Source organism: Ranitomeya variabilis, chromosome 1 (genome assembly GCF_051348905.1).
Source record: "Ranitomeya variabilis isolate aRanVar5 chromosome 1, aRanVar5.hap1, whole genome shotgun sequence".
NCBI lineage: Eukaryota > Metazoa > Chordata > Amphibia > Anura > Dendrobatidae > Ranitomeya > Ranitomeya variabilis.
The window spans coordinates 830,211,995-830,356,173 of record NC_135232.1 but is presented as its reverse complement, the minus strand read 5'-3'; the positions used below and the strand labels follow the sequence as shown (position 1 = coordinate 830,356,173).

The 144,179-nt window shown below is 45.6% G+C and overlaps 1 protein-coding gene across 1 annotated transcript; it reads left to right on the top strand.

Moving 5' to 3' along the window:
- The first annotated feature begins 50,181 nt into the window (after positions 1 to 50,181).
- Positions 50,182 to 134,529, top strand: CXCL13 (C-X-C motif chemokine ligand 13). The gene is made up of 5 exons (XM_077260535.1): positions 50,182 to 50,314; positions 65,224 to 65,338; positions 89,535 to 89,667; positions 128,213 to 128,291; positions 133,389 to 134,529. The coding sequence occupies exons 2-5, from the start codon at positions 65,275 to 65,277 to the stop codon at positions 133,395 to 133,397; spliced, it is 285 nt and encodes a 94-aa protein (XP_077116650.1). The 5' UTR covers positions 50,182 to 50,314; positions 65,224 to 65,274; the 3' UTR covers positions 133,398 to 134,529.
- The last annotated feature ends 9,650 nt before the right edge of the window (positions 134,530 to 144,179 follow it).

The window sequence follows — 144,179 nt, the reverse complement described above, 5'->3', positions numbered from 1 at the left end:
GCTTGTACTAAATGTGATTCCTGATTTTGCTGGAAGCTCTAGGGGGCTGGTATTCTCCCCCCGGGCCGTTAGACGGTTCGAGGGTTCTTGAATATCCAGCGTGGAAATTTTGATAGGGTTTTTGCTGACCGTATAAGTCATCTTACTATATTCTGCTATTAGTCAGTGGGCCTCTCTTTGCTAAATACCTAGTTCATTCTTACGTTTGTCTTTTCTTCTTACCTCACCGTTATTATTTGTTGGGGGCTTGTATCCAACTTTTGGGGTCTTTTCTCTGGAGGCAAGAAAGGTCTATCTTTTCCCTTCTAGGGTTAGTTAGTTCTCCGGCTGGCGCGAGACGTCTAGAACCAACGTAGGCACGTTCCCCGGCTGCTGCTATTTGTGGTGCTAGGATTAGATATACGGTCAGCCCAGTTACCATTGCCCTATGAGCTGGTTTTTTGTGTTTGCAGACTTGGTATTTATTTCTGAGACCCTCTGCCATTGGGGTCATAACAGGAGGCCAGATTTCACTAAATAGTCAGAGGATAGAAAAGGGAACTATGCGGTCAGCACAAAAGACTACCAAAAACCACGCAGAGTAAGCAAAAAGACTCCCCACACCGACTCACGGTGTGGAGGTGCCACTCTGCACCCCCAGAGCTTCCAGCTAGCAAAGGAATATCATGATAGCAAGCCGGACTAGAAATAGCAGTACTAAGAAATATATTCAGGAAGCAGTAACAACAAATGAACTAGCAAAGACTTAGCTTCTGCTGGAGTAGACAGGTCCTCAGAGAAGTCCAAGAGAGATCTGAACCAATACTGAAACATTGACTGCTGGCATGAAGTAACGATCTGAGTGGAGTTAAATAGGAAGCCAGCATAGAAATAAACGAGAGCAGCTGATAAAGCCAACCTCAGTGACCAGCAGTTCCGCTCGAAGCCACCAGAGGGAGTCCAAGAGCAGAACTAACCAAAGTACCATTCATGACCACAGGAGGGAGTCCGAGAACGGAATTCACAACAGTACCCCCCCTTGAGGAGGGGTCACCGAACCCTCACCAGGGCCCCCAGGCCGATCAGGACAAGCCAAATGAAAGGCACGAACTAAATCGGCAGCATGGACATCGGAGGCAACAACCCAGGACTTATCCTCCTGACCATAGCCCTTCCTCTTAACCAGGTACTGAAGCTTCCGTCTCGAAATATGAGAATCCAAAATTTTTTCCACCACATACTCCAACTCCCCCTCAACCAACACCGGAGCAGGAGGATCAACGGAGGGAACCATAGGCGCCACATACCTCCGCAACAACGACCTATGGAACACATTATGGATGGCAAAAGAAGCTGGAAGGACCAAACAAAATGACACAGGGTTGAGAATTTCAGAAATATTATAAGGACCAATGAAACGAGGCTTAAACTTAGGAGAAGAAACCTTCATAGGAACATAACGAGAAGACAACCAAACCAAATCCCCAACACGAAGTCGGGGCCCAACACAACGACGGCGGTTAGCGAAACGTTGAGCCTTCTCCTGGGACAACGTCAGATTGTCCACTACGTGAGTCCAAATTTGCTGCAACCTGTCCACCACAGAATCCACACCAGGACAGTCAGAAGGCTCATCCTGCCCCAAAGAAAAACGAGGATGAAAACCAGAATTGCAAAAAAAAGGCGAAACCAAAGTAGCCGAACTAGCCCGATTATTAAGGGCGAACTCAGCCAATGGCAAGAAGGTCACCCAATCATCCTGATCAGCAGAAACTTGGCCCTTGGGCATATTAATTGCTGTTTTCCATTCATCGCCCTGTTTAATACGTACAAGGTTATACGCCCCTCGAAGATCTATCTTGGTGAACCAACTAGCCCCCTTAATCCGAGCAAACAAATCAGACAGCAGAGGCAAAGGGTACTGAAATTTGACCGTGATTTTATTGAGAAGGCGGTAATCTATACAGGGTCTCAGAGAACCATCCTTCTTGGCCACAAAAAAGAACCCTGCTCCCAACGGTGATGAAGACGGGCGAATATGCCCTTTCTCCAAGGACTCCTTTATATAACTCCGCATAGCGGCGTGCTCTGGCACAGATAAATTAAAAAGTCGGCCCTTAGGAAACTTACTACCAGGAATCAAATTTATAGCACAATCACAATCCCTATGAGGGGGTAGGACACTGGATTTGGGCTCATCAAATACATCCTGGTAATCCGACAGAAACTCAGGGACTTCAGAAGGAGTGGAAGCAGAAATTGACACCAACGGAACATCGCCATATACCCCTTGACAACCCCAACTAGACACAGACATTGATTTCCAATCCAATACTGGATTATGAACCTGTAGCCATGGCAAACCCAACACGACCACATCATGCAAATTATGCAACACCAAAAAGCGAATATCTTCCTGATGTGCAGGAGCCATGCACATGGTCAACTGAGTCCAGTACTGAGGTTTATTCTTGGCCAACGGCGTGGCATCAATTCCCCTTAATGGAATAGGATACTGCAAAGGCTCCAAGAAAAAACCACAGCGCCTGGCAAACTCCAAGTCCATCAAATTCAGGGCAGCGCCTGAATCCACAAATGCCATAACCGAGTAGGATGACAAAGAGCAAATCAGAGTAACAGACAAAAGAAATTTAGGCTGTACAGTACCAATGGTGACAGACCTAGCGAACCGCTTAGTGCGCTTAGGACAATCAGAGATAGCATGAGTGGGGTCACCACAGTAAAAACACAGCCTATTCTGACGTCTGTGTTCTTGCCGTTCAGTTCTGGTCAAAGTTCTATCACATTGCATAGGCTCAGGCCTCTGCTCAGAGGACACCGCCAAATGGTGCACAATTTTGCGCTCGCGCAAACGCCGATCAATTTGGATGGCCAAGAACATTGATTCATTCAGATCAGCAGGCGTGGGGAATCCCACCATAACATCCTTAAGGGCTTCAGAAAGACCTTTTCTAAAAATTGCTGCCAGGGCACACTCATTCCATTGAGTAAGCACAGACCATTTTCTAAACTTCTGACAATATATCTCCGCTTCATCCTGACCCTGACACAAAGCTAGCAAGATTTTCTCTGCCTGATCCACTGAATTCGGTTCGTCATAAAGCAATCCAAGCGCCAGAAAAAACGCATCTACATTAACCCCTTCACCCCCAAGGGTGGTTTGCACGTTAATGACCGGGCCAATTTTTACAATTCTGACCACTGTCCCTTTATGAGGTTATAACTCTGGAACGCTTCAACGGATCTTGGCGATTCAGACATAGCTTTCTCGTGACATATTGTACTTCATGATAGTGGTAAAATTTCTTCGATATAACTTGCGTTTATTTGTGAAAAAAACGAATATTTGGCGAAAATTTTGAAAATTTCGCAATTTTCCAACTTTGAATTTTTATGCCCTTAAATCACAGACATATGTCACGCAAAATACTTAATAAGTAACATTTCCCACATGTCTACTTTACATCAGCACAATTTTGGAACCAAAATTTTTTTTTGTGACGGAGTTATAAGGGTTAAAAGTTGACCAGCAATTTCTCATTTTTACAACACCATTTTTTTTTAGGGACCACATCTCATTTGAAGTAATTTTGAGGGGTCTATATGATAGAAAATACCCAAGTGTGACACCATTCTAAAAACTGCACCCCTCAAGGTACTCAAAACCACTTTCAAAAAGTTTATTAACCCTTCAAAATTTGTTGTACAATTTGTCCTGAGTACGCTGATACCCCATATGTGGGGGTAAACCACTGTTTGGGCGCATGGCAGAGCTCGGAAGGAAAGGAGCGCCATTTGACTTTTCAATGCAAAATTGACTGGAATTGAGATGGGACGCCATGTTGCATTTGGAGAGCCCCTGATGTGCCTAAACATTGAAACCCCCCACAAGTGACACCATTTTGGAAAGTAGACCCCCTAAGGATCTTATCTAGATGTGTGGTGAGCACTTTGACCCAACAAGTGCTTCACAGAAGTTTATAATGCAGAGCCGTAAAAATAAAAAATCATATTTTTTCACAAAAATGATCTTTTCGCACCCAATTTTTTATTTTCCCAAGGGTAAGAGAAGAAATTGGACCCGAAAAATTGTTGTGCAATTTGTCCTGAGTACGCTGATACCCCATATGTGGGTGTAAACCATTGTTTGGGCGCAGGGCAGAGCTCGGAAGGAAAGGAGCGCCATTTGACTTTTCAATGCAAAATTGACTGGAATTGAGATGGGACGCCATGTTGCGTTTGGAGAGCCCCTGATGTGCCTAAACATTGAAACCCTGTACAAGTGACACCATTTTGGAAAGTAGACCCCTTAAGGAACTTATCTAGATGTGTGTTGAGCACTTTGACCCAACAAGTGCTTCACAGAAGTTTATAATGCAGAGCCGAAAAAATAAAAAATCATATTTTTTCACAAAAATGATCTTTTCACCCCCATTTTTTTATTTCCCCAAGGGTAAGAGAAGAAATTAGACCACAAAAGTTGTTGTGCAATTTGTCCTGAGTACGACGATACCCCATATGTGGGGGTAAACCACTGTTTGGGCGCATAGCAGAGCTCGGAAGGGAAGGAGCGCTATTTTACTTTTCAATGCAAAATTGACTGGAATTAAGATGGGATGCCATGTTGCGTTTGGAGAGCCCCTGATGTGCCTAAACATTAAAACCCCCCACAAGTGACACCATTTTGGAAAGTAGACCCCCTAAGGAACTTATCTAGATGTGTTTTGAGAGCTTTGAACCCCCAAGTGTTTCACTACAGTTTATAACGCAGAGCCGTGAAAATAAAAATTCTTTTTTTTTTCACAAAAATGATTTTTAGCCCCCAGTTTTGTATTTTCACAAGGGTATCAGGATAAATTGGACCCCAAAAGTTGTTGTCCAATTTGTCCTGAGTACGCTGATACCCCATATGTGGGGGGGAACCACTGTTTGGGCGCATGACAGAGCTCGGAAGGGAAGGAGCGCCATTTGGAATGCAGACTTAAATGGATTGGTCTGCAGGCGTCACGTTGCATTTGCAGAGCCCCTGATGTACCCAAACAGTACAAACCCCCCACAAGTGACCCCATATCGGAAACTAGACCCCCCAAGGAACTTATCTAGATGTGTTGTGAGAACTTTCAACCCCCAAGTGTTTCACTACAGTTTACAACGCAGAGCCGTGAAAATAAAAAATCTTTTTTTTCCCACAAAACTTATTTTTTGGCCCCCAGTTTTGTATTTTCCCAAGGGTAGCAGGAGAACTTGGACCCCAAAAGATGATGTCCAATTTGTCCTGAGTACGCTGATACCCCATATGTTGGGGTAAACCCCTGTTTGGGCACACGGGAGAGCTCTGAAGGGAAGGAACTGTTTTCCTTTTTCAACGCAGAATTGGCTGGAATTCAGATCGGATGCCATGTCCCGTTTGGAGAGCCCCTGATGTGCCTAAACAGTGGAAACCACCCAATTATAACTGAAACCCTAATCCAAACACACCCCTTACCCTAATCCCAACAGTAACCCTAACCACTCCTCTAACCCAGACACACCCAACCCTATTCCCAACCGTAAATGTAATCCAAACCCTAACCCTATCTTTAGCCCCAACCCTAACTGTAGCCCCAACCCTAGCCCCAACCCTAGCCCTAACCCTAGCCCTAACCCGAGCAATAACCCTAGCCCTATCACTAGCCCTAACACTAGCCGTAACACTAGCCCTAACCCTAGCCCCAACCCTAGCCCCAACCCTAGCCCCAACCCTAGCCCTAACACTAGTCCTAACCCTAGCCCAACCCTAGCCCTAACCCTAACCCTAGCCCCAACCCTAGCCCTAACCCTAGCCCTAACCCTAGCCCAACCCTAGCCCTAACCCTAACCCTAGCCCCAACCCTAGCCCCAACCCTAACCCTAGCCCTAACCCTTGCCCTAACCCTAACCCTAGCCCTAACCCTAGCTCTAACCCTAGCCCTAACTCTAGTCCTAACTCTAGTCCTAACCCTAACCCTAATGGGAAAATGGAAATAAATACATTTTTTAATTTTTTAATTTTTCCCTAACTAAGGGGGTGATGAAGGGGGGTTTGATTTACTTTTATAGCAGGTTTTTTAGCGGATTTTTATGATTGGCAGCCGTCACACACTGAAAGACGCTTTTCATTGCAAAAAATATTTTTTGCGTTACCACATTTTGAGAGCTGTAATTTTTCCATATTTGAGTCCACAGAGTCATGTGAGATCTTGTTTTTTGTGGGACGAGTTGACGTTTTTATTGGTAACATTTTCGGACACGTGACATTTTTTGATCGCTTTTTATTCCGATTTTTGTGAGGCAGAGTGATCAAAAACCAGCTATTCATGAATTTCTTTTGGGGGAGGCGTTTATACCGTTCCGCGTTTGGTAAAATTGATAAAGCAGGTTTATTCGTCGGGTCAGTACGATTACAGCGATATCTCATTTATATCATTTTTTTTATGTTTTGGCGCTTTTATACGATAAAAACTATTTTATAGAAAAAATAATTATTTTGGTATCACTTTATTCTCAGGACTATAACTTTTTTAGTTTTTTGCTGATGATGCTGTATGGCAGCTCGTTTTTTGCGGGACAAGATGACGTTTTCAGCGGTACCATGGTTATTTATATCAGTCTTTTTGATCGCGTGTTATTCCACTTTTTGTTCGGCGGTATGATAATAAAGCGTTGTTTTTTGCCTCGTTTTTGTTTTTTTTTTCTTACGGTGTTTACTGAAGGGGTTAACTAGTGGGGCAGTTTTATAGGTTGGGTCGTTACGGACGCGGCGATACTAAATATGTGTACTTTTATTGTTTTTTTTATTTTATTTAGCAAAAGAAATGTATTTATGGGAATAATATATATATTTTTTTTTCTTTATTTAGGATATTTTTTTTATTTATTTTTTTACACATGTGGGCAATTTATTTTTTTTACTTTTTTACTTTGTCCCAGGGGGGGACATCACAGATCATTGATCTGGCAGTGTGCACAGCACTCTGCCAGATCTGCGATCTGCTGTGCAGGGCTGCAGGCTTACCAAGTGTCTGCTCTGAGCAGACACTCGGTAAGCCACCTCCCTCCCTGCAGGACCCGGATGCCGCGGCCATCTTGGATCCGGGACCTGCGGCGAGGAGGGAGGTAGGAGACCCTCGGGAGCAACGCGATCACATCGCGTTGCTCCGGGGGTCTCAGGGAAGCCCGCAGGGAGCCCCCTCCCTGCGCAATGCTTCCCTATACCGCCGGTACACCGCGATCATGTTTGATCGCGGTGTGCCGGGGGTTAATGTGCCGGGGGCGGTCCGTGACCGCTCCTGGCACATAGTGCCGGATGTCAGCTGCGATATGCAGCTGACACCCGGCCGCGATCGGCCGCGCTCCCCCCGTGAGCGCGGCCGATCGCGTATGACGTACTATCCCGTCGGTGGTCATACGGGCCCACCCCACCTCGACGGGATAGTACATCAGATGTCAGGAAGGGGTTAAGCAATGCAGGATCTCCTGGCGCAAGGGAGAATGCCCAGTCTTGAGGGTCGCCACGCAACAAAGAAATAATAATTTTTACTTGCTGAATGGGGTCACCAGAGGAGCGGGGTTTCAAAGCAAGAAACAGTTTACAATTATTTTTGAAATTCAGAAACTTAGATCTATCCCCAGAAAACAAATCAGGAATTGGAATTCTAGGCTCTAACATCGGATTCTGAACTACATAATCTTGAATGCTTTGTACCCTTGCAGTGAGATGATCCACCCAAGAGGACAGACCTTGAATATCCATATCTACACCTGAGTCCTGAACCACCCAGAAGTTAAGGGGAAAAGAGACAAAACACACTGCAAAGAAAAAAAAATGGGTTCAGAACTTCTCTTATCCCTCTTTTGAGATGCATTAACACTTTATGGGCCAGCAGTACTGTTATAGACCTGGTGGTTAGGAGCACCCGGAATGACCTGATGAGTAAACTCAAAATCAGGACTAGCTCTGGGGAAGTGGGAACTCTGCTGACCGCAAACCCTACTCCTATCACACACACTAGAAATAGCCGTGGAGCGTACCTAACTCTCCCTAGACGCCTCTTCACAGCCTAAGAGCTAACTACACCTAAAGATAGAAATAGAAGCCTTACCTTGCCTCAGAGAATTCCCCAAAGGTAAAGGCAGACCCCCACATATATTGACTGTGAGTTAAGAGGAAAGTCACAAACACAGGAATGAAACAGGTTTTAGCAAAGGAGGCCAGATTTCACTAAATAGTCAGAGGATAGAAAAGGGAACTATGCGGTCAGCACAAAAGACTACAAAAAACCACGCAGAGTAAGCAAAAAGACTCCCCACACCGACTCACGGTGTGGAGGTGCCACTCTGCACCCTCAGAGCTTCCAGCTAGCAAAGGAATATCATGATAGCAAGCCGGACTAGAAATAGCAGTACTAAGAAATATATTCAGGAAGCAGTAACAACAAATGAACTAGCAAAGACTTAGCTTCTGCTGGAGTAGACAGGTCCTCAGAGAAGTCCAAGAGAGATCTGAACCAATACTGAAACATTGACTGCTGGCATGAAGTAACGATCTGAGTGGAGTTAAATAGGAAGCCAGCATAGAAATAAACGAGAGCAGCTGATAAAGCCAACCTCAGTGACCAGCAGTTCCGCTCGAAGCCACCAGAGGGAGTCCAAGAGCAGAACTAACCAAAGTACCATTCATGACCACAGGAGGGAGTCCGAGAATGGAATTCACAACAGTCGATACTGTGCCCGTCGCTGATTGGTTGAGGCCTGGCGGCCTCGACCAATCAGAGACGCGGGATTTCCAGGACAGACAGAAAAACCCTTAGACAATTATATATATAGATGTCACCGGTGTGTCAGAAGCTGCACACCATCGCACTGCATCTACTAGCAGAAGGCCTCAGCGGTTTGCTTTGCAGAATTCTTCCTGGTCCTTCTGACTCTAGGACCCAGTGGTAACCTTCCGCCGGCTCTAATTGATACACCTGGATCGGGGTGTTTATAACTCCCAGCTTGCTGCTGAGAGTTACCGGTAATGTTTCCATTTCCATTTCTCTGTTGCGGCTTGGAGCTATAGCAGTCAGCTATCTTCCTCTTTGGTGTTTGGAGGACATCTGTGTTTCTCTCTGAGTCTACTCAAGCTAAGTGTTTCCCTTGTTTGTGTATCCCTTCTGTCTTTAGTTGTAGTGGGGATTGACTAGTGCTTATCCTGTCCTTCCCTATGCAGGGCTTACTGCTAGGATTAAGTTTCTTGCTCGACTATATGTGCAGAACCTATATAAGGATGTTAGGACAGACAGAGTGACATTAGATCTGCCTAGCAGTCTCCACTACCACCTTCCCTAGTATTGGGTTCCCTTCCCCTTAGTAATACTATAAGGAGCAATATATGGGGCTCATTATTTTGTATGGAGCACTATGAGGTGCCCATAATACTGTATGGAGCAATACATGGGGCTCATTATACTGTATGGAGCACTATGTGGTGCCCATAATACAGTATGGAGGACTATACTGTCCGTTTTCTGAGCTATTGATATCACTCATGTAACATAAGAAGTGAAATCTTTGGCAATGCACTATACCCGTATGTGTAAAAGGGGCCCACTGAGACTCTTTTACCCAGAACCCATGAAAACCTGGAGTCGACCCTGGTACAATGCATGAAATACAGATAGTCAGCAATACACAGTACAACATGAGGTAATATACAAGTTGATGATTGCCTATTAAAATACAGCAAACATACCTAAAAAACACAACATTGTAACACATAGATAGTGGCTTAACAACTATGCTTTGAGCAGATTGTTTACAAGGAGTAAGATATAAAAACGAGTGATGTGGTTTATTCTCAAGAGCATACAGGAACAATGGCTGCTGTTCCTTTCACAGTAAATAGATAATGGCTGCACTCAAGTTTATTGTGCTAAAGCAAGGAAATGTGCAATACATGAAATGTGAACAGCATAATGGCTTGTGAAATTTATGAAAAAACACATGAGATTTTTAGCACAAGATTTGGCCAAAAGTTGTGAGCCCATTCACCAAACGTCAAGGTAATCTCAGATCGAATGGGTAACTAACCTGTCTGCCTAGTGTGAACACTTACCTATGGCTAATAACATGGTAAAGCCTGCATTTATAGAGGAGGTTAGAACCAACTGTGTTTGGATGTAATTAAAATCACAGCATGGTGAAGGGCGGGGCGTTCAAGTCAGAAAAAGCAATACATAGTAAATATAGAAAAACTGACTGAACAGTCATCTAGTCTGAACTGGTGCATAACCAAAAAGTCTTACATAGCAAATAGATAATGGCTGCACTCAAGTTTATTGTGCTAAAGCAAGGAAATGTGCAATACATGAAATGTGAACAGCATAATGGCTTGTGAAATTTATGAAAAAACACATGAGATTTTTAGCACAAGATTTGGCCAAAAGTTGTGAGCCCATTCACCAAACGTCAAGGTAATCTCAGATCGAATGGGTAACTAACCTGTCTGCCTAGTGTGAACACTTACCTATGGCTAATAACATGGTAAAGCCTGCATTTATAGAGGAGGTTAGAACCAACTGTGTTTGGATGTAATTAAAATCACAGCATGGTGAAGGGCGGGGCGTTCAAGTCAGAAAAAGCAATACATAGTAAATATAGAAAAAACAGTTCAGACTAGATGGCTGTTCAGTCAGTTTTTCTATATTTACTTATTCGCCGTGCAATGCTCCTCTGGGAATTTAAATATGCAAATTGCCTCTTCTGAGAAAAAGAGGACTTAACTCTATAGCGCCACTGCAGCATTGCACGGCGAATAAGCCTCCTTACCTTGACAAGCCAGCTGGTATGTCACTCTCCATAAGGAGAAACGCTACCCCTTAGACCCCAGTCCAGAGCCTCTCACCTAGCCAAATCAGTTATTATGCTTTGCATTGACGAGGGCCAACAGCCCGAAACACTGTGTCTGCGAATTGAGATACTGATTTGGCTTTTATCCTAAGTCATATTGCACGACTCGTTAAAGGGTTGATTGTGACTTGTAGGATCGCTACTTCCAACAGGTGGCGCTATAGAGTTAAGTCCTCTTTTTCTCAGAAGAGGCAATTTGCATATTTAAATTCCCAGAGGAGCATTGCACGGCGAATAAGCCTCCTTACCTTGACAAGCCAGCTGGTATGTCACTCTCCATAAGGAGAAACGCTACCCCTCCAGCCTTAGGAATTCCATTGCTTGCCATAAATTAGATGGGCTATGACATCTCGCCCCCACCGTGCCCCAGCTCTGCCCATTTTGGAGGAGTTGCGACAGAGGTGTATCTAGGGTTTCTGGCACCCGGGGCAAGGATTCATTTTGGTGCCCCCCCCCCCCCCCCCAAGGACATATGCGATTTTCACACTTAGGGCGGTTTTCCATTTGCGAGAAACACGTCCGTGTCTCGCATGTGAAAACCAAGCTTTGGCGCCAGCACTTTGGAGCGGAGTGTGCGGCCGCATAGCAACACATGGAGCTGCACGCTCCGCTCCAAAGTGCTGGCGCCAGAGCTTGGTTTTCACATGCGAGACACGGACGTATTTCTCGCAAATGGAAAAGAGCCCTTAGTCATGTACCCACAAGCTCCTCTCCCTAATGCTCTCAATGATCAGTGAAAAACAGAGAGGCAGAAGAGAAGCTCGTTGTCACAGGACCACAAGTATGAAAATTGCATATGAGTGCAGTGTCCGTGACGACTACAGGAACCTGCAGAGCTGAATCTTGACATCGCAGGCTTCTGAATTCTCACAACTAATGCACTGCACACTTTTAGGATTCTCCCTGGCCGGTGGACAGTCATATCATCACAAGCATGTGATTTTTATACTTCGCCCCCCCACCCAGATACGCCACTGAGTTGTGAGAAACTGCTTTGAAGATGTCAAAAAGTTAATATACTCACCTACTGCTGCCTTCTCTGGGATCCAGCGCCATTCTGCTCTTGTTCTCAGAGATGTCACCGCTAGGGTTGACTTTTGCTTTTTTAGGATCGAGTTGGGTTTCGTGAAACCCGACTGTCTCGAAAGTCGGATCGTGTGAAATCGGCCGATTATTGTGCAAAGTCGGGGGGCCGACCGAAACACGAAACCCAATGCAAGTCAATGTGGATATTTTTTTTTTTAGTCTCTCTCTCTCTCCCCTCCGTCCCTGCAAGGTTTGTGTTTCACTGTGGAAATCGCTATATCCCAAACGTTAACATGGCGGTTTTACCCCCTGTAACGCTGCACAAAGCGAGCCGGAACCCATGTCATCACGCTGCACGCACTCCTTCATTGGCTTAAAAAATGGCGAGGAAAGCGTCATGCAAAACGCGACTTTGGCGCGAAGATCGCTGACCGTGCGGCCGATCCCACGCTGGGGTCAGGTCGGATTTCACGAAACCCGACTTTGCCAAAAGTCGGCGACTTTTGAAAATGACCGATCCGTTTCGCTCAACCCTAGTCACCGCTCTTCAGACTATTTGGCTCATTCTATGCGTGAACCTGAAGTCTCATCTATCTATATAATCGTCTAAGGGGTACTTCCGTCTGTCTGTCTGTAACAGAAATCCTGTGTCGCTGATTGGTCGCGAATTTGCCCCTCCCTACTTCCGTCCAGTCAGTGCCCACTCCATAATCCCCTACAGTCAGCGCTCACACAGGGTTAATGGCAGCATTAACGGACCGCGTTATGCCGCGGTGTAACGCACTCCGTTAACGCTGCTTATTAACCCTGTGTGACAAACTTTTTACTATTGATGCTGCCTATGCAGCATCAATAGTAAAAAGATCTAATGTTAAAAATAATAAAAAAGAAAAAAAAATCATGCTATTCTCACCTTTCGTCATCCACCGATGCGCGCGATGCTGTCGCCAGCTTCCGTTCCCAGTGATGCATTGCGAAATTACCCAGATGACTTAGTGGTCGTGAGATTTGATCAGTGAAGATTGACCCCAGTGCTTGTTTCGTCTCAGATATAAATCTAAGCTGAATTCTTCTGAAATTGTTTTACTATTTGAAGCATTTTGAGAAGTTGTATGCGCTTCTAGTACCCTCAGAGCCAACAGGGCAGGACATTAGTGAGGTTACCATCCAAAAATGTTAAATTAACATGAAAAAAGACACTTTTCCCCACTATGCTGTAATTTAGCAGGATCAAAAACACAATATACTTTTAAAGGGAATTTGTAAGTAGGTTCAAGCCTTTTAAGCCATCTATATGGTCATTTAGGTCAAAGAAAGTGCAATAAAATGAGACTTTGACATCCGTGATCTGATGTTTCATTCCAGATTAAACCACATTTTTGTTACTATGTAAATAAGCTGTTAAGATCTATCGGCCAGACATAGACCTCCGTGAGAATCTGCCTTCAGAGCTTATTTGAAATTAAAGAAACCAGAGGCCCCCAGACCTCTGGCTCGCACCTTCACTGGTCATGTTCTTTAGGTATTTATCCCCCACTTTTGGGGTTGGTATGTTCTCCTGCTTCATATAAGGCCTTTGGGAATTCCCATGTCCTTTAAGCTTTGACCCAATTTGTGCTTCTTACAGACATGTGAGCAGGTTTTGTGTCACCTCTCTGTTATTGTCACGGGGAGACTAGGTGAGCGAGAGCTAATAACCCGGGACCCTGCAATTTCCCTCAGACTAGGGAAATCCTGACTGACCCTCTACCTGGAGTTTACACTGATGGTATGCATGTCCAGGCCTCGAACCTCACCCTGTCTCCTGTTTCAACCCTAGGCTGAAACCTCCGCCCACCACCCAGTGAAGAGGTAATACACCAATACCCACAGTTAGCACAGACAAGGATAAAGGAAAATATACACCACGCCGCAGTCACTCAGGAATACACTATAAATGTGCAGGGCAAAATAAATACAAATATAAGAAGGAGTAAATAAGACTAAGGAAAATACACCACCAGCAACGAATCTCCAACAACCAGCTCTCCACTCCAGACCGAGATAACAACGCACAAGACAGAAACTATAATCGGCGACGCCCAATGATCAGCAGAACTATTTAAAGGCAATGGGCATGGCCCAGCTTCCAATCCGAGGATCAGGTAAATTAACCCCGGAACAGCTAGATAAAATCTAGCCGAAGCCAATGAGCAAATAGTGGTCAAAAGCGGAATTACCGCTGTCTGTCGAACGACCTGGTCTGAACAGCGTCCGACATGACAGTGCCCCGCCTTCTACGAGGGACCCCAGGGCCCTCACGGCTTATAGGAACCGGCTTGTCTGGATGGCGACGATGAAAAAACCTGACCAGTCGATCCGCATGAATATCCGAGGCTGGTACCCAGGACCTCTCCTCAGGCCCATAACCACGCCAGTGTACCAAGTACTGTAAAGTGCGACACACTACACGAGAGTCAACCACCTTGGAGACTTCAAACTCCAAATTACCATCCACCAAGACTGGAGGTGGCATAGGCGCCGCGTCCACAGAACCCACCACCTTCTTTAGAAGAGACCTGTGGAACACGTTGTACATCTTATACACCGTAGGGAGCTCCAATCGGTACGCTACTGGGTTAATGACGGCGGTGACCCTAAATGGACCAATAAACCGTGGACCCAATTTAAGGGACGGTATTTTGAGTCTTATGTTTTTTGTGGATAACCACACCCAGTCATCCACACTCAGGTCCGGACCTGGCACACGCCTACTGTCAGCCACACGTTTGTACCTAGCACCCACATTCAACAGGCGCTGTTTAACTCTCCTCCAGACTGATTACAATTGTGCTCCTAACTGATCCTCCTCCGGAACGCCGGAAGAGCCCCTCTGACTCAAGGTACAAAATTGAGGATGTAGCCCGTAAACACAAAAAAACGGAGACTCCCCAGACAACTCCTGGCGGTGATTATTGTTGGCAAACTCAGCCAAAGGTAGAAAGGTAGACCACTCCTCCTGGTTATCAGAGACAAAGCAGCGTAGGTACTGTTCCAAATTTTGGTTCATACGCTCAGTCTGACCATTTGACTGAGGATGGAACGCCGAAGAATGAGACAACTTGATCCCCAGCTGTGAGCAAAATGCTTTCCAAAATTTTGCCACAAACTGAGACCCTCTATCAGACACGATGTCAGACAGAACCCCATGAAGTCTGACCACCTCCTGCACAAATACCTGAGACAGAGTCTTAGCGTTAGGCAATGAAGGCAAAGACACAAAGTGCGACATTTTAGAAAACCGATCAACAATCACCAAGATGACCGTGTTCCCAGCTGATGAGGGCAAATCAGTGATGAAATCCATGGAGATTTCCATCCATGGCTTACTAGGTACCTCAAGAGGAAGTAGTGTGCCAACAGGACGGGAGCGGGGCGTCTTAGCCCTAGCGCACGTGGTACAAGCTGACACGTATGAGACCACGTCCTGTCGGATCTTGGGCCACCAAAACCGATGTGACACCAACTCCAAGGTACCTCTAACCCATGGGTGGCCAACCAGGACAGCATCATGATGCTCCGCCAAAACCTTTAAGCGGAGATGAAGCGGTACAAAAGATTTGTTGATGGGAAGCTCAGATGGTACCTCCTCCTGAGCCTCGGCAATCTCAGCCTCAACCTCGGTAGTGAGAGCCGAAACCACAACACCCTTTTGGAGGATGGGTACTGGATCTTCCCGAGGTTCACCCCCTGGAAAACACCTGGACAGAGCATCTGCCTTAGTGTTTTTAGACCCCGGTCTGTAAGTGACAACAAAATTGAACCGCGTGAAAAACAATGTCCAGCGAGCCTGCCTGGGGGACAGACGCTTGGCTGACTCCAAATACAGCAGATTCTTATGATCGGCAATAACAGTAACCTGATGTACCGACCCCTCCAAGAAGTGTCGCCATTCCTCAAAGGCCAACTTGATTGCCAACAACTCCCTGTTGCCGATATCGTAGTTACGTTCGGCGGACGACAGTTTCTTGGAGAAATAGGCGCACGGACGCAAACCACTCAAAGATGAGCCTTGAGATAGTACCGCCCCCACACCAACCTCAGGCGCATCGACTTCCACAACAAAGGGTTTTGATACGTCTGGCTGCACAAGAATGGGGGCTGAAACAAAACTGTTCTTAAGAAACTCAAATGCACGCACAGCAGCCTCAGGCCAAACGGAGAAATTGGTACCCTTTTTAGTCATGTCAGTTAGCGGTTTAGCAATGATGGAAAAATCCTTGACAAATTTCCTATAGTAGTTAGAAAACCCAAGGAACCGCTGAAGTGCTTTCAGGTTATCAGGACGTTCCCAATGCAGCACCGCTTGCACCTTAGCGACGTCCATTTTAAAACCAGAAGCAGACACAATATAACCCAAGAAAGGCAACTCTTGAACAGAAAATACACATTTCTCAAGTTTAGCATACAGCTTATTCTCTCTGAGAAGCTGTAACACCTGCCTGACATGATTTAAATGAGCATCACGGTCGCAAGAATATATGAGGATGTCATCTAGGTACACGATAGTGAATTTCCCCAAAACATGCGAGAACACATCATTGATGAAATGTTGGAACACTGCAGGTGCGTTAGTCAACCCAAAAGGCATCACCAAATTTTCAAAATGACCCTCAGGGGTATTAAAAGCTGTCTTCCACTCATCACCTTGACGGACTCTTATGAGGTTGTACGCCCCCCTGAGGTCAAGCTTGGTAAACCACTTAGCACCCACCACCTGGTTGAACAAATCTGGTATCAGTGGCATCGGGTATGGATCACGAACCGTAATCTGGTTCAACTCCCTGAAATCCAAACATGGGCGTAATCCGCCATCTTTCTTCTTCACGAAGAAGAACCCTGCTGCCACCGGCGAGGATGACGGCCTGATGTGCCCTTTGCTCAAGCTTTCAGCAATATAATCTTTTAACGCTTGTCTCTCCGGACCGGAGATGTTAAACATCCTTGCTTTAGGCAACTTGGCCCCTGGTTTAAACCTGATAGAACAGTCATAGGGACGATGTGGCGGCAACTCTGAACAACCCTTTTCAGAGAACACATCCACAAAATCCAGAAGTGACTCCGGAACGCTTGAAGTCACCGCAGCCACACATGTGGCCAGGCAATTCTCCTGGCAGAACTCGCTCCACTGAATTATGTCCTGAGTTTTCCAGTCAATTACCGGGTTGTGCATGGACAACCAAGGAAAACCCAAAACCACCTGAGCAGGAAGATTCCTGAGCACCTTACATGTAACCCGCTCGGAATGTAGAACCCCAATGTGGAGTTTCACCTCAGCCACAAATTCAGTAATCTCCCCCTGAGAGAGAGGAGCAGCATTGATGGTGACCACGCGGATAGGATGAGACAGTTTTTCAATCCTAAAACCTGCTGTGCACGCAAACTCCTCATCAATGAGATTTGTGGCTGAACCACTATCCACAAAAACAGTAATTGGCAGCTCACTGCCAGTGATAAAAACCTTAGCAGGGAGCATGCATTGAGAAACCACCATGGAGGATATACATAAGCTCAGATTGGTCTCCTCCACACCCTCTGAGCTTAGAAGTTTTCCGCCAATGCGTTTTTCTTAGACAGCAGAGGACAGATGTTAATAAAATGACCAGATTTACCACAGTAAAAACAGGCTCCCTGCTTCCTGAGCTCAGGGGCTCGACGCTTCACATGTGACACCCCTGCGATTTGCATAGGCTCCGTGGGCTCACCTGCAGCAACCTCACGTGAACCTAAACCCTCTCCCATAGGCGGTGTCTCATGCTCCCCCTGACACAAACGGCGATCAATGTGGACAACCAGACTCATAGCGGAATCTAGAGAAGCAGGAGTCTCGTACATCAGAAGGGCTTTTTTAACCCTTCCAGAAACCCCATGAATAAACTGACTCCGCAATGCTGGATCATTCCATTGTGTATCGATCGCCCAGCGACGAAATTCAGAACAGTAATCCTCTGCAACTCGCTCCCCCTGGCGAATAGTGCGTATCTTAGATTCTGCTAGAGCCATTTTGTCAGGTTCATCGTAGATTTTTCCAAGAGAGGAAAAAAAACTCTCCACAGAGTCAAATGCAGCAGAATCAGATGGCAAAGAAAACGCCCATGCTTGGGGATCCCCGCTTAACAATGACAACACCAGGCCCACACGCTGAGCCTCATTACCCGAGGAGATCGGGCGCATACGGAAATATAGTTTGCAAGCTTCACGAAAAGAAACAAATTTACTGCGTTTCCCAGCAAATTTTTCAGGCAAAGGGAATTTAGGCTCAGCAACTCTTCCTGTCGCTCCAGCTTGCACATTAGATACTGCTAGTCCCTGTTGCTGAACTGCCCCCCTCAACTCAGTGAGCTGTAGGGACAGCGCCTCCAACTGGCGGGTTATGGAAGTCATGGGATCCATGACAAAAGAAAAAAAAAGAAACCCTTTTTTTTTTTCTTTTTTGTTGTTGGGCCGAGTATAATGTCACGGGGAGACTAGGTGAGCGAGAGCTAATAACCCGGGACCCTGCAATTTCCCTCAGACTAGGGAAATCCTGACTGACCCTCTACCTGGAGTTTACACTGATGGTGTGCATGTCCAGGCCTTGAACCTCACCCTGTCTCCTGTTTCAACCCTAGGCTGAAACCTCAGCCCACCACCCAGTGAAGAGGTAATACACCAATACCCACAGTTAGCACAGACAAGGATAAAGGAAAATATACACCACGCCGCAGTCACTCAGGAATACACTATAAATGTGCAGGGCAAAATAAATACAAATATAGGAAGGAGTAAATAAGACTAAGGAAAATACACCACCAGCAACGAATCTCCAACAACCAGCTCTCCACTCCAGACCGAGATAACAACGCACAAGACAGAAGCTATAATCGGCGACGCCCAATGATCAGGAGAACTATTTAAAGGCAATGGGCATGGCCCAGCTTCCAATCCGAGGATCAGGTAAATTAACCCCGGAACAGCTAGATAAAATCTAGCCAATGAGCAAATAGTGGTCAAAAGCGGAATTACCGCTGTCTGTCGAAAGACCTGGTCTGAACAGCGTCCGACATGACAGTTATTCTAGGTACTGCACCTGGCATTGTATCTGAATGTATCTGAATGTTATCTATACAGTATCATGTTTTTTCCTTATGTTATTATGCCAGAGTGAGAACAATCATATGGATACTTTTTGTAGCCGCTCACTTAGACACAGTTCATATTTTTGATGTGAGTTGTCACAAGATTTTCAGCTCCTTTTGGTGGCTGTGAAGTTTAGCACCTTCCATTTTTTCCTCTATTATAGGTCAGCTCTGCTATATTATCATTGATGCCATACCATTCATGCTGTATTTCGTTGTGCATTGGTGTCCATGTCTGGAGGTTTGACCCTATTACGGGGCATGTACAGTATATCTGTTTTTAAATGTTTTTAACAATTTGGGTGTTTTGTGGCTTTCAATAAGTTTTATAATTGTGTACATTTTGGTGGTCCTGGGTCATAGCATGTCTCCATTTTCTTGCCTCTTGTATCACTTTTTTGACATGCACCGGGTAGAACCCTCTTATTCTTGTTGATGTCTTTCCTTCCATGTTGGAACGTCCAAGTACGTCCCATGCGCAGCTTCCGGGCTGATGTGCACAAACTTGCCTCCAGTATTTGCTGATAACATGCTGCATTCATCTTTCCTTCAACTTTGACCAAGTTTCCTGTGCCTTTGTGTCTCACACATCCCCAAAACATCAGCGATCCACCTCCGTGCTTTACAGTAGGAATGGTGTTCCTTTCATCATAGGCCTTGTTGACCTCTTTCCAAATGTAACGTTTATGGTTGTGGCCAAAAAACTCAATTTTGGCCTCATCACTCCAAACTTGTAGGCGAGATACTTTGTGGCATTTGTACAGTAATGCTCTCTTCTGGTGACTCGACCATGCAGTCCATTTTTCTTCAAATGCCTCTTTATTGTGCATCTTGCAACAGCCACACTGCTAGTTTTCAGAAAGCCCTATATTTCAGCTGATGTTATTTGTGGGTTTTTCTTTGCATCCTGAACAATTTTCCTGGCAGTTGTGCATGACATTTTTGTCGGTCTACCTGACCATGGTTTTGTTTTTACAGAGCCTGATTTTCCATTTGTTAATCACAGTTTGAATGCTGCTGACTGGCATTATCAATTCTTTGGATATCTTTTTGTATCCCTTTTCTGTTTTATACAGTTCAACTACCTTTTTCCGTAGATCCATTGACAATTCTTTTGCTTTCGACATGATTCACAATCCAGAAACGTCAGTAGCTAGATGAAAGATACAAGAGTCTGTCTGGATCCCAGAAGCTCACTCAGCTTTTATGCACACACACTGAGGCCAGTCTCACACGTCCAGATAATTCCGGAACCGGCGAAAGCGGTACCGGAGTTATCCGTGTCCATGTGTCCGTGTGCTCACATAGACTATCCGTGTGGGATCCGTGTGATGTCCGTGAGTACGTTTTTAAGGTCCGTGTGCTGTCCGTGTGCTGTCCGTGTGCTGTACATGTGTCCGTGTCCGTGTGTTGCAACAACTTTTACAATTTTAACCCTATGACAGGAAAAACGCACACGGACAGCACACGGATGGCACATCCGTGTGCGGTACGTGTTTACACGGACTCATTGACTTTAATGGGTCCGTGTGATCTGTGCGCTCCCACGAACACTGACATGTCTCCGTGTTTTGCAAACGGACACACGGTCCATGAAAACACGCTGACATGTGCAGAGACACATTTATTTTAATGTGTCTACATGAGTCAGTGTCTCCGGTACGTGAGGAAACTGTCACCAGTCACCACACGTACCGGAGCCACTGACGTGTGAAACAGGCCTGATTACAAGCAGACAGGTCACAGGTGAGGATGTTACCTTTAATAGCTTTAGCTTTAGTAGCCATTCAAACCCATTTGTGTCAACTTCTGTACATTTTATCAGACCAAAATCACCAGGGTATGTGAACTTTTGATCAAGGTCACTTGGTTGTTTTGGGTTGTCATTATGATTTAAAAAGAGAAAACACAGTAGTCTGACAATAAATGGCTTCACCCAACCACTAACCATGAGTGGAGAAACAGTTTTGGTGTTATCATTCATATTCTCTGAAAAAAAGGCTAAGAATGCAAAAATTGTGCAGTGGTATGTAAACTTTTGAGCACAGCTGTACATAGATATATTTATCCTGTTAAACAATAGTGCTTGTTTGAGTAGATAATATTCCTTATACTTCCTCTCCTTGTGATTTTCCGTAGCTTTCTTCCCCTTTTCATTTAACTGAATTTAGTAAAAGGGGAGATTTTTTTAATGAGACCATTTGTACTTCTGCTCAAACATTCAATAGGCATTTGTATGTATTTGGAAAACATTTTTTCCATTGTGCTCTAAAGTTCTATAACTTAGTTTATGTAGAATTTTCCTAATATTCGTGCATAGTTTACATACTACTTTACATAGAGGACAGACAACTCCACTAATATTAACGCCATGGTGATTTACCACAATGCAAAAACTAAAATAAGACTATTACTGCTGTAAGAAAACCATGATGTTTTCGAATAGTTTCTATCCATGTATAATAAAAAACTACTAAAACCATAAAGTTTTCATAAAAAAATCAACCACACCACATAAAAGTGTGCTCATCTGTAGCCAACCAAGGAAAGCTTTTTATATCTGCATTCCGTCAGAGGTTACATCACAGCAATAGTAGCACAATCTTTACATTCTTTACTGTTAAAAAGTACCAAAACTCAAAATGGAAACCCTTTTATGGGATTTGAGATAGAAAAAGCCATCACACTGCCCCAGAGCCATTGTTAACATATGACAACTGGTGCCCATTGTTTTTGACAAAGTGAAAATACACAAAAGTCAAAAAGCCAACAAAAACTCATCATGGGAACACAACCTTGCTCTTAGACTCCATTTACATGTCCAAGATTCACATACATGTTCTATGCGTTTTTCACAAACAGACCATGTACTCAGTTTAGCCTATGTGTATTTTCGCATGTCTGCAAATAAAGGGGACATGTCTGGGTTTGGTTAGTTTTGCAGGCAAAATTTGCCAATTTAATTTAATAGGTTCACACAAAAAACAACACACACACACACAAATGCCATGCATGTTGCATCCACTTTCTGTCCGTCTTTCACACATTAACTCTAGGGGAAGATTGGGAAAAAGCGACGGATCAAGCACACAGATAAAAAAAATTGGTCCATTTTTCTGTATACTGGAGACATGTCCTATAAGCAAAATAAAGCCTCTTTCACACTTCCTTTTATTACAATTAGTCACAATCCGTCAAAACGTTGAAAAGACGGATCCTGTGCAGATTGTAAAAAACAGATGCACTGGATCCGTTTTTTGATGGATCCGTCTAGGCAGTTGTTTCCAGAATTTAAGGCTATGTGCACACGTTGTGTATGTGTCTTCACCGCATTTTTTCACTGCGAAAACGCATACACAACACAACCCATGTTAAAAATAATAAAAAAATAAAAAATCGTGATATTCTTACCTTCCGGCGGCCCCCGCAGCCTTCCCGATGCTCGTGATGCTCCCGGCAGCTCCCATTCCCAGTGATGCCTTGCGAAATGACCCGATGACGCAGCGATCTCGCGAGACCGCTATGTCATCACAGGTCATTGCCTTGTGGCGCCCCAGGGTCCTGGTCATCACAGTAATGTTGCTTTCCCCACGGGGAGAGTGATGTTACGTTTAGAGGCAATGAAGGAGAACTCTTTGTCAGGTAACACAATGCATGCAACATGTTCACACTCCAGACCAGAAGGGGGAGCTCTAAGCCTGTTTAAGGTGAACTCCCCTATAAGAACATCCTCATCTGGAGGGAAAGAGTTCAGTTCCTGTCAGAGAGACAGAGGGAAAGGAAGGAGCAGAGCCCTGTGGCCTAAAGTGCTGAAGCTCCTAGGAAATAGACGGTTAGAAAGACGAACGGATTGCAGAGAGCGAAAAGGAAGTCATAGCAAAGGAGAGGACACCAGAAGGGGACAGCCCTACGCAGGCTGCCTCCTTCTGAGGTGCAGAATCCCGGTAGTTGGCACCTTTATGCTTTACTTCAGAGACCGGCATGACAGCTAATTGCAGGTTACCTGTCCGCACCTACACCCAGGAGGCACGGTGGCACCCCTCAGAGGCTGGGGCATGATAGAGTCCCTATAAACCGCCTCAAGCCACCAGTCATACGGGTTTGTCCTATCCTATATGGGGGACAGAGAGAGAGACATTACATCTGTGAGGACCTTATGTGAAGCCTTAGGCAGTAAGGAACTACAACACTGCTGCGCAAGGGAAGGCTACTGATTTCCACCTGGACAAAGGGGACTCTGGATTTGCCTCCAAACCGGCCGGACTCTGCCTGCCCTGTGATCTGGTGCCCTGGACTGTGGATGCTGAAGCCTTCAGTAAAGGTAAGGAGACTGCAACCTTGTGTCCTCGTTCCTCTCTGCGCCTCTCACCATCCACCATCTACATACTGGGAAGCCCTGGGGATATACTTCACCTGTGTGAAGGTATACCATCTAGCTGCCATAACATCACCCCAGCGGACCCCTTAAAGCAGCGTCAGCCATCCTGACCGAATACCACAGGTGGCATCACGAACACAAACTTTATCCCTTTAAAGACCTTTCCCTTTTACACAGACGTCCCAGGGCCACGGACTGGGTCAGCCACCGTGACATCCCCCTGTGAACTGCAGGACCCGGTACCGAGTACCCCACGGCCCCATGGGGGCGCTCCAACTTTGGCGTCACGAACAGGATCTACTAAATCCCGTGAATCGGGTCATGTGCGCCTAAAAGACTGTGACCAAACTGATTTGTGCTAAAAGACTGTGCATTGCGCATTGCCGCCAAAAATTGCTGCCAGAAGTGCCGCCATTGCCGCGCCGCGTGGAGAGCGAGGGGGAGGAGACATACCTTGTGGGCGGAGCTAGCCAAAAAGAACGCGAAGCAGGAAGAACGGGTTCGCACTGCTGCCTGTAATGCCAGAAGTGAAGACGTCGTACAGCGGAGCCGCAAAAGGAGATGCCGGCTTCTATCAGGCTATGTGCACACGTCAGGATTTCTTGCAGAAATTTTCCTGACAAAAACCGGACATTTCTGCCTGAAATCCACATGCGTTTTTTTCGCGTTTTTTTCATGCGTTTTTGACGCGTTTTTGACGCATTTTTGATGCGGTTTTTGTGCGCTTTTTTCCAAATGCATAGAATTGCGGGAAAAACGCGGAAAATCTGCAAAATTAATGAACATGCTACTTTTTTTACCGCGATGTGCACAAAACATGCAGAATACATTCTAAATGATAGGATGCATAATGTATGCGTTTTTAATGAGTTTTTATAGCGTTTTTATCGCGAAAAAAACGCGAAAAAACCTGAACGTGTGCACATACCCTCAGGTTAGCGAGGGGAAAGAGCCATGTCTAATCCGGGAGGGGAGTTGGCGGCGGTCGCAGCCGCAGACCTAATAGCACCCCCCGGCCTCGCAGCGGACATGCCCACAGGCCCAGTTATGCCCCGAGCCCCGCGGAGAACGCAGCCAACGTCCTCTTACCGCCAGTCGAGGCCGCAGCTCCCATAGACCGGCCAGACACCGCCACAGCTACAGCGGCCATCATGCCCTTGTCCATGCCATACATACCTGGAGCAGCCTGGCTCCCGCAATATTCTGGAGAATCGCATACATTAGATGACTTTAAAGAAAGACTCTGTAGCCTGTTTGAAGTTTATCCCTTGACAGAAGATCAGAAGATTAACATTTTGACTGGCCAACTGTCCGGAGCGGCCCTGAGGGAGGTGAAATCCTGGCCAGCAGTGGATAAAGGGACTGTGCAGCAGATCTTTGCGAAACTTAAAGTTACTTTTGACACCCACACCGCTGCAGAGATAAAAATGAAGTTCTTCAGGTGTAAACAAAAAGCCCAAGACAGTATACGGGATTATGCTCTTAATTTGCAAGAGGCACTCAGGGCTGTTAATCAAGTAGACCCTAACGGCATACAGGATGCAGATAGACTTTTGAAAGAGCAGTTCATTGAGGGGCTCCTGTCCCCCACCCACAGGGCGCAATTACGTATCCTGGCTTTGCAGGACCCTAACCTAGACTTTGCGCAATTTAAGGACAATGCCATCCGGGTGTTGCACGAATCTCCAACAAGCCGTGAATACCTCCTAGGCATCCAGCCCTCACGTACCACCAGGAGGTGGCGCCACACCCTCAAGTCCCTGCTGAGGCCGATGCCCAGGTCCTCGATGATGATTCTCCCTCAGGACTACGCCTCCAGATGCAGGAGCTGACCAAGAACTTTGCTGCATTAGCCCGGACTGCGCAGTCCCTACAGGAGGCCCCCAAGGTGAAGATCAAGCTGGCTTCCAGACCGGAGGATGTTCCCTGGCGACGACAGAAGAGGATCCTGCCGACCAGAGGAAGAGATGACGATCGCTATCATCAGGACGGACGACCCATCTGTCGCCGCTGCAATCAGGCAGGCCCCATTGCAAGGTACTGTCATTTAAACGAGCAACCCCTGGGGCAGAGGGCCAATCCCCAGGAGTAGGACGACCAGGTCCACAAAACTGGAGAGCCAAGTATGTTGGAGGACGACCTGTTCTCCCCATTGTGATCGACGGTATCCCCATGAACGCTCTGTTGGACACCGGTTCTCAGGTGACAGCTATGCCTTACATCCTTTATAAACATTATTGGGCTGACACAGACATTACTCGTGGCCCTGATGATGATTTCACCATAGTAGCCAGTAACGGTCAGCACTAACCACAAGTGGGATACAAAGAGGTCACCATTAAAGTGGGGCAGGTAGAGTTGAAATCCAAAGGGATAGTGGTTGTTGATATTGATCGCCGTGCATGTAACCCTATGATGACCATTGGTACTAATGTCATAGAAAATTGTCTTGCAGAGGTTATTGTCTTATTACAACAGGTGGCCGAAACTGCTGGTTCCAGTGAACAACGTGTTTTGCAGAAAGAACAGAGACAGCAGGTAGAACTATCTGGTGGAGAAATTGGCCGTGCCACAGTGAGTGATTCAATCCCCATCGCAATACCCCCCATGAGTGAAATGTTAATATGGTGTCGGGCAGCAATAGGCCTCAGAGGTAAATGCAGCGCCCCAGAGTCCTGGTCGTTGCAGTACTGTGGCTCCGCCACTAAGGGGAGCTATGGTACGTCTGATGGCACTGAAGGAGTTCACCTGACCAGGTATCACAGACACCAATACATTTCACAGCCGGGCCTCCAGGGGGAGCTAAGGGTTCTATTCATTAGGCCACTCCTCACATACTGGTAAAACTGGGGGTCAGGCAGGAAGTTAGAGAGAAAGCTGACTGGGTTGGAACCAGGCAACACCTTGTGGCAGAGGGTGTTGTGGGGGAAGATTCGGTAGGGCCCCTGTCGGGGGTGGGATCCTGACAGAGGCCTGGCAACTTGAGAGAACGTCACAGGACCGTGCCTGCTCAGCATAGCGGCGGTGCCCAAGGAAGGATTAGAAGCGAGATAGATTGTGCTGAGTGAGAAACGAGATCAAAGCAACAAGGAGAATACCAGTAGGAGTCGTGCTGTGAGACCGAGGCAACATCCTACTGAGGCGCACAACCGGCGGCCGGAACGCCGAGGAAGTATTCATAAATCTAGCTTCAAGCAATACTTCAAACCAACGGCAGGACAGTCAGTCATAGGCGGGCTGTCTCACCTAAATCACCTACGAAGACATAGGGGGCAACTTGTGGAGAGGGGCGACTCTAGGGTCCCGGAAGAGCTCCGAGCCTACCCGTCATACGGGTGCCGTCCTAACCGTAACATCAGGGAGGGACAGAAGATTAGCAGAACATCATCTAATCGAGTTGTGAGGGAACTTAAGAAACAGACACAACAGTTGTGGGGACTTTCCGTAAGCACAGCAGGGAAGGACCACAACACATAGCGCTAGCAGGAAGGCACAGATTTCCACCTGCAAAGAGAACTCTGGAGGTGCCATTGGACCGGCCGGACTTGCGCAGCCTGGTTAACCGTATTCCGGTTTGAGGACCCAGAGATCTTCAGTAAAGAGGTAAAGAGACTGCAACCTGGTGTCCTCATTATTTACTGCGACCGGCATATCACAACTACACCATTATTCTCCACACTTTCTCCGGACGTCCCCCTGACAGGCAGGGCCACGGACCGGGCCTAGCCACCGTGACAACCCCAGAGCAGAGACTCAGAGGCCCGGTACCGGGTACCCCTCGGCCCTGCGGCAGTGGGGGCGCTCCATAAAGACTACCAAGCCCTGGTAGAAGCTGTGTATTCAGATAGAAGGCCCACAATCCTGACAGCCAGAGGGGTGGTTGAAGTCCGCAAGGGGCGGGTACCAGTACGTGTCCTTAACTGTGGAGAGAAAGAGGTCCACCTAACCAAATATGCCACACTTGCCAAACTGTTTACTGTTGATAATAATGTGATACAGGCAACAGAACCCTTGGTCCCATCCAACCAGGCGGAGGACAATGGCTCTGCAGGACAAATGGAAGATTGGTGTCAGAAACTAGACATGGGCACTGATTCTACACCATCACACCAGAAACAAGGGGCTTACAGGGTGGTCCATGAGTATGAGAGAGTATTCAGCAAACACCCACTAGATTTTGGGCAGGTAAAAGGGATTCAACATCATATCCCCAAGGGAGATCATCCGCCCATTAAAGAGAGATACTATCCTGTACCTCCAGCTCATTATCAGTGTGCCAAAGACATGTTACGAGAGATGAAGGAGGCTGGGCTAATCAGAGATAGTTGTAGCCCCTGGGCAGCTCCCTTAAGGCTGAGTCACACATAACGATATCGTTAACGATATCGTTGCTACGTCACGCTTTTGGTGACGTAGCAACGATCCCGCTAACGATCTCGTTATGTGTGACAGCGACCAACGATCAGGCCCCTGCTGGGAGATCGTTGGTCGATGGGAATGATCAGGACCTTTTTTTGGTCGCTGATCACCCGCTGTCATCGCTGGATCGGCGTGTGTGACGCCGATCCAGCGATGTGTTCACTTGTAACCAGGGTAAATATCGGGTTACTAAGCGCAGGGCCGCGCTTAGTAACCCGATATTTACCCTGGTTACCATTGTAAAAGTAAAAAAAAAAACAGTACATACTCACATTCTGATGTCTGTCACGTCCCCCGGCGTCCACAGGGTTAAAACTGCTTTCGGCAGGAGCGCTGCTAATATGCACTCGCTGCTGCTGAGAGCTTCCCTGCCCTGACTGTGTCAGCGCCGGCCGTAAAGCAGAGCACAGCGGTGATGTCACCGCTGTTACTGCTGGCGCTGACACATTCAGTGCAGGGAACCCTGCGGACGCCGGCGGGGGACGTGACAGACATCAGAATGTGAGTATGTAGTGTTTTTTTTTTTTTTACTTTTACAATGGTAACCAGGGTACATATCGGGTTACTAAGCGCGGCCCTGCACTTAATAACCCGATGTTTACCCTGGTTACCCGGGTGCTGCAGGGGGACTTTGGCATCGTTGAAGACAGTTTCAACGATGCCGAAGTCGTTCCCCTGATCGTTGGTCGCTGGAGAGAGCTGTCTGTGTGACAGCTGCCCAGTGACCACACAACGACTTACCAACGATCACGGCCAGGTCGTATTGCTGGTCGTGATCGTTGGTAAGTCGTTTAGTGTAACGGTACCTTTAGTCCTCATCAGGAAAAAGGATGGCACCATGAGAATGTGTGTAGATTATAGGCAGATAAACCGCATTACACACAAAGATGCATACCCACTGCCCAGAATCAAAGAGTCATTAGCTGCTTTAAAATCTGCTAACTACTTCTCTACCTTGGATCTCACCAGTGGGTACTGGCAGGTTCCCGTAGCAGAGGCGGACAAGGAAAAGACGGCCTTCACTACACCGATGGGTCTCTGTGAATTCAACTACATGCCATTCGGACTGTGCAATGCCCCAGGAACGTTTCAGAGGATGATGGAGTGCTGTCTTGGACACAAGAATTTTGAAACCGTCTTGCTGTATCTGGACGATGTCATCGTCTTCTCTAAGACTTATGAGGACCATCTGGAGCACCTGGCCGAGGTGTTCAAAGCTCTGTCTAGCTTTGTTCTAAAGGTAAAGCCATCCAAATGCCATCTGTTAAAGCCCAAAGTGCAGTATCTACAAGACCTGTTAGTGGGCCAATCCAAGAAAACCAAGGGTAAGAATACCCCACTTGACTGGGACGACGGACTGGAGAGATCTTTCACTGGTTTGAAGTTGGCTCTGACAGGAGATGAGGTACTGGCTTAACCTGAATATGACCAACCGTACACGAACGCCAGCAACATGGGACTAGGAGCTGTGTTGTCCCAGGTCCAGAAAGGCAAAGAAAGTGTAATCGCCTACGCCAGCAGGAAACTTCGTCCCACTGAAAGGAACCCTGAAAACTACAGTTCCTTTAAGCTGGAGTTCCTCGCCATCGTCTGGGCAGTGACGGAGAGATTAAAGCACTACCTGGCCTCGGCAAGATTCACCGTCTTCACAGATAACAATCCACTGACACACTTGGACACAGCAAAACTTGGTGCCCTGGAGCAACGATGGATGGCCCGGTTGTCCAATTATGATTTCACCATCAAGTACTGGGCAGGGCACAAGAATGCGAATGCCGATGCCTTGTCCAGAATGCCCAACTTGCCAGAGATGGAAGAAGATTCAGAAACACTCGAAGAAATAGAATTGCCAGCTTTCCATCGTCCCAAGGCAACTCAATATTCTCCTCATGTGAGGAACAGGCACAGAAACAAGCCAGAAGCCAAGCTGAATCCCCTGCCCCACCATGGATGGGCAGAGACCCAGGACAGTGACCCCGTGGTCCGTCTGGTGAAAGAGCTCCTGATGCAAGCAGGTTCACACCCTGGTCCAGATGATCCACAAGAGACGCACAACTGTGGAAGGAGAAAGGCAAACTATTTATCTACGATGGTAAGCTGTGCCGGAGAAACATTGACCCATGCACTCATGAGTTAGTTTGGCAGATAGTGGTTCCGAGACAAGATGTGCCAATGGTTCTGGAAGCGTACCACGATGGAGCAGGACACTTCGGATGGAAGAAGTTGGAGAGTGTACTTCATGGAAGGTTCTACTGGGTTGGCATGAGAAAAGCCACCGAAAAGTGGTGCCGAGTGTGTGGCCCATGTAGCCTGCGCAGAAAGGACTGTAACAGTCAGAGGGCTCCCCTACAGCCCATAGTCACCAAACAGCCACTTGAACTGGTGGCCTTAGACCACGTAAAGCTAACACCAAGCCGGTCAGGCTATGTCTACGCTCTGACCATTGTGGATCACTACTCCAGATTCCTGGTAGCTGTACCTGTCAAGGATCTGACAGCAAGAACAGCAGCCAAGGCCTTCCAATGGTATTTCTGTAGACCACACGGATACCCAGAGAAGGTCCTTACTGATCAAGGTCCAGCCTTTGAAGCGGAAGTGTTTCAAGAATTCTACAACCTGTACGGATGCAAAAAGATGAGAACAACTCTGTATCACCCACAGACCAATGGAATGTGCGAAAAGATGAACCAAGTAGTGATTGACCTACTGAAAACCATACCTATACAGGAAAGAAACTTATGGCCAGAAACGTTGCCAGACTTGGTAGACCACATTCCAGTGAATTCCACCAACTGTACTCCAGCAAACCTGATGAGAGGAAGATCCAGCAAACTACCTGTTGATCTAGATATGGGAGTCCTAACCCCAGAAAATACCTGATCTGATGCAGATTGGGATACAGAAAGACAACAAAGGTACCGCCAAGTACAAGAGTGTATAGAAAGAAGTCTATCCCAAGCCAGACAAAAACAAGAGAGAGAGACTACAACCAACGTGCTCCTGCAATTCCCTTGTCACCAGGTGAACAAGTGTTAAAGCGTAAAAGGAGAATGCACAACTTTATGATCAGTGGGATGCAGAAGCATATACCATCTTACCGTCCAACTTTGACAATACTAAAGTCTGTCTTATCAGCAAACTTCAATGGCAGTATCCAGAGACCAGCTCAAGAAATGCCCTGATAAATTGAGGAACAGAGAAACCGATCCAGGAACATCTCCACCTATGGAAGAGAAGATGATACACACTGTTCTTGGAGATTTTCCCCAGCCCTGGATTCAAGTACATCAGGCCATCGTGATACCTGTATTGACTTTTCCCAGCTGGAAATACCAGAACAGAATGTGATTCCAGACCATCCTGAACCAGAAGAGACTCTGCACCAACAGGTTCAAGCAGCGAATGTCACCCCAGCAGTGGAACCAGAAAATCCACCCTCTGCTATTGGTGAATCTGTCAGACCTATGGTGAGTTTAAGAAGACTCTTGCCAAATTTACCTACACAATGCAGGCCTACAGATAGCACACATACCAGTGGGTCTACTACAGTAAGGCTGTGTGCACACGTAGCAGATTTTTTGCGCGTTTTTCCGCTATAAAAACGTTATAAAACCGCGAAAAAAAACGCTAACATTAAGCATCCTATGTAACAGAATGCAATCCGCATTTTTTGTGCACATGCTGCATTTTTTTCCTGCGCGGAATCGCAATCCAGAAAAAAACGCAGCATGTTCATTAAAATTGCGGAGTCGCGGCGATTCTGCACACATAGGAGTGCATTGATCTGCTTACTTCCCGCACGGGGCTGTGCACACCATGCGGGAAGTAAGCAGATCAAGTGCGGTTGGTACCCAGGGTGGAGGAGAGGAGACTCTCCTCCACGGACTGGGCACCATATAAGTGGTAAAAAAAAAGAATTAAAATAAAAAATAGCGATATACTCACCCTCTGGCGGCCCGACCTTCTCAGCGGCTTCCGAGGTGTGTGTGAAGGACCTGCAATGACGTCACGGTCACATGACCAGTCACGTGACCGCTACGTCAATGGAAGGTCCTGAACACACAGCATTAGGAACGGAAGCCGCTGAGGTGAGTATAACCTTTTTTTTTTTTTTTTTTTATTATTTTTAACATTCTATCTTTTACTATAGATGCTGCATAGGCTGCATCTATAGTAAAAAGTTGGTCACACTTGTCAAACACTATGTTGACAAGTGTGACCAACCTGTCAAACAGTTTTCCAAGCGATGCTACAGATCGCTTGGAAAACGCTAGCATTCTGCAAGCTAATTATGCTTGCAAAACGCTAGTTTTCTGCGGGTATATGCATGCAAATTCTGCATGCGATATACCCGCGGCAGGAGGCGCAGAATTGCCGCGGATATTTCCGCGTCAATTCTGCTACGTGTGAACTCAGCCTAACAGCAGACATGTTATATCAGGAACTGCGCAGCTCAACTCCTAGTACTAAAGGTCAAATCTCAGCTCCTTATAGGGATTAACAATGTCAATAATTGCTGTTACGTTTGAATTGCTTGCTTATCTTTGTTACAGGTTTAAAAAGGACATTGCGGTAATGGACAATGCTTACCCAAAAACTTTCTTTGTAAATAGTTTGGCACCTCCAAGGCACACCCTGGTTCTGCCCACTTTGCAGGCATGGGTAGAACCTTGTTTGCTTCATCTGACCAAAGACAATAGCTGATGTACTTTTATAAACTTGTTTTTGCAACGTTCAAGAGTCCTCACCTCCCATAAAGGGAAGCATCAGTTATATTAATTTCTTTTATAGCATTTCAAAAATGTTTATGTCTTTTGTTAACTTGTAAATTGTTGTTTTCTTTCCCCAGTCCGTGAATACTGGAGTTAACGGGGGGGAGTGTGGCGCCCCAGGGTCCTGGTCATCAATGTTGCTTTCCCCACGGGGAGAGTGATGTTACGTTTGGAGGCAATGAAGGAGAACTCTTTGTCAGGTAACACAATGCATGCAACATGTTCACACTCCAGACCAGAAGGGGAAGCTCTAAGCCTGTTTAAGGCGAACTCCCCTATAAGAACATCCTAATCTGGAGGGAGAGAGTTCAGTTCCTGTCAGAGAGACAGAGGGAAAGGAAGGAGTGGAGCCCTGTGGCCTAAAGTGCTGCAGCTCCTAGGAAATAGATGGATAGAAAGACGAATGGATTGCAGAGAGCGAAGAGGAAGTCGTAGCAAAGGAGAGGACACCAGAAGGGGACCAGCCCTACACAGGCTGCCTCCTTCTGAGGCGCAGAATCCCGGTAGCCGGCACACCGAGGGAGTAAGGACCTTTATGCTTTACTTCAGAGACCGGCAGGACAGCTAATTGCAGGTTACCTGTCCGCACTACACCCAGGAGGCACGGTGGCACCCCTCAGAGGCTGGGGCATGAAAGAGTCCCTATAAACCGCCTCAAGCCACCAGTCATATGGGTTTGTCCTATCCTATATGGGGGACAGAGAGAGAGACATTACATCTGTGAGGACCTTATGTGAAGCCTTAGGCAGTAAGGAACTACAACACTGCTGCGCAAGGGAAGGCTACTGATTTCCACCTGGACAAAGGGGACTCTGGATTTGCCTCCAAACCGGCCGGACTCTGCCTGCCCTGTGATCTGGTGCCCTGGACTGTGGATGCTGAAGCCTTCAGTAAAGGTAAAGAGACTGCAACCTTGTGTCCTCGTTCTTCTCTGCGCCTCTCACCATTCACCATCTACATACTGGGAAGCCCTGGGGATATACTTCACCTGTGTGAAGGTATACCATCTAGCTGCCATAACATCACCCCAGCAGACCCCTTAAAGCAGCGTCGGTCATCCTGACCGAATACCACAGGTGGCGTCACAAACACAAACTTTATCCCTTTAAAGACCTTTCCCTTTTACAAGGACGTCCCAGGGCCACGGACCGGGTCAGCCACCGTGACATCCCCCTGTGAACCACAGGACCCGGTAACGAGTACCCCACGGCCCCATGGGGCGCTCCCGTCTCGTAAGGCATCACTGGGAACGGGAGCTGCTGGCAGCATCGCGAGCATTGGGAAGGCTGCAGGGGGCCGCGGGAAGGCTGTGGGGGATGCTAAAAGGTAAGAATATCACAATTTTTTATTATTTTTATTATTTTTAACATTATATCTTTTTACTATTGATGCTGCATAGGCAGCATCAATAGTAAAAAGAGAGAGAGAGAATTTCCCTGACTGGAAATTCTTCCGCGCATGCTCAGTTTCAAAAGACGGCATCCGTCGCTGGATTCCTGCTTTTGACAGTCAGCGACGGCTCCTTAGGCTTCCATTATAGTCAACAATGGACAGGATCCATTGCTGAGCGTTTTTTCGACGTACAGAAAAAACGTTCCTCTGTACGTTGTCTCCACCCGACGGACAGCAATTTTACAACGTATCAAGTGCACGACGGATGAAACGGACGACCATCCGTCACAATCCGTCGCTAATACAAGTCTATGAGAAAAAAACGGATCCAGCAGAAACATTTGCTGGATCCGTTTTTTTCACAAAACAACGGATTTTGATGGAAACAAAAGACTAAAGTGTGAAAGAGGCCTAAAGCATCAGATGAAATACAAAAATAAGATTGTGAAAAATATAGGACTGAAGATATGGTTCTACACCACAATATAGAAATCATACAAAGGAAAGGTGTGAATAATCAAAGTATACGAAATAATGATTAAAAAGTAATCTTTTATTTAAAACTCAATAAAAGGCAGTGTAAATGGCATAAGTATCATAGCTAGCCATAAGGTGGGGCCACCAGTGGTTTACAGTTAAAGTGAATAGTCATGCATAATGAATGTAGTTAAACATAAATAAACAAGCATTGAATAAAATATATCAATAGCTGCACACATATTTAAAGTGACAGTGCATAGTTCAAATATTTATATGAATAACATGCATGTAGACGGCATGTTAAAATGTTATATAAGTATTGGATATAAAAATATAAATGCAAAATATAGTGAGTAATGAGTAACGTTGTATAGAATAAAAAATAAAATATGAAAAATAAAAAATGTGAATAATGAATAAGTGATACTTAGTGATGAGCGAGCACTGAAATGCTTGGGCACTCGACCCGAACTATGAGCCCAATGTAAGTCTATGGGAAACTCGAGTATTTTTACCGCGATTCCCCCCCCCCCCCGTGGTCTTTTTAGGGTAAAAAAATATCAGAAATCGATGGGAACATGGGAACATCATGGGGAAGACCCCTGGAAGCATTTCTGACTCCCAGGTCACTGCTGTGAACAATGTTGTCAAAGTCTTACACTACTTTTCCAGGCGCACAATAAACCATACAGAAACGAAACAAAAATAGATTTTCATGTGAAATATGTTAAGGAGCATCCTTTCCAGGGTAATGATTTGTATGTAAGGTAAAATAAATAACCTAAAACAAAAGGTTCCTCCACCAGTTGGGCTATTTTCACACGTAGCATTTTTGATACGTTTTTCCAGTTTAGCATTGCTTTCAACCAAGACAAAATCATTCACTCGGAAATGTCATTTTAACATTTTACAACCCTAGCTGGCCATGTGGTGTGTGACACATAAGGAGAAACATCTTGTTTCATTTATGAAGGAGGGACTGTTAAAGGAGGAGAGCTAACAGGCGGACTTTAATATTCTTTAAGGGACCTCTGTTGGTCCTCACTTTTCTTAGAGAGCCATCAGCTGGCTATGCTTTGTTGTTCCCATTATTAAACAGTGTGTCTTCTATATTGTTATTGCCTATGCATTGGATGCAAGGCCTGCCCCAAATTTGGACGCACTCCAAAGACCCTTTAAACAGACATCCTGGATGGCCACATGAAACCAAAGTTTACATTATTATGATTTTGTTTACTTCCATAAACTTTGCCCATGAAATGAATGCAAGGCCTGCCCCAAATTTGGACACGCCCCAATAACCCTTTGAACAGACGTTCTGGATGGCCACATGAAACCAAAGTTTCCATTATTATAAATTTGGTAGTCCCATACTGTTTACCAATGCATTGAATGCAAGGCCTGGCCTGCTACAACGTTTAACGCATCACAAAAACCCTTTGAACAGACGTCCTGGATGGTCACATGAAACAAAAGTTCCCATTATTATGATTTTTTTTTACTCCCATAAAGTGTGCCCATGAAGTGAATGCAAGGCCTGCTCCAAATTTGGAAGCACCCCAATAACCCAAAAAACAGATGTCCTGTACGCCCACATGAAACCAAAGTTCCTGTAACAACCCTGCCGGCATAACTGCATGGCCTCCCATCCCCCACCTGCTTTACACACAAACTCACTCACTTCTCTGGGCCATATTGTGACTTCTCTCTGCTGCCAGCTCCATGCTGTGTGCCTCATGTTTCCTGCTTGCTCTGTGCATGTCTTCTGTCTTTGTGCATAGGGGGGCGGTGCCGGCAACTCCTGTTTCTTGAGACTGTGTGCACCTTGCTAAGGTGTCCCCGGCCAATAGCCATGAGGCTTCCTGCATTTAAGACTTCCCAACCCATTGGTGGGGGCCTGTGCAACTTACTCCCTCAGTCAGTTCTTAGCTGCGGAGGTGCCAGGCCCTGTCTCTGTGACTCTTGTGTCCACCACCCAGTGGGGCGTTGTACCCTGGTCTGTGTCCTGTGCTCACCACCCAGTGGGGCGTAGTAAACTGGCCTGTGTCCTTGTGTAGCAAGGCCTGCCCCAAATTTGGACGCACTCCAAAGACCCTTTGAACAGACGTCCTGGATGGCCACATGAAACCAAAGTTTACATTATTATGATTTTGTTTACTTCCATAAACTTTGCCCATGAAATGAATGCAAGGGCGGCCCCAAATTTGGACACACCCCAATAACCCTTTGAACAGACGTTCTGGATGGCCACATGAAACCAAAGTTTCCATTATTATAAATTTGGTAGTCCCATACTGTTTACCAATGCATTGAATGCAAGGCCTGGCCTGCTATAACATTTAACACATCATAAAAACCCTTTGAACAGATGTCCTGGATGGTCACATGAAACCAAAGTTCCCATTATTATGATTTTTTTTACTCCCATAAAGTTTGCCCATGAAGTGAATGCAAGGCCTGCTCCAAATTTGGAAGCACCCCAATAACCCAAAAAACAGATGTCCTGTACTCCCTGTGATGCAGTGACTCCTGTGGGGGCTAGGGGGCGCTGTGTGTGCTCCTTGGGATATGCATGGAGGCATATTTGTTGTTATAATGGTGGTGAAACAGTGACTGGCAGCGTTGTGAATGGCCGATATGTGTCGCAGAGGGAGTCTGCGTGGTAAGTCTGATGCAATGTTGTGTTCTGGGACCTATAGTCCCTCAAGAGTGTGTATAGTTAGTTAGGGAGACTTACTAGGCTAGTTATGTGAGATGGGCAGGACAAACTAGCCACACATCCACACTGCCACCCAGGGGAGTGGTTAAGGGTATATAATGTGACCAGGGTGTGGGTCGCATGGTTCTTGTGCGGTTCCTGTGTTGGATTTCCTGGGAGTAGGAGTCCTGAGGAGCAGATGTCAGTGTGTTGGATTTCCTGGCAGTGGGAATCCTGAATAGCACACTGGGAAACCTGTGTTGGAAGACCTGGGAGTAGGCTTCCTGAAGAGCACAACCTGTGTTGGATCTCCTGGGAGTAGGAATCCTGAGGAGCGTATGCCAGTGTGTTGGACGGTCCCATGTGGGATGGACGTCCTGAATAGCACACAGTAAAACTATGGTTCTGGAAGGTCTGTGTTGGGGAAGCTATCGTCCTTCGGTGGCTCTGGACTGACTGATGTGTTCCGGCCAGGCAAGTTGGTGAACCCCGTAAAGGCAGTTTCCCCGGGAGAGAGGACTGACGAGGAATCAGCAGGTGGAGCAGGAGCTCCCATAAGGTACCATTGGTTGGTGCTTGTGTTAGTCTATGAACTGTGTGGTCTCCCACGGCAACTGAACAGGGTGAGGTTCAGAGTGTTTAGAGACTGCAACCCAATGTCATAGGCGCTATATGTCCATGGACATTAATGAACTGTTCGGCGTACGGGCACCCATGGTAACTGGATGAAGTGAGAGGTCCAGTGTTGTGAATTCCGTTCTCGGGCTCCCTCCTGTGGTCATGAGTGGTACTGTGTGAGTTTGGTCTTGGGCTCCCTCTGGTGGCCTTTAGCGATATGGCTGGTCTTGGCTGGGCTCAGCTGTTTCATCTCCTGCTAGGCTGGGCCTATTTAACTCACCTGGACCTTTACTTGTCGCCTGCTGTCGGTGTATTCAGTCCTGATCCTGTGCTCTCCTGAATATTCCTTGTGACCAGTCTCCTGCTATGAGAAGCTAAGTTTGCTTGTTCAGTTTCTCATTATTTCCTTGAAAACGTTTCTCATTATATTATGAGTTCAGCCCAGCTTGCTTTTATGTGATTTTTTGCTTGCTGGTTAGTTCTGGGGTGCAGAGTGCGCCCCTCACATCGTGAGTCAGTGTGGGGGTTCTTGTATTCTCTGCGTGGTTTACTTTTGATAGTTTTTGTACTGACCGCACAGACACCTATCTATTTTCTGCCTATCTAGTATTAGCGGGCCTCATTTGCTAAATCTGTTTCATCTCTACGTTTGTGTTTTCCCCTTGACTCACCGTTATTATTTGTGGGTGGCTATCTAAAACTTTGGGGTACATTTCTCTGAGGCAAGTGAGGTCTTTGCTTTCTCTCTAGGGGTAGTCAGTTTCTCAGGCTGTGACGAGACGTCTAGGTTTTCAGGTTACGTTCCACAGCTGCCTTTAGTGTGTTTGGATAGGATCAGGATTGCGGTCAGTATAGCTTCCACATCCCCAGAACTTTTTCTATATACTCAGGGTATATTTGTCAGGTCAGTTTGAGATCCTACCACCAGGATCATAACAGTCCAGCATGTTTAGTGTCTGTGAGACAAAGCCGTATAGGAAGTGTACAAGAAAAAGCTGCAAGTTAATATCACCAGTTGGTGCCTATTGTGTTCTATGAAATGTATAATATGAACTGTGCATAACCCGGTTTATGACACTTTAACCCCTTAGTGACAGAGCCAATTTGGTACTTAATGACCGAGCCAATTTTTACAATTCTGACCAGTGTCACTTTATGAGGTTATAACTCTGGAACGCTTTATCGGATCCCGCTGATTCTGAGATTGTTTTTTCGTGACATGTTGTACTTCAAGTTAGTGGTAACATTTCTTCGATATTACTTGCGATTATTTATGAAAAAAATGGAAATATGGCGAAAATTTTTAAAATTTTGCAATTTTCAAACTTTGTATTTTTATGCCCTTAAATCAGAGAGATATGTCACAAAAAATAGTTAATAAATAACATTTCTCACATGTCTACTTTACATCAGCACAATTTTGGAAACAATTTTTTTTTTGTTAGGGAGTTATAAGGGTTAAAAGTTGACCAGCAATTTCTCATTTTTACAACACCATGTTTTTTTTAGGGACCACATCACCTTTGAAGTGATTTTGAGGGGTCTATATGATAGAAAATAACCAAGTGTGACACCATTCTAAAAACTGCACCCCTCAAGCTGCTCAAAACCACATTCAAGAAGTTTATTAACCCTTTACGTACTTCACAGGAACTAAAACAATGTGGAAGAAAAAAATGAACATTTTACTTTTTTTTGCAAACATTTTACTTCAGAACCATTTTTGTTAATTTTCACAAGTGTAAAAACAGAAATTTAACCACAAATTTTGTTGTGCAATTTTTCCTGAGTACGCCGATACCCCATATGTGGAGGTAAACCACTGTTTGGGCGCACCGCAGAGCTTGGAAGTGAAGGAGCACCGTTTGACTGTTTCAATGCAGAATTGGCTGGAATTGAGATCGGACGCCATGTCGCGTTTGGAGAGCCCCTAATGTGCCTAAACAGTGGAAACCCCCCACAAGTGACACCATTTTGGAAACTAGACCCCCCAAGGAACTTATCTAGATGTGTGGTGAGCACTTTGAACCCCCAAGTGCTTCACAGAAGTTTATAACGTAGAGCCGTGAAAATAAAAAATCGCATTTGTTTTCACAAAAATGATTTTTTCGCCCACAAATTCTTATTTTCACAAGGGTAACAGGAGAAATTAGACCACAAAAGTTGTTGTGCAATTTCTCCTGAGTACGTCGATACCCCATATGTGGCGGTAAACCACTGTTTGGGCGCACCGCAGAGCTTGGAAGTGAAGGAGCACCGTTTGACTTTTTCAATGCAGAATTGGCTGGAATTGAGATCGGATGCCATGTCGCGTTTGGAGAGTCCCTGATGTGCCTAAACAGTGGAAACCCCCCACAAGTGATACCATTTTGGAAACTAGACCCCCCAAGGAACTTATCTAGATGTGTGGTGAGCACTTTGAACCCTCAAGTGCTTCACAGAAGTTTATAACGTAGAGCCGTGAAAATAAAAAATCTCATTTTTTCTACAAAAATGATCTTTTTGCCCCCAAATTTTTATTTTCACAAGGGTAACAGGAGAAATTAGACCACAAAAGTTGTTGTGCAATTTCTCCTGAGTACGTCGATACCCCATATATGGGGGTAAACCACTGTTTGGGCGCACCGCAGAGCTTGGAAGAGAAGGAGTGTCGTTTTACTTTTTCAATGTAGAATTGGCTGGAATTGAGATCGGACGCCATGTCACGTTTGGAGAGCCGCTGATGTGCCTAAACAGTAGAGACCCCCCACATATGACACCATTTTGGAAACTAGACCCCTTAAGGAACTTATCTAGATGTGTGGTGAGCACTTTAAACCCCCAGGTGCTTCACAGAAGTTTATAACGTAGAGCCGTGAAAATAAAAAAATCGCATTTTTTCTACAAAAATGATCTTTTTGCCTCCAAATTTTTATTTTACCAAGGGTAACAGGAGAAAATGGACCCCAGAAGCTGTTGTACAATTTGTCTTGAGTACGCCGACACCCCATATGTGGGGGTAAACCACTGTTTGGGCGCATGGCTGAGCTCGGAAGCAAAGGAGCGCCATTTGACTTTTCAATGCAAAATTGACTGGAATTGAGATCGGACGCCATGTCGCGTTTGGAGAGCCGCTGATGTGCCTAAACAGCAGAAACCCCCCAAAAGTGACCCCATTTTGGAAACTAGACCCCCCATGGAACTTATCTAGATGTGTAGTGAGAACTTTGAATGCCCAAGTGCATCACAGAAGTTTATAATGCAGAGTCGTGAAAATAAAAAATATATATTTTTTAACAATAAAGATTTTTTAGCCCCCAAGTTTTTATTTTCACAAGGGTAACAAGAGAAATTGGACCCCAAAAGTTGTTGTCCAATTTGTCCTGAGTATGCTGGTACCCCATATGTGGGGGTAAACCACTGTTTGGGCGCATGGCAGAGCTCGGAAGGGAAGGAGTGCCATTTTGGAATGCAGACTTTGATAGAATTGTCTGCGGGCGTTATGTTGCCTTTGCAGACCCCTAATGTACCTAAACAGTAGAAACCCCCAACAAGTGACCCCATTTTGGAAAATAGACCCCCCAAGGAACTTATCTAGATATGTGGTGAGAACTTTGAATGCCCAAGTGCTTCACAGAAGTTTATAATGCAGAGTAGTGAAAATAAAAAATATTTTTTTTCCCACAAAAAAGATTTTTTTAGCCCCCAAATTTTTATTTTCACAAGGGTAACAAGAGAAATTGGACCCCAAAAGTTGTTGTCCAATTTGTCCTGAGTATGCTGGTACCCCATATGTGGGGGTAAACCACTGTTTGGGCGCACGGCAGAGCTCGGAAGGGAAGGAGCGCCATTTTGCAATGCAGACTTTGATAGAATTGTCTGCGGGCGTTATGTTGCGTTTGCAGACCCCTAATGTACCTAAACAGTAGAAACCCCCACAAGTGACCAAATTTTGGAAACTAGACCCCCTAAGGAACTTATCTAGATATGTGATGAGAACTTTGAAAGCTCAAGTGCTTCACAGAAATTTATAATGCAGAGTAGTGAAAATAAAAAAATATATTTTTTTCCAACAAAAAAGATTTTTAGCCCCCAAGTTTTTATTTTCACAAGGGTAACAGGAGAAATTGGACCCCAAAAGTTGTTGTCCAATTTATCCCGAGTACGCTGATGCCCCATATGTGGGGGTAAACCACTGTTTGGGCGCACGGCAGAGCTCAGAAGGGAGGGAGTACCATTTGACTTTTTTAGCGCAAAATTGGCTGTCGTGTTTGGAGACCCCCTGATGTACCTAAACAGTGGAAACCCCCCAATTCTAACTCCAACCCTAACCCCAACACAGCCCTAACCCTAATCTCAACCCGATCCATAATCCTAATCACAACCCTAACGATAATCACAACCCTAACCCCAAAACAGCCCTAATCTCAACCCTAACCATAACCCTAATCAAAACCCTAAATCCAACACACCCCTAACCCTAATCCCAACCCTAACCCTAATCCCAACCCTAATCCCAAACGTAACACTAATCCCAACCCTAATCCAAACCCTAACCCTAATCCCAACTCTAACCCTAACTTTAGCCCCAACCCTAACTTTAGCCCCAACCCTAACCATAACTTTAGCCCCCGTCGTCACAAAAAAAGTTCAATGTAACCTTTTTTTTGTACGTCGCGTCCGCCATTTCCGCGGATGCGTGGCCGTAACTCTGCCCCCTCCTCCCCAGGACATAGACTGGGCAGCGGATGCGTTGAAAAACTGCATCCGCTGCCCACGTTGTGCACAATTTTCACAACGTGCGTCGGTACATCGGGCCGACGCATTGCGACCGCCCCGTACCGACGCAAGTGTGAAAGAAGCCTTAGGCTACTTTCAGACATAGCGCATTTTTGAGCGCTATTTTGCGGGCGCTTTTCAAAAATGCGCAATGTCATTTTCGTCTGCCGGCAAAGTGAATGAGAAATTAACTTTGCCGTTCAGACACACCGCAAAAAAACGCGGCGCTTTTGTCTGCAAACACGCCGGCGTAAAAAGAATTGACATGTCAATTCTTTACGCAGCGGCGTGTCTGCGTATCCCCCTAGGGCCCCATATTACCTTCCACACACAGCGCCTTTGTCCTGGGTGTCGGCGTCTTTGTACGGAGGGGTTGACACCCAGGACCGGACGTGACGTCGGACAGGAAGAGGGAAGCCCCCGCCCCCCAGTGAAGCAGCATGGAGTCCTTCTGTGTGTGTGTGTGTGCGTGTGTGTGCGTGTGTGTGCGTGTGTGTGTCCCCATGCGACGCTAGTGCCACCATTGTGCTAAGTCGCCGTATGGGACTACTACTCCCATCCGGTATTAGGATGGGAGAGTTGTCCCTGTGTCCGGCGACTTAGCACAATTGTAAAGTTACACAAAACACCTACACACAATACACATACATGACACACAGTACATACAACATATAACACAGAGTATATACTCACCAACAGCACACTTGTAGGCGAAGCCCTCGATCCTCCAGGAAAAAATCCAAAAATAATAAACCAAATTCATACTCCCTGTCCGCAGAATCCATAAAACGAGTGTCCCACGCCGATCGGCTGCTCTCCGGCGATACACTGCCAGGAGCGAAGCTCCTAGCAGTGTATCGCGTACTGTTCCGGAGTTCAATGACTCCGGCGTCTCGGTTAACAGCAGTACAGCTGCGTTGAACTTTCCCACGCAGCACTGCCGTTAAGCGAGAGTGCCGGGGTCAATGACCGCCGGTAAACTCGCTCGCGCATGCGCAGTGACACACCGACAGGAACTATGGCTCCTGTCAGTGTGTTGCTGCAGCCGTGGAGAGCAGACATATCTCTGGATGTGTCTGTTCTCCATGGAAAATCTTGATACGTGGCACTTAAATATGTGGCAATTAAATACGTGACACGTGGCACTTATACGTGATACGTGTCACTTAAATACGTGGCACTGAAATACGTGATACGTGGCACTTTGATACGTGGCACGTGTCACTTAAATACGTGGCACGTGGCACTGAAATATGTGGCACGTGGCACTTTGATACGTGGCACGTGTCTCTTAAATACGTGGCACGTGGCACTGAAAGATGTGGCATGTGGCACTTTGATACGTGGCACGTGGCACTTTGATACGTGGCACGTGGCACTGAAATATGTGGCACGTGGCACTTTGATACGTGGCACGTGGCACTTTGATACGTGGCACGTGGCACTTTGATACGTGGCACGTGGCACTTTGATACGTGGCACTGAAATATGTGGCACGTGGCACTTTGATACGTGGCACGTGTCACTTAAATACGTGGCACGTGGCACTGAAATATGTGGGACACGTCGCACAAAAAAGTTACATGTAGTTTTTTTTGTGTCGACGGTCCGCCGAAGCACGACGCATCCGTCGCACGACGGATGCGACATGTGGCAATCCGTCGCAATGCGTCGCTAATGCAAGCCAATGGAGAAAAAACGCATCCTGCAAGCACTTTTGCAGGATGCGTTTTTTCTCCAACGACGCATTGCGACGGAAGCAAAAAAACGCTAGTGTGAAAGTAGCCTAACCCTAACCCTAGCCCTAACCCTAACCCTAAATTTAGCCCCAACCCTAACCCTAACTCTAACCCTAACCCTAACCCTAACCCTAACCCTAATTTTAGCCCCAACTTGTCTTCTCCTGCCGGCCGGCAGATGGCAGCAGATGGCGGGCGCACTGCGCATGCGCCCGCCATGATGAAAAAGCCGGCTGGCAGGAGAAGACAGAAGAGGACCCAGGGACCCCGGGTGAGTATGATAGGGTCCCCGAATCCCCCTATTTCTCTGTCCTCTGATGTGCGATCACATCAGAGGACAGAGAAATAACTGATCGCTTTTTTTTTTTTTTTGCGGTCGCCGGTAAACTGTTAATTACCGGCGATCGCAAAGCAGGGGTCGGTGCAAATCGACCCCGATCATGTTCTTTGGGGTCTCGGCTACCCCCGGCAGCCGAGACCCCAAAGAACATCCGGGTGCCGGGCGGCGGGCGCATTGCGCGTGCGCCCGCCATTTTTTCCCGGAAAAAAGATGGCGGCGCCCATGGGGAGACACGAGGAGCACCGGGGGAGGTAGGTAAGTATTGGGGGGCTATTGGGGGCCATCGGGGACCACATTTCTCTGTCCTCCGATGTGCGATCACATCGGAGGACAGAGAAATTAAACGGCAAATCGCGTTTTGTTTTTTTTTGTTGCGACCGCCGGTAAACGGTTAATTACCGGCGATCGCAACTCGGGGGTCGGTAAAAACCCCCCGAATCATGTTCTCTGGGGTCTCGGCTACCCTCGGCAACCGAGACCCCAGAGAAAATCCGACTCTGGGGGGCGCTATTCACTTTTTCCACAGCGCCGTTAATTAACGGCGCTGTGGTTTAAGTACCCTTAGCGGCCGCCGTTAAAAGGCGTATCGGCGGTCGTTAAGGGGTTAATAAACCGGATGGACTGTTTTGTTTGGAAAAATCGTGCCTGACTACGTTAATCCCGTGCCAAGCGAGTGTCCCCCAATACACTTAGTAAGTGTACATCCCACATGAAACCAAAGAACCTGTAACAACCCTGCCGGCATCACTGCATCACCTCCCATCCCCCACCTGCTTTACACACAAACTCACTCACTTCTCTGGGCCATGTTGTGACTTCTCTTTGCTGCTGGCTCCATGCTGTGTGCCTCATGTTTCCTGCTTGCTCTGTGCATGTCTTCTGTCTGTGTGCATAGGGGGGCGGCGCCGGCAGCTCCTGTTTCTTATTGAGACTGTGTGCACCTTGCTAAGGTGTCCCCGGCCAATAGCCATGAGGCTTCCTGTATTTAAGACTTCCCAACCCATTGGTGGGGGCCTGTGCAACTTACTCCCTCAGTCAGTTCTTAGCTGCTGAGGTGCCAGGCCCTGTCTCTGTGACTCTTGTGTCCACCACCCAGTGGGGCGTTGTACCCTGGTCTGTGTCCTGTGTTTGCCATCCAGTGGGGCATAGTACCCTGGCCTGTGTCCTTGTGTAGCCACCCAGTGGGGCTTTGTACCCTGGCCTGTGTCCGCCACCCAGTGGGGCGTCGTACCCTGGCTTGTGTCCGTGTCTCTGTGCCATGTCCCGTTCCTGATTCTGTCTTAGTCTAGTCCTGTTCTTGTGCTCGTTTATGTCCCTGTCTTGGTTTGCTTTCTCTGCTGTGCGTACTCTGTGTCTTGCTTTGCTCTGCTCTTGGCTTTGCACTCTGTGTCTTGCTTTGCTCTGCTCTCGGCTCTGCACTCTGTGTTTTGCTTTGCTCTGCTCTCGGGTCTGCACTCTGTATCTTGCTTTGCTCCTTGCTCTACATTCTGTGACCTTGATCTGCACTCTGTGGTTTTGCTCTCGGCTCTGCACTCTGTCTTGCTCTGCTCTGCTCTCCGCTCTGCACTCTGTGGTTTTGCTCTCAGCTCTGCACTCTGTAGCTTTGCTCTGTGCTCAGCTCTGCACTCTGACTTTGCTCTGCTCTGCACTTGGTGTCTTGCTTTGCTCTGCTCTCAGCTCTGCACTCGGTGTCTTGCTTTTCGCCGCTCTCGGCTCTGCACTCTGTGGTCCTTCTGTGCTCTGTGCTCTGCGGCTCCACTCGGCTCTCGCTCTGCAGCTCCGCTCCCTGCGGATCTACCTGCCTTCGCTCCTTGCGGTTCTACCTTGCTCCGCTCCTACATCTCTGCCTCTTGCATTTCTGTACTTGGCTCCGCCTTCTGTTCTTGGCTCCACCTCCTTCTCTTGGCCCCGCCTCCTGCATTTCTGTTCTTGGCTCTAGCTCCTGTGCTTCCGCTTTGCATCCACTTTTGCGGTCTTTCTCTACTTATTCATAAGTCCTCCTGTCTGAACAGGTTCCTACCTGTTTTCATATATCTGCCTATATACCGGTCCCTACTGGCCCTGCCAGTGTACCAGTCTTGTCTGCCTGTCCTGCCAGAGCGTCTGCCGTGCCCGCCTGCCAGAGTGCCAGCTGTGCCCGCCTGCCTGCCAGTGTCCTAGGCATTCCTGCCAGTGTCTCTGTTGTACCCGTCTGCCTGCCTGTGTCCCAGCCATGCTCGCCTGTCTGCCAGAGTGCCAGCCGTGCCCGCTTGCCTATCTATGCTCTGTTCCTCCGGAGGGATCAGCAGCCACAGTCAGGCACCACCCTGGAATGGTACCTGGCAGCTTCCTGCTGCACAAGCCTGACCTCACAATCAGAGGCTCCAGCGAATACCAAGGAAGCTACTTAGTTACGCCCCTTCCAGGGTAGTCTGGTCCCCCCCCCCCCCCGCACGCTCGCGCCAACCAGTCTGCGCGCGAGCGTGACAGTTCCCATTATTATAAATTTGGTAGTCCCATACTGTTTGCTTATGCATTTAATGCAAGGCCTGCCCTGCACCAAAGTTACACGCACCCCAATAACCCTTTGAACCAACGTAGTGGATGGTCACATGAAACCAAAGTTCCCATTATTAGGAAGTTGGTACTCCCATACTGTTTGACTATGCAGTGAATTGCAGTGTTAAGCCTGAAGAACCTGCATTGGAGAATTGCAGTGTTGAGGATGAAAACCCAAAAGTGGAGAATTGTATTGCTGAAGCAGCTGAACAAACCCCTACAGCTCCCATTCTTAGGAACTGGGTCTCCCATACTGTTTGGCTATGCAGTGAATGCAAGGCCTGCCCCAAATTTGCACGCACCCCAATCACCCCTGGAAGAAACTTGGAGGAGGGCCTCATAAAAAAATGTGCCCCTGGGGGGTACACATCAACATACTGTGTAAACATTTTATTTTTACGGGCATCAAAAAAACCCTTTAAAACAATAGCATGGCTTTTGCATCAAGGAACACGTTCACCCTGGTGATCTAGTGGTGGTGTCTGAAGAGACGTGGAGGATAGCCTCCAAAAAATTATTTTCCCAATTTAAAGGAGCTGGGTGATTGGGACAGGAAGATCCTTCAAAGAGAAACAGGCTGGATCTTTCTGATTGAGTCCATGAGTCCGGGGAATATCAATGAGCAACTTAGTTTCACTAGATTCTTATAAAAACTGTTCAGCTATATGTCCGTAATATAGTCAACCAAGTCTGGGCATACTGACCTCTAAGGGATCATGCCATAGTATCTTATTCTGGCCCTAGCTAGGATCGTGATTATTATTTTAGCATACACCTTCCCTGTATGTTTGTTTTATACCTACCTTCTCTTTTTGAACTATGGGCTCCCCTCTCTTTTCTTTCTTTATTATTTCTTCCCGACCACTCCAGTGTGGTACAGAAAGCTTTTAAACATCTATTAAGATGAGAAATGACTCACTGACCTGCCCCCTTCTTGACAAGCTGTGTTGGAGCGCCTTTGCATTCCACTGAATGGATGTGCACATAACATTATAGAACACTAGGCGGTCCCCAAATTAAGGTGGTGAGGGGTGCGTTCCACCTAGCAGGATATTCAGCCTGCTGATGGCACACGTTACTTACCAGTAAGGGCACCCTTCTTTAAGATAAGTGACATCAATGAACTTATTATCATTTGTGTGAGGGATTTATTATAATACCATGTGTACTATCTGTAATGTTTAATCCTGCTGTATTGTGTATCTGAAATCCACCTGTCAGTGCCCACTGAACAGAGTCATATGTGCTGTATTAAGTTTACTATTCTCTTTTTGTGATACCATCTCTATGGATAGCATTGTCAAATTGCTATGAGATCTAATCTAGCCTGTTCACGCTATCAGTCTTAGTACAAAATATATTTTATTATGGGTATACACTCTAATCTACTTTACATTTAACTATGTTATTGAAGATCACAATACGTGCTCTATATCTGATCTGATCCCAGCAAAAATACTCTTGGTCTAGCTGGGATTGGCCTTTGCTATTAACAGAGGGATTCATTGATCTATAAACATATTTAGGCAGTGAGCACTTTATTTATTTACATGTGTAAAATCGGGCACCCACTGAGATATTGTCATATAGAGATTACAGCATCAGGTTTCAGAGACTTTGTATTGCACTTAAGCACTTTAACACGTATTGGTGATGGCTTGGTAAGGGATTTCCTTTTAGGATCAGACAGGGTGAGTCAAAGAGGAGCGGGGTCGCCATTACATTTCCCATAGGGTGCCAACCTCCGCTGTTAGGTAGGGAAACAGTGGATTATATTCTCTTCCCTTAGATCTATTTTCCATTATAAATATATGTAATTCGGGCCCAGATATGTGATTGTTATTCAGACCCTAATCTGATCTACTCATCTATATGTCTAAATAGGCTTTTTAGAATTAATATAATAAAAGCTAAATTTTACAGGTTCTGCCCCTCTATCTTGGTTCTGAGCATGAAGTAGCAAGTTTGCTAGCTCTGGTGAATTGGATGTCGTCATGACGACATAGGGTCACCATGGCAACAATCAACCTCTCGCGATGACATCTCGAGGGCGCCGATCAGAGAGCAGAGGGAGCTCCCTCTCTCTATTTGCCTGCTAAACACTGTAATCTATGTAGATCACAGTATTTAGGGGGTTAAAGTGCCTGGAGCGGTGTGGGCACTATAACCCAGCTGGGTGTCAGCTGTCAGAATCAGTTGATACCCAGTGGTGATCGCAAAGAGTGATCAAAATGTCTTATGTATAGAGGGGAGCGGACACCTGGATGCTTGAATCCAGTGGGTTCGGCCGAACAGTTACAAAAAGTTCGGGTAACAGAACAGTACCTGGACCCGAACCCGGAACCATCCACTTGAATGGAGGGCCCGAACATCCAGTGTTTGCTGCTCTGTCATGTGCATGAGAGTGCAGCAAACACCACTTCTGATCGGCAGTAAAATCATCACCGCCGGTAAAACAGCCACAGTTCTCATTGTGTCAAAAGACAGCGTGAGCCAGCAGCTGTGATCAGAAGTATAAAGTTTACCTCAGGTCACTGGTGTCAGCTGATGGGACTACGGCTCTTATCAGCCGACGCCTGTTGCCGCTAATAACAGTGAGAGCAGGGAGTATTCATCAGCGAGCGCCTGCTCTGTAAATAAATTATTTAAAAAAAAGTTGTGTGGGTTCTCCTTTATTTTCGATAACCAGCCAGGAAAAGCACATCTATTAGATGCGCCAATTCTGGCGCTTTGACTGGCTCTACCCACTTGCCCTGTAGCGGTGGCAAGTGGGGTTCACATTTGTGGGGTTGATGTTGTAAAATGGTGATGTTTTTTTTAAAATCATAAACAGTGTTGATACAGTAACTGTGTTCAGCCACCAGAGGTCACCCTTAAGTAATAGGATAATTACAATGTTGTTGCAGTAATTTTGTTCAGCCACCGGAGGTCACCCATGAGTAAAAGACAAGAAGATTCTGGAAACCGGACAGTTACCTCAGAGAGAGTTTCTGGGCATTTGAGAAGAAGCAGCGCGGTGATGGAGAGTGGGGAATCCAGATCTTGAGGCATTCCTGTTTTGGGACTGTGTGATTTCAAGAAAGCTATTCTTGTGAGTAAACAGAGAAGTGTGACCGGTCACCGACTGTGTAGTTAGCTAGGGATAGCTAGATAGGAATCACAGCCTGTTTAAGGACACTCTTGTATTAAGAATTGCCTGACAACTAATAGACACTGTGTGGATTCCTGCTCTTCACGATTCTGGCTGTGGGATATTCTTGGAATTATTTGTGAACTTTATCTGGATCTGCATCTTAAGATTTGGTGGCTCAAATACCTATTTAATCCGCTGCTGGACGTCTGTATAACAAATTCAGTTATTTACCGTTGAAGCATATATTGTGAAAGAGTACACTCTGAGCGCTCAACAATAAGACAGTGCGCTGCGTATACACTGAGTATATACTGTGAGAGAGATATATATATATATATGTGTTGGGAAAAACCGGGTACCCGTGATTTATTGTAAATTAGGCGGGAGGCGGGTGTAAGATTGTATTCCTGAGAGGACCACGTGTCACAGGCACAGTATAACCCCGTGTAGGCCCGTTACAGTTAAGGGAGGGAGTGGTATAGTTGTGGGGTAGTCGGATTCCTGTCTGTGAAGCTGGCACTTGGGGTCTCTCAGGCTGCATAACTTGTATTCTGTGAGTTGTGGCTGTTGTGGCCCATATTGTGTTGGGAGAGAAAATTCTGTCATTTTTTGCATAAGTTATAAAGAAAAGTTGGTTTAATATCATATTGTGCTCTGATTCATTCATAGCAGCGCCGTATTCTGTTCTCGAGCAGCGACCGGCATAACGGTCATTACATTTTGGCGTAGTTGGCAGGATACGGTGCTCGCTATGGATGTTACTGATGGAACAAAAGGCGCTGTCACTCCTGCTGTAGTTATTCACCCCCCTTCCCCCATTGTTTCTGGTAGAGATCGATTAGTGGGTTGCTCTGCCACGGGAGCGCTGCTTAATCACCTGGCCAAGTTTGATGGATACAATCTGCTGCTCAGTGATTGGGAAGGCAGGTTAAAGAATGCCATTGCCTTGCTTGGTGTTAGCCCCCGACTGCAGCCAGAAGTCGCGCTGAATGCTTTGGAGGGGGATGCCCGCAAAGTTGTCTTGTTGAAATCCGAAGATAAGCGAAGAACAGTTGATGACATCATTCGGATATTGAAAAAAGCATTTGATCACATGGCGGCGGCAGGGCAACTGCGAGTACAGTTTTTCGCTCGGACCCAGAGAGACGGAGAAAGTCTGATCCAGTATGCTATAGCGTTGGAGGAGCTGCATCAGGAGGTTAAAAGGAAGTCAACTGTGACTGTGGGTACTGAGGCCGAGGTTGACAGCATTCTTCGGGATCAGTTCATTGAGGGGATCCAAAGTGAGACACTAAGGAGTGAATTGTTACTGAAAGCACAAAGTATTCCTGGTATTACATATGCTGAAATTCAGGAAGAAGCAGTAGCACGGACCTTAGAAGTGAAGCCCGTTCTGCAGAGGAGTAACCTGCAAGTGGCTGATACACGAGGGCCGGGGCCAGATCCCATCCAGACACAGCTGGCAGCTTTACAGAAAACCTTGGAAAGCCTGGCAGAGCAGATGCAGCAGATGCAGGTTCGGGAAACACCTCCGATGTACCCGGCACCGCCTAACCCCTCTATTCCATTGTATGGGCGGTTACCCTATACCTCAAGGGAAATGTCGACTGCTATAAGACCCTGGCTATCCAGAGGTTGGGCAAGAAGACCGGTGCAATGCTGGCGATGCAGGGAATTTGGTCATTTGCAGCGAGACTGCCAGAGGAAGCTGGCAGATGAAGCTTCATCAGTAAAAGAGAGGCCCTCGCTGTAGCTGGGCATACGGCGGGGCAGGAACAAAAATCAGTGCCCAATGTCTGTTCTGAGGATCTGATTGAGGACAGTCCCACTTTGGAGGTGCAGTTTGCAGGCAAGAAGGTGGTGTGCCTGGTGGATACCGGGTCGGAGGTGACTACGATGCCAATTAAGTTTTTTAAGGCACACTTCGAAAGGACTGTCAAACCGGAGTCGGGACATTTATTAAAACTGAAGGCTGCCAATAATGAGGAAATCCCAGTGGTGGGCATTGCGTGGATGAAGGTACAGCTGTGTGGTCAGGAGTTGGGAACCAAGGGAGTGGTGCTCGTGATGACGCAGGCGAGACCAAACCTTCCGGTGGTTCTGGGAATGAACATCCTGAGAGAGCTGGATTCCCTTCTGTTTGAACGTGATGGTCCGCGTTATTGGAAGCGGGTGACGCCCCACAAAGTCACTGAGAGAGTCCTACAGCAGGTGGTCCGTTCATGCGGCATTCAGAAGAGTTCGGCAGAAGGAAGAGCAGTGGGAGCAGTGTATGTCCCACGCGGGTCTGCTGTTGTGATCGGTCCGGGTCAAGAGAAGCTTGTATTGATGCCGGTAGGGACACACAGAAAACTGAATAGTGTGGAGGTGATTTTGGAACCGACCAGTCGGTCAGAAGACACGGATAGTCTAATGGTAGCCCGAACAGTGGCCGTTGTACGAGATGAAAGTATACCAATAAGGTGCTTGAATCTGCAAGATCATGAGATGACTCTGGCGGCAGGCACCAAGCTGGCTGATGTATATGTGTGCGGTGAGAGAGTCATTCCCAAAGTCAGTTTACACTGAAAGCAAACCGCAGGACTGCCTGGACCCTGTCAATGCAGACGACAACCGAAGAGTCCCCCACACCTGCGTGGAATGGCAGGAAGATCATGGAGATTATGGGGGTGGATGAGTCCCAGTTAACATTTGAGCAGGAGCGCAGGCTGGAGGATACACTGTGGGAATATCAGGCTGCTTTCTCCAGGGATGATGAAGACTTTGGTTGCACAAAGGCAGTGGAACATGAAATACCCACAGGAGATACCCCTCCGATTCGAGAGAGATATCGTCAGATCCCGCCGAACCTCTATCAAGAGGTTAAGCGGATGATAGCGCAAATGCTAAACAATGGGGTGATCCACCAGAGTCAGAGTCCTTGGGCCGCACCAGTAGTGTTGGTACGGAAGAAGGATGGGTCCATACGGTTTTGTGTTGATTACTGCAAGCTGAATGCACACACTGTACGTGATTCTTATCCGTTACCAAGAATCGAGGAATCCTTGTCCGCACTAGGGAAGGCAAAGTATTTCTCTACGCTTGACTTAGCCAGTGGCTACTGGCAGGTGCCCGTGGCGGCTCGAGATCGGCAGAAGACTGCATTCATCTTGCCGATGGGTCTGTTCGAGTTTAATCGGATGCCCTTTGGACTGGGTAATGCCCCAGGAACGTTTCAGCGATTGATGGAGTATTGCTTGGGTGACTACAATTTCGAATCTGTGTTGATCTATCTGGATGATGTAATCGTATTCGGAAATTCATTCGATGATCACTTGAAAAAGCTGCAGCAAGTGTTGCACCGACTGAGAGACAATGGACTTAAGATCAAGCCAAAAAAAATTTGAACTGTTCCGGACGCAGATTGAGTATTTGGGGCATGTAGTGTCGGCTGAGGGTGTGCATCCGGCACCGAGTAAAATTGAGGCCATTCAAGGGTGGCCCAGACCCAAGACCCGGAGAGAAGTACAGGCATTTCTCGGTCTAGCTGGATACTATCGCCGATTTGTAAAACACTTTGCTAAAGTGGCTGAGCCACTGAACGAGCTGTTGAGAGGGACGGCTGTTGTGAACTGTGTTTCTGGGCTCCCTCTGGTGGTCACTAACGGTATTGTGTTAGGTATGTCTTGTTGCAGGCCTGAGCTCCAGCTGTGTCGTTAAGCAGCGGGTGTTTCCTATTTGAGTCTCCTCTGGACTCAGTCTCTTGCCTGGCATCGTTGTGTCCAGACCTATTTGGTCTCCTCCGGATTCCTTTCAGTCTGCCTCATGCAAGAAAAGCTAAGTCTGTTTTGTACAATTTGGATCGTTTGCATTATTCAGTGTTTTTGTCCAGCTTGCTTTACATTTGATTTTTGACTCGCTGGAAGCTCTAGGGGGCTGATATTCTCCCTCCACACCGTCAGTCGGTGTGGGGGTTCTTGAATGTTTAGCGTGGATGTTTTGTAGGGTTTTCTGCTAACCGCATAGTCCACTATCTATTTTCTGCTATCTAGACTATTGGGCCTCACTTTGCTGAATCTAGTTCATCTCTACGTTTGTGTTTTCCTCTTGCCTCACCGTTATTATTTGTTGGGGGCTTTCTATATCTTTGGGGTTCAATTTCTCTGGAGGCAAGCGAGGTCTTATTTTTTCCCTCTAGGGGTAGTCAGTTCTCCGGCTGGCTCGAGACGTCTAGAACCAACGTAGGCACGTTCACCGGCTACTTTTAGTTGTTTGTGTCAGGATCAGGTATGCGGTTAGCCCAGTTTCCACCTCCCTAGAGCAGTATTTATATTTTTGCTATCTTGCCGGAATATCAGAGATCCTCTGCCATTGGGATCATAACAGAATGCCAGGCCAAAAGAAAATGTTTAATGCATCGCAGAAGCGGGATTAAATAGAAGTTCTGAGGTTTTGGTTTTTTTGTTTGTTTTTTTTGCTGCAGTTTGCCTAGCTTCTTCCATCCCCTTTTTCTCTGAGTGGCTGAAACTCTGCTGCAGATATGAATGTCCAGACTCTGACTTCTAGTGTGGATCAGCTTGCTGCTAGGGTGCAAAGCATTCAGGATTTTGTTATCCATAGCCCTATGTCTGAACCAAAAATACCTATTCCTGAGCCGTTTTTTGGAGATAGATCTAAATTCCTGAATTTTAGGAATAATTGTAAATTGTTTCTGTCTCTGAAACCTCGTTCCTCTGGTGATTCCGCTCAGCAAGTTAAGATTGTTATTTCCTTCTTGCGCGGCGACCCTCAGGATTGGGCCTTCTCTCTGGCGCCAGGAGATCCTGCATTGGTGAATGTTGATGCGTTTTTTCTGGCGCTTGGTTTGCTTTATGAGGAGCCTAATCTTGAAAATCAGGCTGAAAAGATGTTGCTGGCTATCTCTCAGGGTCAGGACGAAGCTGAGGTATATTGCCAAAAATTTCGGAAATGGTCCGTGCTTACTCAATGGAATGAGTGTGCACTGGCCGCAAATTTCAGAAATGGTCTTTCTGAAGCCATTAAAGATGTGATGGTGGGGTTTCCTATCCCTACAGGTCTAAATGATTCAATGGCTCTAGCCATTCAAATTGATCGACGTTTGCGGGAGCGTAAATCTGATAATCCTTTGGCGGTGCTGTCTGAACGGTCACCTGATTCTATGCAATGTGACAGAATTCTGACCAGAGCCGAGCGACAAAATCATAGACGTCAAAATGGGTTGTGTTTCTACTGTGGTGATTCAACACATGTTATCTCAGCATGCTCTAAACGTTTAAAGAAAAAAGTTAATCCTGTCGCCATTGGTACTTTTCAGCCTAAGTTTATTTTGTCTGTGACTTTAATTTGTTCATTATCTTCTTACTCAGTTATGGCTTTTGTGGATTCTGGTGCTGCTTTAAGTCTGATGGATTTGTCGTTTGCCAAGCGCTGCGGTTTTGTCCTGGAGCCTTTGGAAAATCCTATTCCTCTTAGAGGAATTGATTCTATGCCATTGGCAGAGAATAAACCTCAGTATTGGACGCAGGTGACCATGTGCATGACTCCTGTACATCAGGAGGTGATTCGTTTTTTGGTACTGCATAAAATGCATGATGTTGTCGTTTTGGGTCTGCCATGGTTACAGACCCATAATCCAGTTTTAGATTGGAAAGCTATGACTGTGTCTAGTTGGGGGTGTCAGGGGATTCATGGCGATTCTCCATTGGTGTCTATTGCTTCTTCTACTCCTTCTGAGATCCCTGAGTTTTTGTCAGACTTTCAGGATGTATTTAATGAGGCTAGGTCCAGTGCCCTTCCTCCTCATAGGGACTGTGATTGTGCTATAGATTTGATTCCTGGTAGTAAGTTTCCTAAGGGACGACTCTTTAATTTATCTGTGCCAGAGCATGCCGCGATGCGGAGTTATATAAAGGAGTCTTTGAAGAAGGGACATATTCGCCCATCCTCGTCCCCTCTTGGTGCAGGATTCTTTTTTGTGGGCAAGAAAGACGGGTCTCTGAGACCTTGTATTGATTATCGTCTTCTGAATAAGATCACTGTTAAATTTCAGTATCCTTTGCCATTGTTGTCTGATTTGTTTGCTCGGATTAAGGGATCCAGTTGGTTCACCAAGATAGATCTTCGTGGTGCGTATAACCTTGTGCGCATAAAGCAGGGAGATGAATGGAAAACGGCATTTAATACGCCTGAGGGTCATTTTGAGTACCTGGTGATGCCTTTCGGATTATCTAATGCTCCTTCTGTGTTTCAGTCCTTCATGCATGACATCTTCCGGAAATATCTGGATAAATTTATGATTATTTATCTGGATGATATTTTGTTTTTTTCTGATGATTGGGAGTCCCATGTGAACCAGGTCAGGATGGTGTTTCAGGTTTTGCGGGAGAATGCTCTATTTGTGAAGGGCTCAAAATGTATCTTTGGGGTACAGAAGGTTTCTTTTTTGGGTTTTATTTTTTCCCCTTCTACTGTGGAGATGGACCCAGTTAAGGTCCGTGCCATTCATGACTGGACTCAGCCCACGTCTGTTAAGAGCCTGCAGAAGTTCTTGGGCTTTGCTAATTTTTACCGTCGTTTTATCGCTAATTTCTCCAGCGTGGTTAAACCTTTGACGGATATGACCAAGAAGGGTTCTGATGTTGCGAACTGGTCTCCTGCGGCCATGGAGGCCTTTCGGGAGCTGAAGCGTCGGTTTACTTCAGCGCCAGTCTTGTGCCAGCCGGATGTCTCTCTTCCCTTCCATGTTGAAGTTGATGCTTCTGAAATTGGTGCAGGGGCTGTTTTGTCGCAAAAAAGTTCTGATGGCTCTGTGATGAAGCCATGCGCCTTCTTTTCAAGGAAATTTTCGCCTGCTGAGCGGAACTACGATGTTGGTAATCGGGAGTTGTTGGCCATGAAGTGGGCATTTGAGGAGTGGCGACATTGGCTCGAGGGAGCTAGAAATCGTGTGGTGGTCTTGACTGATCATAAAAATCTGATTTACCTCGAGTCTGCCAAGCGCCTGAATCCTAGACAGGCCCGTTGGTCATTGTTTTTCTCCCGTTTTGACTTTGTGGTCTCGTACCTGCCTGGTTCGAAGAACGTGAAGGCTGATGCACTTTCTAGGAGTTTTGTGCCTGATTCTCCGGGAGTCTCTGAGCTGGCTGGTATTCTCAGAGAGGGAGTAATTTTGTCTGCCATTTCCCCAGATTTGCGACGAGGGCTGCAAAAATTTCAGGCTGATAGGCCTGATCGTTGTCCACCAGAGAGATTGTTTGTCCCTGATGGATGGACCAACAGAGTTATTTCTGAGGTTCATTCTTCGGTGTTGGCGGGACATCCTGGGATTTTCGGTACCAGAGATTTGGTGGCCAGGTCCTTTTGGTGGCCTTCCTTGTCGCGGGATGTGCGTTCTTTTGTGCAGTCCTGTGGGATTTGTGCTCGGGCTAAGCCTTGCTGTTCTCGTGCCAGCGGGTTGCTTTTGCCCTTGCCTATCCCAAAGAGGCCTTGGACGCACATTTCCATGGATTTCATTTCGGATCTTCCGGTGTCTCGGAAGATGTCTGTCATCTGGGTGGTGTGTGATCGTTTTTCTAAAATGGTCCATTTGGTGCCCTTGCCTAAGTTGCCTTCCTCCTCTGATTTGGTTCCTTTGTTCTTTCAGAATGTGGTTCGTTTGCATGGCATCCCTGAGAATATTGTATCTGACAGAGGATCCCAGTTTGTGTCCAGATTCTGGCGATCCTTTTGTGCTAAGATGGGTATTGATTTGTCTTTTTCGTCGGCTTTTCATCCTCAGACTAATGGCCAGACCGAGCGAACTAATCAGACGTTAGAGACTTATTTGAGATGTTTTGTTTCTGCTGATCAGGACGACTGGGTTACCTTTTTGCCACTGGCCGAGTTTGCCCTTAATAATCGGGCTAGTTCTGCCACCTTGGTTTCACCCTTTTTCTGCAACTCTGGTTTTCATCCTCGTTTCTCCTCGGGTCAGGTTGAACCTTCTGACTGTCCTGGGGTTGATTCTGTGGTGGATAGGTTGCAGCGGATTTGGAAACATGTGGTGGACAATTTGAAATTGTCACAAGACAAGGCCCAGCGGTTTGCCAACCGCCGCCGTGGTGTGGGTCCCCGACTTCGTGTTGGGGATTTGGTTTGGTTGTCTTGTTCCTTTGAAAGTCTCCTCTCCTAAGTTCAAGCCTCGCTTTATCGGTCCTTATAAGATTTTGGAAATCCTTAACCCGGTGTCTTTTCGCTTGGACCTTCCAGCGTCTTTTGCTATTCATAATGTGTTCCATAGGTCCTTGTTGCGGCGGTACGTGGTGCCTATGGTTCCTGCTGTTGAGCCTCCTGCCCCGGTTTTGGTTGAGGGCGAGTTGGAGTACGTGGTGGAGAAGATTCTGGATTCTCGTATCTCTAGACGGAAACTCCAGTATTTAGTTAAGTGGAAGGGCTATGGTCAGGAGGATAATTCCTGGGTTGTCGCCTCTGTTGTTCATGCGGCTGATTTGGTTCATGCCTTTCACGCTGCTCATCCTGATCGCCCTGGGGGTCTTGGTGAGGGTTCGGTGACCCCTCCTCAAGGGGGGGTACTGTTGTGAACTGTGTTTCTGGGCTCCCTCTGGTGGTCACTAACGGTATTGTGTTAGGTATGTCTTGTTGCAGGCCTGAGCTCCAGCTGTGTCGTTAAGCAGCGGGTGTTTCCTATTTGAGTCTCCTCTGGACTCAGTCTCTTGCCTGGCATCGTTGTATCCAGACCTATTTGGTCTCCTCCGGATTCCTTTCAGTCTGCCTCATGCAAGAAAAGCTAAGTCTGTTTTGTACAATTTGGATCGTTTGCATTATTCAGTGTTTTTGTCCAGCTTGCTTTACATTTGATTTTTGACTCGCTGGAAGCTCTAGGGGGCTGATATTCTCCCTCCACACCGTCAGTCGGTGTGGGGGTTCTTGAATGTTCAGCGTGGATGTTTTGTAGGGTTTTCTGCTAACCGCATAGTCCACTATCTATTTTCTGCTATCTAGACTATTGGGCCTCACTTTGCTGAATCTAGTTCATCTCTACGTTTGTGTTTTCCTCTTGCCTCACCGTTATTATTTGTTGGGGGCTTTCTATATCTTTGGGGTTCAATTTCTCTGGAGGCAAGCGAGGTCTTATTTTTTCCCTCTAGGGGTAGTCAGTTCTCCGGCTGGCTCGAGACGTCTAGAACCAACGTAGGCACGTTCACCGGCTACTTTTAGTTGTTTGTGTCAGGATCAGGTATGCGGTTAGCCCAGTTTCCACCTCCCTAGAGCAGTATTTATATTTTTGCTATCTTGCCGGAATATCAGAGATCCTCTGCCATTGGGATCATAACAGACGGCGCGAGGGCCCAAGAACCAACCCATCCAATGGACAGATCGACAACAACAGGCATTCGATCGGATCCGGGATGCCCTTGTGCAGGCACCTTTGTTGGCGTATGCATGTTTTGACCGACCTTTCATTCTGTACACTGACGGGAGCCTCCATGGCCTGGGAGCTGTGTTAGCCCAAGAGCAGGAGGGGCGTGAACGGGTTATTGCATATGCCAGTCGGTCTCTACGAGACACCGAGCGAAACCCAGATAATTATAGCTCATTTAAGTTGGAGATGTTGGCCTTGGTGTGGGCTATGACTGAGAAATTTGCAGAGTACCTTGCTGGCTCTGAGATTTTTGTGATGACTGACAATAACCCGCTGGCACACCTAGAGAATGCCAGGCTGGGAGCCCTAGAGCAGAGGTGGGTAGCACGGATGTCCAAATGTAATTACCGGATTCGATTCCGTTCTGGTAAAGAGAACTCCAATGCCGACGCACTGTCACGACTGACTTGTGGTACTCCCCGGCATGTTGTGGATGAAGACCTTGAGGATACCGAGATTCCTGACCTGAGACGATTACCTGTGTTCGTGGATGTGGCACGGTTAAGTGGGGTGGCGACACAGGTCGCCACTTTGCTGGGAAAGACTCGTCAGGAGTGGGCCGATTTACAGGATGCAGACTCCGAGCTGTCTTGAGTAAAGAAGTGGCTGAGTCAAAAGTCCTGGCCCGACAGAAGGGTGAGAGCTCGGCTGGGTGCAGAGGGGCAGAAACTGCTACGGCAGTGGAATCAATTGGCCGTGAGAGAAGGGGTACTGTATCGCTGGATCTACATAGCGGCAGAGCTGGGGTACCTTTGGCAGGTGGTGATCCCAGCCTCAATGGCTCCAGACATTGCCCAAGAGGCTCATACGTAGGGTGCACATTTTGGACCTGAAAAGACGTACAGATGGTTGCATCGATTTGTGTACACACCTGGCTTGGAAGAAGTTGTGAGAGAGGTGTGTGCTAAGTGCCGACCCTGTGAATTGAATAAGTCCCCAGAACAGAGAGCTCCAGTTCAGACAATCGTGACATCTGCCCTGCTGGAAGTATTAATGGTGGATTATCTGTCCATTGGGTACTCCAGCAGCGGTCATCACTCATGCCTGGTCATGACCGATCATTTCACAAAATTTGCTGTGGCCATTCCCACTAAAGATCAGACTGCTAAGTCCGCAGCAGAGGCGATCTGTAAACATTTCATTCCGGTGTATGGCTGCCCCCAAAGAGTGCATTCAGACCAAGGTACCTGTTTTCAGGGTCAGCTCATGACTGAGTTGCTGCAGGTCTATGGGATTCAGCAATCACGGACGACGCCCTATCACCTGCAGGGAAATGGAGCTTGTGAACAATTCAACCGAACGCTGCTCCAGATGCTGAGAACGCTGGAACAAAGGCAAAAGGGGCGATGGCCTGAGTTTCTCCCTGAACTTATGTGGGCTTATAATAACAGAGTCCATAACACAACAGGGTTCACACCTTATGCGATGATGTTCGGCCGGCCAGGACGAGAAATCGGGGAGCTGAGTCTGACAGTACCGGATGAGCCGCAGTATCGTACAGCCAGTGAGTGGGTCCAGGATCACCGAAGAAAACTACGAGAGATCCATCAGATAGTGAAAGAACGTGTACGGGATCATCCACACCGAGATCGAAAACCAGTGCACGGGGATGAGTTCCAGGTGGGTGACAGGGTGCTAGTGCGGGTTACACGTCCAGAAGGGAAGTTGAGTGACAGGTGGGAGGATACGCCTTACACAGTAGTGGAAAGGGTGTTCCAAAGGAGGAAGTGTGTACACTGTGGTCCCTGAGGCGTGTATCGGACCTCGTCGCACAATGCATCAGAATTGGCTAAAGCGGTGTATATCCGACGCACCTGTCTGTTCCCCTGAGTCATCCGATCCAACGATGGTGCAACCGAGCAATGTTGAGTGTTACTGTTGGGATAACTGTGATGGCGACCTCTCAGAAATGCAGAGTCCGACAGTGCAAACTCCAGATATGCCCACTGATGTTACTGTTCCACCAGATACGACAAATGTTTCCTTGAACCCGACAGGTACTGGCTTACGGAGGTCAGAGAGGAGCACAGCCGGAATTCCTCCGATACGATATAATCCTGATGAGTATGTGTTGCTTGTGAGTTGTGAGAAGCCATTTGTCGGGACGCCAAATTGAAAGTGGGGTGGAGTGTAAAATGGTGATTTTTTTTTAAATCATAAACAGTATTGATACAGTAACTGTGTTCAGCCACCAGAGGTCACCCTTAAGTAATAGGATAATTACAATGTTGTTGCAGTAATTTTGTTCAGCCACCGGAGGTCACCCATGAGTAAAAGACAAGAAGATTCTGGAAACCGGACAGTTAACTCAGAGAGAGTTTCTGGGCATTTGAGAAGAAGCAGCGCGGTGATAGAGAGTGGGGAATCCAGATCTTGAGGCATTCCTGTTTTGGGACTGTGTGATTTCAAGAAAACTATTCTTGTGAGTAAACAGAGAAGTGTGACCGGTCACCGACTGTGTAGTTAGCTAGGGATAGCTAGATAGGAATCACAGCCTGTTTAAGGACACTCTTGTATGAAGAATTGCCTGACAACTAATAGACACTGTGTGGATTCCTGCGCTTCACGATTGTGGCTGTGGGATATTCCTGGAATTATTTGTGAACTGTATCTGGATCTGCATCAGAAGATTTGGTGGCTCAAACACCTATTTAATCCGCTGCTGGACGTCTGTAACAAATTCAGTTATTTACCGTTGAAGCATATATTGTGAAAGAGTACACTCTGAGCGCTCAGTAATAAGACAGTGCACTGCGTATACACTGAGTATATACTGTGAGAGAGATATATATATATATATGTTGGGAAAAACCGGGTACCCGTGATTTATTGTGAATTAGGCGGGAGGCGGGTGTAAGATTGTATTCCTGAGAGGACCACATGTCACAGGCACAGTATAACCCCGTGTAGGCCCATTACAGTTAAAAGGAACCTGTCACCCCGTTTTTTCCGTATGAGATAAAAATACCGTTAAATAGGGCCTGAGCTGTGCTTTACAATAGTGTATTTTGTGTACCCTGTTTCCCTACCTATGCTGCCAAAATACCTTACCAAAGTCGCCGTTTTAGCCTGTCAATCAATGTGGTCTGGTCAAATGGGCGTGGTGGAATCGCTGGTTTCTCCCCCAGATCTTGCTTATCTTTCCGTTGGTGGCGTAGTGGTTTGCGCATGCCCAACAGCGGAATGCACTGCGCAGCTGAAGAAAAAGAGCGCGATCTGCGCTATTAAACAGTTTAGCGCTGGCGGCGGCCATCTTCCTGAGGCCGCGCATGCGCAGATGGTAGTGCTCGGCTTCCCGGGGCTTCAGGAAAATGGCCGCCGGATGCCGCGCGTGCGCAGATGGAGAACCAGCGATTCCACCACGCCCATTTGACCAGACCACATTGATTGACAGGCGAAAACGGCTCAGGCCCTATTTAATGGTATTTTTATCTCATACTGAAAAAACGGGGTGACAGGTTCCCTTTAAGGGAGGGAGTGGTATAGTTGTGGGGTAGTCGGATTCCTGTCTGTGAAGCTGGCACTTGGGGTCTCTCAGGCTGCATAACTTGTATTCTGTGAGTTGTGGCTGTTGTGGCCCATATTGTGTTGGGAGAGAAAATTCTGTCATTTTTTGCATAAGTTATAAAGAAAAGTTGGTTTAATATCATATTGTGCTCTGAGTCATTCATAGCAGCGCCGTATTCTGTTCTCGAGCAGCGACCGGCATAACGGTCGTTACAATGTCACCTCTGCATTGTCAGGTGATATCAAGACTACGGCTTAGTAATAGAGAGGCGTCTATAAGACACCTATCCATTACTAATCCTATACTTTTACTGCAAATAAAGACAAAGCAAGAATAAAGTCTTTTATTTGAAATAAAACAAAACACACCTTCCATTTTTATTTAAAAATAACACAGTTATACTCACCTAAGGCCATTCCATTGAATCCCCCATCTCCTGCAATAAAAAACAAACAGAATTATCCCTAATCTGTCTGTCGTTATGTCCCACACCGTAATCCATGTCTGGGGGATAAACAGTTTTCAAACTGGACAGTGCCAAGATGTGACCATCCAGGGAATTTATCACAACCTAATCTAAGAGAAGTGTAATGTAGTGATAGAGACTCTAATTCTAGTGATGTGACACTTACTGGGCAGTCTGCTGTAGTTTTGATGAAACCACTGTTTGATCAGTAGATCATCATTAGAGCACTAGTGAAACTGCTGCCATGTATTCCTCTATATTCATGAGCTTTGCCCCCACCTCTGATTGGCAGCTTTCTGTGTACACATGGGCAAAAAGCTGCCAATCAGTGTTGTGGGGACATTGTACAGAGCTTGGCATTCAGATAACTTTTAGATTTACAACAGATAAAACAAAGATTTTATCAAAATGACAGCAAGCAGCCCAATAAGTGACACATCTCTGGAATCAGGGTCTCTGCCCCTATATTACAGGTATAGTAAAATTAAATGAAAGATTCCCTTCAAAGAGTGTCGAGTGTCTTTAGTAGCTCAGTGAGTAAGGGTACCGTCACACATTGAAATTTTCATCGCTGCGACGGCACGATCCGTGACGTCGCAGCGATCGTATGAATATCGCTCCAGCGTCGTAGACTGCGGTCACACGTTGCAATCACGGCGCTGGAGCGATGCCGAAGTCCCCGGGTAACCAGGGTAAACATCGGGTAACTAAGCGCAGGGCCGCGCTTAGTAACCCGATGTTTACCCTGGTTACAAGCGTAAACGTAAAAAAACAAACCGTACATGCTCACCCGTCGGTGTCCTTCAGGTCCCTTGCCGTCTGCTTCCTGCTCTGAGTGCAGCCGTACAGTGAGCGCAGATCGCAGCACCGCTGTGATCTGCTCTCACTTTCCGGCCGGCACTCAGAGCAGGAAGCAGACGGCAAGGGACCTGAAGGACACCGACGGGTGAGCATGTACGGTTTGTTTTTTTACGTTTACGCTTGTAACCAGGGTAAACATCGGGTTACTAAGCGCGGCCCTGCGCTTAGTTACCCGATGTTTACCCTGGTTACAAGCGAAGACATCGCTGGATCGCTGTCACACACAACGATCCAGCGATGTCAGCGGGTGATCAAGCGGCGAAAGAAAGTTCCATACGATCTGCTACGACGTACGATTCTCAGCAGGATCCCTGATCGCTGCTGCGTGTCAGACACTGCGATATCGTAACGATATCGCTAGAACGTCACGAATCGTAACGTCGTAGCGATGGAAATTTCAATGTGTGACGGTACCCTTAGAAAAGGTCATAAGTTCCCTATTAAATTGATTATATTTTAAAGGAAATATATTTATACACAATGCTATCTATTGTAATTTGTTATCAACAAAAACTATCACAGTGATATAATTGTTTATTAGGTAGATTTGTACGATTTGTACGTTTCCTTTTTTTCCCATTTGCATCATTTCCCCTTTCCTTTGCCAGTAGATAAAAATGGTTTAGGACTGTTCCCAAAGTCACATCAAGTCTGGAGTCAAGATGAGAAACGATCTTGTTTTGCTGTGGCTTATTCTCTCTCTTCATTGCTTCTCTACCACATTTGGTAAGCTTTTATTTGCTTATGTTTTCCAATAATTTACCTTGTTCAACTTGTTAATAGCAAGGCAAAATTACTCATCTTAGGGTAAGTTCACACTGGGCATTTTTGCTGCTTTTTTTCTGCAGCAAAACCTGATTTCTTTTCAGGAAAGGAACTGCTGCAAAAACGCATGTTTTCATGCATTTTATTTGCGTTTTTGTTGCGGTTTTGGTGCTTTTTTTTCATGCATTTACGGGGCTAACTGGGGTCTCTTTGTGCAAGCTAATGAAGTTGAGTGCCCCCAGAGAAAGACAAACTGCATCCATTCACGTGCCGCTACAGTAAAATCACACTGACAGGTTATATATATATATCAGTGACAAATACAATTAGTACAGTGTGTGTGTGCAGCTTACTGTACATGCATTTAATTAAAGATTATTTTTCGGGAAAAAATGGTGTGGGCTCCCGCGCAATTTTCAAAACTAGCAGAGGGAAAGCCAGAGACTGGGGGCAGATGTTTATAGCCTTGGAAGCGGGTAATACCCATGGAGCTTCCCAGGCTATTAATATCAGCTCACAGCTGTATACTTAGCCTTTACTAAAATAGGGGACCTCCCAAAAAAATGACATGGGGTCCCCCTATAATTAATAACCAGTAAAAGCTATGCAGGCAACTGTGGGCTGATATTAATAGCCTAGGAAGGGGCCATGGATACTGGCCCCTCCCTGGCTAAAAACATCAGCTTTCAGCCACCCCAGAAAAGGTGCATCTTTAAGATGCGCCAATTCTGGCACTTAGCCTCACTCTTCCCACTTGCCCTGTAGCGGTGGCTAGTGGGGTAATAGTTGGGGGGGGTTGATGTCACCATTAGGTGACATCAAGCCCGGAGGTTAGTAATAGAGAGCCATCAATAAGACACCTATCCATTACTAATCCTATATTTGCATGGTAAATAAAGACACAGCCAGAATAAAGTCCTGTAATTGAAAAAAACACACAGACTTCTTTATTAATTCTTAATTAAACCATACTTACAACCACTCCTAATTCTTGCAAAGCCCTCGATCTCCTGTAATAAAAGTAAAACACTGGGAAAAACTGTCATTAATAAAAACCTGGGTGTATGGGTGGATGACAAACTCCCATTTAGCGGCCAGTGTCAGGCAGCTGCTGCAAAGGCAAATAAAATAATGGGATGCATTAAAAGAGGCATAGATGCTCATGAGGAGAACATAATTTTACCTCTATACAAGTCACTAGGTCGACCACACTTAGAATACTGTGTACAATTCTGGTCTCCGGTGTATAAGAAAGACATAGCTGAACTAGAGCGGGTGCAGAGAAGAGCGACCAAGGTTATTAGAGGACTGGGGGGTCTGCAAGACAGGTTATTACACTTGGGGCTATTTAGTTTGGAAAAACGAAGGCTAAGGGGTGATCTTATGTTAATGTATAAATATATGAGGGGACAGTACAAAGACCTTTCTGATGATCTTTTTACTCATAGACCCGAGACGGGGACAAGGGGGCATCCTCTACGTCTGGAGGAAAGAAGGTTTAAGCATAATAATAGACGCGGATTCTTTACTGTAAGAGCAGTGAGACTATGGAACTCTCTGCCGTACGATGTTGTAATGAGTGATTCATTACTTAAATTAAGAGCGGACTGGATACCTTTCTGGAAAAGTATAATGTTACAGGTTATATATACTAGATTCATTGATAGGGTGTTGATCCAGGGAACTAGTCTGATTGTCGTATGTGGAGTCGGGAAGGAATTTTTTCCCCAATGTGGTGCTCACTCTTTGCCGCATGGTTTTTTTTTGCCTTCCTCTGGATCAACATGTTAGGGCATGTTAGGTTAGGCTATGGGTTGAACTAGATGGACTTAAAGTCTTCCTTCAACCTTAAAAACTATGTTACTATGTAAGATAAAAAAGCAACAATATACCATACCTGTCCATGAGGACCCCTCTATTCCTGATAACCAACCTTGCTGAAGCTGGCAGGTGAGGGTCGCAGCCCCCAGCTGTGAGCTTTGTCTGGCTTCTTATCAAAAATAGGGGGAACCAACGCTGTTTTTTTTTAATTATTTATTTAGAGTGCAGGAGCAGCTGATGAATACTCCCATCCACCACTCCTGCTCTCACTGTAATTAGCGGTAGCAGGTGTCGGATGATTGGAGCAGTAGTCCCATCAGCTGACACCAGTGATCTGAGGTAAAGTTTACACCTCCGATCACAGCTGAGCGCTCCCACTGTCTTCTGACAGCATGGGAAGCGCGGCCCACTGACCGTCGGGGATGATTTCCCCGCCGATCAGAAGCGGTGTTTGCCGCACTGTCATGCATATGACAGCGTGTCACACACTGTAATGTCAGGCCCCCCATTCAAGTGAATGGTGTTCGGGTCTGCTCTGCTGGATGACAGACTGTATGGACGCATCATGCAGCCTGTCATCTAGATGTAGCAGAGCCGAGTGTGACGTCACATTCGGCTGTCCTTGACTTTTCTGCAGCAAATACGCTGCAAAAAAAGTCAACCTGCGTTTTTTTCACCATCCATTCAAATCAACGCTGTAAAAACGCTGAAAGAAATGACATGCTCTATGTAAAAAAAAAGGCTGCAAATCACAAAATCCTGATGACAAAAAAACAATGTGTGTGCATGAGATTTCTGAAATCTCATAGGCTTTGCTGGTACTGTAAAAAGCTGAAAAGTAGCATAAAAAACTCAGCCAAAAAAATGCAGCAAAAACGCCCAGTGTGAACTTAGCCTTAGACTGGTAGACGTACTTTCTGCTAACTAAAACACATGTCTAATAGGGATTTATATAATTACTAGATGGTGGCCCGATTCTAACGCATCGGGTATTCTAGAATATGCATGTCCACGTAGTATATTGCCCAGTGACGTAGTATATTGCCCAGTGACGTAGTATATTGCCCAGTTACGTAGCATATTGCCCAGTGATGTAGTATATTGCCCAGTGACGTAGTATATTGCACAGCCACGTAGTATATTGCCCAGTGACGTAGTATATTGCACAGCCACGTAGTATATTGCCCAATTACGTAGTATATTGCACAGCCACGTAGTATATTGCCTAGTTACGTAGTATATTGCCCAGTGACGTAGTATATTGCCCAGTTACGTAGTATACAGCACAGAGCCACGTAGTATATTGCCCAGTTACGTAGTATACAGCACAGAGCCATGTAGTATATTGCACAGCGACGTAGTATACAGCACAGAGCCACGTAGTATATTGGCCAGTTACGTAGTATATTGCCCAGCCACGTAGTATATTGCCCAGTTACGTAGTATATTGCCCAGTGACGTAGTATATTGCCCAGTGACGTAGTATATTGCACAGCCACGTAGTATATTGCCCAGTTACATAGTATATTGCACCGCCACGTAGTATATTGCCCAGTGACGTAGTATATTGCACAGCCACGTAGCATATTGCCCAGTTACGTAGTATATTGCCCAGTGACGTAGTATATTGCCCAGTTACGTAGTATACAGCACAGAGCCATGTAGTATATTGCCCCGTTACATAGTATACAGCACAGAGCCACGTAGTATATTGCACAGCGACGTAGTATACAGCACAGAGCCACGTAGTATATTGCCCAGCCACGTAGTATATTGCCCAGCCACGTATGTCACAGGTTAAAAAATAAAAAATAAACATATACTCACCTTCCGAGGGGCCCCTTGTAGTTTTGTCGCCTGTGTTCGGCTCAGGCGGCAGCTTCCGCTCCGAGGGTGTGATGACATCGCGGTCACATGACCGTGACGTCACGGCAGGTCCTTCTCGCGCAGGGCCTGTGATGACGTCGCGGTCACATGACCGTGACGTCATGGCAGGTCCTTGTCGCACACCAACCTTAGCACCGGAACCTGCCGCTTCCATGGACCGGTCACCGGAGCGTCGGAAAGGCAGCGGAAGGTGAGTATATAATGATTTGTTATTTTTTTAAAATTATTTTTAACATTAGATGTTTTTACTATTGATGCTGCATAGGCAGCCTCAATAGTAAAAACTTGGTCACACAGGGTTAATAGCGGCGGTAACGGAGTGAGTTACCCACGGCATAACGCGGTCTGTTACCGCTGGCATTAACCCTGTGTGAGCCGTGACTGCGGGGAGTATGGAGCGGGCGCAGGGCACTGACTGCAGGGGAGTAGGGAGGGACTAATCAGACTGTGCCGTCACTGATTGGTCGCGGTAGCCATGACAGGCAGCTGGCGAGACCAATCAGCGAATGAATATCCGTGACGGAAGTTGCCGACAGAAAGACGGAAGTACCCCTTAGACAATTATATATATAGATATGGTAGCTTAGAAAAGACTGAAGTGATAGCCAGTTGTAAATGTATTTTTTGTTCTGCTGTTTTGGGCTTTTTTTATTGAAATACATGTTTTTCACTAGCATACGATTGGAAAACTGCCAATTTCTTGCCGACACCATTGAATACACTTTTCTGGGGTTTCTGACATATATTGGCACCTGCATAGGAAAAAAGGGAAATGTGATTTTAGACTAAGGATGATAAAATCTGTCTTGAACAAATGGAAGCTACATTTATTAATGTCACAAAACTTATGTAAAAAAATGATGAAATATGTACAAAAACAAACCTCCTTTTCTTTTTTACTTTTGACATACTTGTACATCATAAGTAGTGACTCTGCTTTTGTTGCAGGCTTCGGTGTTGAGCCCGCATCTTTCTCAACACATGACAGCTGATTTAATCAGCCATCATTTGCCTCTTACACCGACAGGTGGAACAGAGCAGCTGCTGTTAACCAGTTAAATGCTACTAGCAATCACTGACAGCGGCATTTAACACTCGCCGTGACCGGCGTTAATAGGAGATCGTGATTTCTGCTATACATAGCAGTGCTGATGCCCTGCTATGCATAGCAGAAGCGATCGGATGATCGCAGCTTCAAATCTCCTAAAAGAACTATTAAATTCAGTAGAAAGAAAGTTTTTTAAAATATGAAAAAATAAAACACAAAAGTGCAAATAAAAAATACACATATTTGTTATCACTGCATTCATAAAAGTACATTCTATCTAAATATAAAATAAATTATTCCAACGAGAAAAAAAAATCAAAATTACATTTTTTTAGCCGCCGCTACATTGCAATAAAATTCAATAAGAGGCAATGAAGGCATCATACAGTGCTTTTCGAAAGTATTCGGCTCCCTGGAACTTTTCAACCTTTTCCCACATATCATGCTTCAAACATAAAGATACCAAATGTAAATTTTTGGTGAAGAATCAACAAGTGGAACACAATTGTGAAGTTGAACAAAATGTATTGGTTATTTTAAATTTTTGTGGAAAATCAATAACTGAAAAGTGGGGCGTGCAATATTATTCGTCCCCTTTACTTTCAGTGCTGCAAACTCACTCCAGATGTTCATTGTGGATCTCTGAATGATCCAATGTTGTCCTAAATGTGCTAATGATGATAAATATAATCCACCTGTGTGTAATCAAGTCTCCGTATAAATGCACCTGCTCTGTGATAGTCTCAGGGTTCTGTTTGAAGCACAGAGAGCATCATGAAGACCAAGGAACACAACAGGCAGGTCCGTGATACTGATGTGGAGAAGTTTAAAGCCGGATTTGGATACAAAATGATTTCCAAAACTTTAAACATCCCAAGGAGCACTGTGCAAGCGATCATATTGAAATGGAAGGAGTATCACACCACTGCAAATCTACCAAGACCCGGCCGTCCCTCTAAACTTTCATCTGAGACAAGGAGAAGACTGATCAGAGATGCAGCCAAGAGGCCCATGATCACTCTGGATGAACTGTAGAGATCTACAGCTGAGGTGGGACAGTCTGTCCATAGGACAACAATCAGTCGTACACTGTACAAATCTGGCCTTTATGAAAGAGTGGCAAGAAGAAACCCATTTCTCAAAGATATCCATAAAAAGTGTTGTTTAAAGTTTGCAACAAGCTACCTGGGAGACACACCAAACATGTGGTAGAAGGTGCTCTGGTCAGATGAAACCAAAATCAAACTTTTTGGCAACAATGGCAAACGATACGTTTGGCGTAAAGGCAACACAGCTCATCACCCTGCAAATACCATCCCCACTGTCAAACATGGTGGTGGCAGCATCATGGTTTGGGCCTGCTTTTCTTCAACAGGGAAAGGGATGATGGTTAAAATTGATGGGAAAATGGATGGAGCCAAATACAGGACCATTCTTGAAGAAAACCTGTTGGAGTCTGCAAAAGACCCGAGACTGGGATGGAGATTTGTCTTCCAACAAGACAATGATCCCAAACATAAAGCAAAATCTACAATGGAATGGTTCACAAATAAACGTATCCAGGTGTTAGAATGGCCAAGTCAAAGTCCAGACCTCAATCCAATTGAGAATCTCTGGAAAGAGCTGAAAACTGCTGTTCACAAACGATCTCCATCAAACCTCACTGAGCTCAAGCTGTTTGCCAAGGAAGACTGGGCAAGAATTTCAGTCTCTCGATGGACAAAACTAATAGAGTCATACCCAAAGCGACTTGCAGCTGTAATCGCAGGAAAAGGTGGCGCAACAAAGTATTAAGTTAAGTTTTTGAATTTCCACAAAAATTTAAAATAACCAATAAATTTCATTCAACTTCACAATTGTGTTCCACTTGTTGATTCTTCACCAAAAATTTACATTTGGTATCTTTATGTTTGAAGCATGATATGTGGGAAAAGGTTGAAAAGTTCCAGGGAGCCGAATACTTTTGCAAGGCACTGTATCTGCTCCAAAATTGTATCATTAAAAACCTCTGCTCAGGCGCAAAAAAAATAAGCCATCATACAGCCCAGATCCTGAAAAATAAAACACACTTGGAATTTTTTCTACTTTTCCAGTACACTATATGGTAAAATGAATGGTGTGATTAAAAAGTACAACTCGTCATACCAAAAAAAGAACAAGTCTTTATATGGCTATATGGCCAGAAAAATAAAAAAGTTCTGGCTCTTGGAAGAAGGGGAGGAAAAAACGAAAATGAAACAAACAGAAAATCGTCAGGTAGTGAAGGGGTTAATCGGTACTCTGAAACTAAATCGGTACAATGGACACTTTTTTTGTTTCTTGTTATAAAATATCACACTGCAGCCAATATGATAAACTGACTAAAGGGTATAAGAATTAAAAAAAACTATAAACAAAGATGCCTATAGTAGTAAAAGCTTCCATATATCTGAAAAGTTAGCAGTAGGGATGAGCTTAAATAAAGTTAAAAGTTCGGTCCAGATCTAAACCCAATAGAAGACAATGAGGACCCAAACTTCTGTTAAAATGGCTGTAAAATGGTCATAGTAAGGGTATGGGGCTGCAAAAGGGAGCTAAATGGGGGTGAGCGCAGGACAATTGTCCTAGAAACAAATGTGGAAAGGAAAATGACTTAAAATAACATACAATAAAAAAAAATTGTAACCTTGAACCAGGAGGCGAAGGTCCAAGTGGAGCAGGAGGTTGAGGAGGAGGTGGAGGTGGCAGTGGAGGTGGAAGAGACGGAGGAGGAGGAGGTAGCCAACACTGTTTTTTGTGTTTTGCTTTGTTTTATTGATTTTTGGGGTGGTAGGTAACATAAATAAACCTCTAAAAAATACTTTTTATTAATGTTTCATTAAAATAAGGGATAATAGTCTCAAACAGACACAACATGTATACACTATGTTAAATCAATATTAAAAAGATACTAACAGCACCCTAGTAAAGTACTTGTTCTGTATTCCTGCATGTCAGCGGAGGGTGGCGACCCACTCCTCGGTGGTTGTCCCTAATATTCTGCCCCACATAAAAAGGAAAAAGGCAGGAAATGAAAGAGATGAACCTGTACTGGTTACTAAAACCCCAAATTGGACTGCAACATCACAGTCACCCTTATGGAATTGGCGTCTTATTGTTGGTGACCACCAAACCACAATCAAAAAGGGGTAATCCACTTATGTAGATGCTATGTCAAAGTGTTCCCAAACCTTGCGAATATATCCACCCACAGTGACCCTAGACGGCTCACAGAGTAGGGGAAGAGTCTAAATATCTCAATAAGGTCAAATCTGGATAGCTAAACTGTGTTACCCTAATGATGCCTATTGGCTGGCTCCTGCCTGGCTGCAGAGGTTGGCACCCTATATCACAGATGATGTGGCACCCCTGCTCAACAAAAGCTGCCCCTCGTTGTCCCTAGTCACAACTCACCACAGTGTCTATCAGATGCTAGATCAATGGCCATGCCAGGGGCATACTCTGTTGTCAAAAGGTCAGCCGCTTGAGATGTATATATTGTCCCACCATTAACCACACTTAATCTGATATATTCATGGGTTGGTTAGGGTATATATATCCAGTAAGTACATCAGCAATTAGGTATCTTGACAAATCTCAAAGGGCATAAATAAACATATCAGTAGACAGGGTAACAATATGAACCAAAAGAAATCGGTAAGATAGTACTCATCCAGATTGTGGATTGTTGGTTGTTGGTAAGGGTAGATTAGACTGCCCCTACACGTTTCACCCTTTGGCTCATCAGGATGCTTTGATAAGGATGTCAGGTAATGTTGATGTCTGATGTGGCATGCTCTCAAGCCATGGAACCATTTTAAATATCTCTCACTTCATTATGGCCACTCCCCTCCCTCTCTCTCACCTTCTCCCCCAGGAAGGCAACCAATGCAAGTAGCAAGCATTATAGATTGCCCAGTGATGTCTCCTATCTCTGCTGTGTAACTGCGCATGCGTTATATCATAGACAGCAGAGGTATCCAGGAGATCAGAATTGACATTCCGGGTCCGAATTGCGCATGTCCGTGACTTACCGCATGTCACGCTGGAGCGCATACAGCTGGATGTGATTTATTGTTGTAATGACACCGATGGTGTCACTGGTGCAGCCTAGGGGGCGCTATCAAAGGGCACAGAAATGAACGCAAGGAGTGGGGGAACAAGGCATGCAGTGCACAAGGACCTGAGACTAAACAGTGAGCGCAGGACCTGGAACAAAGCGGGTATGTGATGACAGGGGGCGGAGTGACCACACGTGCAGCCAGGGAAGGCAGCTGGGAGCACGGAGTACAGGGCACAAAACATAAATGTAGTCAAAGAAGAACTGAGGGTCAAAAACCAGACGAGAGCGTGGTAACTAGGGATAAGTCAGAGAGTAAACTGAGATGAGCCAAGGGATCAGGTAACCAGGAAGGACAGGGCAGTACAAAGCAGGATACAGAGTCAAAAGTCAGGGGATAAACCGAGTCATACACAGCAAAAGCTCACATGCACATTGGCACAAAGATTACAGATGAGTAAGCTGGGTCAGCAACCACAAACCGAGTATACGGAAGTATCACCAACACCAAACCCAGGAACTACCAACATTAAATAGCCACCCCAGAACCAAAGTGAGGAGGACTAGAATTAACCCTGACCTGACCAGGATGGAGGCGAAACCATCCTGTCAGAGTCATGACAGTACTCCACTCTCAACAGGGGGCCACCGGACCCCCAGGTTTCCCAGGTAACTGGGCATGAAAGGAATGCACCAGATGATCGGCATAAACCGATCGGGCAGGAACCCAGGAATGATCTTCAGGCCCATACCCCTTCCAGTGCACAAGATACTGGAGGGAACTGCGGACCAACCGGGAATTCATGATGCGCTCCACCTCGAATTCCTCCTGACTATCCACCGATACAGGTGGCAAGGGACCTAATGATTTTTCTTCCACAGCCCCCAAAGATTTCAGCAGGGCTCTATGGAATACACTGGGAATCTTAAAAGACACTGGGAGGTGCAACCGAAACGCCACTGGGTTAACCACCTCCGTGATCTCATAAGGACCAATAAACTTGGGCCCCAATTTCGCCGAAGGAACCTTAAGCTTAATGTTCCTAGTAGGCACCCATGCTTTATCCCCAACCCGAAGGGTGGATCCCACCGTCTGTCTCCTGACCGCAAAAACCTTAAACTTCTTCTAAGCCTCCCCAATATTCTTCTGGACCTCCCACCAAAAATTCCCCAACTGCAGTACAGCTAAATCAGTCCTTGGGCAACTGGGGTCCAGACGAGAAAACTCCCCAAAGTGTGGATTAAACCTATGATTACAGAAGAAAGGGAAGGTACCGGTAGAGTGGTTAACACGGTTATTGAACTCAAACTCTGCCAAAGTCAAGGCATCAGACCAATCATCTTGACTGGAAGTGGAAAGACAGCGCAAAATTTGCTCTAACGACTGATTGGTCCGTTCGGTCTGACCATTGGGCTTCGGATGGTAGGCAGATGAAAAGGACAACTCAATACCCAATCTTTTACAAAACGCCCTCCAAAACCTGGACACAAGTTGCACAGCACGGTCAGACACCACATTCAAGGGTACACCATGCAAATGAACCACATGTTGAACGACCAACTTAGACAAAGTTTCAGCAGTGGGAAGTGCCACTAAGGGTACAAAGTGTGCTTGCTTAGTAAATCTGTCCACCACCACCCAGATGACAGTATTACCCTTGGAAGGAGGAGGATTCGTGATAAAATCCATGGACAAATATGTCTATGGTTTATCAGGAACTGGCAAAGGCACCAATTCCCCGGCCGGTTATAAGAGCTCTTAGCGCAGGCACACACCTCACAGGCAGACATAAATTTCTTCACATCAGACGTAAGCGATGCCCACCAAAAAACTCTCGCAATGGCCCGACGAGTAGCTGAAATCCCAGGATGTCTACTCAGCACCAAATCATGTAACTCCTGGAGGACTCTGAATCGAAATTGAATAGGAACAAACAATTTTTTCACCGGCTTGGACGGGGGAGCCTGAGACTGGGCTTCCCGAATCTCTCGTTCCAAGCCTGCCGACACACCAGCCACCACCGCCCCGGGTTGAAGAATTGAGGATGGAGGCTCGGGGGGGGGGACTGGATCCAGACTCCAAGACAAGGCATCAGCCTTCACATTCTTGGATCCCGGACGAAAAGTGATAGAGAACTGAAACCAGGAAAAAAAAGTGACCATCTAGCTTACCTAGGGGTGAACCTTTTAGCAGACTGTAGAAGGGAAGTGCCCCAAAATGTATATCTTTATATAGAGATGTGTTTAGTGCATGTTTTGTGTTTATACACATTTATATCTAATCCCCACATGTATGCCACATGGAGCGAAGCCCCTCCTCCAACCTGAAGTTGTCAATCAGGTTTATTGAGGGGGTGTATCTTAGTGGACAAAAGACTCATGACCTCATCCCCCACACATGGGGCTGGAGACATAAAAGGGACAACACCATGTGGCTCAGGTCTCTCTTGCCTTGCTTGCTCACCTGGGACTATGTACACACATGGTTGAGTATACTCTTACTTACTAGGCCTTAGGGATAGATGAGCCATAGGTGGGAGGGCTGATATTGCATGTGTGATTTGTGTAATTTTGGCAGTTATTTCTGGGTTTTAACTGTGTGATATTGTTGGGATATCACTGTATACTGTAGTGATATTACTGTATTAGAGTTGTAGTATCTGTATATGTGTGTATATATATATATATAGTCACAAGCTTGGGTATAAATATATATGTATGTAATAGACTGCAGACTTGTGTGTGCGTAATAAATACCCTTTATTGATGCACAGTTTTGTCTCAGCTAGTATATATTATAAGGAAAAGATAACGTTGAGGCATATTAAGTGGATATTAATTATTAATAGTAAATTTTGGCGTTAATATTGGACCTCAATAGAGGTGCAGGGAGAGTTTTTCTTTTGACAACTTTAAGTTTAGTAATTTTAGGAGGAAAACGTGTCCTTTTACACAGACTCAATATACGCCAGGTTCTTGTGATCAGTAAGTACAGTAATGGAATGAACCGCCCCCTCCAAAAAATGCCTCCATTCTTCAAAGGCCAACTTAACCGCAAGAAGTTCCCAATTACCCACGTCATTTCTTTCCGCCGGGGAGAACTTCTTGGAGAAGAAGAAGCATGGTCTAAGATTCGTCAAAGTCCCACCTCAGAGGCATCAACCTCCACCACAAAAGGTGGGTTTAGGAGAGGATAGGAAAACATCAGATACAGTACCCTCCACATTGCCTGGTGAAGAAGATGCACCCCCGAACAATATTAACTGTATCTGCCAACTCCCTCTGTACCTGTTGGTGAGAAGCAACCAATGCTCTTTGCTCTACCAACAGGTTCTGCATCATTTCGGTCAGGTTAGATACCTGATCTGACAGAGCACGCAGCGGGTCCATAACACCCAAACACACAAACCCCCTGAAAAAATGTAAATAGTTAGTGATAATGCAATGACTCCAATGGTGCCACTGGCGCAGCCTGGTGGGCGCTATCAGAGGGCACAGGAACAAACGCAGGGAGTAGGGGAACAAGGCACACAGTGCACAAGGACCTGAGACTAAACAGTGAGTGCAGGACCTGGAACAAAGCAGTCACGTGATGACAGGGGGTGGAGTCACCGCGTGGCCAGGGAAGGCAGCTGGGAGCACGGAGTACATGGCACAAAACATAAACGTAGTCAAAGGAGAGCCGAGGGTCAAAAACCAGACAAGAGCATGGTACCTAAGGATAAGATAGATAGTAAACTGGGACGAGCCAAGGGATCAGATAACCAGGAAGGACAGGGCAGTACAAAGCAGGATACAGAGGCAAAAGTCAGGGGATAAACCGGGTCATACACAGCAAAAGCTCACACGCACAAAGGTACAACGATTACGGACAAGTAACCTGGGTCAGCAACCACAAACCGAGTATACGGAAGTATCACCGACATCAAACTCAGGAACTACCAACATTAAATAGCCGCCCCAGTACCTCGGTGCTTCTCTTCTATGCCATCAGGGTTTTCCCGGTACTGGACAGTTACCTCTGCAGGCGATCCCAAGAATAAAGAGTCCCAGTCCGGCTTCACTTCAACTTCAACATGTTTACTCAGCAACACTTGTCATCCAGGGTACACACTGTTACAGCATTGGGCATTGGTCTCTCTGACTAGAGTTGAGCGACTTTTAATTTTTGGGATCGAGTCGGGTTTCGCGAAACCCGACTTTGTGAAAAGTCAGGTCGGGTGAAATCGGACGATTATTGTGAAAAGTCGGTGGCTGACTGAAACACGAAACCCAATGCAAGTCACTGGGGAATCAAAGTCGGCAGTGAGTGGAGGACAGGAAAACACCTACAGTGCCCATTTTAATGCCAAAAACATCAATTCTTATTACTGAAGCTTGTCAATCTTAATTTACTTTATAATAATAGTTAGGTATTGAAAACTGGGGGTCATTTAGCTAAAGTTGTGGGGGGGTAGGGCTGGCTCAAGATTTTCGTGGGCCCTGGAAACGTGGAATACGTCATGGCGGTGGAGCAGGGAGAGGTAAGTATTTCAACTTTGCAAGTGCTGTGATCCTGAGCAAGCAGGGGGTCCCACTCGTTGGCATTGGCACTGGCACAGGGCCCCTCATAGTACGGCGGTGTGTTTGACGGCTGGTGGCGCCTCCCACCGGCAGAGACACTTTTGCGTACTATGAGGGGCCCTGTGCCAGTGACGTCGCCAATGAGTATGCCCCCCCACCTGATGAAGGAACCTGCACTTTCATCTGCACCTTCCTCTTTGTCCCCGTGTAAGTTGGTATAGTATGCGGGAAAGGGAACCTGACTTTCAGCAGGGTCAGATTCTGGCTGTGTAGAGTGCAAGGGGAATGTAGTGGTCTGGGTCAATGTACCAGCAGACTCATCTAGCAGTGGCTGGGCAATGGGCAGGATGAGGAGGAAACACAGATATAGGCCCAAATAATAAAGTGGGCTAAATGTAGTTCAAAATTGGTAACAGGACTAAACAGGCGGCATTGCTTTGTTCATTGGAGGACAACTGTAATGAGCGGCAGACACAGTTAGTAGGCCCGAATAATAAAGTGGGCTAAATGCAGTTCAAAATTGGTAACAGGACTAAACAGGCGGCATTGCATTGTTAAGTGGAGGACAACTGTAATGAGTGGCAGACACAGTTAGTAGGCCCAAATAATAAAGTGGGCTAAATGCAGTTCAAAAGTGGTAACAGGACTAAACAGGCGGCATTGCTTTGTTCATTGGAGGACAACTGTAATGAGCGGCAGACACAGTTAGTAGACCCAAAAAATAAAGTGGGCTAAATGCAGTTCAAAATTGGTAACAGGACTAAACAGACGGCATTGCTTTGTTCATTGGAGGACAACTGTAATGAGCGGCAGACACAGTTAGTAGGCCCAAATAATAAAGTGGGCTAAATGCAGTTCAAAAGTGGTAACAGGACTAAACAGGCGGCATTGCTTTGTTCATTGGAGGACAACTGTAATGAGCGGCAGACACAGTTAGTAGACCCAAATAATAAAGTGGGCTAAATGCAGTTCAAAATTGGTAACAGGACTAAACAGACGGCATTGCTTTGTTCATTGGAGGACAACTGTAATGAGCGGCAGACACAGTTAGTAGGCCCAAATAATAAAGTGGGCTAAATGCAGTTCAAAATTGGTAACAGGACTAAACAGGCGGCATTGCTTTGTTCATTGGAGGACAACTGTAATGAGCGGCAGACACAGTTAGTAGGCCCAAATAATAAAGTGGGCTAAATGCAGTTCAAAATTGGTAGCAGGACTAAACAGGCGGCATTGCTTTGTTCAGTGGAGGACAATTGTAATGAGCGGCAGACACAGTAGTAGGCCCAAATAATAAAGTAGCCTAAATGCAGTTCAAAATTGGTAACAGGACTAAACAGGCGGCATTGCTTTGTTCAGTGGAGGACAACTGTAATGAGCGGCAGACACAGTTAGTAGGCCCAAATAATAAAGTGGGCTAAATGTCTGCCAAAAAATTGATAATAAATAAACAGGTGGCATAGCTAGGTACAGGGGTGGGCTCCTCTGCTGAGTAGCAGACAGTGGTAGTAGGCGCAAAGTATTAACTGGTCTAAATGGAGGCCAGGGCCCCTGTATATTTTAACTATAATCTATCATTTCAACAAATTTGTATTGGCAGTGCTATTGAAGGATTTAACAGCACAGACTACACAGTGGTGGAGCAGGGAGAGGTAAGTATTGCAAGTGGTAGAGCATTGTTCGAGCTGGGGGGAAGGCGGTACTGGCACAGGGCCCCTCATATTACGACGGTGTGTCTGACATTGGTTGTGCACCACCACCATCAGAGACACTTCATTGTACTATGAGGGACCCTGTGCCAGTGCCGTCGCCCAAGAGTGGGCACACCCACCTGTCCAGGCAAACGGCACTCGCACGGATGCTTGCGCCAGGTGGTGACCACGGCCCTGTGGGGGGAGTCAGCCCATTTAGGGAGGTATAAAAATGGCCTATGGTGGACATTCAGCAGCTGCAAATGGAGGAATTGGAGAAGTCAGTAAGAGGAGGCCAAAAGCAAGACATTTTTCAGGCAAGCTACGTGTCAGCAGGGGAAGGTGGGGCAAAATAATTTGAAATCCATGATTGGTTCATTTTAATGAAGGTTAGATCATCAACACTTCGAGTAGCCAGACGTGTCCTTTTTTTGGTCAGTATTGAACCAGGAGCACTGAAGACTCTTTCTGATAGCACACTAGCAGCAGGGCAAGCGAGCTCCTGTAATGCATATTCTGCCAATTCAGGCCAGGTGTCTATTTTAGATGCCCAGTAATCAAAGGGGAATGACCTGTGAGGGGGAACATCGATAAGGGAGGAAAAGTAGTTCGTAACCATACTGGACAAATGCTGTCTCCTGTCACTTTGAATCGATGCAGCAGTACCTGTCGTGTCAGCGGTCATTGCAAAATCACTCCACAACCTGGTCATAAAACCCCTCTGTCCAACGCCACTTTGGATTTGTGCACCTCTAACACCTCTGCCATGTTGCCCCCTACGGCCTCGTGTGAGAACCATCACCGCCGCTGTGTGCTGGGAATGCCTGAACCAAACGGTCTACGAGAGTTGCTTGTTTGGTAGCCAATATTTGCTCAAGGTTCTCATGTGGCATGATATTTTGTAATTTTCCTTTATATCATGGATCCAGGAGGCAGGCCCACCAGTAATCGTCATCGGTCATCATTTTCATAATGCGGGGGTCCCTTTTTAGGATACGCAAGGCATACTCAGCCATGTGGGCCAATGTTCCAGGTGTCAATTCACTGCTTGTGCTGGGTTGAGGAGCACTTTCTTGCAAATCAACATCACTTGTGTCCTGCAAAAACCCTGTACCTGACCTTGCAACGCCACCAGTTTCTATTGCCCCCTGAGAAGCATCCTCCTCCCATAAATATTCATCCCCATCATCCTCCTCCTCTTCGTCCGCCACCTCGTCCAGGATAGTTCCCTGAGCAGACAATGGCTGACTGTCATCAAGGCTTCCCTCCTCCTCGGCTGCAGATGCCTGCTCCTTAATGTGCTTCAAACTTTGCATCAGCAGACACATTAGTGGGATGCGCATGCTTATGATGGCGTAGTCTGCACTTACCAGCCGTGTGCATTCCTCAAAACACTGAAGGACTTGACAGAGGTCTTGTAGCTTCGACCACTGCACACCAGACAACTCCATGTCTGCCATCCCAGTGCCTGCCCGTGTATGTGTATCCTCCCACAAATTAATTACAGCACGCCTCTGTTCGCACAGCCTCTGAACCATGCGCAGTGTGGAGTTCCACCTTATTGCAGCGTCGATTATTAGGCGGTGCTGGGGAAGATTCAGCGATCGCTGATGGTTCTGCATACGGCTAGACTGTACGGGCGACCGGCGGATGTGCGAGCAAAGTCTTCGCACCTTCAGGAGCAGGGCTGGTAACTCCGGATAATTTTTGAGGAAGCACTGCACCACCAGGTTCAAGGTGTGAGCCAGGCAAGGTATGTGTTTCAGTTCTGAAACGGCTATGGCAGCCATAAAATTCCTTCCGTTATCACTGACTACCTTGCCTGCCTCAAGATGTACACTGCCCAGCCATGACTGCATTTGTTGATGCAAGTACTCGGCCAGTACTTCCGCGGTGTGTCTGTTGTCGCCCAAACACTTCATTTGTAACACAGCATGCTGACGCTTACCACTAGCTGTTCGATAATGGGACACCTCGTGTGCAACACTGGCAGCTGCGGATGAAGTGGTCGTGCTACTGCGCTCTGTGGATGAGCTTTCTCTTCTGTAAGAGGAAGATGAGGGGTGGCGAACGCCTACAGCCAACTGTTTCCTAGACCGTGGGCTAGGGAGAACTGTCCCACTATGGCTGTTCCCTGTAGACCCTGCATCCACCACATTAACCCAGTGCGCCGTGATGGACACGTAACGTCCCTGGCCATGCCTACTGGTCCATGCATCTGTTGTGAGGTGCACCTTTCCAATGACTGATTGCCTCAGTGCATGGACAATGCGGTCTTTGACATGCTGGTGGAGGGCTGGGATGGCTTTTCTCGCAAAGAAGTGCTGACTGGGTAGGTCATAGCGTGGTACTGCGTAGGCCATCAGGTCTTTGAAAGCTTCGCTTTCAACTAATCGGTAGGGCATCATCTCTAACGAGATTAGTATAGCAATGTGGGCGTTCAAACCCTGTGTACGCGGATGAGAGGATGAGTACTTTATTTTCTTAACGAGAGTCTCTTGTAGGGTGAGCTGGACTGGAGAGCTGCATATGGTGGAACTAGCGGTGGGGGTGGTGGACATGGCAGATTGAGAGAGGAGGGTTGGTGATGGTATTCTTGATGTTGGCCTGCATACAGTGTTTCCTACCAATAACCTTGTGATTCCCTGACTGCTTTGGCCTTGCGACGATACCTCCACATTTGCTGCTGGTGGTGTCCTAACCGGTGGGCTTACAGTCAGGGAAGCAATGTAGCGTTGCTGACTACCTTCATTCTGAGCAGGTGCACCAACGTTACGGGACGTTTGGTAGTTAGTCCAGGCTTGCAAGTGCATGCTGGTTAAATGTCTAAGCATGCACGTTGTATTTAAATTTTGAAGATTCTTCCCTCTGCTAAAGGTCTTTAAGCATTTCTTACAGATAACTTTGCACTGATCATTCGGATCTTGGTTAAAAATTGCCACACTACACTCTTCCTACTATGGAATACCTTTTTAGGCATTGCACGCTGTGCTATTTTCACCGGATGGCCACGCTGTCCTAAAACTGTTTTTGTTTTTGACAAACGTTTTTGGCCTGATACGGGCCTGCCAGATGACAGCTGTTGCGATGTAGATGGCTGCTGCGGATCATCCTCCTCTGCTTCTGAGCTACTGGCAGCAGCACCCTCTTCCCCCAGTGGCTGACAATCTGGGTCAACAACTGGGTCATCTATCACCTCCTCTTCAATGTCATGTGCACCTTCCTCTATGTCACCGTGTAAGGTGCTATAGCGTTCGTGACGGGGCACCATAGTCTCATCAGGGTCACATTCTGGCTCAGTACACTGCGAGGGCAATGTAGTGATCTGAGTCAATGGAACAGCATAATAATCTAGCTGTGGCTGTGCATCAGTGCACTCCATGTCCGATTCATCTTGTAATGGGCAGTTAACAATTTCCCTTTCTAACCCAGGCACGGTATGTGTAAAGAGCTCCATGAAGTAACCTGTAGTGTCGCCTGACGCATCCTTCACTTTTGGTTTGGGTGAAGGACACAAGGAAACGTCTTGTTCCTGACCGGGAGCATCCACTGACGACTCGCTGCTTTTATATTTTGAACTTTCTGAAGAGGAGGCGAAAGAGCTAGAGGCTGAGTCAGCAAGGAAAGCCAAAACTTTTTCCTGCTGCTCCGGCTTTAAAAGCAGCTTTCCTACGCCCAGATAAAGGAGCCTTCGAGGCCTTGTGTAACCAGACGATGACACTGGCTCAACACCTCCAGCCTTAGGTGCTATTTTGCTTTTGCCACTACCACCAGATGCACCACCACCACCACCACCATCAGTACCAGCTGGCAACCTTCACCCACGGGTTCTTCCACCAGACTTCCTCATTTTTTGGAAAATCTAACCAAAATAACAACCGTTATATGGTACTGTAAAACAAGGTAGAAGGTGTATATAAACTTGTTGAGAATTTATATCTCCCTTTTTTTTTTTTGGAGACTGAACCAAAACTCAGGCCCAGTGTATAAAACAACGCAATGTAAGTGGCAGCAAGTGGCTGGCTGATATACGACAAACTAACAGGACTGAAATATATCCACTTTGTGAGAATTTGAATCTCCCTTTTTTTTGGGAGACTGAACCAAAACTCAGCCCCAGTGTATAAAACAACGCAATGTAAGTGGCAGCAAGTGGCTGGCTGATATGCGACAAACTAACAGGACTGAAATATATCCACTTTGTGAGAATATGAATCTCTCTTTTTTTTTAGGAGACTGAACCAAAACTCAGGCCGAGTGTATAAAACAACACAATGTAAGTGGCAGAAAGTGGCTGGCTGATATACGACAAACTAACATGACTGAAATATATACACTTTGTGAGAATTTGAATCTCCCTTTTTTGGGGGGGAGACTGAACCAAAACTCAGGCCCAGTGTATAAAACAACGCAATGTAAGTGGCAGAAAGTGGCTGGCTGATATACGACAGACTAATAGGACTGAAATATATCCACTTTGTGAGAATTTGAATCTCCCTTTTTTTTGGCAGACTGAACCAAAACTCAGGCCCAGTGTATAAAACAACGCAATGTAAGTGGCAGAAAGTGGCTGGCTGATATACGACAAACTAACAGGACTGAAATATATCCACTTTGTGAGAATTTGAATCTCCTTTTTTTGGGAGACTGAACCAAAACTCAGCCCCAGTGTATAAAACAATGCAATGTAAGTGGCAGCAAGTGGCTGGCTGATATGCGACAAACTAAGAGGACTGAAATATATCCACTTTGTGAGAATATGAATCTCTCTTTTTTTTAGGAGACTGAACCAAAACTCAGGCCCAGTGTATAAAACAACGCAATGTAAGTGGCAGAAAGTGGCTGGCCGATATACGACAAACTAACAGGACTGAAATATATCCATTTTGTGAGAATTTGAATCTCCCTTTTTTTGGGGGAGACTGAACCAAAACTTAGGCCCAGTGTATAAAACAACGCAATGTAAGTGCCAGAAAGTGGCTGGCTGATATACGACAAACTAACAGGACTGAAATATATCCACTTTGTGAGAATTTAAATCTCCCTTTTTTGGGGGGAGACTGAACCAAAACTTAGGCCCAGTGTATAAAACAACGCAATGTAAGTGGCAGAAAGTGGCTGGCTGATATACGACAAACTAACAGGACTGAAATATATCCACTTTGTGAGAATTTGAATCTCCCTCTTTTTTTGAGAGACTGAACCAAAACTCAGGTTCAGTGTATAAAACAACGCAATGTAAGTGGCTGAAAGATATATGAAGAAATACAAGGACTGTAGTACAATTTCAATCTCCCTACAATGATCTCAGGACAAATATGGCAGCAATAAAAATGACTGCTGCACACAAAAGTGTGGACAAATAAACAAGATAACTGTGCAGAAAGGAGCAACAGGATTTTTGGTTTTAAAAAAGCAGTTGGTTTGCACAGCAGCGGCAAACAGCAATGCAGCTATCAGGGAGCCTTATAAGGCAGCCTAATAAGCTACAGAGCTGATGCACAAAAATATAGCCTCCACTGTCCCTGCAAAAAAAAGGTGGTGTTGGACAGTGGAAATCGCTACAGCACAAGCGGTTTGGGGGTTAATCTTCCCTCCCTAACTATATCCCTTCTTCTGATGAAGCTGCAGCAATCTCTCCCTATGCTACGATCGGCAGAAGTAAGATGGCGGTCGGCGTGCACGCCCCTTTATAGCCCCTGTGACGCCGCAGAAAGCAAGCCAATCACTGTCATGCCCTTCTCTAAGATGGTGGGGACCGAGACCTATGTCATCACGCTGCCCACACTCTGCATCCTCCTTCATTGGCTGAAAAATGGCGCTGAAAGCGCCATACGAAATGTGACTTTGGTGCGCTGATCGCCGACTGCATGGCCGATCCCACACTAGGATCGGGTCGGGTTTCATGAAACCCGACTTTGCCGAAAGTCGGTGATTTTTTAATTTGTCCGATCCGTTTTGCTCAACCCTAGTGGTAATATAATTTATACCAAAAACAGTCATTAATCTGCTTAGTCATATTGGACTGCTATTACTGTATATTAAACACTACTGTATAAAAGAGGAGGGGGGATTCAAAGTCTCTGTTCCACATTTTCCAACAATTGGCTCCTCCCACCACACTCAGCCACACCACACCGACTCGAGGGTACCTGGCTGAATGTTGCCCATAAAAAATGTCCCTCTTAGACCTAAGCTCAGTAGGGACCCACAAACATTTCCTTTTTATGACATAGCACCACCTGGGGGCCTCCTTTAAAATCCCCCCCTCCTCTTTCCACCACAGCTAGCCCGCATGACCCCTTATGCCTGCGAACCCCGCCATACACTCAAGGCCTTCTCAACACCCTCCATCAATGCCAACACACAAATATCTGTCCCAATTGAGTTCAGATGAACACCATCTGGCCTCAAAAATTCACGAGAAGGAACTTCCAAATCTATATGCCGCACCATTAAACCCCCATTCCTGGCAATTAATCAAAACACCTCCCAATTCACCTTACTGCTGCTCCTTGCTAATCCTTTCAACAGATCGCGCATGTTTCCAAGCCAAGCAAGTGATGATGTCTGACCACACTAGCATCAATAATAACGGACCCACTAATTACCCCAAGCATATATACCCCTTCATAACAACCCAACGACTGAACCAATCCCCATTATCCTACACTAAACAACCCTACCTATTCTCCTCCATACCGATTTTCCCACACAAAATCCCTTAACACATAACCCCATGACTATACCTCCTTAGTCATGCCACCTTCCCCTAAGACTCCTGGGGGCATGCAGTCCAGGCTGTTACTTTACTTGAGCTTGGATGGGAGGAAACCGAGGATACAGACGACACACTTCCCGCCAAGGACAGCCTGTCGTCGCTTCTGGGCAGCGTGGTACACATGAGGAAATACATACTGTTTTGCATGCGCAACTACCATCGAGTTGCCCCAATTGTTACAAGTGCCGATTACTGGGTGACCACTCTGCTGGATTCATGCTAAAACTACAGCGATATTATAAAATGCGGGAATACAAGTGCAGACACACTACTGACGGCGTCCTCACCTGACAGCGGTGTCTTAGTGGAAGCACAAGGCACTGAAGTCGACAACATAGTTGGAGCACTGGCAGCACCTCGGAAGGGATGGTTAGCATGGTAGAAATGTGGAAAACCTTAGTCAGCAAGTTGCAAAATCCAGCACCACCATCTGATACGGTCCCTATTTTGTTACAGTATAAACACATGTTTTTTTTTACTGTACAAACAGAGGCTTTTTGGCACAGTACACACAGAGGCTTTTTGTTAAAGTAGAAACTGAGGCTTTTTGGCACTGTATTCCCACAGATATGGGTGCAGAGTACATACAGAGGCTTAAAAGTACAATTCTTCCACAGGTGAGGGTGCACAATACTCTCCCACAGGTGGAGTTGCAGAGTACACACCGCTGCTTTCGGCACAGTACAGGTGCAGGGTACACACAGCCGCTTTTTTTGCAGAGTGTGCTACCTAACACTGTCTCTCACACCAGCTGTGTCCTGCCATTACACTAATCAGAGCAGAATGGAGGTGGCACTCATGATTGGATTTATACAGGCCGGGTCACGTGCTGTTCAGGCCAATCACAGCCATGCCAATACTTAGCATGGCTGTGATGGCTCCAGAAGTGCCCACAGTCTAAAAGCTTGTTGATTGGCTGCACTGCAGCCTTGCAGCAAACTTTATTAGGCATCCGAACCCGAACAGTAAACTGGACATCCTTTGAAAGTCCTTGTTATGGGATTGGTACCGGACACTTTGAGTTTGCTCATCCTTAATCACCAGAATCCATTAAAATCTATTTGCTCTTTGAGTCTAAATTTTTCTGACACTTATATCATACAGCTCATATATAGGCAATACCTACTCCCATACTAGATACAGCTACAGTCAGTGGAAATACGTACAATTATAATTACAAAACTAAATGCATGTTTTTATTGCTTTATAAAAATGTGGAGGTTAAATAAATACAAAATAAGTATCCCACCCCCCTCCACCACAAAATAAAAAAACTGTGTAAATTTAATCTTGACATCTTTGAAAAGTGAGCCATACAGATGTCAATCTTCTATACTCAACAGGCAACAAACTATGTGGGATTAAGCATGAGGTAAAATTGGGTAAATTGCCATCATGTACTGAAAATTTGCAATTTATAAAACAAATGGGGTTAGGCCCACTTGTTGCATTTGTGCAAGTGTTTTATTAAAGTGAACCTGTCACCAGGTTTGGCCAATAAGAGATGCGGCTATCACCTTTCAGGCAAGCAGGAGGGCAGTATCGCAAGAAGAAGGGAGGTGCCGGATCAAGAAGAGCGACACCCATCAGACCGGATCACCCCACAGGTGAGTATAATAAAAGTTATTTTTCTTCTCCTACAGGTCGGGTTGGGGGCAGATATACAGCATTATACAGGTCGGTTAAACCTGGTGACAGGTTCCCTTTAAGTTTTTATTGTTTTGAGTAGTATTTGAAGTTTATTTTATATGTGTTCACATGCTTTTTGTTTTTTAGGTCACCACCGTTGACAGAGATTAGGTTTCTCCAGATGTTTTCAACTCATTCATCATTTGTGACTTTACAAAAATTTGCAAAATTTGTCACATACTGTATGTACTACAGTTCAACCCCTGGGAGAGATTTTATGTACTCCAGAAAACTTAGGTGCAATGTTTGTATGATTGTGAAAAGCGCCACTGTTTGTTCTAAAAAGTCTAAAACACATTTTAAAATAAAAGTAAAGATTATTTTAAAAGTGGCACAAAAATCATAATCCACATACACCATTTTAAAGAATTTGCACAAAAAAGGTAGAAATGCTACGAGATTAAGAAAAAAAAGTAACTTAAAAAAGAAATGTAAATGATAAAATCGGGCTTCTAGAGAATCTAGAGGTAGTATGTATTGGATCTTGGTTTTCTCTTCTTTACTTTTGCTGGATGTTTTGTTAAATTGCAAATTTTATATTTTGTTCCACATTAGCTTTTCAATAGAAATGTGAATACAAAGTGATATTTTACACTTTACAGGAATTTGGGAAAGCAAACATGTCGGAAGAAGATGTAAATGCTTAAAAACGACAAATGAGGTCATTCAACGGAAACATTTTCAACGTGTTAAAGTTTTGTATGAAACTCAAAACTGCAGAAAGAAAGAAATCATGTAAGTATATTAGATATATTGTGTATAGTCTTTCTTGATAAGGAATATATCTTCAAAATTCTGAGCAACTGGCTGATAACCAAACAACTTCGTAATTTACTCTATTTTTCAAACTATAAGATACACTTTTTAACAGGAAAAACTCTTGCGTGTGCGTCTTTTATAGTCTGGAGGCAGCTTCCTGTGATGTAGGAGAATAATGACAGACTATCCTTCCTGATTACAGAGAGAGCTGCACTATCTCCTCCTGCTCTGGTCACATGACCTGAGAGGCTTGTAGGGAGGCCAGTGAGACTCAAGGACTGACAAAAGGAGGAACTGCGGGCATTTCGGACTTCACAAAGATGGGTAAGTTTCCCAAGCCCCCAAGTACGCCCCCGTCGGCGCAAGGGGGGGTTACACTGTCATAGCTATGGACACATGAGACTCTTTGCAAGGGAATGCAGGGAATGTTCTAACCCACAGCATTCGCGTCCCTAACCGATGAACACTCTGCTGCAATGGGGCTAGAATGCTGGAGGAGAGTGGATCCCACTACCCCAAACGGAAGTGCAAGAGGTATATGTGGTACAAGGCCAAGTATCCCAGACTAGATGGGACACCCCAGGGACCATGAGCCAGCATCTGCAGTTGGTCTGGGTAGAAGGCTTGGAGGTTGCGGGGCTCCTTGACTCCAGAGCCTCGGTCACATTGATCGAAAAACATTTAGTACCGGACCAATGTATTGTTCCCACCAGCCGCATGTTAGGCAACGTAGCTCTGGAGGAGAATCTGAACATTGAGAGGGCATGACTACATATAGACTGGGGTCATAGTCATGGAATGATGGATATAGGAGTAGTACAGCACCTACTAGTAGATGTATTGCTGGGAAACAACCTTGGAGCAGGATTGGTTTGGCACTTGGCCAATGTCGCAACCCAAAACCAAGGTCCAGCTTCCACTGAGTCAGCCGAGAGGGAACAGAGTGATACCAACATGCCGACTAATGCCTGTTGGAACGTGACCTGGGGGAGGTAAATGACATCAGGGAGGAGGCCCAGGGACTTCAGGACATTCAGTCTTCCACCACTCTGGTCAGCCCAGATATTGTTCTCCCAGTACACCATTTAACACGTCACCAAGTGACTATCCCCCTAAGCTAGGGGTCAGCACTCTGAGGAAGGGAGCATTTATGTGGGCAATTTACTAGCCGATGTTCGGGAAAAGGAGCTGGTGGATTTGTTCCATCGGTACGGGTGTATCCATACCATCAAGCTGAAGAATAGCAGGGAGAGCGGCACAGCTCCGTTCACCTTCATCAGCTTCCAGTATCCAATCCACAGAATGCAGTGGATGCCGGCGTTGGATGTAATGGATACAAGTTTGGTTCTCGTCAGGTAAATGTGGAGTTTCCCAGGTCAAACTGGCAATCGGGGGTGGATATGGAGGACCCCACAAGAGGAACAGAAAACTCCTGGAGAACTGAATACAGATCCCTCAACTCCAGGCTTCCCCCATCGGGGAGTTGGCAGGATCTGAAAAATCATATGAGAGAAGCTGGAGATGTCTGCTATGCTGATGTATACAAGGATGTAATGGGGAATGTGGAGTTTTACTAGATGATACAATGTATTGGTCTCATGAAGGTGAAACCTCTTACATCAGTGTCTGTGCTGAAAAAGTGGGGGAGGACTACTAGACCAATGGGTGTAGATCGGAATCCACGGCTGTAAGGGATGTAGACTTTTTCCAGCACAGACCACCGATTATATAGAACTTAATTTTATGTTTTATTGTAGATTTAGTTGCTGTGTTTTATTAGAGATTTGCTTGCTTGTCAGTTTATGTGCACTAATTTTACCTGGAAAGTGTTCAGCCTCTGGAATTAATGTTTCCATTCAGTGAAAGTAAAGGTACCTTCACACATAACGATTTCGTTAACGATATCGTTGCAACGTCACGCTTTTGGTGACGTAGCAACGATCCCACTTAACGATCTCGTTATGTGTGACAGCGACCAACGATCAGGCCCCTGCTGGGAGATCGTTGGTCGTAGGGAATGATCAGGACCTTTTTTTGGTCGCTGATCACCCGCTGTCATCGCTGGATCGGAGTGTGTGACGCCGATCCAGCGATGTGTTCACTTGTAACCAGGGTAAATATCGGGTTACTAAGCGCAGGGCCGCGCTTAGTAACCCGATATTTACCCTGGTTACCATTGTAAAAGTTAAAAAAAAAAAACAGTACATACTCACATTCTGATGTCTGTCACGTCCCCCACCGTCAGCTTCCCTGCACTGACTGTCAGCGCCGGCCGTAAAGCAGAGCACAGCGGTGATGTCACCGCTGTGCTCTGCTTTACGGCCGGCGCTGACATAGTCAGCGCAAGAAGCTGACGGCGGGGGATGTGACAGACATCGGAATGTGAGTATGTAGTGGTTGTTTTTTTTTTACTTTTACAATGGTAACCAGGGTAAATATCGGGTTACTAAACGCGGCCCTGCACTTAGTAACCCGATGTTTACCCTGATTACCCGGGTGCTGCAGGGGGACTTCGGCATCGTTGAAGACAGTTTCAACGATGCCGAAGTCGTTCCCTTGATTGTTGGTCGCTGGAGAGAGCTGTCTGTGTGACAGCTCCCCAGCGACCACACAACAACTTACCAACGATCACGGCCAGGTCGTATCGCTGGTCGTGATCATTGGTAAGTCGTTTAGTGTAACGGTACCTTAAGCAGAGGAAGGCTGGACCTTATGTATACATAATATAAAGGCATAGGTAAAAGCAATCATTCCATTACTCTTGATTGTGTCTCAGAGGCCTCACTTGAGCCATTGTTTCATATGACACTGTATTTTGACTCTTGATGAATGCATGCTGATTACGCATTGCATCAGCCTACTGCAGTTTACTAACCTACCCAACTTAGGATAAATATACAGATTATTTGAACAATGAAGGATCACCTCGCCCCACCTTCCTCCAATCCTGTGGAAGAATGTTCTGAATGGGAGCTGTGGATATAAAAGTCTCTGGCTCCCGCTGCAAAGAGACCTTCTTCAGGAGCAGCCTAAGGAACCATGGCTCCATCTGGTGGAATACAAGCCTGCTTCTCTGCCCATCACTGGATGCACAAAGACGTATGGAGAACCCGTTTTGGAACTGTACTATATGTGGTTGCTGGCTGGAGCTTGACACACGTGCTAAAGTTGTGATATCTATTGTCTGGATGTGAGGAACCATCCTAAGGACTGTTGTTGCCAACTGGAGCGGGAGACATGTTCTACGGCCGTGGTATGGAGCATGGGCTGTGACAATAAACTATAGTGGCGGGAGATACAAAAGTTGTGAGCCAAAAGTTGGAAGACAGTGGGTATCGCCTGGTATGCGGGCAGTGGACTTACCGGTCCCATGATGGGATCTTGTGGACTGAGGCAATTGCATTGCGATCATCTACCCGGAATTTCTATTAGACCGTGGATGTAATGAATGAAAAATAGTTGCACTGTTACCCTGCCTAGGTGATTATTACAACACATAACCTCAGATCTTCACATTGTATTTATATGTGCATATGTAGCAGAGTTGTGTGTGTCTATTAGCATGTAGTGTGCATATAGCAGAGCTGTGAATATTTATATGTGCATATACAGCAGAGCTGTGTGTGTCTATATGCATGTAGCAAAGCTGTGTGTCTATATGTGCATGCAGCAGAGCTTTGTGTGTCTATATGTGGATATGTAGCAGAGTTGTGTGTATATTCAGTCATGGATGAAAGTGTTTGTGGCACCTTTGAAATAGTTCCAGAAAATTAAGTTTTTCTTCAAGAAAATCATTGCAATTGCACATGTTTTGTTATACACTTATACACATGTTGTTCATTTCATTTGTGTGTATTGGAACAATAAAAAAAACCTTTTTGACAAACTCTCCCCGCTCCACTCTGTCCTGAATGCTGCTGCCAGGATTATATTCCTCACCAACCGTTATACCGATGCCTCTACTCTGTGCCAGTCATTACACTGGCTATCCATCCACTCCAGAATCCAGTACAAAACTATTACCCTCATTCACAAAGCGCTCCATGGCTCAGCACCACCCTACATCTCCTCCCTGGTCTCAGCCTACCATCTTACCCGTGCTCTCCGTTCTGCCAATGACCTGAGGTTAGCATCCTCAATAATAAGAACCTCCCACTCCCGCCTCCAAGACTTTTCATGTGCTTCGCCAATTCTTTGGAATGCACTACCCAGGTTAATACAATTAAACCCCACAGTTTAAGCGCGTTCTAAAAACGAACTTGTTCAGACTGGCCTACCTCCTCAACGCATTAACCTAATTATCCCTGTGTGGCCCATTCATATAAGTTAAACCAAAATAAGGCTCCTCGCATCATGTTCTCATACAATTTATGCAGTTAATAGCCCTCGGTGTCTGTACTGTTACATATTTAGGCTGTTAACTGGTTCATGCAGCTTTACATGAACACTCGATCCTTACACTATGGCTGGTCCGAACAACAAAAGCAATTGTTACCATCCACCTCTCGTGTCTCCCCTTTTTCCTCATAGTTTGTAAGCTTGTGGGCAGGGCCCTCACTCCTCTTGGTATCTATTTTGAACTGTGATTTTTGTTATGCTGTAATGTCTATTGTCTGCACAAATCCCCTCTATAATTTGTAAAGCGCTGCGGAATATGTTGGCGCTATATAAATAAAATTATTATTATTATTCTTACACCTCAACTGGGAGTTTGGACCACTCGCTTGCAAACTGCTCCAGCTCTCATATTTGTAGGGTCCCTTCTCTCAACAGAAATGTTAAGATCTCTCCACAGGTGTTCAATGGGATTTAGATTCAAACTCATTGCTGGCCACTTCAGAACTCTCCAGCGCTTTGTTTCCATCCATTTCTTATTGAGGTATGCTTGGACTCATTGTCCTGCTGGAAAACCAATGACAGAAACACAGCTTTATGACAGTGGACATTACATTGCAACCCAAAATCCTTTGGTAATCTTCAGGTTTCATGATGCCTTGCACACAAAGCACCCAGTGCCAAAGACAGCAAAATAACCCAAAACATTTTTGAACCTCCACCATATTTCATTGTAGGTATTGTGTCCTTTCCTTTGTAGGCCTCATTCACTGTTCAGTAAACAGTAGAATAATGTGCTTTACCAAAAAACTTTATCGTGGTCTTCTCTGTCCACAGGATGCTTTTCCAGAAGGATTTTGCCAAACTGCAGGCTAGCAGACTATCCTGCGTAGCAACCTTTCATCAATTTTTCTCTGACTTCTACGTCCAGGGAGATTAGCTACAGTGCCATGAGTTGTAAACTTCTTGATTATGCACCATGGACAAAAGAATATCAAGATCTCTGGAGATGGACTTGTAACCTTGAGATTGTTGATATTTTTCAATAATTTTGGTTCTCAAGTCCTCAGACAGTTCTCTTCTATTTCTGTTCTCCATGCTTAGGGTGGTGCACACACACACACACACACTGTAAAGATTGAGTCAACTTCTCCCCTTTTTATCTGGTTTCAGGTATGATTTTTATATTAACCACACCTGTTATTTGCCACAGGTGAGTTTGAACAAACATCACATGCTTGGGAAAAAAAGCTGTTTACCCACATTTTTGAAAAGGTGCCAACAATTTTGTACAACCATTTTTTGGGGTTTGTGTGAAATTATGTCTAATGTACCTTTTTTCTGTTTCTTTATGTGTTGTTCAAATGCACACAAAGAAAATAGACATGTATATAACAAAAACATGTCATTGCAATCATTTTCTGGAAGAAACACTAAATTTTCTGGAACAATTTCAAGAGTGCCATGACTTTGGCCATGACTATATCTGTGCATATTTAGCAGAGCTGTGTGTCTATATATCTGCATGCAGCAGAGATGTGTTTGTGTATATATAATATACTAGATGGTTCCAGCCAGCTAACGCTCGGCACGCTCATTGCTATCTAATTAACACTGCTGGTGATTAAACTAAAGTAAATAATGACAACATTCAATAGCGCTTACGCAGGTGGTAAATTAACTTAAAATGAAGTTAATAACAATAGTGTGGTGATGTGTTGGGGGCGGGATTATTGTGGTGATGTGGTGGGGGGGCGAGATTATGTGTGGTAATGAGGTGGGGGGTGGGATTATGTGTGGTGATGTGGCGGGATTATGTGTGGTAATGTGGTGGGGGGGCGGGATTATGTGTGGTGATGGGGTGGGGGGCGGAATTGTGTGTGGTGATGGGGTGGGGGGCGGAATTGTGTGTGGTGATGGGGTGGGGGGGCGGGATTATGTGTAATGATGGGGTGGGGGGGCGGGATTATGTGTGGTGATGGGGTGGGGGGGCGGGATTATGTGTGGTGATGGGGTGGGGGGGCGATATTATGTGTGGTGATGGGGTGGGGGGGCGGGATTATGTGTGGTGATGGGGTGGGGGGGCGGGATTATGTGTGGTGACGGGGTGGGGGGGCGGGATTATCTGTGGGAATGTGGTGGGGGTGGGATTATGTGTGGTACTGGGGTGGAGGGGGGATTATATGTGGTGATGGGGTGAGGGGGCGTGATTATGTGTGGTGGTGGGGGGTGGGATTATGTGTGGTGATGGGGCGGGGGGGCGGGATTATGTGTGGTAATGTGGTGGGGGAGGGATTATGTGTGGCAATGTGGGGCGGGATTATGTGTGGTAATGTGGTGGGGGTCGGGATTATGTGTGGTGATGGGGTGGGGGGGCGGGATTATGTGTGGTATTGTGGTGGGGGGAGGGATTATGTGTGGTAATGTGGGGTGGGATTATGTGTGGTAATGTGGTGGGGGGAGGGATTATGTGTGGTAATGTGGTGGGGGGAGGGATTATGTGTGGTAATGTGGTGGGGGGCGGGATTATGTGTGGTGATGGGGTGGGGGGTGGGATTGTGTGTGGTAATGTGGTGGGGGGCGGGATTATGTGTGGTGATGGGGTGGGGGGGCGGGATTATGTGTGGTGATGGGGGGGCGGGATTATGTGTGGTGATGGGGTGGGGGGGGCGGGATTATGTGTGGTGATGTTTTATGTGTGGTGATGGGGTGGGGGGGCGGGATTATGTGTGGTAATGTGGTGGGGGCGGGATTATGTGTGGTAATGTGGTGGGGGGGCGGGATTATGTGTAGTAATGTGGTGGGGGTGGGATTATGTGTGGTGATAGGGTGGTGGGGGCGGGATTGTGTGTGGTGATGTGGTGGGGCGGAGCTACTGTGCAGGGGGCGGGATTAGCGAGTAATCACGATGCTATATATATATATATATATATATATATATATATATATATATATACTGCAGATAAACAATAGCAATAGATTTATTACCATCCTATTCTACACTAATATATTAAAATTAGTGATAATGACCCTTCCACTTTACATGACCAAGGAACTTTTAATTAACAGGAAAAATGATTTTCCTATTTTCTGCTGTCTAAACAAACCTGGAGTGCATCTCATCTTAAGGTGTCAGTAGCGTAGCTATTGGGGGGGCAGAGCAGGCCATTACCCCAGGCTCCGTCACATGAAAGGGCCCACTGGAAGCCATGGCCACTTCTGTCATGAGGCCTTGTGACTCTGAGGTGTCAGGGAGAGTGCAGCAAAATGCCTGTTCTCCTGTTTGACAGACTACACACTAGAAAAAAAAAGAGAGCGAATCCAACCATAAAGAGTCCCAATACCTCAGAAATAGTGAACCAAAATTATACTTTATTTATTTCAGTTTATAACCAGTGTGATAACAAAACAATGTAAAAAAATATAAAAACATGATAACAAGGGGTGCACATCCAGAAAGGTTTTGACTAATGTCCAGAGGAAGGAATGGAAGTCAACATTCAATACAGAACTAACAGTATGAAGTCCATGAGAATTGGCACATTAAGATAGTATCTTTTTCAATATATTGTTCGTATCAGATGTCAACCAACAAAATAAGTGACAAAATTAATAGGTAAACTGCTAGTGCAAAAAAGATTGTTATCTTATACTGTGTGGTATATAGTAGATGCTGATACATGATTAGCTAATATAGAATCCACATACATGTAAAGTGCCAATGTAAAGAAACAGTCGTAATCCCAAGCAAACAGTACAGGTGCTTCTCACAAAATTAGAATATCATCAAAAAGTTAATTTATTTCATTTCTTCAATACAAAAAGTGAAACTCATTATATAGAGTCATTACAAACAGACTGATCTATTTCAAGTGTTTATTTCTGTTAATGTTGATGATTTTGGCTTACAGCCAATGAAAACACAAAAGTCATTATCTCAGTAAAATTAAGTTAAATAATTAATAAATAAAAAAACACCTGCAAAGCCTTCCTAAGCATTTAACAAGGTCCATTAGTCTGTTTCAGTAGGCTCTACAATCATGGGGAATACTGCCGACTTGACATATGTCCAGAAGGCAGTAATTGACACATTCCATAAGGAAAGTAAATATTGCATTGCATTTGGAAATCAAGGTCCCAGAGTCCGGAGGAAGAGTGGAGAGGCACACAATCCAAGCTGCTTGAGGTCTAGTGTGAAGTTTCCACAATCATTGATGGTTTGGGGAGCCATGTCATCTGCTGGTGTAGGTCCACTGTGTTTCATCAAAACCAAAGTCAGAGCAGCTGTCTACCAGGAAATTTTAGAGCACTTCATGCTTCCCTCTGCTGACAAGCTTTTTGGAGATGGAAATTTCTTTCTCCAGCAGGACTTGGCACCTGTCCACACTGCCAAAAGTACCAATACCTCGTTTAAAAACAACAGTATCACTGTGCTTGATTGGCCAGCAAACTCGCCTGACCTTTACCCCATAGAGAATCTATGGGGCATTGTCAAGGAGAAGATGAGAGACACCAGACCCAATAATTCAGATGGGCTGAAGGCTGCTATCAAAGCAACCTGGGCTTCCATAACACCTCAGCAGTGCCACAGGCTGATTGCCCGCTCCATGCCGCATTGATGCAGTAATTGATGCAAAAGAAGCCCCGACCAAGTATTGAGTGCATTTACTGGACATATATTTCAGTAGGCCAACATTTTGGATTTTAAAATAATTGTTCAAGCTGGTGTTATAAAGTATTCTAATTTGTTAAGATAATGACTTTTGGGTTTTCATTGGCTGTAAGCCATAGTCATCAACATTAACAGAAATAAATACTTGAAATAGATCACTCTGATTGTAATGACTAGTTAATATGAGTTTCACTTTTTGTTTTAAAGAACTGAGATAAATTAACATTTTGATGATATTCGAATTTTGTGGGAAGCACCTGTATAGGAAAAAAAAAAAAAAGATCTTCCTGCAGCATGTTGGTCCTATATGAAATTGTATCTGTCACCTGTGGTGTATGCCATTGCAGGAGTATTAATGTTTGGAGAAGCATACTATAAGGGGACTCACAATATCAGGCTCCCTTTTCTGAGTGGTGTCCACCCCTGAGTTGAGAGGATGGGTGTATTGTGGGAGTTATACAGGGCACTGGGGGGGTTATTATACTGTTTAATGTTCTGAGGTAATATACTGTACACTCCACATATAATAGTTGCTGTCTGGGATGGCTGGAGATAGGAAGGTAGGGGGGCTTTTTATACTTGCAAGCTGGGTCTTTTATAAGTATTAGTATAACAAGCATGACAATACAGATTAATAGCATTAATAGGTTATTAATAGGTTAATATTTAAGTATTAGTATAAAAAGCATAGGTATTAGCATAAGGGCACAGAAGAATCATTATTATTATTTATAGGGGCACCAGTGGCATAGCTACTAGGTGTCAGATGGTGCTGAGCTGGTGTCAGTCAGTGCCGGGGTGTGGATACAACCACCACTCTCTATACACAGAGCTGTGAATTAAACCACCCCGATGCCACCTTTGACTGGAAAAGCAAGGCTGCCGGGAGGAATAAAGTTAATTTCTTCTTGGTAGCGGGTCTCTCAGTGTGGGTGCCGTGTAAGGAGGTGGCGGGGACCCTTAATTGCCTCCTCTCCTCCACACCGAGCCCATATGGTAACCCCATGGTTCCCTCATGTTTTACATTGTTATGCTGTGTATTGATGTGTAACATATAATGTGCTGTATATGCTATGTAACTGCATTTATACATAGTTGGCTTAGGGACAGGAGTTAAATAAGGGGGCCAGTCCAACATGCTTACAGGAGAGGGACTACCTGTCCCTACAGCAGAGCCCGGGCAGGCTTACCCAAGGCAGGAAGCTCTCCACGGCCAGGAACAGAAGGTGCCCTGGTCGAGGGGATGAAAGCTGTCATGGACTGTCGGGCTGTGTGGACGGACCCTGGTACTATGGGTTTGTCTGCGGAAGGACTGTTGTGGTTCTCAAATCTGGGTGGGAGCCATTGATGCTGATCGGCCCGCAGAAATTGCAGGGACAGGTCAGGAAGCATTGTGTTGTTTACAGTAATTTTTTCCGATTGGAACAGAACCGTGGCTTGTGGTGTTTCCGGAGTACTCATCCCCTGCATCCTGAGTGACTGTGAGATGAAGGTAACTGACTGTACCACAGGACTGGGACTTCACTTGTCGTTTCATGTGCAAGGGGCATTGGATGCTCACTGACTGTTCGATGGACTTTGCTATGACTACCACCCCATGCCACCTTGTTACATTTGGCGTAGTCGGCAGGATCCCGATACTGTATGTGCAGAAAGTGAAGGAACTTGTAAAAATGACGACTGTTAATGAGTTAAACATGGTGGCTGCTAGTGACAAAGATGGCGCTGAATGCTGCCGAGAAGATGGTAGCCAGTGGCGAGAAAATTTAGGGAGGTGCCACCCTTCGTGGGCATCCTGAAGAGAAACAGGTGCCAAAGTGGAGGAGGCCACGTCCCTTTGTGACCAAGGCCCACCTGAAATGGCTGCAGGCGAAGAAGAAACTTCATCCTTCCTAGCAGAATGTGAGGAAACGGGTGGAGCAGCCAGAGAAGACTCCGCCTATGAACAGGTGGAGCCCAGAATGAAGAGACCGCGTGTCGAGGAGATGCCATTGCCAGACATAATGCAGAGGCAAAACATATCCTTCCGCGGTGGCATCAGGCGCCAGGACTGGAAGCGCTCTGTGGCCTGGGCAGAGACGAGCCCCCTGCGCTTTGAGGCCTGGTGGATGAGCGAGTGGGAGGAGTGGCATCCTTTCCAACAGACGGAGAAGCGGTCTGTTGAGGATGAGGAGTTCACGAGGCCGGCTGAACTGGAAGACATTGGAGGCTGTTCTGAGAGGGGTCGTTGCGACTGGTCACCGGCTCCTGCGGCCATGTGAAAAGATCATCACCGAATGCAGGGGCAGTGAGTAAGGAGCTCATGTCCGACCAGATGGTCACACCCACGTGTACCCCCTTCTCAGCCCCTCTATCATCGCCAACCCTCACTACCCCTCCCGATGCATACCTGGTGAAATCCAGAGCTCGCTTACCCAAGGAGATCCGGTGGATCTGGAGCATCATTAGTGAGAACGCCGAGTTGTAATGGAATTGAAGAGCCCCGGCAGAGGAGCTGTGTCCAGCCAGGTGACCAGCGGCGTCAGGCACTTTAACCCCTCGAGGGGTTATGGATTCATTCTGGAGACTGGCACTGTGAATAAAGTGTACGTAAATGCTGGATCCATTGCCTTTAAGGGTCCCATTCAATTGTGGGACCGCATCACCTTTGTGAAGGAGCAAGGGCCCCGAGGGCCATATGCGGTGACAGTAAGGATGGCCTCCGAATTGAAAGAGCGACCACGAGAGACCCGATGTTGTGAGCAGCCGACTGCAGCAGTCACAGCTCCTGAAGCTAGACAGGAAGAAGCGGCACCTGGACTGAATGTGGTGTCCTCAGTTGAGTCACCGGAGCAGGTAACACTGGGAGCTATGGGGCTGCTGCAGGAGGGGACCCGGAGCAGGAGAAACAGTGGAGACTCCTCTTCCAGCAGGTCCTCGGCCCATACATACATTGTTGTAGAGGGTCCACTACACCAATCAGCGGCTATGCGTAGATTGATGTGGCCCTGTCTTGAAAATAAATGGTGTGCTGGTTGCACCCGAGGAAGCAAAAAGGGACTGTTCCGCGTCCCTGCGAGGGCAGTGGGCCCTATATGGCACCAAGGACTGGGTTTTCGGTGGTGATCATCAGAGTCATAGTTGAATAACTTTTTTTCCCTCTCCTCCAAGTTTCAGTTGTGCACCCCTTGCTCAATTACGGGGCTGGAACCCTACAAGGGTTAATCACTATGGGTTATGTGTGTGGCTGCTTTAAGAACTGACCTGATTTTTACCCTTCTTTTAACCCTGAACTGTCTCCTGTGAAAAGCAGCACACCAGTGTGTTAATGGGCCCATAATCTAGTAAAAGGAGGGAGGGGGAGAAGCTGTGCAGTAGGACCCAAGGAGCGAGCCAGGGTCACATGGACCCCCCTTAAAGGAACTTGGACTAAGCCGAGGTCACATTGACCCATGAGTGGTGTTAAATAAAGACTGTTGGTGTTATTGATGTTTTAAGTCTACAGGTGCTGCCATGGTCGGGGACGACCATGTTTTAGGAGGGAGGAGTGTAAGGAGGTGGCGGGGGACCTCAATTTCCTCCTCTCTCCTACACACTGAGCCCATGCAGTACCCCCATGGTTCCCTCATGTTTTACATTGTTATGCTGTGTAATGTGTAAAATATAATGTGCTGTATATGGTATGTAACTGCATTTGTACACAGTTGGCTTAGGGACAGAAGCAGTTACATAAGTGGGCCAGTCCAACAGGTTACAGGAGAGGGACTTACTGTCCCTACAGTAGAACCCGAGTAGGCTTGCCCAGAGCAGGACGCTCTCCATGGCCAGGAACAGATGGTGCCCCGGTCGAGGGGATGAAAACTGCCACAGACTGTCGGGCAGTGTGGATGGACCCTGGTACTGTGGGACCATCTGCAGAAGGACTGTTGTGGTTCTCAAATCTGGATGGGAGCCATTGATGCTGAGCAGCCCCCAGAAATTGCAGGGACAGCAGGAAGCATTGTGTTTACAGTAAAGTTTTCCCATTGGAACAGAACTGTGGCTTGTGGTGTTTCCTGAGTATTCATCCCCTGCATCCTGAGTGACTGTGAGCTGAACGTAACTGACTGTACCACAGGACTGGGACTTCACCTGTCGTTTCATGTGCAAGGGGCCGGGGTGCTCACTGACTGTTTGATGGACTTGACTATGACTACCACCCCATACCACCTTGTCACAGCCACACGGTGTCAAAATACTAGTAACCTGCAGATTAAACCCATATCTGCAGGGTACTAGTGTTACTTTACCTGACAGGTTCCCTTTAAGCTCTGACCACAGGTCACGTAAGCTTGCGGTCTACAGAACGAAAGGGTGATAAAATAGCCGAGTCACCTGTGCATGCACAGAGCATCAGAGTGGGCATTAACGAGAGGGCCATTATACAGTTTGGGGGCCATCATACAATGTGGGAGCCCTTACATAGTGTGCGGACTACCTTGGGAGGCCATCAAAGTGTGGGACTATTGTGGGAGGCTATCATAAAGTGTGGGGACTAATGTGGGGGGTCAGTATACAGTATGGGAGCTAATGGGAGGGCCATTATACAGTGTCAGACTACTGTGCGGGGCCCTCAATGTGTGGGGACTACTGTGGCAGCTATTAGGAAGTGTGAGGGCCATTATACAGTATGAGGGTACTGTGAGGACCAATAAACATTGTGGAGGCTACTGTGGGGGCCAATATACAGTATGGTGGCCATATAAACTATGAGGACTACTGTGGGAGTCATACTGTGATTTGGGGGAGCAGTGGGGGCATAATTAAATGTATAGGAGAACTCTGGGGAACATCACACTATATGTAGGAAGGCTGTGGGCCCATCATTCTGTGTATAAGGAAGCTATTGGGGAATTACACTGCACAGGACAATAATTTTTTCTAAGGGGCACTTTTACCATCTACAGAACACAAAGGAGGCATTATTACTATGTAAGGGGCACAGTGGTGGACTCACTATGTGGGGCACTAAGAGGAGCTCTGTTATTGTACCAAACAGCAAGTGCAAAATAGGGACACATACAGCAGCATTAGCTCAGTATTGGGGTATCAGCAGGATTAGGAGGTTGTGCAAGTTGGGAATAGATGTGAATGGTGCTGGAAATGTTAGAAGTCAAATATGTCTTTGTTGTAATCTCTACAGATGAGTCCAGGCTGGAGAAGTTGTCATCTCAGTCTGAGACAGATGGAAAAGACGCGAAAACGACTCCACCAGAAAGAACATCTGTAAGTCACCAGCAGATACATTACAGATACAGATGGAGTGCAGTTGGTGGAATTCACTGGGATGTGATTGTACAGATCTACCAAGTCTGGCAACTTCTCTGGCCATAAGTTTCTTTCGTGCAAAGGCAAGGTCTTTAGTAAGTCAATTACTATTTGATTCATCTTTTCACACATGCCATTTGTTTGTGGGTAGTACAGGGTTGTCCTTATCTTCTTGCATCCGTACAGGTTGCTGAACTCCTGGAACACTTACGCTTCAAAGGCTGGGCCTTGATCGGTGAGTACCTTATCAGGGTATCCATGTGGTCAGCAAAAGTGTTGTTGGAAGGCTTTGGCTGGCGTCTTTCCTGTCTGCTCCTTGACAGGTATTACTACTGCTAGGAATCTGGAGTAATGGTCCACAATGGTGAGAGCATAGACTTGGCCTGACCGGCTTGGAGTTAGCTTCACGTGGTCTAAGGCCACCAGTTCAAGTGGCTGTTTGGTGACTATGGGCTGTAGGGGAGCCCTCTGGCTGTCATGGTCCTTTCTGCGCAGGTTGCATGGGCCTCAATCTCGGCACCACTTTTCAAAGGCTTTTCTCATGCCAATCGAGTAGAACCTTCTGAAGAGTAGGATCTCTAACTTCTTCCATCCAAAGTGTCCTGCTCCATCATGGTACGCTTCCAGAACCATCAGCGCATCTTGTCTTGGGACCACTATCTGCAGACCAACTCGTGAGTGCGTGGGTCAATGTTCCTCTGGCACAGCTTACCATCGTAGATAAACAATTTGCCCTTCTCCTTCCACAGCTGTTGAGTCTCTTGTGGATCATCTGGACCAGGGTGTGAATCTGCTTGCGTCAGTAGCTCTTTTACCAGACGGACTGCTGGGTCACTATACTGCGTCTCCACCCATCCATGGTGAGGCAATGGGTTCAGAGTAGCTTCTTGCTTGTCATTACTAAGGTTGAGCGAAACGGATCGGTCAATTTCATAAGTCGCCGACTTTCGGCAAAGTTGGGTTTCGTGAAACCCGAGCCGATCCCAGTGTGGGATCGGCCATGCGGTCGGCGATCTTCGCGCCAAAGTCACGTTTCATATGACGCTTTAACCGCCATTTTTCAGCCAATGAAGGAGTGTGGGCAGCGTGATGACATAGGTCTCGTGTTGCTTCCTGCGGCGTCACAGGGGTGGGGGTATAACCGACATGTTACCGTTTTGGATGTAGCGATTTACAGTGTCCGAGGAGAGAGAGAGAGAGATTTACCATTGTCTTGCATTGGGTTTCGTCTTTCGGTCGATCCCCGACTTTTCGCGATAATCGGCCGATTTCACTCGACTCGACTTTTGAGAAAGTCGGGTTTCGCGAAACCAGACTCGATCTTAAAAAAGTAAAAAAGTCGCTCAACCCTAGTCATTACGCCTGTTTCTCACATAATGGGAATACCGAGTCAATCTTTTCAAGTGCTTCCGGATCTTCTTCCACCTCTGGTAACTTGGGCATCCTGGACAGCGCATCTGCATTTGCATTCTTGTGCCCTGCACGGTACTTGATAGTGAATTCATAGTTGGGCAACCGGGCCATCTATCGCTGCTCCAAGGAACCTAGTTGTGCCGTCTCCAAGTGTGTCAGCGGGTTGTTGTCCGTGAAAACTGTTGTGAATTTGGATTCTGGGCTCCCCCGGTGGCTACTGGTGGAATTGAACTGGTGTTTTCATCTTCTCTGTTCACCTGTTCCCATCAAGATGTGGGAGTCGCTATATAACCTTGCTGCTCTGTTAGTTGCTTGCCGGTCAACAATGTTATCAGAAGCCTCTCTGTGCTTGTTCCTGCTCCTAGACAACTACTAGATAAGTTGGACTCTTGTCCATGTTTGTTTTTGCATTTTTGTTCCAGTTCACAGCTGTAGTTTCGTTACTGTGTCTGGAAAGCTCTTGTGAACAGGAATTGCCACTCTGGTGTTATGAGTTAATGCCAAAGTTTTAAAGTAATTCCTGGATGGTGTTTTGATAGGGTTTTCAGCTGACCATGAAAGTGTCCTTTCTGTCTTCTGCTATGTAGTAAGTGGACCTCAAATTTGCTAAACCTATTTTCATACTACGTTTGTTATTTCATCTTAATTCACCGCCAATACTTGTGGGGGGCCTCTGTCTCCTTTCGGGGTATTTCTCTAGAGGTGAGCTAGGACTAATATTTTCCTCTGCTAGTATTATTTAGTCCTCCGGCTGGTGCTGGGCATCTAGAATCAACGTAGGCATGCTACCCGGCCACTGCTAGTTGTGCGTTAGGTTTAGTTCATGGTCAGCTCAGTTCCCATCTTCCAAGAGCTAGTTCCTATATATGCTGATGCTATGTTCTCTTGCCATTGAGAACATGACAGTTTGACCGGCCCACAAAGTGTTAATTGTTTGGGCTGAAGCAGGAGAAAAAGAAGTGTTTAAGGGAATTTTTTTTTTTTTTTTTTCCCTCAGAGTTTTGCTGCCTAGCCCTTAATTGCTGTCTAGCTGCTTCTTACCTCCTCTTAACCCTTGAATGGCTCTGTGTCCACCTGTTTGTAATGGATTTCAGAGTGTAACTGCAGGTTTGAATAATCTCGCCACGAAGGTACAAAATTTGCAAGACTTTGTTTATCATGCACCTGTATCTGAGCCGAGAATTCCTTGGCCGGAATTTTTCTCGGGGAATAGATCTGGGTTTCAGAATTTTCGAAATAATTGCAAATTATTTTTGTCCCTGAAATTTCGCTCTGCCGGAGACCCTGCACAGCAGGTCAGGATTGTGATTTCCTTGCTCCGGGGCGACCCTCAAGACTGGGCTTTTTCATTGACACCAGGGGATCCTGCGTTGCTCAATGTGGATGCGTTTTTTCTGGCCTTGGGGTTGCTTTATGACGAACCTCATTTGGAGCTTCAGGCAGAAAAAACTTTGATGTCCCTATCTCAGGGGCAAGATGAAGCGGAAATTTACTGTCAAAGATTCCGTAAATGGTCTGTGCTTACTCAGTGGAATGAGTGCGCCCTGGCGGCGACTTTCAGAGAGGGTCTCTCTGATGCCATTAAGGATGTTATGGTGGGGTTCCCTGTGCCTGCGGGTCTGAATGAGTCCATGACAATGGCTATTCAGATCGATAGGCGTTTGCGGGAGCGCAAACCAGTGCACCATCTGGCGGTGTCCACTGAGAAGTCGCCAGAGAGTATGCAGTGTGATAGAATTCTGTCCCGAAGCGAGCGGCAGAATTTTAGACGGAAAAATGGGTTGTGTTTCTATTGTGGTGATTCTACTCATGTTATATCAGCATGCTCTAAGCGCACTAAAAAGCTTGATAAATCTGTTTCCATTTGCACCTTACCGTCTAAGTTTATTCTATCTGTGACCTTGATTTGCTCTTTGTCATCTATTACCACGGACGCCTATGTCGACTCTGGTGCCGCTTTGAGTCTTATGGATTGGTCCTTTGCCAAACGCTGTGGGTATGATTTAGAGCCTTTGGAGACTCTTATTCCTCTGAAGGGGATTGACTCCACCCCATTGGCTAATAATAAACCACAATACTGGACACAAGTAACTATGCGTATTAATCCGGATCACCAGGAGATTGTTCGCTTTCTGGTGCTGTATAATCTACATGATGATTTGGTGCTAGGATTGCCTTGGCTGCAATCTCACAACCCAGTCCTCGACTGGAGAGCTATGTCTGTGTTGAGCTGGGGATGTAAGGGGGCTCATGGGGATGTACCTGTGGTTTCCATTTCATCATCTATTCCCTCTGAAATTCCTGAGTTCCTGTCTGACTATCGTGACGTCTTTGAAGAATCCAAGCTTGGTTCATTACCTCCGCACCGAGAGTGCGATTGTGCCATAGATTTAATCCCGGGTAGTAAATACCCAAAGGGTCGTTTATTTAATCTGTCTGTGCCTGAACATGCTGCTATGCGAGAATATATAAAGGAGTCCTTGGAAAAGGGACATATTCGTCCATCGTCATCTCCCTTAGGAGCCGGTTTTTTCTTTGTGTCAAAAAAAGACGGCTCTTTGAGACCATGTATCGATTATCGGCTTTTGAATAAAATCACTGTAAAATATCAATACCCATTGCCGTTGCTGACTGATTTGTTTGCTCGCATAAAGGGGGCCAAGTGGTTCTCTAAGATTGACCTTCGTGGGGCGTATAATTTGGTGCGAATCAGGCAGGGGGATGAGTGGAAAACCGCATTTAATACGCCCGAGGGCCACTTTGAGTATTTAGTGATGCCTTTTGGTCTTTCAAATGCTCCGTCAGTTTTCCAGTCCTTTATGCATGATATTTTTCGCGATTATTTGGATAAATTTATGATTGTGTATCTGGATGATATTCTGATTTTTTCGGATGACTGGGACTCTCATGTCCAGCAAGTCAGGAGGGTTTTCCAGGTTTTGCGGTCTAATTCTTTGTGTGTGAAGGGTTCTAAGTGTGTTTTTGGGGTACAGAGGATTTCCTTTTTGGGATATATTTTTTCTCCCTCTTCCATTGAAATGGATCCTGTCAAGGTTCAAGCTATTTGTGATTGGACGCAGCCCTCTTCTCTTAAGAGTCTTCAGAAATTTTTGGGCTTTGCTAACTTTTATCGTCGATTTATTGCTGGTTTTTCGGATATTGCTAAGCCATTGACCGATTTGACTAAGAAGGGTGCTGATGTTGCTGATTGGTCCCCTGACGCTGTGGAGGCCTTTCGGGAGCTTAAGCGCCGTTTTTCCTCTGCCCCTGTGTTGCGTCAGCCTGATGTTGCTCTACCTTTTCAGGTTGAGGTCGACGCTTCTGAGATCGGAGCTGGGGCAGTGTTGTCGCAGAAAAGTTCTGACTGCTCCGTGATGAGGCCTTGTGCCTTCTTTTCCCGTAAATTTTCGCCCGCTGAGCGGAATTATGATGTTGGGAATCGGGAGCTTTTGGCCATGAAGTGGGCTTTTGAGGAGTGGCGCCATTGGCTTGAGGGGGCCAGACATCAGGTGGTGGTATTGACTGACCACAAAAACTTGATTTATCTTGAGACCGCCTGGCGCCTGAATCCTAGACAGGCGCGCTGGTCATTATTTTTCTCTCGGTTTAATTTTGTGGTGTCATACCTACCGGGTTCTAAGAATGTTAAGGCGGATGCCCTTTCTAGGAGTTTTGAGCCTGACTCGCCTGGTAACTCTGAGCCCACAGGTATCCTTAAGGATGGAGTGGTATTGTCAGCCGTTTCTCCAGACCTGCGGCGGGCCTTGCAGGAGTTTCAGGCGGATAGACCGGATCGTTGCCCACCTGATAAACTGTTTGTTCCTGATGATTGGACCAGTAGAGTCATCTCTGAGGTTCATTCTTCTGCGTTGGCAGGTCATCCTGGCATTTTTGGTACCAGGGATTTGGTGGCAAGGTCCTTCTGGTGGCCTTCCCTGTCACGAGATGTGCGAGGCTTTGTGCAGTCTTGTGACGTTTGTGCTCGGGCCAAGCCTTGTTGCTCTCGGGCTAGTGGATTATTGTTGCCCTTGCCCATTCCTAAGAGGCCTTGGACGCACATCTCGATGGATTTTATTTCAGATCTGCCTGTTTCTCAGAAGATGTCTGTCATCTGGGTGGTGTGTGACCGTTTCTCTAAGATGGTCCATTTGGTTCCTCTGCCCAAGTTGCCTTCTTCTTCCGAGTTGGTTCCTCTGTTTTTTCAAAATGTTGTTCGTTTGCATGGTATTCCTGAGAATATCATTTCTGACAGAGGGACCCAATTCGTGTCTAGATTTTGGCGGGCATTCTGTGCTAGGATGGGCATAGATTTATCTTTTTCGTCCGCTTTCCATCCTCAGACGAATGGCCAGACCGAGCGGACTAATCAGACCCTGGAGACATATCTGAGGTGTTTTGTGTCTGCTGACCAGGATGATTGGGTTGCTTTTTTGCCATTGGCAGAGTTCGCTCTCAATAATCGGGCCAGCTCTGCCACTTTGGTGTCCCCGTTTTTCTGTAATTCGGGGTTTCATCCTCGATTTTCCTCTGGTCAGGTGGAATCTTCGGATTGTCCTGGAGTGGATGCTGTGGTGGAGAGATTGCATCAGATCTGGGGGCAGGTGGTGGACAATTTGAGGTTGTCCCAGGAGAAGACTCAGCTTTTTGCCAACCGCCACCGTCGTGTTGGTCCTCGGCTTTGTGTTGGGGATTTGGTGTGGTTGTCTTCTCGTTTTGTCCCTATGAGGGTCTCTTCTCCTAAGTTTAAGCCTCGGTTCATCGGCCCGTATAAGATATTGGAGATTCTTAACCCTGTTTCCTTCCGTTTGGACCTCCCTGCATCCTTCTCTATTCATAACGTTTTTCATCGGTCATTGTTGCGCAGGTATGAGGTACCGGTTGTGCCTTCCGTTGAGCCTCCTGCTCCGGTGTTGGTTGAGGGTGAGTTGGAGTACGTTGTGGAGAAAATCTTAGACTCTCGTGTTTCCAGACGGAGACTCCAGTATCTGGTCAAGTGGAAGGGATATGGCCAGGAGGATAATTCTTGGGTGAATGCATCTGATGTTCATGCCTCTGATCTGGTTCGTGCCTTTCATAGGGCCCATCCTGATCGCCCTGGTGGTTCTGGTGAGGGTTCGGTGCCCCCTCCTTGAGGGGGGGGTACTGTTGTGAATTTGGATTCTGGGCTCCCCCGGTGGCTACTGGTGGAATTGAACTGGTGTTTTCATCTTCTCTGTTCACCTGTTCCCATCAAGATGTGGGAGTCGCTATATAACCTTGCTGCTCTGTTAGTTGCTTGCCGGTCAACAATGTTATCAGAAGCCTCTCTGTGCTTGTTCCTGCTCCTAGGCAACTACTAGATAAGTTGGACTCTTGTCCATGTTTGTTTTTGCATTTTTGTTCCAGTTCACAGCTGTAGTTTCGTTACTGTGTCTGGAAAGCTCTTGTGAACAGGAATTGCCACTCTGGTGTTATGAGTTAATGCCAAAGTTTTAAAGTAATTCCTGGATGGTGTTTTGATAGGGTTTTCAGCTGACCATGAAAGTGTCCTTTCTGTCTTCTGCTATGTAGTAAGTGGACCTCAAATTTGCTAAACCTATTTTCATACTACGTTTGTTATTTCATCTTAATTCACCGCCAATACTTGTGGGGGGCCTCTGTCTCCTTTCGGGGTATTTCTCTAGAGGTGAGCTAGGACTAATATTTTCCTCTGCTAGTATTATTTAGTCCTCCGGCTGGTGCTGGGCATCTAGAATCAACGTAGGCATGCTACCCGGCCACTGCTAGTTGTGCGTTAGGTTTAGTTCATGGTCAGCTCAGTTCCCATCTTCCAAGAGCTAGTTCCTATATATGCTGATGCTATGTTCTCTTGCCATTGAGAACATGACAGAAAACTAAATCTTGCTGGGGCCAGGTAGTGTTTGAACCACTCCGTTACCGCCCAGACTATGGCGAGGAACTCCAGCTTGAAGGAACTGTAGTTTTTGGGGTTCCTTTCAGTGGGACGAAGCTTCCTGCTGGCGTAGGCAATTACTCTTTCTTTGCCTTTCTGCACCTGGGACAACACGGCTTCCAGTCCCACGTTGCTGGCATCCATGCACAGCACAAACGGTTGGTCATATACAGGGAAGGCCAGTAACTCATCTCCTGTGAGAGCCAACTTCAACTGAGTGAAGGATCCCTCCAGCCTGTTATTCCAGTCAAACGGGGTATTCTTACCCTTGGTTTTCTTGGATTGGCCCACTAACAGGTCTTGCAGTGGTGTGGCTATCTTAGTGAAGTCTTTGATAAACCTTCGGTAGTAGCCTACCAACCAGAGGAACGCCGGATTTCATGGATGTTGCAGGCTTTTGGCCAGTCCCTGATCAGTGACCTTGTCAGGGTCTGGTGCCACTCCTTCGGCGCTTACCACATGGCCCAGGTACTGCACTTTGGGCTTTAACAGGTGGCATTTGGATGGTTTTACCTTCAGGCCAAAGTTGGACAGAGCTTCGAACACCTCGGCCAGGTGCTTCATGTGGTCTTCTTCATATGTCTTAGAGAAGACAATGACATCGTCCAGGTTCAACAAGACTGTTTTGAAATTCTTGTGCCCGAGACAGCACTTCATCCTCTGAAATGTTCCTGGTGCGTTGCACAGTCTGAATGGCATGTAGTTGAATTCAGAGAGACCCATCGGTGTTGTGAAGGCCGATGGGTCTTTTCTTTATCCGCCTCTGCCATGGGAACCTGCCAGTACATACTGGTGAGATCCAAGGTGGAAAAGTAGCTAGCAGATTTTAAAGCAGCTAATAACTCTTCGATTCTGGGCAACGGGTATGCATCCTTATGTGTAGTGCGGTTTATCTGCCTATAATCAACAGACATCTTCATTGTACCATCCTTTTCCCTGACGAGGACTAATGGAGCTGCCCAGGGGCTACAACTATCTCTGATTACCCCAGCCTCCTTCATCTCTCGTAACATACTTTTGGCACACTGGTAGTGAGCTGGTGGTACTGGCCAGTACCTCTATTTAATGGGTGGATGACTTCCCGTGGGGATATGATGTTGAACCCCGTTTACCTGCCCAAAATCTAGTGGGTGCTTTCTGAATACCCGCTCATACTCATGGACCACCCGGTAAGCCCCTTGTTTTTAGTGTGATGGGGTAGACTCAGTGCCCACATGTAATTTCTGACACCAATCCTGCATTTCTCCTGCAGAGCCATTGTCCTCCACCCGGTTGGAAGGGACCAAGGGTTCTGTATTGCATTATTATTAACAGTAAACAGTTTGGCAAGTGTGGCATATCCGGTTAGGTGGACCTCTTTGTCTCCACAGTTAAGGACACGTACTGGTACCCTCCCCTTGCAGACTTCAATCACCCCCTCTGGCTGTCAGGATTGTGGGTCTACTATCTGAATATACAGGTTCTACCAGGTCCTGGTAGCGTATACCTCTGAGGCCCATTGCTGCCAAACACCATATTAACATTTCACTCCTGGGGGTATTGCAATGGGGATCGGATCACTCAATGTGACATGTCTAATTTCTCCACCAGATAGTTCTACCTGTTGTCTCTGCACCAGGGTTCTGATTTCTTTTTGCAGGACTCTGTGCTCACTGGAAGCAGCAGTTTCGACCACCTGTTGTAATAAGACAATAACCTTGGCAAGACAATTTTCAATGACATTAGTACCAATGGTCATCATGGGGTTACATTCACGTCGGTCAATATCAACAATCACCAGTTCTTGGGCATTCAATTCTACCCGCCCCACCTTAATGGTGAACTCCTTGTACCCCATCTGTGGCAAAGGCTGACCATTACTGGCAACTATTGTTAAATTGCTATCTGGGCCACAGGTAATGTCTGTCAGGCCAATAACGTTTATAGAGAATTTAAGGCATAGTTGTCACCTGAGAACCAGTGTCCAACAAAGCGTTCATCAGGATGCCGTCGATCACAATAGGGAGGACTGGTCGTCCTCCGACGTACTTGGCTCGCCAGTTTTGTGGGCCTGGTCGTCCTATTCCTGGGGGTTGGCCCTCTGCCCCAGGGGTCGCTCGATTAAATAACAGTACCTTGCAATGTGTCCTGCCTGGTTGCAGCCTCGGTAGATGGGTCATCCATCCGGATGATAGCGGTCGTCGTCTCTTCCTCTGGTCGGCGGGATTCTCTTCTGTCATCGTCAGGGGACGTCCTCCAGTCTGGAAGCCAGCTTGATCTTCTCTTTTGAGATTCCTGTAGGGATTGCACAGTCAGGGCTAGTGCAGCTACGCTTTTAGTCAGTTCCTGGACCTGTGGAGGAGTCATCATCCAGGATCTGTGCGTCAACCTCAACCGGGACCTGAGGATATGATGCCACCTCCTGGTGGTACGCGAGGGCTGGATGCCTAAAGGGCACTGTGCGGCTGGACTGAGGTTCATGCAGCACCCGGATGGCCCTCTCTTTAAAATGTGTAAAGTCCAGGTCAGGGTTTTGCAAGGCCAGGTATCGCAGCCCTGTCCTGTGGGTGCTAGACAGGAGTCACTCAATAAACTGTTCCTTTAAGAGCTTATCCCCATCCTGTACGCTGTTCGGGTCAACCTGTTTGATGGCCCGCAGTGCCTCTTGCAGATTAAGGGCATAGTCCCGTATGCTATCCTGTGTTCCTTGCTTGCATCCGAAAAACTTCATTTTGATTTCTGCAGCGGTGCGGATGTCAAGGGTAATTTTAAGTTTGGTAAATATCTGCTGCACAGTTCCTTTTTCCACATCTGACCAGGATTTTACCTCTCATAGGGCTGCGCCAATCAGTTGGCCAGTTAAGATGCTGACCTTTTGATGCTCGGTCAGGGGATATGCCTCAAATAGGCTGCAAAGCCTTTCCTTAAAGTCACTTTATGTGTGGGACTCCCCGGAATACTGTGGAAGCCAGGCCGCTCCAGGAATATATGGCATGAACAGCGGCATTATGGGTGCTGTAGCTGCGGCGGGGTCTGGCCGGCTTGGAGCTGCGGGCAGTGGGGCCTGTTGGTAGTATAGGGCCTGCGGCTGCATCCGCTGTGGGGTCTGGGAGTACCATGGGGCCTGCGGCTGCGACCACTGCAGGGTTTGGAGGCATCATGGGGCCTGCGGCTGCGACTGCTGCCAATTCTCCTCCCGGGTCAGACATAGCTTCTCCCCGTGCTAACCTGGTAGAGGCCGGTGTCTCTCCTCCGCAGTCTGTAGTGGTTCCTCCAGTGCGCAGTCTGCAGCCGTTCCTCTCATGCGGTTGGGCACTTTTCCTGGTCCTCCATTCAGAGCCCCTGCTGTTGTGAATTCCGTTCTCGAACTCCCTCCTGTGGTCATGAATGGTACTTCGGCGAGTTCTGTCTGTGGACTCCCTCTGGTGGCTGTGAGTGGAACTGCTGGTTCTTGAGGATGCTTCCTCAGCTGCCCTCGTTTGCGGCTAGGCTTGCTTCTCTATTTAACTCCACTCAGATCGTTACTTCATGCCAGCTGTCAATGTATCAGTTCTGGTTCAGATCTCTCTCGGATCTTTCTGATGACCTGTCTACTCCAGCAGAAGCTAAGTCCCTGCTAGTTCATTTGTTGTTCATTGTGTACTGAATATATTTCTTAGTACTTGCTAAGTTCTAGTCCAGCTCGCTAACATGATATTGCCTTGCTAGCTGGAAGCTCTGGGGTGCAGAGTGGCACCTCCGCACCGTGAGTCGGTGCGGGGGTCTTTTTGCACACTCTGCGTGGCTTTTTGTAGTTTTTTTGTGCTGACCGCATAGATCCCTTTCCTATCCTCTGTCTATTTAGTGAAGACTGGCCTCCTTTGCTGAAACCTGTTTCATTCCTGTGTTTGTGACTTTCCTCTTAACTCACAGTCAATATATGTGGGGGTCTGCCTTTTCCTTTGGGGAATTTCTCTGAGGCAAGGTAAGGCTTTATTTCCTATCTTTAGGGGTAGTTAGCTCTTAGGCTGTGAAGAGGTGTCTAAGGAGAGTTAGGTACGCTCCACGGCTATTTCTAGTTTGTGAGATAGGATTAGGGTTTGCGGTTAGCAGAGATCCCACTTCCCAGAGCTTGTCCTGTCGTCTAGTTTAACCATCAGGTCTTTCCAGGTGCTCCTAACCACCAGGTCCATAACAGTACAGCTGGCCCACAAAGTGTTAATGCATCTCAATAGAGGGATAAGAGAAGTTCTGAGACCATTTTTTTTTCTCTGCAGTGTGTTTTGTCTTTCTTTTCCCCTTAACCTCTGGGTGGTTCAGGACTCAGGTGTAGATATGGACATTCAAGGTCTGTCCTCTTGTGTTGATCAACTCACTGCAAGGGTACAAAGCATTCAAGATTATGTAGTTCAGAATCCGATGTTAGAGCCTAGAATTCCAATTCCTGATTTGTTTTCTGGGGATAGATCTAAATTTCTGAATTTCAAAAATAATTGTAGACTGTTTCTTGCTTTGAAACCCCACTCCTCTGGTGACCCCATTCAGCAAGTAAAAATCATTATTTCTTTGTTACGTGGCGACCCTCAAGACTGGGCATTCTCCCTTGCGCCAGGAGATCCTGCATTGCTTAATGTAGATGCGTTTTTTCTGGCGCTTGGATTGCTTTATGACGAACCTAACTCTGTGGATCAGGCAGAGAAAATCTTGCTGGCTTTGTGTCAGGGTCAGGATGAAGCGGAGGTATATTGCCAGAAGTTTAGAAAGTGGTCTGTGCTTACTCAATGGAATGAGTGTGCCCTTGCAGCAATTTTCAGAAAGGGTCTTTCTGAAGCCCTTAAGGATGTTATGCTGGGGTTCCCCACGCCTGCTGGTCTGAATGAATCAATGTCCTTGGCCATTCAGATCGATCGGCGCTTGCGTGAGCGCAAGGTTGTGCACCATTTGGCGGTATCCTCTGAGCAGAGGCCTGAGCCTATGCAATGTGATAGGACTTTGACCAGAGCTGAACGGCAAGAATACAGACGTCAGAATGGGCTGTGTTTTTACTGTGGTGACTCCACTCATGCTATCTCTGATTGCCCTAAGCGGTTCGCTAGGTCTGTCACCATTGGTACTGTACAGCCTAAATTTCTTTTGTCCGTTACTCTGATTTGCTCTTTGTCGTCCTACTCTGTTATGGCATTTGTGGATTCAGGCGCTGCCCTGAATTTGATGGACTTGGAGTTTGCCAGGCGCTGTGTTTTTTTCTTGGAGCCCTTGCAATATCCTATTCCATTAAGGGGAAATGATGCTACGCCTTTGGCCAAGAATAAACCTCAGTACTGGACTCAGTTGACCATGTGCATGGCTCCTGCACATCAGGAAGATATTCGCTTTTTGGTGTTGCATAATTTGCATGATGTGGTCGTGTTGGGTTTGCCATGGCTGCAGGTCCATAACCCTGTATTGGATTGGAAATCAATGTCTGTGTCCAGTTGGGGTTGTCAAGGGGTACATGGTGATGTTCCATTGTTGTCAATTTCTTATTCTACCCCTTCTGAAGTCCCTGAGTTTTTGTCGGATTACCAAGATGTATTTGATGAGCCCAAATCCAGTGCCCTACCTCCTCATAGGGATTGTGATTGTGCTATTAATTTGATTCCTGGTAGTAAATTTCCTAAGGGACGACTTTTCAATTTATCTGTGCCGGAACATGCTGCAATGCGGAGTTATATAAAGGAGTCCTTGGAGAAAGGGCATATTCGCCCGTCGTCGTCACCGTTGGGAGCAGGGTTCTTTTTTGTGGCCAAGAAGGATGGTTCTCTGAGACCTTGTATAGATTACCGCCTTCTCAATAAAATCACGGTCAAATTTCAGTACCCTTTGCCTCTACTGTCTGATTTGTTTGCTCGGATTAAGGGGGCTAGTTGGTTCACCAAGATAGATCTTCGAGGGGCGTATAATCTTGTGTGTATTAAACAGGGCGATGAATGGAAAACAGCATTTAATACGCCCGAGGGCCATTTTGAGTACCTGGTGATGCCATTCGGGCTTTCTAATGCTCCATCTGTGTTTCAGTCCTTTATGCATGACATCTTCCGAAAGTATTTGGATAGATTCATGATTGTATATTTGGATGATATTTTGGTCTTTTCGGATGATTGGGAGTCTCATGTGAAGCAGGTCAGAATGGTGTTCCAGGTCCTTCATGCTAACTCTTTGTGATGGGGTCTAAATGTCTCTTCGGAGTTCAGAAGGTTTCCTTTTTGGGCTTCATTTTTTCCCCTTCTCCTATCGAGATGGATCCTGTTAAAGTTCAGGCCATTTATGATTGGACTCAGCCTACATCTGTGAAGAGCCTTCAGAAATTCCTGGGCTTTGCTAATTTTTGCCGTCGCTTCATCGCTAATTTTTCTAGTGTTGTTAAACCGTTGACTGATTTGACCAAGAAAGGTGCTGATGTGGTGAATTGGTCCTCTGCGGCCGTTGAGGCGTTTCGGGAGTTGAAACGTCGTTTCTCTTCGGCCCCTGTGTTGTGTCAGCCAGATGTTTCGCTCCCTTTTCAGGTCGAGGTTGATGCTTCTGAGATTGGAGCAGGGGCTGTTTTGTCTCAAAGAAGTTCTGATGGCTCTGTGATGAAACCATGTGCTTTCTTTTCTAGAAAGTTTTCGCCTGCTGAGCGTAATTATGATGTTGGAAATCGGGAGTTGTTGGCTATGAAGTGGGCATTCAAGGAGTGGCGACATTGGCTTGAGGGAGCCAAGCATCGCGTGGTGGTCTTAACGGATCACAAGAATCTGACTTATCTCGAGTCTGCCAAGCGGTTGAATCCTAGACAGGCTCGATGGTCGCTGTTTTTCTCCCGTTTCGATTTTGTGGTTTCATACCTTCCGGGTTCTAAGAATGTGAAGGCCGATGCCCTTTCAAGGAGTTTTGTGCCTGATTCTCCGGGAGTTCCTGAGCCGGCTGGTATTCTCAAAGAGGGGGTAATTCTGTCCGCCATCTCACCTGATTTGCGGCGGGTGCTGCAGGAGTTTCAGGCTGATAGACCTGACCGTTGTCCAGCAGAGAAACTGTTTGTCCCTGATAGATGGACTAGTAGAGTTATCTCTGAGGTTCATTGTTCGGTGTTGGCTGGTCATCCTGGGATTTTTGGTACCAGAGATTTGGTGGCTAGGTCCTTTTGGTGGCCTTTCTTGTCACGGGATGTGCGTTCTTTTGTGCAGTCCTGTGGGACTTGTGCTCGGGCCAAGCCCTGCTGTTCTCGTGCCAGTGGGTTACTTTTGCCCTTGCCAGTCCCGAAAAGGCCTTGGACGCATGTTTCCATGGATTTTATTTCAGATCTCCCTGTCTCTCAAAGGATGTCGGTCATCTGGGTGGTTTGTGATCGCTTCTCTAAGATGGTTCATTTTGTACCCTTGCCTAAATTACCTTCCTCCTCTGATTTGGTTCCATTATTTTTCCAGCATGTGGTTCGTTTGCATGGCATTCCGGAGAACATTGTGTCGGACAGAGGTTCCCAGTTTGTTTCAAGGTTTTGGCGGTCCTTTTGTGCTAAGAAGGACATTGATTTATCTTTTTCTTCGGCTTTCCATCCTCAGACAAATGGCCAAACCGAACGAACTAATCAGACTTTGGAGACCTATCTGAGATGCTTTGTTTCTGCTGATCAGGATGATTGGGTGACCTTCTTGCCATTGGCCGAGTTCGCCCTTAATAATCGGGCCAGTTCGGCTACTTTGGTTTTGCCTTTTTTTTGTAATTCTGGTTTTCATCATCGTTTTTCTTCAGGGCAGGTTGAGCCTTCGGACTGTCCTGGTGTAGATTCTGTGGTGGACAGGTTGCAGCAAATTTGGACTCATGTAGTGGACAATTTGACATTGTTCCAGGAGAAGGCTCAACGTTTCGCCAACCGCCGTCGCTCTGTTGGTACCCGACTTCGTGTTGGGGATTTGGTTTGGTTGTCGTCTCGTTATGTCCCTATGAAGGTTTCTTCTCCTAAGTTTGAACCTCGTTTCATTGGTCTTTATAAGATTTCTGAAATTCTCAATCCTGTGTCGTTTTGCTCTTCCAGCTTCTTTTGCCATCCATAATGTGTTCCATAGGTCGTTGTTGCGGAGATATGTGGCGCCTATGGTTCCCTCCGTTGACCCTCCTGCTCCGGTGTTGGTCGAGGGGGAGTTGGAGTATGTGGTGGAGAAGATTTTAGATTCTCGTATTTCGAGACGGAAACTTCAGTACCTGGTCAAATGGAAGGGCTATGGTCAGGAGGATAATTCCTGGGTTGTTGCCTCCGATGTCCATGCTGCCGATTTGGTTCGTGCCTTTCATTTGGCTCATCCTGATCGGCCTGGGGGCTCTGGTGAGGGTTCGGTGACCCCTCCTCAAGGGGGGGTACTGTTGTGAATTCCGTTCTCGAACTCCCTCCTGTGGTCATGAATGGTACTTCGGCGAGTTCTGTCTGTGGACTCCCTCTGGTGGCTGTGAGTGGAACTGCTGGTTCTTGAGGTTGCTTCCTCAGCTGCCCTCGTTTGTGGCTAGGCTTGCTTCTCTATTTAACTCCACTCAGATCGTTACTTCATGCCAGCTGTCAATGTATCAGTTCTGGTTCAGATCTCTCTCGGATCTTTCTGATGACCTGTCTACTCCAGCAGAAGCTAAGTCCCTGCTAGTTCATTTGTTGTTCATTGTGTACTGAATATATTTCTTAGTACTTGCTAAGTTCTAGTCCAGCTCGCTAACATGATATTGCCTTGCTAGCTGGAAGCTCTGGGGTGCAGAGTGGCACCTCCGCACCGTGAGTCGGTGCGGGGGTCTTTTTGTACACTCTGCGTGGCTTTTTGTATTTTTTTTGTGCTGACCACATAGATCCCTTTCCTATCCTCTGTCTATTTAGTGAAGACTGGCCTCCTTTGCTGAAACCTGTTTCATTCCTGTGTTTGTGACTTTCCTCTTAACTCACAGTCAATATATGTGGGGGTCTGCCTTTTCCTTTGGGGAATTTCTCTGAGGCAAGGTAAGGCTTTATTTCCTATCTTTAGTGTTAGTTAGCTCTTAGGCTGTGAAGAGGCGTCTAGGGAGAGTTAGGTACGCTCCACGGCTATTTCTAGTTTGTGAGATAGGATTAGGGTTTGCGGTCAGCAGAGATCCCACTTCCCAGAGCTTGTCCTGTCATCTAGTTTAACCATCAGATCTTTCCAGGTGCTCCTAACCACCTGGTCCATAACACCCTGCACGGCGTCTCCACTTCTGGCTCTGCTTTACAGCGTCTTCACTTGCGGTGTTCCTCTCGCAGAGCAGCACCCATTTTCTTCTTTGCGCTCTTTTTGGCTGGCTCTACCCATGAAGGTGTGCCTCCTTCTTCCCCTCGTGCTCCACGTGGCACGGCAATGGCGGTTTGCAAACAAACAGTCACTGTCTGGCACACACTACCTGGCGATGCCAGGGCACAAAATCCTGTTCGTGATGCAAAAAAATGAGTCACCCACCAGGGCAGTGGGGTACTCGGTATCGGGTCCGGTCGCTCTTAAAGGGGATGTCACAGTGGTTGCGACCCGGTCCTTGGCCCTGGGACTCAAAGGGGAACGGTCTTTTAAGGGGTATTGGGAGACTATTTTCGTGACACCATCTGTGGTTCTTGGTCAGTAGGGACAGACGCCGCTTAAAAGGGGTCCTCTGAGGTGATGGTATGGCGGCTGGATGGTGACTGTTCCCACAGGTTAACGGGGTCCCCAGGGCTCCCAAGCTATATGGCAGGGATGATATGTTGCCGATAAATGACAGTGTAATAATTATAGGGGATAATTCAGGAGACTCTTTTTGTGGAACAAGACAACAGGACACAGTTTTATAAGTGGTAAAGTTTATATTATCACATGGTGATTCAAGCAGGTGCAGAGAGAAACTCAAGTCCACAACACTTGGTGCAAATAATAAACGCAGCTTAGCAGTCAATAGGAAACTTCAGAGGTAGATGCAAACAAACAGAAAGTCTATGAAGCAGTTATACTTGAGGAAACTTGACACAAATAGATCCTTGACTTAGTCCAGACACAGATAGATATGCTATTAGGCAGTTCAAATCATATCTTAGCTTCTTAGCTCAACCAGGGAGGCCTGGTTAATAGTCTCAGGTTTTGCAGAGCAGAAACAGCTTACATGTCCAGCAAATGCAGATGGAAGTAACACGAGCAGCAGATGAAGGAGGATTACTGAACACTGGTGTATGCAGCAGGAACTCAGAGCAGAGTGGCAGGATCTCCAACACAGGTTCACAGGAGCAGGTGCAGGTGCAAGGCCAGGGAGTAATCAGGAGCTGGATGCAAAGCAGAATAATTGAAGTCTGGGGTGGAGTTTTATAGCAGGAAGACAAGTGCACGAGACCAAAGACGCCATGTTGGAAAAGGGCAGTAATGCACAAAAGGTAAAAAATGTTCAGAGTCCTGACATTACTCCCTCCTTAGAAGCGGCCTCAGGACGATCCTGGACCTGGTTTCTCAGGGAATCTCTGATGAAAATGAGAAATCTTCTGTTGGGCATTGATGTTTTCCACAGGTTCCCAAGAGTCTTCCTCAGGGGGATATCCCTGCCATCTTATCAGACATTGGAGCCGATTCCTGCGAATCCTGGAATCAATAATTTCCTCCACCACGAATTGTTCTTGTCCATCAATCACCACAGGCTGCGGTGGTGGCACAACACGTCCCTGGAAGGTATTAGGAGATACAGGCTTTAGTAAAGATACATGAAAAACTGGGTGTACCTTCATTGTCCTAGGTAGCTTTAGCCGGCAGGCCACAGAGCTCACAATAGCGTTGATCTTGAAAGGGCCAATTAATTTCTGTCCAAGTTTTTGTGAAGGAACATTTAACTTCAGATTCTTAGTTGCTAACCACACGGAATCTCCTACCTTGAACATGGGTGCAGGTTTACGAAATCTATCAGCCGATCTCTTATAACGTTCTTGAGCCGTGGTCAGGGATTCCTTCAAAACCTCCAGATTTTGTCTCATCGCAGTCAGCCTTTCCTCCACTGCTGGAACCGGAGAATTAATTGGAGACCTAGGTAAAATACACGGATGATAACCCAGATTGGCAAAGAAAGGTGTAAATTTAGTGGAGGCGCTCTGAGAATTATTACATGAAAATTCAGCTAACGGCAACAACTCCAACCAATCATCCTGGAGATGGCTGACATAGCATCTTAGATATTGTTCTAGCGTCTGGTTGGTACGCTCAGTCTGACCATTTGTCTGGGGATGGTAAGCAGAAGAGAGACAGACATTAATATTGAGTGCAGAGCAAAACCCCTTCCAGAATCTTGACGTGAACTGTACTCCACGGTCAGAGATGATCTCATCCGGCACCCCATGCAACCGAAAGACATTCTGTATAACCAAGTTCACTGTATCTTTAGCAGAGGGGAGGCCGGTGCACGGAACAAAATGAGCAGCTTTAGTCAGGCGATCAACTACCACCATGATTGTATTCATGCCCCCCGATGTAGGCAGCTCCACAATAAAGTCCATTGATATAGACCCCCAAGGGCGGGATGGAACAGGTAATGGTTATAGAAGACCCCTAGGTGCCACATGAGGAGTCTTGTAATGGGCACATACCTCGCAAGAGAGAACATAGTCCTTGGTATCCTTCAGGCAAGTTGGCCACCAGAAGAATCGGCTCAGGAACTCTTGTGTCTTCTGTACCCCCCTGTGACCAGCCAACTTGGAGTCATGTACCAACTTGAGGATCTGCAGACGGACGACCTCCGGGACGTAGATACGTTGATCTCTGAACCACATGCCACCCTTAAAGACAAGATTAATATCCACAGGTGGGTTGGCCAGAAATACATCACCTTCATAGGCCTCCCTGCACTCCTTCCACAAGTCCTGATCGTGGATAACTCCGATGAAATTGGCATCAGATAGAATGGTCTTGGACGGGGTTCCAGGTACGGAATCCACAGCATGGATTCGGGATAAAGCATCAGCCTTCCCATTACGAGAACCTGGACGGTACGAGATAACAAAGTTAAATTGATTTAAGAATAAGTTCCAACGAGCCTGACGAGGAGAAAGACATCTAGCGGATCTAAGGAACTCTAAATTGCGATGGTCAGTTAGCACTATGATCTGTTGTGCAGCTCCTTGCAGATGATGCCTCCATTCTTTGAAAGCCGCAATAATAGCCAGCAATTCCTTGTCTCCCACGTCGTAATTCTTCTCTGCTGAGGTTAGTCTACAGGAAAAGAAAGCACAAGGATGTAGCAGACCCTTCTCTCCAGTTCTTTGGGAGAGAACAGCCCCCAAAGCATTATCAGAAGCATCCACCTCCACAATGAAAGGATGTGTTGGATCTGGGTGTATCAACAGCGGTGCTGATGTGAAACAGATCTTCAGCCGATCAAAAGCTTCTTGAGCCTGTGATGACCACTTAAAGGGCTTTTCCTTCTTTGTCAAGGAAGTAATGGGACGGACAATATCAGAAAAATTTCGAATGAAGCGTCTAGAAATTTGCAAAACCAATAAAATGTTGGACCTCCTTAACGTTCTTGGGTGCCGGCCAGTCAAGGATAGCCTGAATCTTACCAGATTCCATGTTCAGCCCCTGGGGAGAGATGATATAACCCAAGAACTGTATCTCAGAACGATGGAACTTGCATTTCTCCGGCTTGATATACAGTTGGTTCTCTTTCAGACGTCTTAAAACAGTTTTGACATGTTCATGTTCCTGTAGAGAGTCAGAAAAGATTAGTATATCGTCCAAATAGATCACCACAAACTGGTCCAACAAATCTCTGAAGATGTCATTAACAAGGTGTTGAAATGCTGCAGGGGCGTTACAAAGCCCGAAGGGCATCACAAGAGATTCAAAGTGTCCATACTGGCATCTGAATGCTGTCTTCCACTCATCCCCTGGACGAATATGCACCAAATTATAAGCCCCACGAAGATCCAGCTTAAGAGAACACCTTAGCGTGGCGGACTCTTTCCAGTAATTCGGGAATCAGAGGCAAAGGGTAACAGTTTCGTACGGTTACCTTATTGAGTTCCCGATAGTCAACACAGGGTCTCGGGGTCCCATCCTTCTTCTTTACAAAAAAAATGTAAATAAGACCGCTTTACTTTTTTAGTGGGAGTTCTGAACTATGTTCATTTTGTTAATACCCTGTTTCTTGTCATTTTAGGTCATGTAATGATCATTGATGTATATGACATAGGACTACATGAATTTTATGGGCATAGTGCAATAGAATTGTTTTCTGCGTTTGTTATATTTTTGGGTCTTGAATCTATTATTGATATATAGGTCACAAAACTATGGATACATATGCATGTCACAGGACTGTATTGACCCTATGGGCATTGCAATAGGGATATTAATCTGAATATTATCTGAATGACTACTATCATTCGAACTTTAGTATAAATAGATCACCAATGTGACTACTGATATTTTTGGCTCCAATATCTATTTGGCTATATTATTATCCGAACTATATTTTTCATTATCTGAATTGTAGACTAAAAAGATCACTAATGTGACTACAGATTTTTTTACCCTAACATTTAAACAGAGTACTTATGTTATTCTATGATTTTTGCAGTATCTCTCCTGAGATTACTACGAGATAATTTTTGATTGGGTATTACTGGCCAATTTTTTGTATGTGTGTTTTTGGTGTATTTTAGTGTTAAGATTTTTAGGGTGCACAAGGGCCTTTAGGGTTACCGTCATTCAGCGGTGGCGCCAATACATCAACAAATTAGGGTGCCAACCTCCGCTGGTAGGAAGGGTGAATCTAGGGCTAACCTAGGGAGAGTTTAGCCCTAGTTAAATTAAGTTAGTATACCCCCCTTTCCCCCCCCATCCCCCCATTTCTAATTTTGTGCACCTTTTTTGACAACTAGAAATACTGTTTGATTTTTCCTTTTTTAATCATCTTTAATATAGGTTAATTTTTAGAGGTCTATGGTTTTCTGGTGTGTAATTAAGATTAAGACTAGTGATGAGCGAAAATACTCGTTACTCGAGATTTCTCGAACATGCTCAGGGGTCCTCCGAGTATTTTTTAGTGCTTGGAGATTAGTTTTTCTTTCCGCGGCTGAATGATTTACATCTGTTAGCCAGCCAGCATAAGTACATGTGGGGGTTTGCCTGGTTGCTAGGGAATCCCCACATGTACTTATGCTGGCTAACAGATGTAAATCATTCAGCTGCGGCAATAAAAACTAAATCTTCAAGCATTAAAAAAATACTCGGAGGACCCCCGAGCATGCTCTGGAAACGAGTATATTCGCTCATCACTAATCAAGACCCTACTATTTCATAATAAGGTTTTGGTGTACAATCAATTGTACTCAGGTCTCTCAGCTGCAACTACAATTGAATCTCTAACCGCTGACACTTCCAGGATCAGTGTGATGTCAGCAGTGTGATCAAGTCATCTCATCATGCTACTGACATCACATCCACGCCATAAAGAAATTGTCTTCCTGTGCTGTGAATGAGGTTAGTGCCCAAATTGGAGTCGAGGATATGGATACATTTTACATGAGTGGAGGAAAGGGAAGGACTTTTGAGGGGACAATGCTTGAATGTGCAAGGGGACAATATGGGTGGTAAAAAGTTTGAGGTGACAGTACAATATAGAGATTGGATAGATGTGAGGAGCAGTAAAGAAAGTGGGCAGCAAGAAGGTGACCGTAAGCAGAGGAGATGTTGTGAGGTGGCTGCACAATATAGATACTGGGCAGTATAAGTGGAACAGAGTGGGGGACAGCGTGAAGGAGGCTACTCAGTATGGAAATTGGGCAGCATGGAGAGGGATATTTAAAAGGGAACCTGTCACATCCCCAAATGCTATTAACCTTCAGATATATGGTTAATCTGCAATTAATGACTAAAGAAAGCGCAGCTACCGGGAGAAAATGAACCTAGAGGAGTGCCGATGTGTCTTCAGTCAACGCTCAATACAGTGAACTGTGGCAGTAAGCACATCCCGGCACTGACAGGACTCTGTACTGATGCATTGACTGTTAAAGTGCCAGAGAATACTTGCAGCTACCACTGTGTATTGAGCAGTGACTGTGCAAACACACTGATATTCCTCCATGACAAAGTCAGAGGCTGCTGGGAGGAGTAAAATTAACTTCATCCCTAGAGCTGTGATGGCCGTGCAGCTTTAGAAAGCTGCTATTCCGCTTTATTGAAATACTTACTATACCAACGTATACCACCTATGTGGCACAGGAGAATCACATCTGCAGCAGAATCAGATCATCTGATCACGCTGTTGACATCTCCTCATTCAAAAGTGCCAGCGGTCAGGGCTTCAATTGTACATCAAAATTCAGTCATCTGAGAGATACCTTGGAGGGCCACATCAGGCGGCCTGACTGCACCCCCCTGCTGGCTATGCTCGGGGAACGTGTCCCACCGGTGCCCCTAGATTTACAACTGAAGAAACAGTTCAAAAACAGTTATTTATAATCTGCATCAGTTTTTTTTTACTTAACTAAAAGTTTATTAGGGTACAGCTGAATGTGCAGCAACATAAAGCAATTGTAAGGAGTAAATTAGTCAAAACTGTCCTGGTATTAAATATGAAGATCTGTGTCCCTGAATACAGAGATATTTGTGTCAAATCAACAATTTTCCATTACTTCTAACCTTTTGTAGACTGTCACACCTGTAAAGCAAGAGAAAAATCTTCATTATTGTATTAATTTTTTGTTATCTTTGTTTAATTTGTCTAGAATACGGGATCCGGTTTTGGGCTCCACATTTTAAAAATTATATTCAGAAGTTAGAGTCAGTATAAAGGGGACTAGATTATTACCTGAAATGGAAGGCCTCTCATATGATGGGAGGTTGTAAATGTTGGCCTTGTTTGGTTTAGAAAAAAAAAAGAAAAAAAAAACAAAACAAAAAAAAAAAAAAACACGCCTCGGGGGGGATCTCATTTACATATATAAATATGTGTGTAGTCAGTACAAAGCACTGGCACATGACTTATCCCTTCCAAAAGACCATACTAAGGACCAGGGAGCACTCATTATGGGTGGAAGAGATTCTGGCTTCTAAACAGAAAAAAATGATTTACAGTTAAGGTACCTTCACACTAAACGACTTTGCAACGATAACGATAGCGATCCGTGACGTTGCAGCGTCCTGGATAGCGATATCGTTGTGTTTGACACGCAGCAGCGATCTGGATCCTGCTGTGATATTGCTGGTCGTTGCTGAAAGTCCAGAACTTTATTTGGTCGTCAGATCGGCGTGTATCGTCGTGTTTGACAGCAAAAGCAACGATGCCAGCGATGTTTTACAATGGTAACCAGGGTAAATATCGGATTACTAAGCGCAGGGCCGCGCTTAGTAACCCGATATTTACCCTGGTTACCATTGTAAATGTAAAAAAAAAACAAACAGTACATACTCACCTTCTGATGTCCATCAGGTCCCTGGCTGTCTGCTTCCCGCACTGACTGTGAGCGCCGGCCATTTACAATGGTAACCAGGGTAAACATCGGGTTACTAAGCGCGGCCCTGCGCTTAGTAACCCGATGTTTACCCTGGTTACCCGGGGACTTCGGCATCGTTGGTCGCTGGAGAGCTGTCTGTGTGACAGCTCTCCAGCGACCACACAGCGAAGCTGCAGCGATCGGCATCGTTGTCGATATCGCTGCAGCGTCGCTTAATGTGATGGTACCTTTAGAGCAGTCAGAATGTGGAATGCCCTACCACAGGAGGTAGTAATGGCAGACACTGACAGGTTTAAAGAAAAAAAAAAAAAAACTGGATGATTTGCTCGATACATACAACATTGTGGGTTATAGTTAATTTAGTGAACAAATGCATAATTGGTGGAAAAAAGGTTGAACTTTATGAACCTAGGTCTTTTTTCAACCAATGTAACTTGTGTAATTTTATTTGTTTCAGCATTTTTCTGAAGAACAGTAATATTGTATGTGTGAATCCAAAAGCTGAATGGGTTAAAGTGGAAATTTTAAATGAAAAGGTAAGGCTACACACAAATACAGCGTTTATGAAGTTAAATATAAATCATATCAAATGCTTTTTATAGAGGAGACTAGCAATATTAGAACTACTACAACAGTTTTTGTTGATTGGACAGTTGCAAGGAGATCAGAATGTAAAAGTTTAAAAAAATAATTAGACATGGGAGAACAGAGCACAAATCATTTCAAAAAGCGGGCACCACCAAAATAGTGGGGAATGCACAATGCATAGTAAAAAAAAAAAAAAAGGAAATGGTTAATGGTTAAGGTGGTAGATGAGATTCGCAGCTCTCCGGTCTATTTGCCAAGTCAATAATCTGACCGCTGGACCGAAGCCCTAAGAGTCTCCTAACTGCGTCGTCTTTTTATTATCTAGGCTGGCAAGTCATCATTGTGGCGAGACACACACACTAGACATACCATCCTGTGTAATCAAAATTTCTGGGAATGCTTGGAGGTGAGGAGATTTGCAGGCCTCCTCTAAAGTGGCCAGAGAGTACCAATTTTGCTGATGAACCAAATTCCTGCTCATAGATTCTGATAGCTCTACCAATTATACTTTTTAAACGCGGTGACACATTTCTAGAATATATCAGGCTTTCTGATCTCCTTGTAGCCCTCCAATCATCAAAATCTATCCTTTTATTAGTTCTTAAAGTGGCGCTCAGGCTATGTGCACACGTTTGGATTTTTTGCGGTTTTTGTGCGGAATTCCCCTATAAAAACGCTATAATTCTGCACAAAATCCGCATACATGATGCATCCTATCATTTAGAATGCATTCCACATTTTTTTGTGCAAATGTTGCGTTTTTTTCCGCATAAAAAACGCAATCTGGAAAAAAACGCAGCATGTTCATTCTTTTTGCGGATTTCCCATGATTTTGGAGTGACAGGAGAAATCCGCAATAATTCCGAAAAAAAACGCACGCGGATTTCTGGCAGAAATGTCCGGATTTTTGTCAGGAAAATTTCTGCAAGAAATCCGGACGTGTGCACATAGCCTCAAAGACACCCACAGTACTGGGAACAATATAGTTTCACTCAAGGGAATGGGTAAATGGTGAAGAAGCTGTGATTCCTAAAAAGGACCTTTAACCAAATTTGTCATGTTGAACTGCATACTCCATGTTATAATGGCTGTATAGCGCAATAAAACTTAGTTTTTGTTGATTTTTAAATTTCTTCTCTGTTACAGAGCTATTAAAGTATTTGGCACCTAAGGAGTTATATTTTTCTTCTTAGTCAGAGTTAGTTTTCAATGGGGGAATGTACTACTCTATATGACATTGACCAATTAAACAGGAAGAAACAAACACTCATAGGAAAGAACACGCTCCCACCATAACTTAAAGCAGGTTTCTCAGTGTATGATATGTAATATGGCTCTCATCTCCTGATCTAACCTCCTGCATGAGTCTGTGTGGGGGTAGGGACTGTGCAGCAGAGTTTAGCTGCGTCTTCTACACTGATAGCTTTGTCAGCTCTGCTGTACTACCTCACCCCCACATACTGCCTGTCTCTATGTGAGCTCAAAATGTCAGTATCACACTTGGGTCTGTTGTGCTCAACTTGTAATTGCTCTGCAGTGAGATCAGAGTAGAGCCTCATATCTCACACATAAGTAGTCCAGAACAGGAAGGATGTTCCTGTATGGTATGTAAATGACAGCCCCAATCTCACTGCAGTGCGATTACAAGTTACATCAGCACAGCAAATATAAGTGTGATTACTGACACTCCGTAATCAGGAGAGCTGTTAGGCCACGTTCACATGTTCAGTATTTGGTCAGCATTTTACATTATCTGTAAGCCAAAACCAGGAGTAGGTGAAAAACACATAAGTACGGTGGATAGCACTGCAGCCTTGCTGCGCTGGAGTCCTGGGTTCAAATCACACCCAGGACAACATCTGCAAGGAGTTTGTATGTTCTCCCCATGTTTGCATGGGTTTCCTCCTGGTACTCCGGTTTCCTCCCACATTCCTAAGACATACTGATAGGGAATTTAGATTGTGAGCCCCATCGGGACAGCGATGATAATGTGTGCAAAACTGTAAAAGTGCTGCAAAATATGTTAGCACTATATAAATATTATTATTAAGTGATGACGTGTTTCTATTCTACTTTTCCTCTCATTGTTCCACTCCTGGTTTTGGCTTACAAATGGGGATGTTAAATACAGACCAAATACTAAACATGTGAACATGGCCTTCGAAGGGTTTATAATAAGACATGACTAAACTCAGCTGTGCTAGCCCTCACCCCACACTTACTCATGTAAGTGGTTAAAACAGGAGATCAGGGCCATCTGTCTTTATACAGTCCACACAGAGAAATCTGCTTGTGTGGGGGGACGTAATTGTTTGCCTTTTTGTTGCTGCCCTTTTATGATTGGTCAGCATTATACTGGGAGAACAAGTACACGCCCCCAATGAAGACTGCGATAACGCCAACTTTGGCTAAGAAAAAAATAAATAAAATTAACTCATTAGGTGTCAAATACTTTGATTGCTAATATCTCTGCAGAGAGGCCGAATTTAACAAAATGTTTTATTCCGTTCTGCAACCACTATTGCAGAATGTGTCCAGCTCAACTTAGGAAAAAAAAAGTCGTGAAAGTAAAAAGGTCCTCTTTAAATAATGTGGATATTTTTTTTCTCAGTATCAGTGATCATTCTATCAGTCAACCCTCCACGGATTAGAAAGTTGCACTGCAGCATGATCGCATATATAATGTGTCAAACTGCAGACAGCTGCTACTGCGCTGGTGGCACCATATTAGTGGAGACAATTTTTTGTTTCTCTGCGCAGTAGCAGCTGTCGGTGATCAGATAGACATATGTGATCATGCTGCAGTGCAGGCACCACTCCCCCCCCCCCCCCCCCCCCAAGATATATTTATATATATTTTCATTATGTAAACTAGGGGGCAGATCACTAAGGGATCAGTGACCTGTCAGAAGCCACACTGGTGAAAACCTAATCAACACCACATCAAGATTCCCCCACAGCCCCAAATCACGAGCATATCATTAATCTTTATTTTCAGTAAAAAAAAACAACAACCACAAGATGGATATCCTCAACCAAGGTATCATTTTAATCAGCATAACTGTGCCGACCTGATACTGCCTGTAGGTTACTGTGCGCAATCCTGCTGACAGGTTCTCTTTAAATCTATTTTAAAAATTAATTATTTTGGAGTAAACTTATTTCTCAGCAGTGAGAGGAGCCTGTATAAATGTAGACATGGAGAATTGAAAGGAATGGAAGGGAGTAGTAGAGAGAAAAACTTCTGTCAATTCCCAAAATGTTAACTCCACTTGATTTAGCTGAAGTTGCAAATTTTTTTTTTTTAGCAAGGGGCGTACACAAATCATGGGGCTCCATAGCAGAAGTCCTAATGGACCCTCCCCACAAAAAACAAAATTTGGCAGGGTCACAGAAGAAGGTATCCAACAACTTTGCAGCCCTTAGAAAAGTAAAAAATTTCTCCTATTGCAGGCCTTAGATTTCCCCGTCATTGCACCCATAAAGTATGACGACAACAAAAATGTCCATCAAACACAGTATGATAGCCGTCACAGTGACTTCCTCCACAACCAAAATATGACTAATGTACCACCACACCGCAAAGTATGATGATCCCAGGACAGCATGATGCCCCAACGGTGACCCCCCCAACACAGCCCTCCATACTATATAATTGTATACAGTATAATGCCCGCCTCAGTGTAATCCTCCCACACAGTATAATTCCACAGCCCACCACAGTATAATGCCCCCACACTGTATGCCACCCCACCCACACAGTATGCCACCCAACAGTATAATCCCCCCACACACAGCACTCCACACAATACCTCCACAGTATGCCCCCACACAGCCCTCCACAGTATAATGTCCCCACAAAGTCCTCCACACAGTATAATTTGTCCCACCCAGCCATTCACAGTATAATGCCCCAATACACACAGCCCTCCACAGTATAATGCCCCCACAAAGTCCTCCACACAGTATAATTTCCCCCACCCATTCACTCATTCCGGGTGCAGAGAAGAGCGACCAAGGTTATTAGAGGACTGGGGGGTCTGCCATACCAAGATAGGTTATTACACTTGGGGCTATTTAGTTTGGAAAAACGAAGACTAAGGGGTGATCTTATGTTAATGTATAAATATATGAGGGGACAGTACAAAGACCTTTCTGATGATCTTTTTAATCATAGACCTGAGACAGGGACAAGGGGGCATTCTCTATGTTTGGAGGAAAGAAGGTTTAAGCATAATAGACGCGGGTTCTTTACTGTAAGAGCAGTGAGACTATGGAACTCTCTGCCGTATGATGTTGTAATGAGTGAGTCATTACTTAAATTTAAGAGGGGACTGGATACCTTCCTGGAAAAGTATAATGTTACAGGGTATATATATTAGATTCTTTGATAGGGCGTTGATCCAGGGAACTAGTCTGATTGCCGTATGTGGGGTCGGGAAGGAATTTTTTTCCCCATGGTGGAGCTTACTCTTACCACATGGGTTTTTTTTGCCTTCCCCTGGATCAACATGTTAGGGCATGTTAGGCTATGGGTTGAACTAGATGGACTTAAAGTCTTCCTTCAACCTTAATAACTATGTTACTATGTTACAGTATAATGCCTTCCCCACAATGAACTCAATTTAAAAAAAATAAAAAAATCTCACCATTCCTCTGCTCTTTTCAGCATGTGTTCTGAAGCCCTACATTATATAGTGATGTCATGCCCACTACATAGACTTCAGAGCTCAGACGCAGATGGAGAATGATGGATGGGGACGCGCCCTGTTCCATAATTGCTTTCAACTATCGCCTTCCAGGATGGCAATACAGTAGAAAGTGTGATGCCGGGTGGGGGAGGGGCCTGGTGATGGAGCACCCCCCCAACTCACAGGCCCCATAGCAATTGCGTAGTCTGCCGCTCTTAGCAGTATGCACATTTTTAGCATAATTATAGAGTAACAGTGACAGGGAATGGAGGAGTAATAACCTAACCATCACATAAGAACAATTTACAAAAGGCATTAATATATATATATTTTTTTTATACTCCTTTTCAAAAGGTGGAGTAAAAGAAGAGCATGGACTTTGGAAGCCATTCTGCCACAGCTGTACGCTTTCATGTTGTATAAAAAGACAGGCTTACAGACCTGAACGCTTTAATTATCTATTTTTTGCCAATATAATTTTTTTTACTTCCCTATTCCTGCAATGGCAAAAGAAAAACATTTTTCACCACTCCAGCCAATCACTAGTTTTAAAGGACAATTATCCTCCATGCAAGACAAAGCTGAGGCTAGTGATTAGAGGCAGTGGTCATGTGCATGATGCAAGAGACTGTTGGATCAGTGGGAGTTGAATAGACAAGTAATGATCATTAACTTTTAGCCAAGAAAAATCCCAGCAATGCCCTGTAGAAGCATTAATCACGTAGGATAACCTGTTTCTGCATGATCTATTAGGACATATCCTAATAAAGATACCACTCTAATGTTCGGTTTTATTCACATGTTTTACTCATGTCACAGTTTGGTCATGTGTCAAAAATAAATGCAGTGTGTGAATGAACCGAAATGGAGTCAGCCTTAGGCCCCTTTCACACATCAGTTTTTTGCCATCAATTGCAATGTCAATTTTGAAAAAAAAAACAAATCTGGCAACTGATGCCACTCGATCTGTTTTTTTCTCAGACTTGTATTAGCGACGGATGGCCTCACGTTTCATCAGTCGTTCACAGAATCTGTCAAATTGTTTGTCCGGCAGCCGGAGACATCGGACATAGTAACTTTTTTTTTTATGTCCGTCGAAAAAACGGACAGCGACGGATCCAGAATGGATAGAGTGGAAGCCTATGGTGCCGGATCCATCAAATAATGGAATCTGGCGATGGATTCAGTTTGTTTTTTTTTTTTTTTACTGAGCATGCTCCGATCCAATTAGCCAGATCCGCCAGTCGGATCAGTAAAAAAAACCGAATCAGTCGTATCAGTTTTTCACAATCTGCAACGTCGAGCCAACGGATTGTGACTGACAGCAAAAAAAATGATGTGTGAAAGGGGCCTTAAAATGAGTAACATTGTAAATCCAATGCAGCAACTCCGGTAAGTCTGCAAAATAAGCCGAAAGGAGAGTTAGTCCTAATGTGACACTTTCCAGACCTAATAGTGCCAAATGCAAGCTCTATGCAACATCTTAAAGTGCAAGCAAGCCCTCCTTTAACTTCATTTTTAAAGTTAATCACAAAATTAATATGAATGCTAATGTACATCAAATGTGCTTACTATAATGAAATAAAATTACTTTCATTTAGCCAAATGGAAATTTGAACATTCCTCTATTAGGGCATGTGCACACGTCGTTTTGAACACAAAGAAAACACTCAAAAGAATGAACATATGCCGTTCTATGTAAAAACTACTTGCTCAGAAAGACTGAACGTTTTTTTAAGTCAACCTGCAATGCGAAAACCGCCATTAACCTTCAGATATGGTGTTAATCTGCAAGGTAAAGGTATGTGCACACGTTGCGGATTCGGCCGCTGCGAATTCGCAGCAGTTTTCCATGCGTTGTACAGTACCATGTAAACCTATGGAAAACCAAATCCGCAGTGCACATGCTGCGGAAAATACCGCGCAGAAACGCTGCATTGTATTTTCTGCAGCATGTCCATTCTCAATAGGAATCCGCAGGTATAAAACCGCAGGTGACATCTGCACAAAAAAAACGCAGGTAATCCGCAGTGCGTTTAACCTGTGGATTTTTCAAAAACGGCGCGGAAGAATCAGAACACGAATCCACAACGTGGGCACATAGCCTAATAGCGTTCAGAAGCTGTGCGGTCAATGAAGACCCAGCTGTCAGGAGGCAATTAACTATTCCTGCTGGCTGCATGTGGCCTTCAGTCAAACGTGGCGCTTCAGTCACAGCACAATACATAGTTACAGCCACCACGCACTACACCCAGTCACTGACAGCCAGTACTGTACTGATGCACTGCTGAGCTGGCTGTCAGTCATTGCCAGGACATGGTTACAGCAGCAGCTCACTGTATACAGTTATGCTCAAAGGTTCAAGACTCATTTGTACAATGGCTTAGGAAGGAAAACAAAAGTATGACCATAGACTATTGTGATAAAACCAGCAACACTTGGCTTTTGGGGCACATTTTTCCTAAAGCATATGCTTATGGCCTCCTGATGAACCGCTGTGGGGAAACGCGTTGAGGCGTGTTATTCATCTCTTTTTCCGATAAGTATCGGTTCTCACTCTCCACCCATATGTTTATCATCATCTAAATGTCTTCGGCTGAAGATTGCAGGAATTAATCATTGTGACTTTGTCCTGCCTACTGTGTATTTGTACATTTTCGGTGGTTTACCCATTTGACTAACATCACCAGAGTACCAAGAGGGAGTCTTACGGTCAGCCATCGGTGAGTGGGGGCGCCATATCCGCTGTAGAGTAGGGCGCCAACCCCCACAGTTAGGTAGGACTCACATCAATAGGGTTCAGAGTAAAGGCCCCGTCACATAGCGATTTACCAACAATCACGACCAGCGATACGACCTGGCCGTGATCGTTGGTAAGTCGCTGTGTGGTCGCTGGGGAGCTGTCACACAGATAGCTCTCCAGCGACCAACGATCAGGGGAACGACTTCGGCATCGTTGAAACTGTCTTCAACGATGCCGAAGTCCTCCTGCAGCACCCGGGTAACCAGGGTAAACATCGGGTTACTAAGTGCAGGGCCGCGCTTAGTAACCCGATGTTTACCCTGGTTACCAAAAAAAACAAACAGTACATACTCACCATCTGATGTCCTTCAGGTCCCACGGCGTCTGCTTCCTGCTCTGACTGAGCCGCCGTACACTGAGAGCAGAGCGCAGCGGTGACGTCACCGCTGTGCTGTACTTTCACTTTGCGGCGCTCAGTCAGTGTGGGAAGCAGACGGCAAGGGACCTGACGGACATCAGATGGTGAGTATGTACTGTTTGTTTTTTTTTACATTTACGCTGGTAACCAGGGTAAACATCGGGTTACTAAGCGCGGCCCTGCGCTTAGTAACCCGATGTTTACCCTGGTTACCAGTGAAGACATCGCTGGATCGGTGTCACACACACCGATTCAGCGATGTCAGCGGGACCTCAACGACTAAAAAACGGCCCAGGCCATTCCGACACGACCAGCGATCTCGCAGCAGGGGCCTGGTCGCTGGTACGTGTCACACATAGCGAGATCGCTACTGAGGTCGCTGTTGCGTCACAAAACTTGTGACTCAGCAGCGATCTCGCTATGTGAGACGGGGCCTTTAGTGAGATGTTTGTTTAGCATGAGCACTTTTTTGTTTTGCACTTATTGTCCTAGTCCGTGTCTCTCACCCTGCCACAAGGAGCCCTATTTGTGCAATAATATATATATATATATATATATATATATATATATATATATATATATATATATATATATATATATATATATATATATATATATCTCTACACTCATTTGCTCCTTTACCCTGTCTGTATCTTTCCCGTTGGATGTAAATGACAGTGAGCATGAGACACTTTGCTCAGGGCTTATTGTAGGAGCTGCAGGGTCAGCCGCCAACGAGTGGGGGCACCAGTCTCGTTTTTATGTTTAGGGTGCCAACCTCCGCTGTCAGGCAGAGCTTGTTATAGTATCCGTTTAGGGTTTATTGAGAGAGCACGGTTGTGTGTTATATGTGTTTACCTGTTGTAGTTGTCTCATGGTTTTAATCTAGTTTAAATAAAACTTTATGTTTTAAATCTACTTTACCAATAAGGAATTAAGGTTACTTGCTTTGATAGGTTGGCACATTTTTCCTAAAGCATTATTTGCAGAGCCCCTAAAAGGTGCCAGTACAGCACTAGGTGAAATGCTGAGACAAAGAAAACCTTATATTAAAGGGTCCCCAATCAACCCAAGAAGAGGTGCGAAACCAAGATTAAAATAGATAAATCTCCATGTCCGGATGGCACACACCAACGAGTACCAAGTAATGTAATAGACAAAACATTATTTAGGGACTATAGCGACGGGGTCTGTTCCACAGGCTGGCGTATAGCAAATGTGGTACCAATATTCAAAAAGGGCTCTAAAAGTGAACCTAGAAATTATAGGCCAGTAAGTCTAACCTCTATTGCTGGTAAAATATTTGAAGGGTTTCTGAGGGATGTTATTCTGAATTATCTCAATGGAAATGACTAACTCCATATCAGCATGGGCTTACGAGGAATCGCTCCTGTCAAACAAATCTAATCTGTTTTTTTTTGAAGAGGTAAGCTATAGACTGGACCAAGGCGAGTCATTGGACGTGGTATATCTTGATTTTTCCAAAGTGTTTGATACCGTGCCACACAAGAGTTTGGTATACAAAATGAGAATGCTGGGTCTGGGGAAAAAGGTGTGTAAATGGGTAAGTAACTGGCTTAGTGAGAGAATATACCATTTATAACCACCCTGTGCTTTCTAACTGGGTCACTGTGACCAGTGGGGTACCGCAGGGGTCGTGTTGGGACCTATTCTCTTCAACATATATATATTAACGATCTGGTAGAAGGTTTACACAGTTAAATATAGATATTTGCAGAGGATACAAAACTATGTAAAGCAGTCAATACAAGAGAAGATAGCATTCTGCTACAGATGGATCTGGATAACTTGGGCCGAGAGGTGGCAGATGCGGTTTAACAATGCTAAATGTAAGGTTATACACATGGGAAGAAGGAATCAATATCACCATTACACACTGAACGGGAAACCACTGGGTAAATCTGACATGGAGAAGGATTTGGGGATCCTAGTTAATGATAAACTTACCTGGCGCAGCCAGTGCCAGACAGCGGCTGCCAAGGCAAACAGGATCATGGGGTGCATTATAAGAGGTCTGGATAACATGATGAGAGCATTATACTGCCTCTGTATAAATCTCTGGTTACACCGCACATGGAGTACTGTGTACAGTTTCAGGCACTATTAGGTTCTTTAGAAGGACGTAAATCTGTGGATTTATTCTGACGAAATAGAGGCTGAACTGGATGGACAAATGTCTTTTTTCGGCCTTGCTAACTATGTTACAAGTTATACCCATTTTGAAAATTATACTGAGGTTAAAAACTTACTCTTAGATAAATTCCCTACTAGCATTTTTCCAAAATTAGTGCTCAGTGAATGTTGTAGATATGCAATGCAAGTGCCCTGCATCTGTAGAGACACATACAGGAACTTAATAAATGGGTTGTTCAGGATTTAACAATTGACCTCCCAATTTGAGGTTCGACACGCCCAGCTATCACCTGAAAATTGCTCCGAAGAGAAGTAAGCGATGTACAGGCGGAACAGCTACTAAGCAATGCAAGATTTTGCCAAGTACTGCAGTACACTCTAACGGGAGACAAAGCACAGGATTTTGCAGCCCTGTACATTGCCTAGTGGCCACTGAAGCGTTTGACCACTGCAGAGCAGTTTTGAGTAAAATTGGTGAGTGTGAGCCTATTAGGACCCCAGAAACCCATGTTTTTGCTGACAAATCTAAGTAGAAACCAACTCACACAGAAATGTAAGAATATAAAGTGCTAGCTCCATATATACGGCACTTTCTGAACTTTTTGCTGTACATGCAAGGCAGAAGTAGCGAAGAGGGCAGCAGTGGTTAGCACTGCAGCCTTGTAGGGTTGGGGTCCTGGGTTCAAATCCAAGAGTTTGGAGTGTGGGAAGAAACCAGGAATAATCCCAAGCCAAGAGGATACCAAATAAGAAATCTAGAGATTGTGAGCCCCAATGGGGATCGTGAATATCTACAGTAATACGCTGTGGAATTAATGGAGCAGTATAAGTGAGTAAAACAAAATGTTTACCACATTTTGATTAGACCAACAATACACAGATATGTTATTGACAATAGGACGATTTTCTTTTGTTAATAAACACAAGAGAAATGACAAGTATGCAGTTGCAAAACGGCCTTTTATTGCCTACATAGATGGGGTAAAAAAAAAAGAAAAAATTTAAAAAAGTACACAAGGATACAAGCAATTATTTAGCCCTATACATTAGGTGTAAGCAGTACCCGATCTCTAAAATGGATGAAAGTAATTTGTCAGAAATAGTGAGGTTCTTCATCACCTCTCCTCTTCAGCTGCCACAGGTCTAGAAAGCAGGACAAACAGTGCAACTTTTTAGGCTGGATTCTGTAATGTTCACATTTGTAATACTATGAAATTTCCAGAGCACAGCACATTTTTATACATCAAATATTGCCCAAAATACATCAGCTGTGCAATCCAGATCGTGGTTTAACTCCATAAATACAAAAAAGAGTTCAAAACGGCTGGTGATCGCTTTCCCTTAAAATATACATTCCTGAACACTGCAACAAAAAATCCTTTGCCATAAATTTAAGGAAATGTTTAGTTTTGCATATTCATACTGTGTGACAGACATGAAAAGCAACACCAAGCAATAGATATTTAATTCTTGAGCTTTAGACAGTGCTATACAAGATATTGAGTGGTAAGCTCAGGGACCATTTCATACTTCCAATCAAGGCAGTCAAGCCTGCTATAGGTGTATATCAGCAAGTGAGGGAGAGCAATGCACAAGAATGATTGGAGGTGAGGATTAAAATAAAATGTCAGACTACCGATGAATGAACCAGTGAGGAGTTTGGAAGCCACAGTAGTTTTGCAGGTGTTAATGGAAATATATACCTAGTGCAATAGAAAAGTACAATGAAGACCTAAAACATACATTCTATCTTAACCCCTGTAACATTGTGGATTTCAATACTCCCATTGCTGGTGGTTAAAACAAAAAAGCTTTGGCAATATAAACCAGCAGGAAATTGTGCTTAATCTTTAACATAAAGAAGCTATTGCTTAAAGGAAAAAAAAACGAAAAAAAAAAAAAACACGCTTTTTGGTTAAGTCAGTTTTCTGGTCCTGAGCTTAGCACAACAGACATCACTATTATGCAACTTTATAGTAAATGTTTAAAACTTAATAGTGGCAAAGCTTGGAAAAGGGGAGGTCAGACAAAATACTGTGGTATATATTAAAATTGCTGCAATACAGTTACTACTCCAAAAAAATAAAAAAATGGGAGTGCGATGGGAGGAGGAGAAAATGGAATCAGTGCCTTACATAAACAGTTAAGACCAAACATAAATGTTAGCATAAAAATCCCAATACTTCAGTTTGGTCAGTAACTGCATGTGAATAGACTTTATCCTCCTTCAAATATAATTGATTGAAATGAAACGATGCAGAAAGAAAAAGTTGGCTATAAATTTTCGGTTGATTCCCTAGTCAAATGCTCTGTCGTGAAACATAATATAAAGTTAGGAGAGTCGGACAATGTAATTATGGAAATCTAGTAAATGAAGGTAAATTCAGTATCTGGTGCAAACAGCAAAATACTGATGCCCAAACTTTTACCTGACAGAGGCAGAGATCATTCTTTTGGTCTGGAAGAGTTTTTTTTTTTTTTTTTTAATTGTATTGAAAAGCAGATTGCAGGGCTGTTCTTTTCTATCCGGAGGAATATGGGAAACTGATTGGGGGGGGGGGGGTACAGCCGAATATACTTCTTGATGGCAGTCTATAGGCAACTATATATGCCTACAAGTCGAACCCATCTAAAATTGAATTGTACAATGGCAGGATTTCCAAATGTATCTCTACAACAAGACTCCAATTTAGTCTGAAATCTGAAGGAAAACCCTTTCAAAAACGTTCTAAATGTCTTTTCTGAAGCAACTCTATATTCCGTTGGTTACTAAATGTCTTAGGATGGATGTGGAGCATATACAGTGTGCATGCTCCTGTTTGGAACCCATGCACTGTGTGTAAGTATCCGCAGTTTACCTGGGTCTTCAGCACAGTGCTGAGCTCTGGCTGCTGTCAGTTGTCGCCACACGGTTTCTCTGCCCGTCAGCTGGTTCCTGTGTGCTCATTGAGATCGGCGGTTTTCCTCAGTGTACAGCAGACCAGAAAATAAGCTGACTGCAGAAGGAGCTCTGTAACATGGGCACTTCGTGTTTACTAAACAGCTCCTTCTGCCCTGTCAGTTGATTGTCCCGTCTGCTAAACATGGGCACTTCCCCTCAGTGGTACATAGACCCCACACTGGTCCTTCTACCCTGTTGAATGGTTCCTGTGTGCTCTGTCACAGCAGCAATTCGCAGTATTCTTGGTAGTCCTTAGGTACATTTACACATTTACTGGAATTTATCACTTCCAGGCAGCACAGGAGCCAGCAGCTGGTAGAATAATACTGAGAAGTGCCGATGTCACTGACAGCTGCTGGCTCCTGAGCTTCCTGTAAGTAACAAATTCCAGTAAGTGTGCATAAGGACGATCAATAATACTGAGAAGTGGTGATGTGATGGTGCACAGAGGAACCATCCAACATGTTTGAAGGAGCAGTGTGGTAAACACTGGGGAAAGTGCCGATGTTTCAAAAGCTCCTTCTGCCCTGTCAGCTGATCGTCCCATGTGTCTGCTATACACAGGAAAACTGCCAGGGTTACTGAACACACCGAAACCAGCCGACAGCTTGTGCACCGAGACCGAGGTAAGCTGCTGTTGCATAGAGTGCATACTGTGTAGGCTCTGCCCCTACCCTTAGCAGCTGTAATCAGCTTCTGTGGAACGGAACAAGGATTTGCTTCAGCATAAGCATAGAAAACCACCTAGAAGAAGATGCTCCCCTTTCAAGTTTCATTGAGGTGGTATATTTTAATGATTCAAATACCTTGCTCTACATTAAAAAATGAAATGACTGCTGCATTTTAAGAGTCACATGGACAAATCAGCTGCCCGTAAGCAAATATTTGCAGTTGTCTAAAAGCTTTACACAGCTCTGCACTCAAAAAGATGCACACTGAACAATCTAATTAAATTGCTCAGTGCACAAAGGTTGCAATAGTTCTTGGCAGGGGGGAGTCCTGTTTAAACAGGACGATGCGCCACCAAGACAGAATTTTAAAGCCTGCTTATACAAAGTGCTCGTTCAGTGGGTGAATTTTCTTTTTTGGACACCCGTTTACACTGCAAGATAATCAAAACAAGCGTTCCTAGGGTGATCTTTGGTGCAAACGTACCTTTTAACAGAACCAGTAGAAAAGAAAAAAAAAAGTAAAAGATGTCACAACTACACAACTTAAGAAGTGTATGCGTAAGACCCCAAAGGATGAGTGACATTATTTAAAATTGAGACCTCTTAAAAAGATAAAAGTTGTTCATGAGGTATACAATCAAGCCACATAAGGCGTTTTAACCTGGCCATAATACTTAATTAGGATTTACTGATTTTTAGATTCCCTCACTGCATATTCAGTAATAGTAAATAAAAAAAATATATAATATAAATTATACACATCTCATTGGAAGAAAGCAGTTCTGCTCCCATAGACATATGATGAGCCCCATTTTGGCTATATCTGCTAAAGAAACTCCTAATCTAAAGAGGCTTCCAAGAAGTCTTTAACACAGAACAGAGCATTATTGGAGTATCTTCAGTATAGTCAGATTAAAACAATTCTCCACTGTTGTGACAAACACCACCATACTAAAACCAAACTGGTGTGTTACCAGTTAGTTTACATAGACAGCACACAAATTAGAAATCGGGTAGCTGCAATACAGTCGATTCTTGGAGGACTACTTTTTAGAGGAAAGATAACTAAAGTGATTAGCTAGAGGAAGTGAACACATTTTAAAAGCATAAGGCGATAAGTTATAGAAGTGGGAAGGGTTTAAGAGTTACATGCTGCAGACATTTTAAAATTGATCAGGCTAAATCATTCCTAGTGAGGATACCAAGACATGAGTGCTGAATGTGATACATAGACTTCAATTAAATGGCTTCATGTGAAGCAAACACCAATGCATGGCATGTGAAGATCCAAAACGAAAACCACTGTGGAAGGTTTTTTGTTTCTTCATCACTGAAATATGAAGCTTTGCTTATAAAAAAGTATTTGTACAATCTCACTTTTACATCTACATCATATACAAGCACAAGGATAGTGGAATCTGAGCTGGCTCAAATGCTTACAAGTACCCCCCATCTTTTTTATTTTATTTTTACAGGGTTTATGCTTTTATTGAAAAAAAAAAAAAAAAAAAATTGAGCCCTGGGTGTAAAACAAAAATATATATATTTATATATAACTCTTGGAGATGAACGTATATCAAAAAGATGTTAACTGTTGCGCCAGTTCAGAGGATACTGTATTACAGAATCGACAATCTTCACCAATACACAGAAAATAGAAAATAGCCATCTCATACATTTTATTACATAAAACTACTTTAAAAATCGTTGCCCTTTAACAGGGCTAAGATTTTGTTTTATTATCTGCTTTTATAGGCAGTGCTGCTGGTTAAATCATGATAAACCAGAAACTTGAGAGACAGTTGAGAGAATGGAGCTAATCAATCCCCAATTCCAGTAATCAGACAGGCCCTGAGGGTGCTGCAGGACACCAATCTAACAGCTAGTTACATTTACCAACCTTAAGCTTGTGAAGTAGACAAACTACGGTAATTAGAACAGTTTCCAAATGTCTTTAAAAAAAAAAAAAAAAAAGGGGGGTTTAAAGGGGGGGGGGGGGGGGGGGGGAGATGTACTGGTAACAAATGATCACTACTAGATGAGAGAAGCATCACATTTTCTGGAATGCCAGTCATCCCAAACCTTAGTGCACAAGACTGTCACGTGGGTATAATGTTATTTTTCGGTTTAATCACTAAATCAAACCTGGGATAATGCCATATCAGTATTTAATAAAGGAGCACAAAAAAAAAAATTGATGTCAGGCACGAAAAGTCAT

What these genes read in the sequence shown, in the direction of transcription:
- CXCL13 (XM_077260535.1), top strand. Translation starts at nt 65,275, where the DNA reads ATGAGAAACGATCTTGTTTTGCTGTGGCTTATTCTCTCTCTTCATTGC. An exon ending in TTGCTTCTCTACCACATTTG is followed by an intron (nt 65,339 to 89,534) that starts GTAAGCTTTTAT and finishes TACACTTTACAG; the next exon opens with GAATTTGGGAAAGCAAACAT. An exon ending in TGCAGAAAGAAAGAAATCAT is followed by an intron (nt 89,668 to 128,212) that starts GTAAGTATATTA and finishes TATTTGTTTCAG; the next exon opens with CATTTTTCTGAAGAACAGTA.